Source organism: Nomascus leucogenys, chromosome 8, assembly GCF_006542625.1.
Source record: "Nomascus leucogenys isolate Asia chromosome 8, Asia_NLE_v1, whole genome shotgun sequence".
In the NCBI taxonomy this organism is placed as follows: domain Eukaryota; kingdom Metazoa; phylum Chordata; class Mammalia; order Primates; family Hylobatidae; genus Nomascus; species Nomascus leucogenys.
The window spans coordinates 81,577,169-81,695,359 of NC_044388.1; the positions used below are offsets into that span (position 1 = coordinate 81,577,169).

A 118,191-nucleotide genomic window follows, 5' to 3' on the forward strand; every position below is an offset into this window, starting at 1 on the left:
GACGGTGGGTGGCCGGGCAGAGGCGCTCCTCACTTCCCAGACGGTGGGTGGCCGGGCAGAGGCGCTCCTCACTTCCCAGACGGGGCGGCCGGGCAGAGGCGCTCCTCACTTCCCAGAGGGGGCGGCCGGGCAGAGGCACTCCTCACTTCCCAGACGGTGGGTGGCCGGGCAGAGGCGCTCCTCACTTCCCAGACGGTGGGTGGCCGGGCAGAGGCGCTCCTCACTTCCCAGACGGTGGGTGGCCGGGCAGAGGCGCTCCTCACTTCCCAGACGGGACGGCCGGGCAGAGGCGCTCCTCACTTCCCAGACGGGGCGGCCGGGCAGAGGCGCTCCTCACTTCCCAGACGCGGCGGCCGGGCAGAGGCGCTCCTCACCTCCCAGACGGTGGGTGGCCGGGCAGAGGTTCTCCTCACCTCCCAGACGGGGCAGCCGGGCAGAGGCGCTCCTCACTTCTTCCCGGACGGGGCGGCCGGGCGGAGGCGCTCCTCACTTCCCAGACGGGGTGGCCGGGCAGAGGTGCTCCTCACTTCCCAGACGGGGTGGCCGGGCAGAGGTACCCCTCACCTCTTCCCAGACGGGGCGGCCGGGCAGAGGTGCTCCTCACTTCTTCCCGGACGGGGCGGCCGGGCAGAGGCGCTCCCCACGTCCCAGACGGGGCGGTGGCCGGGCAGGGGCTCGGGAGGCTGAGGCGGGCAGAGCACTCGGCGCCAGGAGCTGGCGAGTAGCGTGGCCAACATGGCGACCGCGCGCCTGCAGCCAAACGGGAAAAAGCAGGCAGCGGTGGCGTGCGGCGGCAGTCCCAGGCAGTCCGCGGCGTGGGCAGCAGCGAGCTGAGTAGACTGCAGCCTGGGCCACAGAGGGGTGGGGGAAGGAAGGAAGGAAGGAAGGAAGGAAGGAAGGAAGGAAGCTACCTCTGTTCTTTCTAACTGCATTTTATGAGAATTTTTTTCTTTTTTTTGAGACAGGCTAGAGTGTAGTGGTGCAATCTTGGCTCACTGCAACCTCAACCTCCCGGGTTCAAGCAATTCTCATGCCTCAGCCTCCCAAGTAGCTGGGGTTACAGGCATGCACCACCATGCCTGGCTAATTTTAATTTTTAGTAGAGACGGTTTTGCCATGTTGGCCAGGCCAGTCTCGAACTTCCGGCCTCAGGTGATCTGCCCGCCTCAGACTCCCAAAGTGCAGGGATTACAGGCGTGAGCCACCACACCTGGCCGTTTTTTATTCTCCTGAATTTCTTAACTGCTTGATCTTTCAACGCTATTATTCACCCTTCAGCTGTATCTATTTTGTTATTAAACCCATTGAATTTTTATTTGGGAAACTGAATTCTAAATCGATCTTTAGTTCATTCTATTTTTTAATTTGTTTTGAGATAGGATCTCGCTCTGTGGCCTAGGCTGAAGTGCAGTGGCAAGATCAGAGCTCACTGCAACCTCGAACTCCTGGGCTCAAGTGATCCTTCCACCTCAGCCTCCTGACTAGCTGGAACTACAGGCACACACCACCACACCCAGATAATTTTTAAATTTTTTGTAGAGATAGAATCTTGCTATGTTGCCCAGGCTGGTTGCAAACTCCTGGGCTCAAGCGATCCTCCCACCTTGGCCTCCCAAAGTGCTGAGATTATAAGTGTGAGCCACTGCGCCTGGCCTACAGATGGATTTTGATGGCTCTGTTTCATAGTGTTAATTTTACCCAACTGTTTAGTAACTCTAGTATTTGTGTTTTTTGTTTTTGTTTTTGTTTTTGAGACGGAGTAACGCTTCGTTGCCAGGCTGGAGTGCAGTGGTGCGATCTTGGCTCACCGCAAGCTCCGCCTCCTGGGTTCAAGTGTTTCTCCTGCCTCAGTCTCCCGAGTAGCTGGGATTACAGGCACATGCCACCAAGTCCGGATAATTTTTTTTTTTTTTTTGAGACGGAGTCTCACTCTGTCATCCAGGCTGGAGTGCAGTGGCGTGATTTCGGCTCACTGCAAGCTCCGCCTCCCAGGTTCAAGCGATTCTCCTGCCTCAGCCTCCTGAGTAGCTGGGACTACAGGCACCCGCCACCACACCCGGCTAATATTTTGTAGTTTTAATAGAGACAGGGTTTCACCGTGTTAGCCAGGACGGTCTTGATATCCTGACCTTGTGATCCGCCCGCCTCGGCCTCCCAAAGTGCTGGGATTACAGGGAGCCACCACGCCCGGCCCCGGCTAATTTTTTGTATTTTTTTCTTTTTAGTAGAGACGGGTTTCACCGTGTTAGCCAGGATAGTCTCAATCTGCTGACCTCGTGATCTGCCCACCTTGGCCTCCCAAAGTACTGGGATTACAGGCGTGAGCCACCGTGCCCAATCTGTTTGTTCATTTTTAAATTGTGCATTATTATTATTATTTTTTTTTTGAGACAGGATCTCACTCTGTCACCCAGGCTGGAGTGCAGTGACATAATCATGGCTCACTGCAGCCTCGACGTCCCAGGCTCAAGTGACCCTCCCATCTTAGCCTCCCAAAGTGCTGGAATTACAGGTAGGAGGGATTACAATAATGCTGGGATTACAGGTATGAGTCACTGTATGAATCTAGTGCATTCTTGTTCTTGTCTGTTCTGTTTCCTGAGCCTGAATGTCGTAATTTTGTGGGAGGTGCTGGGCCAGTGGTGTGCCCATAATCCCAGCTACTAAGGAAGCTGAGACAGGAGGATCACTTGAGCTCAGGAGTTTGAGACCAACCTGGACAATATAGTGAGATACTGTCTCTAAATAGAAAAAGGAAAAGGAAAAAAAAAAAGAAAGTAATTTTGTGGGAAGAAGAATGTGTTGATTGGATGTATACATGGGGCATGTATGTCAGGAAGAAGAGAATCCGTCATGTCTTTCAGCATACCCAGTTTCTTACTCCAGTGGGGATAGTTGCTACCTGGGGCATTCACTGGTTTGGTGTGGAGAAAATATCCACTGCAGCTGGCTGATTAGTGCAAGTGTCAGAAGTAAGGGGACAGTTGGCACAAATACTCTAGATACGGTTGCTCAATTAACCACCCCAAGGAGTAGCCCAAGGCCCTCTTTTCTTTGTATTGAATAACTCTGACATTAGGATAGAGTTCTTTCTTAACTCTATTTCTATTTTTGCACTTTTGAAATAGTCTTCTGGTGCAGGACTTTTTTTGCACTACTGTCAATCTTTTCTTTCTTATCTGCCTTTGGTGTTAAAATGATCTGTACTCTCCCTCCTTTCCAAAATTATAAATATTCACCTATTTTCTTATTTTACTATTTTTACAATTTCATGTTTTACATTCAAATCTTTAAGCCATCTGGAATTTATTCTAGTGTCAGCCATGACTTGGGGCCCTAACTTAATTTTTTCTAATGGTGAGTCACTTGTACCCACCATGTATTCCATGTGTGGGCTTTTAAAATGCAGCTCAACCCTAAGAGCTCCATAAAAGCCTAGGAGTTAAGAATAGAAAAGCTAGGACTATAACTCATTCGGCTCCTAATTTCTGCTCCATTACTGCTCACTCTAGGACTCTGGCAAATCTCAGTGCTCCTTAGGGAAAAAGCTCTGACCAATGATTTAAGGCTGGGAAGGCTGAGGCAGAGAGGAGGATTTGCAGAGAACCCTCTAGAGGAGCTTCATAGTTGCTGTGTTCCAGCCACTGGGCATGGCCTTAGGGGAAACAGTGGTTCAGCCTCACAAGAAGCTGCAGGGGCCTCAAGCTCTACTCTATAACTGCATTTTCTTTCTTCAGCCCCAAGTCCTTTTCCTACTCACTCAAAGTCCCGCTCCATGCCAGTGAGGCTTAGATACTCCTCTTCCTGGGTCCCCACTGCATTTTTGCATGTTTCTCTAGAGCTATTTCTGTAATTCTTGACATGTCTGTCATGGATTAATGAATTACTTGATAAAGTTATCAGGCATGAAAGGTGCCATCTGCCAGGTGCAGGAGGAAAAACACACCAAAGGATATGGAGTTGCTGATGCCCCTGTAGATCCCCTGAGGGGGTCAGGGCACAGTGGTGCCACCATGCCCAGCTAATTTTTGTACTTTTTTTGTAGAGCAGGGTTTCACCATGTTTCCCAGGCTGGTCTCAAAGTCCTGGACTCAAGCATTCCACCCACTTCAGCCTCCCAAAGTGCTGGGGTTACAGGCCAGAGCCACCAAGCCCGACCTTGAAGTTTAATATATTTTAATTCAATCTACCTTATTAATTAACAAATAAAGTCATCTATATCCTTACTTACTGTATGGTTTACTGATGAGTCATGGGCTAAGAGAAATGAATTAAAATTTCCTTCTATTATTATATTTCTATTTCTCCATGTAGTTCCCATTTTTTGCTTTATGAATTCTGTTGCTATATTATTTTATGCATAAAAATGCATGACATCTTCATCGTAGCTTTCAGCGTTTATCATTACAAGGTGTTCTTCTGTGTCTTGTTTTCTGATTTTTTTTTTTTTTTAATTAAAAAAAAAGACAGTTTTGCTCTTGTTGCCCAGGCTGGAGTGTAATGGTGCGATCTCAGCTCAATGCAACCTCCACCTCCCGGGTTCAAGCAATTCTCCTGCCTCAGTCTCCCAAGTAGCTTGGATTACAGGCGTGCGCCACCATGCCCGGCTAATTTTGTATTTTTAGTAGAGACGGGGTTTCTCCATGTTGGTCAGGCTGGTCTTGAATTCCCAATCTCAGGTGATCCGCCCGCCTTGGCCTCCCAAAGTGCTGGGATTACAGGTGTGAGCCACCATACCCGGCAGTAACGTCTGTTTCTTGTTGCATGTATTTGCATGCACGGCGTTTATTTTTGCTTTCTATTTTTTCCTATCTTTTACTTTTGATCTTTCTGAGAAACACTGTTTTAGATGTATCTCTTGCACATGACACTAATTGCATTTTATTTTGTGACTCCAGGAGTTGTTTCTAAAAAGTAAGATTACTGGGTCAAAGGTAAAGAAAGCTTTTGTAGCTCTTAACCCTCATGACCAAATAAATTGTTTTTCACAGGTTGGACCACTTTATCTTGTCACCAGCCATTTAGAAGCAAGCCATTTCCCCACCCCTGCCAGCATGACTATTATATTCCTGCTTAAATTTTTAATAGGTGAAAATGGGATCTCATTGTTCTTTTATTTGCTTTTCTTGGCTTCATCAAATTTTACTTTAAGTAAGTTAAGATGGAAGAAGGATGAAAAAGTCAGCATGAAATGTCCCTTTTCAGATCTCTCCAATGGGATTGATGGGTGGTGGGGTTTCTTATTCCTGATTCCCTTGGTGACACTGAATCAATCACTTCCCACAGGCTCCTCAGCCCAGCCCTTGGCTTTTCCCAGGAGAATTATCTTTGTCCCTTCCTCATATCCCTGCACCTTGCTTTTTTCCCTCCCGTGGTGAATAGGCACTATAACACAACAGGAAGATACAGGGGAAGATCAATGGAATGAATTCAGATCCAAACTCCATCTCTGCTAACCATTTATTAGCTAGCTATTTATCAAATCTGGCCCTCTGGCCAGGCGTGATGGCTATCGCCTATAATCCCAGCACTTTGGGAGGCCAAGGCGGGTGGATCACCTGAGGTCAGGAGTTCAAGACCAGCCTAGCCAACATGGTGAAACCCCATCACTACTAAAAATACAAAAGTTAGCTGGGTGTGGTGGCGCATGCCTGTAATCCCAGCTACTTGGGAGGCTGAGGCAGGAGAATTGCTTGAACCCGGGAGGCAGAGGTTGCAGTGAGCCGAGATCGCACCATTGCACTCTGGCCTGGGTGACAGAGCAAGACTCCATCTCAAAAAAAAAAAAAGTTCTAGTCATTTATTAATTGGGTGATCTATGAGAGTTGCTTAACCCTCTCTGTGCCTTAGTTTTCTAAGGTAATAATTCCCAAGGATAATAAAGATTACAACAGTAATACCTATTGGAGTTTTGCAAAGTAATTAACATACGTAAAGGACAGAGGCCTCCGGAAATTGCTCCTTTTCCCACTCCAATAATGAGGTTTTGGTGGAAGGTATTTCCTTCTTACATGACCCTGCTTCTTTATCTACTGTTCTTGGTCGTAGGCCAGGGACAGGTCCCTGACACAAGGAGACTCAATCAGAGTCCTTTCCTGGGACCTTTGACACTGAGACTTGAGAAAGAAAGCCTTTGGTGCCTCTTGGGTGGAAGCTCTCAAATGTGAGACCCAGGCTATTGGCAGCCATGTTTCCAGCCTTGAGGAAGCCAGGCTGCAAGAATGAGGCTAATGGGTGGAGAGAGAAGCAGATGCTAGAGTCTGGCATTGTTGGAATCCCTGGTTCCGGCTACCCCCAAATGCATCCTATGAGCCAGCCAATAAATATCCAATTTTCCCTAAGCTTGCTTGTGTTGAGTTTCTATTCACTTGCAACCAAAAAAGAGCTTTAGCTGGGTGCAATGGCATGTGCCTGAACCTCAGCTACTTGGGAGGCTGAAGTGGGAGGATTGCTTTAGCCCATAAGTTTGAATCCAGCCTGGACAACATAGTGAGACCCCCTGTCTCATGAAAAAAAAAAAAAAAAAAAAAAAAGAAGAGTTTTAATATACATCTTAAGACATCTTAGGATAGTAAATCATGAAGTCTCCCATCTGTCTGTCCAGGTCTCTCTGAAAAGCCAAACACTCTGTCCAAGCCCGTCTCTGAGACACACATACACATGCACGCACACACACATAGAATGACTGCAGTTCCCACTCCAACTGGAGGGAGCTGTGGCTCCTTCTCTGCCTGAGCTGCCTGCACATGCCTCTACTTCTCCACACACACCAAAAGACAGCTGTGTCAATGCCCAGGCCTCGGGAACTGCACTTGCTAAACAGAATGTTATCCCGGAAATCTGTGCCCTTCTCTGTATGCCTCTTGTCCTTTTTTCATTGCCCTATTCAGTAACTTCACAAATATATAATGAGCACCTGCCAAGAACCATGTCAGGCCTGGGGCAACAAACAGTCCCTGCTGTCAAGGAACCCGCAGGCTTGTGGGGCCGTCATGCTGTCAAAAGGCAGCTCCAAGAGAGACAGTGGGATGCGTGTCAAACAGATGTTTCAGCCAAGTATGGCAGGAGCTCAGAGGAGGCCTCGTCACTTGTTGCCTGGGACAGACGTCTGGCTGGTCTGCCCCCCTCCCACCCCAGCCCTCCCTGTGCGCTGCTGCCAGAATGTCTTCCTGAACACAGCTATGTAAGACCCTCTTCCTCTGCAGGCCTGAGCCCACATTCCTTAGCCTGACAAAATCCTAATCCAGATATTGCTTCCACCTATTTTTTCAGCCACACCATCCACTGTTCTCCATTCACAAACCTCACCCACAAGTCTAAAGAGTAAAAAGTAAAAGGATCAGTTTGCAAAAATCCACCATAGACACACAGATTGGGTGTGTGTGGAGGGGAAACAGCACACTTGGGATGCATTTGCAGACCTTGTTCCAGATTCAGGTCTAACGTCACCCCTATCCCCAGGAAACCTTCCTTGCTTCTCCAAGTGAAATTAACCTCTTCCTTTTCTGAATCTATATAACCCTCTCTGTACACCTCTGTTAGAGCACAGATTGCTCCTACCTTTTTAGGAGTGCACATAATTTTTATCTGTATGTGGAGACAGATGGCATCCTATGGAGTATGGTACAAAGCAGGGATTCAAAAGCTGTTTGCTGACTATTTGGAACCATGTGAAACACCATTTGCCATTCATCAGATGGACTCTGGCTGCTGAAGTGCTCGAGTTCCTGTCATGAGCTGGCTTTACCTACTCCTTTGCACTCCGAGGATGGTGTTTTCACTCCTGAGCTGATCTCCTGTATTGTTACTTCTGTCTGATCTGTCATTTGTCATCTTCTTGTGAACCTGTGGCCACTGAAGTTTGAATTCCCAGCCTCTCTTATTTATTCCTTTATTCAGGAAACCATTATTGATGCCTCATTGGTGGCCAGTTCAATGCTCACTATCAGGAACACAAGGATTGTGTCCTGCCCTGGGATCCCTGACTTGGGAAGGGTAGGGAAGAGGTGGAGGGAAGACAAAGACATGAGTGACGGGATACAAGGAGAAGTGATGTGGCCCTAAGAGAATAGCAGGGAGAGTGCTGAGGGAGTCACAGCAGAAGGCTTGGGTTGGGGAATATGGGCTGGGGAAAGTCACTGACAGACCCACATCCATACCAACTAAATTCTCTCTTCCCCTACACTCCTCAGCATATTTTAACTGGGCCCTTGGTTGCCACAGCTGCAAGCTCTGGCCTCCCCATTCCAGGATCTGTGCTGATGGAGTCAGGAAACATTTGAATAGCCTCTGTACAGCTTATTCCACCACCCTCCCCAACCCTACTGCCCATTCTTTCCCATTTCATCCCACACAAACACACAAATCTCAAGAGCTCAACACTAATCCCTCCCAGACCTGGGATCTGGGATGCTACCCCCTGGACTCTCTTGAATCACCTCTGCTGCAGTTCATACCCAGGACACTGGGCTCAGGTAACCACTCAGGCTCCTGAGCTGTATGGGGGACCTGCTTTTCCTGTCCCTAGGGCTTGGGGCCCACCACAGGCATCTGTGATGTCCCTAAATTATTATAGGGGCTCTAGATCTACTGGCCAATTTGCTAAGGTGCTTTGCCTCTGTCTCTCTGGGTTCCCGCTCCCACCCTAGGCACCTCCTCCACCTTCCTGCGTGCAACCACTCCCCTCAGCAAACGTGTGAGGCTGCCAGACCCCGCTGAAGAGCTGTAGGCCCTGCTGGCAGGAGGCAGGCTAGCTCCAGAGAGTTGGCTGGAGGGGAACGCAGCAGATCACATTTCCTCAGCTCACGCCAAATAGTATTCAGACGTAGCTTTTCAGACAGACACAAATTGCTCATCCAATAAACACAGAAGGGCAAATCCTGGGACATTTATCAAAGTGGGGAAAGATGAGAGAAAGGACAGTCACAAGAGGCCTTTGAGAGCCGACTCAGTGTGGCTGGCGCAGAGGAGGTGGTGAGACTTCCATGCACTCCTGGGGTTTTCTCCTTAGAGGGCCTGAAACCCAGCACTGGGGCTTTGGGATTTGCTGTCACTGGGACATACAATGCCCATATTAGTGTATACACTTCTCTGCGGTGAACAGCAATTAAGAAATCTATGTGGGCCAGGTTGCCTTTGTGAGCAGACAGCCCTCACCCACATGTGACAATTGTCAGGTGGGAGAGCTGGCTGCAAGGACTTCATCAGTTGCCCCCACTGTGCAATGCACAAAATGTGCTCATGCCTCTTCCCTATTTCCAGGGTTCACAGGGGACAGTCCCTCCTGAGCTGGAACTTCTTGTTGACAGGTATAAGAACATGGGGACCAGAGATACAGGGTCCTCTGCTCATATCAGAGTGCTGGCCAAGCAACTGAAGTCCTTTGACAGCCCCTTTCCTGCTAGCCCCTTCTAACTAGCTCCATGAGCTTTCCCCTCCAGGGATTCAGCCTGGAGATTACAGAAATCGGGCCCTGGTCTAAGGCCAGAGAGAGGAAGGACTAGGTGAAGCCTCTGCAGGCAGCCTGGGTCCTCCCACTGCCTGTGCAGAAACTGTGTCATACCACTGGCGCTCTGATGTGTACCCAACAGAGCGGGAGGTGGGCCATGGGAATGAGGAGGCAATGACTAGATTAGGGTAAGGGTATGAAAGTAACTGCTGACTTTTATATAGTCAGAATATTTTAAAAATTAAAGCTGAGAGAATAAAACTTTCTATGGGGCCAAACTATAGCCTCAGCTGGCAGGGACTCTGTGGCCCCAGAGCTTGATGGCAACAAGGTGCTTTCTCGCATATGGCTGGTCCTAACACAATCAGGAAGCCGAGGGGAATTCCCAGGCAATACTCCCACGATCCCATGAGACACATGTGCTATTTTGGATATTACTTTCCAGATAAGACACAGTGAAGTTAGGTAACGTGTCCAGGTCACCCAGTTCAAGACTGGGAGGCTTCAGAATCTAATCTGACTCATACTGCTCACAGGCCTGTGGAGAGATATGGGGGTTTCAGGAATATCCAGTTGTGTGGGAATCCTTAAGAGGGTAGGGTTTGGAGGTCTGGGGTCCTCAGGGTTGGGATGCTGTCTTCAAGGCACAATGCTCAGGCAGTTTCCACTGAGGACCTGGGGTCTCTATAATTAGGGTGATTAACCCTACCAGTTTCCCCAGAACTGAGAGGGTTGAGATTTGGGACTTTTCGTTTTAAAACTGGGATGATCCTGGGAAAGGCAGGACAAGTTGGTCATCTACCTGGAACAAAAGGACCAGGCACAGATCATCGTCATGGACTTCGGGACCCACCTGCAGCTCAGCCAAGCCACACATCCCCAGGCTGGGGACCTGGGGAGTGGCATGCTGATTAGGAAAATGGGCAGAGTGGCAACCAGCTGGGAACAGCTCCTCCAGACACTTGGGAGGGCCAGGCTGTGACCACAGGCAGCAGTAAAGCAGGGCTACTGTGGCCGCAGAGCTTGACTGGAACAAGGTGCATTCTGGCATGGCTGATCCTACACAAACAGGAAGGCTGAGGGGAATTCCCAGGTGAGGCTCTCCAGGCAGGCAGGGAGCATGAACCAGGTGGCTTCCACTCTGCCTGCAGGAAGGAAATTTCTTTTCTGGTTCCTGAAACTTCATTCCTATCAGGAACAGCCTCTCTCCTACCTACCCACCTGGGGGACTCACACTGACCTGCATTTCTAGGCTCTTACCCTTCTCTCCCTCTCTGACTTTGTCCTGCTTGTTGTAGAACTGTGTTTATTCATCAGTCTCTTTCCTTTTTGTTTTTTTGTTTGAGACAAAGTCTCACTCTGTCGCCAGGCTGGAGAGTGCAGTGGCCCAAACTTGGCTCACTGCAACCTCCACCTCCCAGGTTCAAGCGATCTTCGTGCCTCAGCTTCCTGAGTAGCTGGGACTACAGGCGCCCGCCACTGCCCCAGGCCAATTTCTGTATTTTAGTAGAGACGGGGTTTCACCATGTTAGCCAGGCTGGTGTCGAACTCCTGACCTCAAGTGACCTGCCCATCTCAGTTTCCCAAAGTGCTGGGATTACAGGTGTGAGTCAATGCGCCCAGCCAGTCTCTTTGCTTTTGCAGATCTGAAACTCACTGGTACAACACTTGGAAGATTTTTAATATAAGGGGATTGAGTTCTAAGGCACAGAAACCATGGGCAGAAATGCTAATAGGCTTCGGAAAGACCAGAATGGGGGCAAGGAAGCCTCAGGAATATGGGCATTTCTCTTTCATGTCTATGTCCACTTCTTTGTCTGTGGTCTGTTTCATTCTCTCAGCTTTCTTTGCTTCTCTGTGCATTGGCAGAAGGTGGAATGTTTACATCATCTCAATTCCAGCCACACCCAGGGGCTGACTAGCTTTCTGGAATCGCAAATCTAAATTCTCAGGAGAAATCATCTGATTAGCCCAACTTGGGTCAGATGCTCACCCCTGGCCCAGACAGCTGTGGCTGGAGGCTGGGGCCAAGCAGTATCAACATGGCTATTCAGGACCCTTCCTAAAGAGGGGCAAGTTTGTGGAGAAAGGAGTCACCCTGAGCTGGCTAGACATGTTCGCTCTCTACCATATATGTTTCCTGAACTGGTAGGTAACTGTGCCTTCTCTTCCCAGAGTTTATAAAATTTCTTTTGTGGCTCCCTGGTGGTTGGCTCGATGTTACTCTCACTCTGGAATATTTAAAAAATTAATTTGGATAATTGTGGTAAGCTATTTAACAAGCCAGGTCTTAAACAGTGTGGCCCATTATCTCTACCTTATACAGCACCCTATTATTATCTCCTTTGCATGATGGTTTAGGGCATTGCAGCTCGAAGTGTGATCCGTGGATCAGCAGCATTGGTATTGCCCAAGAGCTTGTTGGAACTCCAGAATGCAGTTCCTACCTACTTGAGCAGACTATGCATTTTAACAGCTCCCCAGGTGATTCACATTAAAGTTTGATGAGCACCTGGAGGAGGTTCTTGTCTTTTCTCTCCTATTAGATTGAAAATTCTGAGGGCAGGGCCTGTATTTACAAACCTCAATTGTCCACTTCCTATGTGTAAAGTAACTTGCTTTGTCTTGCAGGCGACAGAGCTTATCAGATGCAGTTATGAGCGAATTTTAAGCTCAGGATAGTGGTTGAAGAGGGTAAATTAATTACAGTAGTCCACCCCTATCCTTGGGTGTGTGTTCTCAGACCCCCAGTGGATGCTGGAAACTGCAGATTGTATTGAACTCTACCTACATCCTATTTTTTTTTATTTGATAACCAAAACAGCTACTAATGGGTAGCTATCTAATGAGCAGGCAATGTACACAGTATGGATAAGCTGGAAAAAGGGATGATTCATGTCCTGGGTGGGATGGCAAGGGACAGGGCAAGATTTCATCATGCTACTCAGAGCAGTGTGCAATTTAAAACTTATGAATTTTTTATTTCTGAAATTTTCCATTTAATATTTTTAGGCCACGGTTAACCTCCAGTAACTGAGACATCAGAAAGCAATGGATAAGTGGGTACTACTGTACATGTTATCTGAATTTTGCTTTAAACTAATCCTGCAGGAGGTGGAGGGAAGTTGGGGGTATAGATGAAATAAACATGGCTAAATGTTGATTTTTTTTTAAGTGGGGTGATGGGAACTTGGAGACTTACACTATTTTCTCTATTTTTGTATATTTTTAAAATTTTCCACAATAAAAATTATAAGAAAGGAATGGTTGAAGACATTGTAAGAGATCATCTTGCTTCTCAAAATAAGTTAGTTTCCTAGCCAAATGAAATAAATCCAAGGCACTAAGAGAATTTCCAAATGAAATTGCTCAATCCTTGTCAGAGACTCTTGGAGGATGAATATACCGGGGAGAAGTTTGGAACATTAGTCCTGTGTAAATGATTTTCTAATTTTGCAAAAGGAGAAGTGGTAATCAGTTTCCTTCTGTTACTTCAAATCAGCTTATGTGGGGGAAAAGGGAGGAGTAATTCACCAGGTCACATAACTGGTCAGTCCAGGGGGAGTCTGATACAACATACCAGGGCGCAACCCTCTAGCTTCCTTTTTGGCTTAATTCTCAGATAAGCTCTTTCCACATAATGGCTGTAATAAGATGGACAGCGTACCTCCAAAATTCATTTCTATCTGAAACCTCAGAATTGAGCTTATTTGGAAACAGTCTTTGCAGATGCAATTAGTGAAGTCAAGATGGAGTCATACTGGATTAGGGTGAGCCCAAGTCTAATGATTGGTTTCCTTATAAGAGGAGAGGACACATCAACAGGAGAAAATCATAGGCAGAGAGAAGGCCATGTGAAGATGGAGGCAGAGATTAGAATGATGTTGCTACAAGCCAAGGAATGCCAAGGATGGCTGTGAGCCACCAGAAGCTAGAAGAGGCAAGAAAGAATTATTTCTTAGAGCTTTCAGAAGGAGCACGTCCAGCCTGGGCAACAGAGTGAGACCTCGTCTCCACAAAAAATTTTTTTTAAAAATTAGCTGGGCATGGTGGCATATGCCTGTGGTCCCAGCTACTAGGAAGGGTGACAGAGTGAGACCCTAGAAGCATGTCCCTGCTGACACCTTGATATTTTGGACTTTTAGCCTCCAGAACTGTAAGAGAATCAATTTCTGTTGTTTTAAGCCACCAAGTCTGTGACAATTTGTTAGAGGAGTCCTTGGAAACTAATATAGCACCCTTGCTAACTCCAGACTGGCCAATCCAGGGGAAAGGAAAAGCCTTTTACTCAACATTTGCAGCAGAAGTCCTGGGAGAAGGGACATTGCTCATTAGTCCTTCTTGGGCCACATGTTGATCCTTGAACAAATCAACTGTGGCCAGAGGGGTATAGTGCTCTGATTGGCCAGATATAAGTCACCCGGGCCATAGCGACCCCATAGTTAGCCTGTCGCAACCACATGGGGAAGGGTGGGAGTCTCTAACAGAAGGAGTAATGTTGAGGAGGAGGCACAAAAAATCAATACCCGTCCATTACAGGAAGACGTTGATTCTGCAAACTACACTCTTATCTAAGAATAGTTTGTGTGTGTGTGTGTGTGTGTGTGTGTAAGACAGGGTCTTGTTCTGTTGCCCAGGCTGGAATGCAGTGGTGCAATCACATCTCACTGCCACCTCAACCTTCTGGGCTTAGGCAATCCTCTCACCTCAGCCTCATGAGTAGTTGTGACTACAGACACATACCACCACCATGCCTGGCTAATTTTTTTTATTATTTTTTTTTTATTTTATTTATTTTTTTTTTTTTTGAGACGGAGTTTTGCTCATGTTGCCCAGGCTGGAGTGCAATGGCACGATCTCGGCTCACCACAACCTCCGCCTCCCGGGTTCAAGTGATTCTCCTGCCTCAGCCCCCCGAGAAGCTGGGATTACAGGCACGCACCACCATGCCCGGCTAATTTTGTATTTTTAGTAGAGATGAGGTTTCTCCATGTTAGTCAGGCTGGTCTCGAACTCCCAACCTCAGGTGATCCGCCCACCTCGGCCTCCCAAAGTGCTGGGATTACAGGCGTGAGCCACTGCGCCCGGCCATTTTTTTTTATTTTTAATAGAGACAAGGTCTCACTATGTTGCCCAGGCTGATCTTGAACTCCTGGGCTCAAGCAATCCTCCTGCCTCGGCCTCTTGAAGTGCTGAGATTACAGGTGTGAGCCATTGTGCCTGGCCAAGAATAGACTTTTAAAGATGTAAAGGAAGTGGAGATTTCTCAGAATAAACCAGAGCAAAGACTATCACATTTCTTTTTTTAACAGGTCCCTAAACTGCCAGATCACAGAGCTGCATTTGATAGTCTGTTGGCAAACTGGGTTGGCCTTTAACAATCTATGGCATGTTATTCCTGTGACTAAAAAGGAAAATATGGGTTGGATGATAGTACAATTAAAGGGAAATTGAACTTTTTAAAATGACTGGAGCGAACCTTTGCCATTATACTTGTCCACTCAGCGTGCAATCCCCCATCTTATTTTGGAAGAATTTTCCAGTCTATGTAGTACTGGAGGGCTGCAATGCCCTAGCTCCCACCATGGAGGCAGAAAGGGGAAGATTCATTCCTCCCCTACCTGGCAGCTAGGGCTCAAGCATGTGAATTGGCTCAGTCATTCCCACTGAAGACTCTGAATTCTTAGGAGTGATGCTAAGAGGCAGGAGTGGTGTAGAAATTATTCATGGAGGCAGCAGCAGCATGAACGGTCCTGTAGCAGTGGTGTTAAATAATCATGGGCAGTGGTGGCCACAGCAGAACAGTGTTATAATTGACTGTTTTCACAGTCAAAAACTCTGGTTCGTACATTGACTTTATTTAAAGGATTCAAGTTAACTTATAGGAATGTTTCCACTGTTCCAGGATGCTGCCTTCAGCCCTGCCTTTTAGTTTAACATGAACATAAAAGAGTGAATGTTGTTTCAGAAGACACTGATGAAAGTATGATATCGGAAATTGCGGAGATAATGGTCCTGCTCTATTCTGTTGCTTAGACCCTGGCTGGAATGCTGCATTCAGTTACGGACCCTACTAAATGCCCAGGTAGTCAAAGCCCAATCAAAGAAGAATAATCGGGACAGGGAAGGAACTCAATAAGGAAGCACGAAGAACAATGGAAATGGAGCTGGGCATGGTGGTGTGTGCCTGTAATCCCGGCTACTTGGAAGGCTGAGGTGGGAGGATCACTTGAGCCCAGAGTTCAAGACCAGGCTGGGCAACATAGTGAGACCCCATCTCTTAAAAAAAGAGGTAGAATTGATAGGTAGCCTGGTGAGGAGTTGTCTTCAGGTTGGGAGAAGGTACATGGCTGATCTCTTTCAACAACAGAAAGACCATCACGTGGAAAAGTATTCATTCGCTTTTCCAATGAATTTTCCATTCATTGGAAAAGGATTATTCTCTGGCTCCAAGGAACAAACTTGATATTACTGAGGAAGTTATAGACATGGATTTTAGCTTAATGCAGATGCTCCTTTACTTACAATGGGCTTCATCCCAATAAACTCATCGTAAGTTGAAAACATTGTAAGTCGAAAATGCACTTATCTAAGCTCCCAAAGATCACAGTTTAGCCTAGCCTTCCTTAAATATTCTGAGAACATTTACATTAACCTATAGTTGGGCAAAAGCATCTAACACAAAGCCTATTTTAAAAATAAAAGGTTGGTCTTCATAAGTTGCTAGCCTGGGAAAAGATCAAAGTTCAAAATTTGAAATACAGTTTCTATTGAATACATATTGCTTTTGCACCACTGTAAAATCAAAAAGTCGTAAGTCTAACAGTAAGTCAGGGACTGTCTGCATAAGAAGGCTTAATAGTTGGGTCAGTGATAGCCACAAGGGAGCAGGCTGCCTCATGACATAGCGAGCTCCCTGTCACTGGAGCTGTGCACACAAAGCCAAGAGAACTCTCAAAGAGTGTATGGTGTGTGGAAATCCTCGCTGGATGAAGTTAGGGTTGATGTCCTTCCATATTCTCTCTAATGCTGAAATCTGATGAAGTCCATAGCGCAGGTTGGGAAGAGCAGGAAATTGGAGGAAAAGAGACCAGAGATATTACAAATTGTGAGCTGTTCTGGAGTACAATTCCCAGCCACCATTTTAGCTCCAGAAAAAGAAAAAGTCATGGAGGGTTGCATTATTCCCAATTCTTCACCACTCCCTATATCCAGTCCCTTTGCCATATGACTTTGAAGTTTCTCCCACTAGAGGCAGAATATGATAATGTTGGGTTGGCCAATCAACTTGTTTTGGCTGATAGAATGTGGGTGGAAGTGACCACTCCAACCACAGGCCTTATGAGATATTGGGGCTTTTTGCTCACCCATCTTGTGCCATGTGAAAAACATGCCCTTGGTGGGCATCACAGAAGAAATAGAGACACATGGCATAGACTAACCTAGCCAACCTACAGAGCTACTACATCTTTAAGCACAGCTGTCCCAGCCAATCCATGGACACCTGAGAGAGAAATACATGCTTTATTATTGTATGGCACTTCAATTTGGTCGTTATTTGCTAAGCAGCATTATTATGGCAATAACTAATTAGCAATTAGTTATGGGATATTCCAACAATTTTAAGATATAGCAATTGAAGGCAGTTGCCAGGCTTCTGTTGGCCTTTCTAGGATATGAGAAAGCAGCACTTGAGGCAAATAACCCATCCCAACAGACTGTAGACATATCCTGTCTTGGGTATAGATGCTGCTGGAAATGGATGACCACAGTCACTGAGCAGGGCCTGGACCCAGTGCTATGGCACCTTTGTACAGGATGGGATAAAGGGGTGAGAGGAGGAAGCAGACCCACTTCGGGTCATGAGAACAAGTGTAGTTGAGCACTCAGAACAAAATATAGATGGTAATAGCATCCTGACATGCAGTTTATTTGTGTTGTGATGGATTAAAGATGGCCACAAATTCTTTCCTACATCTCTTATCAATATGTGGAGTCTGTTTCCTCTCCCCTTGAATCTAGGTTGGTCCTGTGACTTATGTGGACCAATAGAATGTAGCTATGTATCACTGTATAACTTCTGAGCCTTGGCCTGAAGAGATCTTCTGGGCCAGGCACAATGGCTCACGCCTGTAATCCCAGCACTTTGGGAGGCTGAGGTGGGTAGAAAGCTTGACCCCAGGAGTTTGAGACCAGCCTGGGCAACATGGCAAAACCCCATATCTGCTAAAAATACAAAAATTAGCTGGGCATGGTGGCGCACACCTGTAGTTGCAATTACTCGGGAGGCTGAGTTGGGAGGATCACCTGAGCCCAAGAGGTGGAGGTTGCAGTGAGCCAAGATCACACACCACTACACTCCAGCCTGGGTAACAGAGCAAGACCCTGTCTCAAAAAAAAAAAAAAAAAAAAAAAAAGTCTTCTGTTCCCTCCTATGCATTCAGAATGCTCCTTCTGAGAACCCAGCTGCAATGCTGTGAAGAGGCCCAAGCAACTCTGTGGGGGCCCACCAGGAGGAGGAGAAGTGAGACACCTGGCTAATAGTTCCAGCTGAGCTCCCAGCTGGCAACTAGCACCAACTTCCAGCCATGTGAGTAAGGTCATTTGTACCTCCAGACATTCTACCACCCCACCCAACACTCTGTGAAGCAGAAAACCACTGGGTTAATGGTTAATGCACATAACTGTAAGAAATAATAAATTGTTGTTTTAAGAGATTCATTTTGGGTAGTTTTGTTTTGTTTTGTTTTGTTTTGTTTTGCATAGCAATAAATCAGGCACTGGCAAACTTTCCGTAAAAGATCAGATAGCCAATATTTTAGGTTTTGCAGGCCAGATGATCTCTGTTGCTACTACTTAACTTTGCCATCGTAGTATGAAAACAACCATAGAAAATACACAAACAAAAGAACATGAAAAAAAAAAAAAGAACATGACTGAGTTCTAATACATTTTCACTTACCAAAACAGACGGTGGGCTAGGTTTGGCCATGGAAACTAGCTTCCCAACCCCTGCAATAGATAATTAAAACAAATTAACACCCAGAAGTGGGGAGCTTCCATAACAAAAATCTAAAACATATAACATTTACTTTGGAATCAGGAAGCTTGCAGAGTCCTGAAGGGTAGGAAGGAGGATGACAGCACAGCGAGGAAGTTCTTGGGAAATTATTCAGGACCTAAGTGACATACTAGTAACATGTAGTAACATGGATAAGAGAAAATAATTGAACTTGCACCTTGGTATGGAGATTTCTAGGCAAAACGTTCAAAATGCCAACTTACTCCCTTTAGCTGCCTGTGAAAAAGTACAGGGAGAAGAAACTATTTTGTTCAAGCAAAATTTTGAGAAACTATAGAGGGCCCAGGGCATTATCTACAGCCAGAAAAAAAAAAATGCTCAAAGTAAATTAAAACCTAGAGGGAATATTAATTCTAAGACCTTCCCCGTAAAATGGGGCCTCAAGGTCAAGGATGTGGCTGTAAGACTTTTTTGTTGTTGTTTCTCAAATGTTATATTAGTTATTTTTTGTACTCTATTAGTATATTATTGGCATATAGTAATATATGAGTAGCAATTTAAAAAAAATTTAGATTTGGGGATACATGTACAGGTTTGTTATATGAGTATATTGCATGATGCTGAGGTTTGGGCTTCTAATGATCCTATCACCCAGTAGGTAGTACCTGATAGGTAGTTTTTCAACTCTTGTCCCTCCACCTCTGTTGGAGTCCCCAGCATCTATTGTTCCCACCTTTGTGCCGTGTGTACTCAATGTTTAGCTCCCACTTATCGGTGAGAACATGCGGTACTTGGTTTTCTGTTCCTGTATTAATTTGCTTAGGATAATGGTCTCCAGCTGCATCTATGTTGCTGCAAAGGACATAATTTTGTTTTTTTCTATGGTTGTAAGACTGTTGAGATCTCAGAAAGACTTAAAACAGTGCCTCCTAAACCTCTCATGTAGACTAAAGTGCTTCTAAGAGTCTTAAAGTTCTGGTCCACAGCACTGTAATTTACAGCCTAAAGGAGGGAAGGGCTTATCTTGAGATTTGGGGGTATGGTTTGAGTAAAAATAAAATTAATGGAAAGTCCACAGTTTTTTCCCCTACAAGAATTGTACCAGTGTAAGCAGTAGTGGCTTGAGTTAAAACAGACAAAGATAGTTCAACATGAAAAGAACACACCAGGTACCCAGTGAAGCATCTTGAACAAGTTACCAGACTGTGAACAAAGCCTATTTCTTTTGGAAAAGGAGGAATGACTCAAAGGATGGAGCCAAGAGCTCCATCCAAGGGTAGAGATAGGAGCCACAGAGAATCACATTCCCTGCCCCTGGAGCAGGGGAAATTGGTGACAAGTGCATGGTTAGTTCTCACATTTGCTAATGGCTGTTATGTGCCTTTTATTAATCTCCTATTTTAAATGGGAGTGTCTACTGTGGTTTTCTTGTCCTTGTATTTCCATTATATGTTAGATGTGTGGGGGAAAAGTCACTTAAGGAGAAGTTGCAAGTTTAGTACAAATAATTTTTTTAGACTACAGTCATACATTGCTTAATCATGGGGATTCCTTCTGAGAAATGTGTCGTTAGTCAATTTTGTTATTGTGCAAACATCAAAGAGTGAGTCTAAATCTAGATGGTACAGCCCACTATACATCTAGATTATATAGTATGGCCTATTGCTCCTAGGCTACAAACCTGCACAACATGTTACTGTACTGAATACTGTAGGCAATTATAACACAATGGTAAGTGTAACTAAACATATCTAAACATAGAAAAGGTACAGTAATAATACACTGTAAAATACAAAAAATAGTATACATGTACAGGGCAGCTTTATTATAGTCTTATGGACCCATCATCCTATATGCCATCCATTGTTGACTGAAATGTTGTTACGTGGCACATGATGGTATTTGAGAGTAAATTTCCGATATGATGCCCTATTACTCCAAAACCCTTTTGTGTATATTTCCAGTGTAACCACAATATAATCATCAAAACAGAAAGTTAACATGGCTACATTATTATCATTTTATCCTTAGTCCCCATCCAAGTTTCACTGGTCATCCCAATAATATTCTGTTTTTAAATTTAATTTTTATTTTTTTAGTGACAGGGTCTTACTGTCATCCAGGCTGGAGTACAGTGGCTTGATCATAGCTTACTATAACTTCAAACTCCTGGGCTCAAATGATCCCCCTGCCTCAGCCTTCCGAGTAGCTAGGACTACAGGTATGCATCACCATGTCCAGATAATTTTTAAAATTTTTCATAGAGACAGGGGTCTTGCTATGTTACCCAGGCTAGTATCAAACTTCTGGCCTCAAGCGACCTTCCTGCCTTGGCCTCCCAAAGTGCTAGGATTATAGGCATGAGCCACCACACTAGGCCTCCAATTTTATATATATATATATATTTATTTATTTATTTATTTTAGACAGCGTCTTGCTCTGTCACCCAGGCTAGAGTGCAGTGGCATGATCTTGGCTCACTGCAACCTCCACCTCCCAGGTTTAAGTGATTCTCCTGCCTCAGCTTCCCAAGTAGCTGGGATTACAGGTGCACACCACAACGCCCACCTAATTTTTGTATTTTTACTAGAGATGGGGTTTCACCATATTGTCCAGGCTGGTCTTGAACTCATGGCCTCAAGTGATCTGCCTGTCTTGGCCTCCCAAAGTGTTGGGATTACAGGCATGAGCCACTGCTTCTGGCCCCCAGTAAGATATATATATATATAATTTTGAGACAGTCTCACTCTGTCACCCAGGCTGGAGGGCAGTGGCACGATCTCGGTTCACTGCAACCTCTACCTCCCAGGTTCAAGCGATTCTCCTGCCTCAGCCTCCTGAGTAGTTGGGATTATAGGTATGTGCCACCATGCCTGGCTAATTTTTGTATTTTCAGTAGAGATGGGGTTTCACCATGTTGGCCAGGCTGGTCTTGAACCCCTAGCCTCAGGTGATCTGCCTGCCTCAGCCTCCCAAAGTGCTAGGATTACAGATGTGAGCCACCATGCCCAGAGAATATTCTTTATATTAGAAGGACCCACTTTAGAATCACATGTTACATTTAGTTTTTTTCCTTCAGTTTTTCATTTTTCCAAAAATTACACCAAGCTAAAGCAAAGCTCTAGTTGATGCAGGTGTGTTGTGTAGACGTTAGCAGTATTGCCCTCACTACATGCTCTTTGGACAGTAGTGCAACCCCAAGAAAAGGATGGTTAGTTGTTATTTCTCTTTATTTTCCTTCAATTGTGATGAGAACATTTTCTCAGTCTTTGACTATCATGACCTTGACATTCTGGAAGATTTCAGGATGGTTGTTTTCTAGAATGTCTCACAATTTGGATTTCTCTAATGTTTCCCATTAAAATTATTAGCATTTCTTAAGGCAATATTTGAAATTAGGTAAATATATTGTTACTCATCAAATTCCATTTATTTATATCACTATGGACTCATAGTTTATTTTGTTCAACTGGTAATAAATTGTTTCTATCAATATTTATTTTCATTCTCAAATTTTTCCATATTTGGCCAATGGGAGCCCCTTCAAACTGATTTCTGTGTCTTTTTGACATAATCTTATCATTCTTCCTCACTTTCTGACACAACATTTTCCAGGTTCATCTTGTAATATTCCTAGCCAATCCCTGGAATCAGCCATCAGCCTTTTCTCCAAGAATACCTAGGTCCTTTTATTGGAGAATGGTGTTTAGAAGCCAAGACTTGGCTGCTAGATGTGCTCATGGCCTTGGGAAATTTCTGCTCCCAGACAATACACACACACACACACACACACACACACACACACACACACACCCCATTCTTATTTCATCTATCACTATATTGAAAATCATGAATTCATACCAATTTCTCAAATTTAAATAATGTATCAAAGGATTCATTTTAGTTTTCTCCCTGTCTATATTTGTAACTCCTCTGACTGTCAGAAACTTGGGTAACTCTCATCAATATATAGTTGCTATTTTTGTTTTTTTTTGAGACGGAGTCTTGTTCTGTAGACCAGGCTGGAGTGCAATGGCCCAATCGAGGCTCACTGCAACCTCTGCCTCCCAGGTTCAAGTGATTCTCCTGCCTCAGCCTCCCGAGCAGCTGTGGATTACAGGCATGTGCCACCAAGCCCAGCTACTTTTTGTATTTTTGGTAGAGATGGGGTTTCACCACGTTGGCCAAGCTGGTCTCTAACTCCTGACCTCAGGTGATCTGCCCGCCTTGGACTCCCAAAGTGCTGGGTTTACAGGTGTGAGCCACCATGCCCGGCCATATAGTTACTTTTTAATCAGTGTTCCTGTGTTCAACACTCTCTTCGTCACATCTTGGCTTCAACACCCTGTACTCGGTTGCCCTACTTCACAGGAGACTTCCTACCATGCTCAGGTCCTGAGGCCCTTTTTGCTCTCCTGGGCTTTGACCCTCTTTGCTGGGCTGCTATCCTCCCCACCCCCACCCTTACCCCTCCCTATCCTGGTTGGGCTTTGACACCCTGTCTATGCTGTTTGGACTCTTATGTTGCTCAACCCTACCTAGTGACTTTTTAACTGAATTTCTCAGGAAAAGGGAGGAAAAAAAAGGAACAAGGTAATTTGTCTTTATAATCCACAGATCCCTCTATTATCTTTATTTTTTAGAGATGTTACCCAGGCTGGTCTCAAACTCTTGGGCTCAAGCGGTCCTCCCACCTCAGCCTCCCAAAGCGCTGGGATTACAGGCGTGAGCCACTGCACCCGGCTATCCATACCTCCCGTCCCTGAACCTGAGGAATATACCTGTGAAACTGTGTCCCAAAGAGTTAAAGAAACCAACGACTAACAGAAATTCCTGAGTTTGCAGGATGGCAGATAAGAAAAGAAACAATGTGCTGAAATGCCAAAACTCCCTTTGCTTGAGATAAAAGAACTGGCTGAAATCAGTTGGAACAAATAGGGCAACTGGGCTCTTGCACAGAAAGAGCTTTCTGGTGTCACAACCCAAATTTCCACCACGTTTCACTCTAAATCCCCCTGAATTGCACGTGACCCATGAAGAGGCATGAAGAAGTAATTGTGCATGACTGAGGACTTTCCAGACCTCCCCTTTCCTTCCACCAGTTACTTAGTAATCTCAGAATCCACCCCCAAAAATTTTTCTGATAAAAACACTACCTTAAAGCCAGCCCAGGGAGACTTTAGCCAGCCCAGGGAGACCTAAAGTCACCACAGGGAGATTTTAGCTGAACTCTTCTATCTCCTTGTTGGCCTACCTGCAGTATAAAGCTTTTCTTTTCTCAAAAACCTGGTGTCACAGTATTGGTTTCTAGAACATTGGGCAGTGAGTGCTTTTGCGCTTTGGTCGGTAACACCTGGTCTGATTTAGACAATACTTTGGACCTGAAGTCTTAATTAGTTGAACCTTTGGGGGATTTTAGGAAGACACTAATGTATTTTACCTGTGAGAAGAATCTAAATAATTTGTGGCCATTGGGCAAACTACTGTGGAATAAAGGTGCCTGACAATTCTTTGCCCCTCCTCCCAACAAAAAGTGGAGTCAGCCAGGTGAAATGGTTCATGCCAGTAATCTCAGCACTTTGGGAGGCCAAAGCAGGAGGACTGCGTGAGCTCAGGAGTTCGAGACTAGCCTGAGCAATATCGCAACATCTCATCTCTACCAAAAATTTTAAAATTAGCTGGACATGGAGGTGCATCCCGGTAGTCCCAGCTACTCGGGAGGCTGAGGCAGGAGAATCACTTGAGCCCAGGAGTTTGAGGTTACAGTGAGCTATGATCACAACACTGCACTACAGGCTGGTTGACAAAGGAAGATCCTGTCTAAAAAAAAAAGGAAACACAAGAGGCAGAGCCAGTTTTACTCCCCTTGAATCTGGACTGCCCTATAAACTTGTTTTAAGCAAAAGAATGACCTAGAAGTGATGCTAAGGCTGGGCTTTAAGGGATCTGCATCTTCTGTATTTTTGAAATGCTCCTTTTTGGAATGCTTCCTCTAGTTTGTGAGTAAACCCAAGCAGCCACATGGAGAGTCCTTTGTGGAGAGTTCCAAGTGGAGAATGAAGGCCCCATGACCCAACCCATTCTGAGTTTCCAGCCCCTAGACAGCATCAACTGCTATTCACATGAGTGAAGCCATTTTGGAACTTCCAAATGTGCCAGTGCCTCAGCTGACACCGTGTGAGGCAAAGCTGCCTAGCCAACTGCAAAACTGCGAGAAATTGTTGTTTCAAAACAGTATGTTTTGGGGTAGGTGTTACGCTGCAATAGATGACTGAAATAACTGTCTACCATGTGCCGGGCACTATTTGATGCCCTTCTGATCCCTGAGGGTAAAAACAGAAAAGTAACCTGACAGGTGCAGAAGAGGGCGCCATAGGAGGGCAGAGGAAGCCCAGCTGCAGGGAGAAGCAGGGAGCTGGTGATTCTGGGCAGATGAGCACATGGATGGGCCAACGGCCAAGCCCCCATGCCAGCTTTTGGCCAATCAGCACTGCAACTTCCTCCTCCATTTGTCTCGCCGGATGGGATTAATTTTTCACCTGACGAAGTAGAGAGTGGAAAACAGCTGGAGACAGTGGGGAGGAAGGTTGCCTGGGTCTGTCTCACTAGCCCCAGTTCATGTCTGGACTGCTGGACAATGTTGTCCCAAAGGTTTCTGGGCCATCTGTATTATTTGTAATGGACTGATTCTAGGTGCCTGTGGATCGGGCAGCTGAGACTAGTGCTCAGCCCTCAGTGGACTCTGCAAGTTCCTCGATTTCTGGCCACAGTGTGTCCTGGGACAGGTCTGTGATTTTTAATACCCCCCGCAGTCCTGTCTGCTGGCCATCATTTATACCAGTGGAAGACACATCCCCATTTCCCCCTTCACTTAATTTTCAGTTGTGGGACTAATCTGACCCACCCTCACTCATTGGCCAGGCCGACTTTACCCCTAGACACAGTATGCTGGGGTCAGCTTCACCTTTACCAACTCCTTGGAGAACTCCACTTTATGTTCTAAACTAAGTTAGCAATAATTTTTCCCTTCTCTCCTTCCCACATCATCAAGATAATCACAGTATTTAAAAAGTATTTTAACAAATACCGGCCAGGCGCGGTGGCTCACAACTGTAATCCCAGCACTTTGGGAGGCCGAGGCGGGCAGATCACGAGGTCAGAAGATTGAGACCATCCTGGCTAACACAGTGAAACCCCATCTCTACTAAAAATACAAAAAAATTAGCCGGGCGTGGTGGCAGGCGCCTGTAGTCCCAGCTACTTGGGAGGCTGAGGCAGGAGAATGGCGTAAACCCAGGAGGCGGAGCTTGCAGTGAGCCGAGATCACGCCACTGCACTCCAGCCTGGGTGACAGAGTGAGACTCCGTCTCAAAAAACAAAAAGTATCGATTCAGTGCCAACTATGTGCCAGGCTCAGTTCTAGGGGCTGAAGATACAGTAGTGAACAAGAGAGGAATTTCCTGTTCTCATGAAGCTGATCTTCTAATGAGGGAGGCAAGACAACAGAAAATAAATGCATAATGTTGGGTAGTTGATATCCACTCTGAAAAAAATCAAGCAGGTTAAGGCTGGGCGCAGTGGCTCACATCTATAATCCCAGCACTTTGGGAGGCCGAGGCGGGCGGATCACCTGAGGTCAGGAGTTTGAAACCAGCCTGGCCAACATGGCGAAACCCCGTCTCTACTAAAAATACAAAAAATTAGTCCGGCGTGATGGCAGGCACCTGTAATCCCAGCTACTCAGGAGGCTGAGGCAGGAGAATCGCTTGAACCCGGGAGGCGGAGGTTGCAGTGAGCCGAGATTGCACCATTGCACTCCAGCCTGGGGGACAAAAGCAAGACTTCACCTCAAAAAACAAACAAACAAACAAACAAAAAAAAGCAGTTTAAGCAGATTTTGGCAGGAGGCCATTCTGCATAAGGTAGTCTGAGAAGGTCTCTGTCATAAGGTGACATTTAAAAGACCTGAATTGAATGAAATATTGGGGACAAGTGTTTCAGGCTAAGTGAACAGCAAGTACAAAGGCCCTGAGGCAGGAAGAAATATGGCAAGTTCAAGGAATAGCTATCAGGCTAGTGTAGCTAAGGCAGGTCCAGCATGGTAGAGTGACAGATGTGGGTGGGGAGGGAAATAGGAACCAGATTGAACAGGGCTTCTATGGATTTGGTTCTGAACAAAATGGCATGATCTGATTTATGCTTACAAAGATTTCCTGGATGCTCTGTGGAAAACAGACTAGGGAGGAGGAATGGAGGTGGAAGCAGGGTGACCAATTAGTAGCTGCCATATAACCCAGGGCAAGATGATGGTGGCTTGATCGAGGATGGTTACATCAGAGTTGGCCGGTGGTGAATTTTGATGTTTTGAAGGTAGCACTGACAAAGCTGGCTGAGGGCTTGCAAATGGCATTGAGAGCAAGAGAAACACATCAAGGACACCTTTTAGATTCTGGGGAACTGAATGAACAATAGTATCACTCTCTGAGGGAGGTAAGAACGGGAGCGGTGTGTAAGGAGTAGGTTGCTGGGGGCAAGATGTATTGTGTTTGAGATGCCAGTAAAATAAGCAGTTGAATCTGGAGGTCAGGGAAGAGATATGGGCTGGAGACAAATCAGTGATCAGCATTTGGATATTATAAGTCATTCCGAGGGAGTGAGTGTAGACACAAAAGAACATCATGGACTATGGCCGGGGCCTTCAACAACTGGGGAAGAATTCCAGAGAGGAGACAGAAATGGCCAGTGAAGTGAGGAAGATCAGAAGGACCTGGTGTCCAGGAAGTCAAGTGAGGAAAGTTGATTCTGTATGATCACAACCAAAGTGTGAACTCATAAGCCTTCATTTTCTCATCTGTGAAATGGAAACCGTAACACTACCTACTTCATGGCAGATAGTACTGGTACACAGCAAACTCTCAAAATAAGGTAGCTACTGTTATTCCCTGCTGGTTGGCTGCCAGAGCCTTCAGCTTCCCTATCCACATTACTGACAGCACCTCCATGAGTCTTTCTCTGGGGTGAGGTGTCTCTGCTCACTCAGGGTCTGAGGCCTCTGGGTCAAATCGAGGTCAAGTGGCTTCAGTGCCTAAGTCTCTCACCCACACAGCCTTCAGCCCTTACTTGCAAATCAACAAAGGGTAAACCTGTGAAAAATACGGGTTTCGGAGCCAGAATTCTGCCTCTTGCCATCTGTGGGCTCTTAGGCAAGTTTCTTAATCTGCTAGGGCCCCACTCTATGACATGGGGAGAACTGCTACTTCATGGGACAGTGTGTAGCCCAGTGTAGACTGTAACGCCGGCTGCTCTGCTGCACGCTGGCCTGGGAGTTAGAGGCTTCTTGCTGCTCTCCTCCTCAAAGTATACAAGGCTCCTGCCACACACACACCTGGAACCAAGCTGGTCTGAGAGCCCCTTATAGCCCAGGCTACCTGATGGGGAGGCACAGAAGTGGCGACCTGTCCACTTTCTTTGTTGCGGGACTCCCCGTTAAGCAGCGGGGTCCAGCCGGGCTGAGTTAGGACGGGGGTTTCGAACATGCCACCCCTCGCCCGGCGTCAAATCCCGTTTCCTGGGTAACCTTTTTCTGCCTCTCATCCTAGCCCACCAAGGCCCACTGGCCAGAACGCCGCCGCGGCCCCAAACCACCCCAGACAACCACCAGCCAGCTGTCCTCTCCGTTCTCTCCGCCGCCGCGCTGCAGGCCCAGGCTCGCACCCGAGTCCCTTCGTACCCCAGGAAGTGGCGCGGCCTGTCGAAGGCAGCGTGGAGGAAGAAGAGGAGGCGCGGCTCAACGGGACCGAAGCTCCGCCGCAAAGGCTCGGGAGGAAGAGGGCGGTGCGCGGCCAACCGTCGGAGCTCAAGTCAGACTCCGGGAACCCCACGAGGCCGCCCCGCCCGCTGCCCACCCTCCCGAGGCCCCGCCCAGCGCGCCCATCCCGGCACGGGCTGCCCCGCCTTCCCGCCCTCGTCCAGAAAACCCCGCGCCCGGCCCCGCCCCCGCCTCCGCCGGGGCCCCGCCCCTCCCCGCCCGCGCCTCGGGCGCCTTCTCGCCGCTCCCAGGTCTGGCCGGCCGCAGGAGTCTCAGCTCTCAGCCGCTCGCCCCCTGGCGCCGCGCTTGCCCGCCCCCGCTCCGGGCCCTCCCCTAGTCGCCGCTGTGGGGCAGCGCCTGGCCGGCGGCCCGCGGGCGGGTCGCCTCCCCTCCTGTACCCACACCCTTCTTAAAGCGGCGGCGGGAAGATGAGGCTTCGGGAGCCGCTTCTGAGCGGCAGCGCCGCGATGCCCGGCGCGTCCCTACAGCGGGCCTGCCGCCTGCTCGTGGCGGTCTGCGCTCTGCACCTTGGCGTCACCCTCGTTTACTACCTGGCTGGCCGCGACCTGAGCCGCCTGCCCCAGCTGGTCGGAGTCTCCACACGGCTGCAGGGCGGCTCGAACGGTGCCGCCGCCATCGGGCAGTCCTCCGGAGAGCTCCGGACCGGAGGGGCCCGGCAGCCGCCTCCTCTAGGCGCCTCCTCCCAGCCGCGCCCGGGTGGCGACTCCAGCCCAGTCGCGGATTCTGGCCCTGGCCCCGCTAGCAACTTGACCTCGGTCCCAGTGCCCCACACCACCGCACTGCCGCTGCCCGCCTGCCCTGAGGAGTCCCCGCTGCTCGGTAAGGACTCGGGTCGGCGCCAGTCCGAGGATTGGGACCCCCTCCCGGATTTCCCCGACAGGGTCCCCCGACATTCCCTCAGGCTGGCTCTTCGACGACAGCCAGCCTCCCTCTTCTGGATCAGAGTTTTAAATCCGAGACAGAGGCTCGGGACTGGATGGGAGAGAAGGTTTGGGAGGTGGGTCCCTGGGGAGTCCTGTTGGAGGCTTAGGGCCGGGACCGCACAGGGAAGTCCCGAGGCCCCTCTAGCTCCAGAACCAGAGAAGGCCTTGGAGACTTACCTGCTGTGGCCCGAGGCTCAGGAAGTTTTGGAGTTTGGGTCTGCTTAGGGCTTGGAGCAGCCTTGCACTGAGAACTCTGGTAGGGACCTCGAGTAATCCTCTCCCTTTTGGGGACTGACGTGAGGCTCCCGGTGGGGAAGGAGACTGACCTCTCGGTTCACGTGTCTTGCCATAGAGCCACTCTCCTGAGAGTGGGTTTTTCTCCTGATCGTTTGGGCCAAGTGACTTCTCTCTGAACCTCAGGTTTCTCTTCTGGAATAATAAATGGTCACCCTTTCAAGGGGTTGTTTGGGAAGATTATGTGAACAATGTAAATAAGGGCTTAATTAATGAGGGTAAGCCCTCAGTAAATTGTCACTGTGTGTTCATTTCTTCCTCTATGTGGATCGTGACCGAGAGCCCTTCCCCCTAGCCTCCTCCCGGTGTGGGTACCCAAAACCTAGGTGAGCAGGGATCTCTCCCAGGGGCAGAGAGCTTGTGTACTCTGGGGGCTAGAGGGCTAAAATATAACCAGTCAACACCACGTTGCCCATTTCTGGTACTTCCGGTAGCAGCCTGAGTCTCATCTTGCCCAGATGATCTGAACGCTGACCTCTAGCCTGTTTCAACATAGACGGAGAGCTTGAGTACGTGAGTTTGCGTTCCTCATAGCAGGAGGCTGAGCCTAGTCTGGACTTCTCTTTGACCTGTAACCTACAGGCCCACAGGCCCAAGGCAACCACAGGTTGCTTCCAGGGTTACCACACAGGTGGTCTCTCATTTCTAATGCTAGGTTATAGACAATTGTTGTGAGTGAGGGGCCCTGGCAGGCGGGATGACATCCTGCCAATAGGAGTTTTCTGTCACTTTCCCACAGAGCCCTGGCTACTACATACTCTTGCTCAATTTCGCCAGTAATTGTGTCAATGTGTTCATATCAAGTTTGGGAAGAACATCTTGGAATTGGTCAGACATGAACTGTGGTAATAATGGGGGCTTGTTTTTTAAGCAGATAATTAAATTCCTTTGCATTTGATGATGATTCTGGGAAGCAGACTAGTCCCATAAAATGAAATGGACTCTGCCTTGCTGCTAAGTGTCTGACTTGAGACATGCTATCGAATTTCTCAAAATCTCTTCCTTGTGTAAAATGTGGTTGTCGATGATTACCTTACAGGGTTTTTTTTTTTTAAGACTAAATGAGATCGTGTACATTAAATACAGCACTCAGGCTGGGCACGGTGGTTCATGCCTGTAATCCTAGCACTTTGGGAGGCTGAGGGGAGTGGATCACTTGAGGTTAGGAGTTTGAGACCAGCCTGGCCAATATGGTAAAACACCATCTCCACAAAAATACAAAAAAGTTAGCCAGGGGTGGTGGCATCCCAGCTACTCAGGAAGCCGAGGCAGGAGAATTGCTTGAACCTGGGAGGCAGAGGTTGCAGTGAGTCAAGATTGTGCCAGTACACTCCAGTCTGGGCGACAAAGCAAGACTGTCTCAAAAAAAAAAAAAACAAAAAAAAACGAGCACTCAATGCACCGCATAATAATAATATAGTAATAATATTTGCTTAGGACCTTTAAAAAGTTTCATTTTTTCAGACTCCCACGGAAATGGCTCTGAACAGCAGAGTGATGGGGGAGAGAGACTGAGTCTCCAGGCCAGAAAAAGGCCAGGTTTTTTGCTTTTGTTTTTAGTTGTTGCCTGGATATTGCACAGAAAGAAAAAATAATTAGCAAGTTAAACAAAAGTACCGCAAAGTTGATTAGATTGGTATTTGAGTATCACATCTTCTCTCGGAAGCGTAAGAGACAAGGTGGTGACCATATCTCTGCTTAGTTTTGTTTTGTAATGGTGTTGCTAGTGATCGGTTTGTCACCAGTTACTGGTGTTTCTAAATGGACTGTAATTGGCTCCTTGAAAGGACTTCCTGAGAAAGAGCATTTTGGAGGATGAGGAGAGAGTGCCTTCTCTAGTTTGGCTGCTTTCGTGTGACATGCAAGGGACCGTGACGTTTAGGCTGCTGCTGAGGCAGCCCCAGAAACGGGAGCCGAGAGGTCTTTTCTTCATTTTAATAGGGCCTGTAGGTTTGGATGGTTAGGTACAATTCTCAGAGTGGAGATTCCTGGCTATGAGGCCTTGAGAAAGCTGAAAGTCTCCTTGGGAGTGTGTGGGTAGGGGGAGTCGAGCCCATCTGTTCATGGGCAGGTGTCAGCCAAAGCCCTTGCGGGTGGTTTTGAGGTTGGTGGGAGAAAGCATCCGTGGGGTTTAGAGTTGTGGCCTTTTCACTACTTGCAGTTCCTTTCCCCGACTTGGCTTTACTTTCTGGTGTCCAGGCGTCTGGGCCAGATGCTGAGATTCCTCTCGGCTGACAGGTGTGGGTTATGGGCAAGCCCTTCCCTGGAAGACATAAGGCACCGGATTGACTGCTGATGGGTTGCTGTTGGAGCTGTCAGGGCGTTGGTATAGTCTTCAGATAGACTTGGGTTAGTGTGACCTGGGGCAGGCTGCAGGTTTGGAGCCATAGTACCCCCCGCCCCCACACCGGGCACCCTGCTGTGGACTAATGTGAGGCTTGCAGGAGTGAGTGATGCACTGGGAAGGTGGGCCTTTCCTGAGGATTCTACAGCTTTCTCCAGGGAATCCTCCCAGGTAGTTTAGGCCTGCAGGTGCTATGCTATGCTTCTTTGCTAACCCTGTCTCAGGTCCTCAGCGGGGCCATGCAGCATCCACTTATAACCCTGCAGTGAGGCCCTCTTTTCTGGCCACCTGGGTGTTTGCCTGCTGAGGTGGGAGGAACAGCGGCCTTGGGCTTCTTCCCCCTGTCACGTTTATCTCTGCCCAGATTGGGCAGCAGCTCAGTGGGACTTGACCAGCTGTGGCACTGCCAGTCTGGAGATGAGTAGGGTGATGGGGGGAGGTGGGCAGTACCTGAAGCTGAACTGGTGAGAGAGGCAGGCTGGCCTGGGGGCTCAGCTGGGGCCTGGGATGGTTGGTACAGTCCCCTCAGGGGGGTAGGGGAGTGAGTGTTAGACTGCTTAAGCCTCAGAGGCCGCTCTTGCCCACCTATGCTTTGAGGAGATCCTCTTCATTTGTTCAAAGGGAAGACTCTGATCTAGAGATGGGCACTTGGACCAGCAAACAGCAGCTACAGGTAGCCAGGGCACCCGAGGAGCACTTGCTCATGAGCCGGTTTCCTTGGTTTTTATGGGGGCTGTCGCTGAACCTCTGCCAGGGTTTGTGCCCTAGCACTTGCTGGTCTTTGCTGGGCTCTCAGCTCTCAAGTGTTTCTCTACCAGCACGTTTCCCCCTCCCTCATATGCACACATGTGGACACAAGCAGGCTGCCCAGGACAGAGTGTACTTTGATGCTTGGGAAGGGACTCTCTTGCCCTTTTGGGGATGAGCCTTGGAACCTCATCACCTTCCGGCTTGGGGTGGAGCTTCATCCTGGGGGTTGAAGCTTTAGGCTCCAGATAACTAGTCTTGTAAGCCAGTTTTGTCCTGTTGTTTTTTTCCTGGAAAATAATGTATTGACGTATACACAGACATTCTTTGTCTAACAGTCTGTGATTGAGAAATACCCTCCATGACTATTTGGTTTGCTTTCATGGTGCAACTTGGTCGCTTTCTTAGACACAGCCTATGGCGATAAGAGTGATCCCTGGCTGCTGTAATTCATTCCAGACTTTGAGCAAACACAAGGCGCCTCCTCCACCTGCAGTGGAGCCTCTGATGAACCAAATGGGAACTCCTTGGGGAATGGAGAGCAAGAGTCAAATGTGGGATTGGACTTAAACTGCAGCTTCTTAGAACTGTAACATTCCACGATGGGATTGTCTAGTGCTCTTCCTGGAGGTTACTATTCAATAGTTGGCTAGTGCACAGGTTCAGGGGTGACCTGATATGCCCTAGCATTTCAGAAGAAGATCCCTGCAAGGTGTGTCTCTGGGTCCATCTGAAGGGTCTTTTATGGATATCCGTGATGGCTAAGGCATCTGATAACTTCATTCCTTCAGTTCCAGCAGTGTTCCTGTATTGTGCTGGGCACTAGAGCTACAAAGAAAAAAACAAAATGCCTCCTCTTCAGGAACTCTTAGTTTAGGCAGGGGAGGCATAATTAAACAGTGCTGACGTCATCTAAGGGAACCGAAGTGTGTATTTGTCCCTTTCCCTATCACTCCCCTCCCTCCTTCATTTCTTCCTTTCTTCTTTCAGAAACTCCAAGTTCATATCAAAATTCTCCAGCCCTGGTTTTATTTGGTTGTTTGAAAAATTTCCTCTAATTTCTGAAGCTATGCATTAGTTCTGCTGAGTAATCTTTAACTTGCTGCTTTATAATGATTATAATGAGATATCACTGGGTATTATGGTCTTTGGGTAGCAGCAGGGTAGGGATTTCCAGGCTGGGACTAAGCTAATTTATGGGCTGGGAATTATGGGGCAGTTAATGGCAAGGCAGTCCAAGCCTTCCACAGATTCCACCCTAGGGACCATCCAGACTTAAGGAACAGGGCCAGCAGGCTCATCCCCTTTGCACTCAGCTGGACTATGAGTGTGTGTTTGTGAAAGAGGTTTTATTCAGTAGTCATACCTACTGATTTCCCTGCTATCTGTTTACCCAGTGCCTCCTGTACCTTGTTTCTTACTCTTTGTTCTCTGCTCTTACTGTGAAGAAGCAGAGACTGGAATTCTGCTTGAACCCACATCTACCTGGAAATTCCAGTTTTTCTATCCAGTGGAGCAGCAATCCAGTTGTCTTAGGACAAATGGTCTGCCCTTGAAGCTTAAATCCTTTGAGGGCCTGGCACGGTGACAATTTTACATTTGGCTTTGGTATAGACTGGTGTGGTCCCTGGGCAGTGAGGTCACTGTAAGGCCAGCCAGCCAGACCCTGGCTCCTAGGGGAATTAACAAGGCATGGGATTAGACTCACAGGGTCCCGCCTGTCCCTAAAGTTGGTAGGGGTTCCTGGGAGCCAGACTGCGATTGAGATTGTAGAGATCTGAGACCTGAGTTGTAGGGGCCTCTGTGTTGATCTCGGCCGTTGCAGGGTGAGCTGAGGCGGTCACTAGCTCAAGGAGTGATCTCAGGATATTGTTCTGTAAGTCAGAGACCTCCAGGTTGGAGAGTGGCGCTTGGGGGTGGGGGACAGGGTTTAGTGGGGAGCTGGTTCTGGGTGAATGTGGCCTAAAGGGATTTGTCCTTAGAAGACAGAGGGGTGAGTCACACACTCAGTGTTTCAGGTTCCACTTTGCAGCTCGGCCTCAGCCCGCCCCTTCCCTACACAAATGAAGGCCAGGGACTATATAATTGGCTGTTGCTGAATTCTTTGGCACTGATTTTAAAGTCTGGTCTGTGTGTGTTATGTAGCTGCTTCTCTATCCACTCCCCACACCCGCTGCTTCTCCAGAGCCCCTCACAAAGCCCAGGCAGAGAGAGAAAGAGAGAACGACTTGCCTCACAGGGATGTTGGGGATAGGGGTATGGGTCTTTGCTTTTGCCTTTTGAGGGGGGATAATCTCTTCCTTCATTTTAAAAGTAAAAAGTAATGCAGGCTCATTGAAAATAATCTGAAAAGTTGAAAGAGATATAAAAGCACACCCAAATTCCTGTCACCCAAAAGAAACATACCGGCATATTTCCTACTAGTCTTTTTCATGTTTAAGAATATAGCTGATATCTTTTTTTTTTTTTTTCTTTTTGAGACAGGGTTTTTGCTCTGTCACCCAGGCTAGAGTGCAGTGATCACGGCTCACTGCAGCCTCGACCTCTCGGGCTAAGCGATTCTCCCACTTCAGTCTCCCGAGTTGCTGGGACCACAGGTACACACCACCATGCCTGACTAATTTTTGTATTTTTTGTAGAGATGGGGTTTTGCCATGTTGCCTAGGCTGATCTCGAACTCCTAAGCTCAAGTGATTCACCTGCCTTGGCCTCCCAAAGCGCTGGGATTATAGGTGTCAGTCACCACACCCAGTGTTACAGCTGTTGTCTTTATAGATGGACAGATAGAGTGACACAGATTCATGTAGGTAGCCTGGTGTTCAGCATTTTTCATTTAAGATTCTGTCACAGACTTGACCCTATACCTTTAAAAATCACAAAGGCAGTATCATATTCTGTCAGCTGAATATGCCATAACTTAAAAAAATCGTTCAACTGTTGCTGAACACATATACATATATAGTTTTTGGTTTTTGTTAGTGATGTAGTGATGCTTGTGCAGAAAGCTTTATGTACTTTTTGGATGGTTTCTGTGGGAGAGCTTTCTAAAAAAGGAAAAAAGTGTTGAATGTTTTTTGAGAAGGGCTAGGTTTTCAAGCCAGTCTTACAAAAGGATAGACTCATTGGAAATTCCAGATTTGCTTAGTGCTGGCAGATGAGTATCACTTATTGCTGAACGATGTGTCTAGAATTCTGATTAAAAAAGAAACTAGGTCCAGGAAGTGCCTGGGGGCAGGGGCAAAGGTCCAGGCTGCAGGATAGGCTCTTAGGATCTGGCTGAGCAGAAATCTGCCGTGGACAGAATCGGTGGGGGTGATGCTTTCTCAGTAACTTTTCCATTTGTTTCTTTAGCAGCTAAGTCCCTGTGCTGGACTTCTGTGGACTGCTGTGGCTCTGGGGCTGTGGTGGTGGGTGAACAACAGCTAGCTAAACCAGTGCTGTTGACATCATTGAGATGTGACGCACAGGAAGGTGGGCGCAAGCTTGCAAATCAGATTCTGAAACATATAGCACAGCTCTCCCACCTCCAGGTGGTCCTGAGATCTAGGGAGGGGCCATAGTGAGAAACTTTAGGTTTCTAGGAATTCTGTTAGGGAGAAGCTCTCTTAGGGAGAGGCAGAACCTGGTTCTCAGTTGGGGCTGGTTCAGGTGGGTTAGATCAATAAAGCCTCAGGCCAGTGTGCCAGGCTATTCCCAAGGAGTATACTTTGAAGTTACTCCCTTTAGAATGTCCTCAATGGAGATGAATTCTCTCTGAGGGGCAGTTTTGTCTGCTGGGGTCATTTGGCACAAAGCCTGTAGTGCTAGGGCGAGGTTGCACTGAGGGAAGGGGCAGGATTATGTCAGCAGTGTGACGGATACAGTGTGAGGTCAGGCTCCTTCCTGCCCCACCACGGGGGCCTAGAGGTCATGGGGAGGGTCCCTGGCAGGGGATTCAATCATTGCCTGGCCCCATGACAGGGTATATTCTAAAAATGCCTTACGTTTTTTTCTTTCAAAGTTTCTTCCTGTTTTGCATAATGGCCTTTTGCCTTTGACATCCTGAAACCGCAGAGCTGTCATTGGTGTTGCAGGACACTGCCAGCTTGAAAAAAATCAACAACAAAAAAAGAAACAGGAAAGGATGTGGAGTTAAGGGTGTGGCCTAGGGAAGCTGGTATTTGTGTTATGGGATTGTGGGGACGTGGCATTGAGGTGTTGGGTAGCGCCTGACATTTAGAGGAGTACTCTGGGCAGAGTCCCTGCCTGCCCAAGAATAGGTAGAATTGAGTCTTCACACCAAAGTCAGGAGAGATCCCCTCAGGAAGAGAATGAATAGGGACTCATTTCCTCATTCAGCAAACTTTTATTGGTAACTACACTATATGAAGTGTGAGAGATAGACATGAACAAGAGAGGCCCCCACTCTTGGGCAGTCCCTTAGTAGTAGTAGATAGACTCTGGCAATATGGTGTGGTCAGAGAGAGGAAGCCTGGGTGCTTTGAGGGTACTGAGGAGGTGCAGGGAGCCAAATGGGTGGTCTGGGCCAGGGCCAGAGTCAGAATGAAGGACCTCTCTTCCAGACGCTGATTTTAGCATCTCTGTCTCTCAGTATGTTTGAACAGTGTCCCTTATTGGAAGGGCAGGAGTCTACTGCTAAAAGTAACCTGCAATTTCCTCTACTTGCTGTCATGTGGAAAGAATACTAAAGCTGAAATTCCAAAAGTTGCACACCTTTACCAGCAGGGCAGGAGAGGAAAGGAAGTGGAGGCAGAGTGAGCTGAAGATGATAAAAGAAAGAGAAGGTGGTGCAGTTTGGACTGTTCTGGACAGAGGAAGTCTGAGGGTAGCTGGACTGAGGGATCAAAGGGAGGCAGTTGAAAGGGAAGAGAGCTGCAGAGAGGGATTTCTTGGTCTGCAGAGGGTAGGAGCAAGCCTTGAAGGCTGCTGGGGTGAGGATTCCGAGCTCTGGTCTTCATTCTTTTTCTAATTCATTACATCATTTTAGGCAAGTCCTAACTCCTTTGGTCTCTGTTGTCTTTCTGAAATTTGAGTGGGCTGAGCCTGCTGGTCTTTAGCCTCTGTCTTTCTCTACCTCCTAGATTCCAGTTTGGCGAGTGGCGGGGGAAACCTGGTTGTATCTGCAGCATGAAAGGCCTCTGGAATTCCTTTTGAAGCTCACTACCCATGAGGCTTCTGCGAAGGATTTCATCATGTCTGTCTAGGCAGACATAAAAATTTTAGCAGGTGGATGACCCATAGTAGAAATGGCACAAGGAATGTTTCTCTCTGTCACACTGTGGTATTTGATTTAAGAAAGTTGTTATCCTCTCTGTGCCTCAGTGTTCTCACTTGTAAAATGGCAATAACAGTATCCACCTCATAGATGTTATGAAATACAGGTAGTAGCCACGAAAGGGCTTAAAACAGTGCCTAACACAGAATAAGTTGTGAATACATGTTATTTATTATTGGTAGTATAATACTTATTTGTGAAGATTTTGGCTTTTGCTTTATAGGACCTTTTTTTTCTTTTAGTTGAAAATACAATGTTACCATGTTAAATGTTAAAAAAAATTCTACTTACCATTGTAACAGAACATGCTCCCACTCGTGTAACAGAGCTTGCTATTACTTTTCAAATGTGTACATATTCCAATGCATATATTCCACTGCAGTTGTAGAGTGAAACTGTTTGCATGCAGCCATCTTTATCCAAGATTATCTTATAAAATGTTATGTTATTTATGATTATCCTAATTCTTTTGTTGCTGTCTAGTATCCTTATAGATATTCCATTAGCATACACTATTCCAGGTTTCACTATCGTAGATAATCTAGAGATGAACATTTTTGTAGTGTGTAGCTCTTTGCTTCAGTTGAATTACTTTCCTGGGATAAATTCCTGGGGAAGAATTTCTAGGCCAGAGGATACGGTCATCTTGACAATACTGATTCACATTGCCACATTGCTTTCCAAGAGGTTTGGAATCATTCGCAGGTTGTAAATTGGAAAATCCTGGCTTTTGAAGTATGTGGATTCTAAGGGCAAGATGGATCTAGCTGGAGCCTCACACTGACACTTCCAGCCTGTGTGTGTGTGTGTGTGTGTGTGTGTAGTTCCCTATGCTGGACACCATGAGGCCTTTCTGGACATTAGGACACTTCCAGCCTGTGTGTGTGTGTGTGTGTGTGTGTGTGTGTGTGTGTAGTTTCCTATGCTGGACACCATGAGGCCTTTCTGGACATTAGGACACTTCCAGCTTGTGTGTGTGTGTGTGTGTGTGTGTGTGTGTGTGTGTGTGTGTGTGTGTGTAGTTCCCTATGCTGGACACCATGTGGCCTTTCTGGACATTAGGGTTTTCCTGTAAGTGATTGCCTCGGAGCAGTTCCTGTTGAATTCACTCGGTGTCCACAAAAGGAGCCTTACTGTGGCTCTTTCAACACCCACCTACCTTTGCCAAGTTGGTTTACAGAAAGTAAGAACATTCTTTCCTTCTTCCTTGATAATGTGGCGCTAAACCTATAGCATGGGGCAGGCTCTGGCTTTAAAAACCTGACTTAAAAATAATGGTGTTGATCAAAAAGTTTGTGGATCGGTTTTTGGAAACACTGCATGTAGCTATCCACAGAAACTGTTATATTCTGTTGGGCTAGCCTGGGCGCCTGATCATTTAACTCATGTGGATGAACTTCTGTGTGATAGCCCTGGTGTATGGGATCCAGAAACAGGGCCCTAATGAAGAAAGGCTTTTAAATTATGTTGGATAAAAATAAGTTGTTACAATAGCCCAAAGTCTGCAAATATGAATTGCCAGTTCTGTCCTTGTAGTCATCCCCCATGTGCCTGCATCTTTTGTAGACTCTTGTAAAGATTCAGAAGCCCACTGAATTGCATAAATGATGGAATGATTTTAGACTTAGTGATTTCAGTGACTAAAAGTTTACAGATCCTGGCCGGGCACAGTGGCTCACACCCGTATTCCCAGCACTTTGGGAGGCCGAGGCAGGTGGATCACCTGAGGTCAGGAGTTTGAGACCAGCCTGGCCAACATGGTGAAACCTCGTCTCTACTAAAAATACAAAAATTAGCCGGGTGTGGTGGCATGCACCTGTTGTCCCAGCTACTCGGGAGGCTGAGGTGGGAGAATGGCTTGAACCTGGGAGGTAGAGGTTGCAGTGAGCCGACATCAGGCCACTGCACTCCAGCCTGGGTGACAGAGTGAGACTCTGTCTCCACCCCCCCACCCCCCGAAAAAAAAAAAGTTTACAGATCCAGTAGATGGGGCATATTCAATTTGTGACAGTCACTCCCTTCACCTTATAGCTATGTCATATGTCTTCTTCTCCTTTGACTGCATTCTGCAGCAGTCAGTTGTGACTTAATATGGCACTCTGGGCCCACTGAATTAGGTCAGAGCTGCTAGTAGTATATTGTTCCTAGAGACCTAGGGCAAGATTTTCTTACTACATAAAATGAGGGAGATAATTTCTTACCTCAAGGTGCTGGTAAGAGGAGTGAATGAGATTAGTTATATGGTAATATCAGTACTCTGAATGTCTTTTGATCAATGCCTAACTCATCCTCTTGGGCACAAAAGGCATACAGTCAGCACCCTTAGGCCACATATAAAATTCCTCCAAATGCAGGTTTTCATCTGCCTTGGGGCAGAGTCAAGAGAAAGAAGAGGAAGAGGTGTGAGGCTGTGACCACAACTTAGGGACAGAATATAGCCCAAAGCGAGTACCCCAGGCCACAAGGAGAAGGCCGCTATCTTGTTGAATCCACAGCACTGGAAACTTGGAGTGTGTGTTCTCCTGTGTCAGTTACACTGGAATTTTATGGCTGCTCACATTCTTTCCTTCAGGTGGACGTTGTTCATCAGTATCCTGGGCAAGAGGCCATCATAAACCACAGACTGCTGAGTGATTAGAAAGAGGAGCTGAAGAAGGAGCATTAGATGTTTGATTGAGTCTTAGGTGAGAAAGTATATCATTAAAACAAAAAGATAGATGTGGGCGGGCTCAGTCTTGTGTGCCTGATGTGTTGGTAGAGAAACTAAAGCACAAGCCTGTAGATAACCTGCTTTATTCTACCTTGGGGCTGGCATTGGAATCCAGGATGCCAGACCCTGAAGTCCAGCTCTCTTTCCAACCTACTGAATAATCCGAGAGAAATCACGTTCTCTCTCTGGGCCTCAGTTTGCCCATGTATAAAATGAGATGAAGGATTGGCTTGGATGCTCTCCGGAGTCTCTTCCTGCCTGGAGTTCTGACGTAGCCATGTACTCCTGCTCAGCATCACTAAATGGCTTTGTGGTAGGACCACTGAGTGCTGCCTCCATTAGGACCAGCTATGTAATGCTGGTGTGGCTGTCAGTGGACCCTAAGAGCCAGGATTGGTCTTACTGGAGAAATCGACATCCACCTAAACTTAAGACTCAGGGGTATCCAATCTTTTGGCTTCCTCAGGCCACACTGGAAGAAGAATTGTCTTGGACAGCATATAAAATACACTGATGATAGCCGATGAGCTTAAAAAAAAAAAAACTCAACATTTTAAGAGAGTTCACGAATTTGTGTTGAGCTGCATTCAAAGCCATCCTGGCTGCATGTGGCCCATGGGCCATCGGTTAGACATGCTTGCTTTAGACCTTCCAGCAGTTCTAGTCTCTAAACAGGAAATCAAAAGTCAAGATGAATAGATAAGTTGGTCAGTGTGAAAAAGTAATTGGTGGGAGCTACTGTAGAGGCAGGGTTCTAGGCTCCATCAACAACCACCTACATCACCGAACAAAAGATAATGCTTGTTCAGCACTTATTACATGCCAACCATGGGAAAAATACTTCAGATGCATTGTTTTCATGAACTCTCACAGCAGCTCTTTTTCTTGCCTAAATGCCCCGTTAGAACCTCCAGTACAATGTTAAATAGATACGCTAAGAGACAACATACTTGTCTTGTTAGGGGGAAAATATCCAGTCTTTGACTATTAAGAATGATGTTAGCAGTGGGTTTTTCCTAGGTGCCCTTTATCAGGTTGAGGAAGTTCCTTTCTATTCCTGGTTTGTTGAGTATTTTTATCATGAAAAGGTGATGGGTTTTGTCAAATGCTTTTCTGTGTCTGTTGAGATGATCGTGTGTTTTTTGTCATTTATTCTATTGATATGGTATATTATACATTGATTTTTCAGATATTAATCTTGTATACCTGGGATAAGTCCCACTTGGTCATGATGTATAATTCTTTTTATTTGTTGCTGGATTGAGTTTGCTAGTATTTTGTTGATTTGTATTCATAACAGATAGTGGTCTGTAGTCTTTCCCTCCCTCCCTCCCTCCCTCCCTCTCTCTCTCTCCCTCCCCTCCCCTCCCCTCCCCTCCCCTCTTTTCCCCTCCCCTCCCCTCCCCTTCCCTTTCTTCTCTTTCATAGTTGTTTACCACTGTCAGAAAAGGTCTGTTCGTTTTCTTTTGTTGTGAGATCTTTGGTTTTGGTATCAGGGTAATACTGCCTCAAAAAACGAGTAGGGAAGTGTTCCTTCCTCTTCTGTATTTTGAGAGAGTTTGTGGTTGGTTTTTATTAATTCTTCTTTAAATATCTGGTAGAGTTCACCAGTAAAGCCATCTGGGCCTGATATTTTCTTTGTGGGAAACTTTTTGTTTCCTAATTCAGTTTCTGGTTATAGGTCTATTCAGACCTTCTATTTTTTCTTACGTCAGTTTTGATAGTTTGTGTCTTCCAAGGAGTTTGCTTCATCTAAGTCATCTAATTTGTTGGCATACATTTCATAGTGATTCCTTATGATCCTTTTTATTTCCGTTAAAGTTGGTGTAGGGATAGTCCCTCTTTCATTACTGATTATAATAATTTGAATTTTCTTTTTTTCTTAGTCTTGCCAAAAGCTTGTCATTTTTATTGATCTTTTCAAAGGACCAACTTTGAGTTCATTATTTGTTCTCTTTGTTCTCATTTTTCTGCTTCATTAACTTCTCTGATCTTTATTTATTCTTTCATTCTGCTTGCTTTTGGTTAAGTTCGCTTTTGGTTAAGTTTGCTTTTTCTGGTGTCTTAAGGTAGAAGGTTAGGTTACTGATTTGAGATTTAAAGATCATGCACTTTAAACGTTTTGATAGATACTGTCAGTTTGCCCTCTGGCTTTTTCACATTAACAGCGTATAAGAGTGCTTATTCCTCACACTCATACCAGCCCTGGATGTTACTAAACTTTGTATATTTGCCAGTATCATATTCAGACATAGTATCTTGTTTTAATATGTTTCTCTGATTACTGATGAAGTTAAGCAAATTTTCACGTGTTTATTGGCCATCTGTCTTTCTTTTTTCATTCTTTCTTTCAAGATGGGAGTCTTTGCCATGTTACCCAGGCTGGACTCAAACTCCTGGGCTCAAATGATCTTCCCGCCTCAGCCTCCTGAGTAGCTGGGACTACAGGCGTGAGCCACCATGGCTGGCTTGCCCATTTGTATTTCTTATGTGAATATTTTTTCTTTTTTTTTTTTGAAATGGAGTCTCACTCTATCCCCCAGGCTGGAGTAAAGTTGTCCGATCTTGGCTCACTGCAACCACCGCCTCCCAGGTTCAAGTGATTCTCACACCTTAGCCTCCCAAGTATCTGGGACTACAGGTGTGTGCCACCACACCTGGCTAATATTTGTATTTTTAGCAGAGATGGGATTTCGCCATGTTGGCCAGGCTGGTTTCAAACTGGCCTCAAGTGATTCACCTGCCTCGGCCTCCCAAAGTGCTGGGATTACAGGTGTGAGCCACTGTGCCCAGCTGACTTTTTTTTTTCTTTTTTTTAACCCTTTTTTTTTTACCCTTTTTTTGGCCCATTTTTTTTTTTTTACCCTTTTAACCCATTTTTCTATTAGTTTTAAAAATATGTTTGCAGGAGCTTTTTATATTGTGGATTTTACTTGTTTATTACATATCATTTGTAAATATGGTCTCTCCATCTGTCACTCTTCTTTATCTCTGGTATCTTTAGCTATATAGAAGTATGTTATGTTATGTTATGTTATGTTATGTTATGTTATGTTATGTTATTTTTTTGGAGAGGGAGTCTTGCTCTGTCGCTCAGGCTGGAGTGCAGTGGTGAAATCTCGGCTCACTGCAACCTCTGCCTGCTGGGTTCAAGCGATTCTCCTGCCTCAGCTTCCCGAGAAGCTGTGATTACAGGCGCCCGCCACCACGCCCAGCTAATTTTTGTATTTTAGTAGAGACGGGGTTTTACTATGTAGGTCAAGCTGATCTCAAACTCCTGACCTCAAATGATCCTCCCAAAGTGCTGGGGTTACATGCGTGAGCCACTGCACTCGGCCAGAAGTTTTGAATTTTTATGTGTTTAAATCTATGTTTTCCTTTATGACTTCAGGTTGCTTTCATACTTAAGCAGGTCTTCACCATCCCAAAATGATAAAATTTTTCTCCTGAGTTTTCTTCTAAGTTGGTACTTTAGAAGCCACCAACTTGGCTTTGACAGCAAAAGATGAACAGAATTTCTGTTCAACTCTCATGCTGCAAGAAGCTTTATGTAATACTCCAGGGACCCTTTAAGGTCCCAGACTTTTCCTCCAAATCTATCACTGATTCTAGTGGCTAAGAGTAGAAATGTGAAAATTTAGCCATGTGTGCTGATAGAGCTGTAGTAATTTGTAAGCTTTGAAGTTCTAAGGAGTCAGGGGAGAAGGGAAAGTAACATTTATTGAATATCTCTTAGTGCCAAGCACTGCAGTAAGTATGTATATGTATTATTTCACTTACATCTGAAAGGAGGGCGTAATTATCCCCACCTTAGAGAAGGAAATTGGAGCTGGCTACCTTTAAAGTAGTCCTGACACCAGAGAGGTATTGCCAGGAGTACACGGCTGGCTGAGTGCCCAGGTGGCCCGTAGGAGCAGTGGGCCCTCCACAGTCCAAGGTCTGGTTCTAGGTGGAGAGAGAAGTATGTGCTCATAGGCGGGGCGCGGTGGCTCACGCTTGTAATCCCAGCACTTTGGGAGGCCGAGGCGGGCGGATCATGAGGTCAGGAGATCGAGACCACGGTGAAACCCTGTTTCTACTAAAAAAATACAAAAAATTAGCCGGGCGTGGTGGCGGGCACCTGTAGTCCCAGCTACTCGGAGAGGCTGAGGCAGGAGAATGGCGTGAACCCAGGAGGTGGAGCTTGCAGTGAGCCGAGATTGCGCCACTGCACTCCAGCCTGGGTGACAGAGCAAGACAACGTCTCAAAAAAAAAAAAAAAAAAAGAAGTATGTGCTCGTAATCAGCACCGCAGCTCCAGAAAATCTGTCAGGGCTCCAAAATCGATTAGGGGGCAGCTGACTCAGTAATAAAACTCCCAGGAGACTTACTTACATACTGGAATGCAAAGTGGCAGCTTTACTGGGAAGATTAGAACTGTTGTTGAGTAGCTTAGAATTCTCTGGCTGAATTCACTGCAAGGGAAGCCTCAGAATAAGCTAACAGCTGGTGAGTCAGCAGTCAGAGGAGGGAAGTGAATTTAACATTAGATGGGTCAGTCTCTCATGGCTGATGAATTCATCCCCACAATACTCTACACCTGCCTTAGAGACCTTTGTCTGGACTAGGGGTTGGGGTCCCCCCTCCTTTGTACAGCCCTGGAAGGACACATCCAGCTCCATCCGCCATCTCTCCCTTACTTATTTCCTTCCTTCCTTCCTTCTTTCCATCCAGCCATCAAGCTTCCTTTCATGGCCAATAATCATCATTGGGGTCTACTCATGGACTCTCTTGCCTTATGTATTTGTTTTATTTTGTCCTCATTCCCACTTCTATTTCCCAGGTATATCATAGGCAACTATTCTAATGTGTTTATAGTTTGTGTATCTGTTTTTGCCCTTGCCAAAATGGAAGCCACTGCTTTATATATAGATGTATTCTTTTTTTTTTTTTTTTTTTTTTGAGAAGGAGTCTCGCTCTTTCACCCAGGCTGGAGTGCAGTGGCGCAATCTCGGCTCACTGCAGACTCCGTCCCCCGGGGTTCACGCCATTCTCCTGCCTCAGCCTCCCGCGTAGCTGGGACTACAGGCGCCTGCCACCTCGCCCGGCTAATTTTTTTGTATTTTTTAGTAGAGACGGGGTTTCACCGTGTTAGCCAGAATGGTCTCGATCTCCTGACCTCGTGATCTGCCCGCCTCGGCCTCCCAAAGTGCTGGGATTACAGGTGTGAGCCACTGCGCCCAGCCTATAGATGTATTCTTAACTTAAAAAAAATTTTTTTTAGATTAACCTACAATAAAATTGACTTTTTGGCATATAGTCTATAAATTTTAACACATACATATTTTTGTGTATCTACCACCACAATCAGGATACAGAACAGTTCCATCACCCCAAAAAAATCCCTCTTGTAGTCACATTCTCCTCCCACCCTTAATCCCAGGCAACCACTGATCTATTCTTCATTACTATTGTTTTGTCTTTTTGAGGATGTCACATAAATGGAGTCACACAGTATATATACATTTTTAAAACACATGTAAATGGCATTTTATAGCTCATTTTGATTATATGTTTTTCATCCAGTTCTGTTTTTTTTTATTTTTAAGAAGTTTGACATAACTTCAGACTTACAGAAAAGTTGTTAGACTAATACAAAGAATTCCTGGATATCCTCTGGAGTCCCTAAATGTTAACATTTTACTATATTTACTTTTTCCTTCTCTCTCTCTCTCTGTGTGGGTGTGTGTGTGTGTGTGTGTGTGTGTGTGTGTGTGTGTATCTACCTATAGATAGATAGATATTAATATAATTTTAGATAGATGTATCTAGATCTCTCTCTCATATATATGTGTGTGTGTATATATATATGTGTGTATATATATGTGTGTGCGTATGTGTGTGTGTGTATATATATATATATCTCCTTTTACCCTTAAATATTCAGTGTATATTTCCTAACAACAAGGTGATTTAAAAATATATATAAACATAGTATAATTAACAATCAGGAAATCAACATTGAAACATTTCTGCTATGTCATCTACAGGCCTTAGGAAGACTTTGTCAGGTGCCCCAATAATAGCCTTGATGGTAGAAGAAAACCATGTGTTGTATTCAGTTGTCATGTCTCTTAGTGTCTTATAATCTGGAATAGTTCCCAAGCCCTTTGGATTTCATGACAGTGACATTGTTGAAGAGTATAGGCCAGTTATTTTGTAGAAGGTCTCTCAGTTTAGGTCTGTCTGATGTTTCCTCTTGATCAGATTCAGGTTATTCACTTTTGACAGGAATACCACTGAAATGATGCTGAGTTCTTCTCAGTGTAACGAGATCTAGAGACACACACTGTCAGTTTGTTCCTTATTGGCAGTGTGAATCTTGAGGATTTCATCGTAGTGGCATTTGGCATTACTCCATTATAGTTACTATTTTACCATTTTAAATTAAAACTATCTGGCCTCGTGTAGTGGCTCATGTCTGTAATCCCAGCACTTTAGGAGGCTGAGGCGGGCAAATTGCTTGAGGCCAGAAGTTTGAAACCATCCTGGCCAACATAACATGGTGAAACGCCATCTCTATAAAAAATACAAAAAATTAGCCTGGCATGGTGGCGCACTTGTAGTTCCAGCTACTCAGGAGTCTGAGGCAGAAGGCTTGCTTGAGCCTGGGAGGCGGAGGTTGCAGTGAGCCGAGATCATACCACTGCACTCTAGCCAGGGTGACTGTCTCAAAAAAAAAAGTAAATAAATAAAAAAAATTTTAAAGTATCTTATGGGCATATACTTTGAGATTATGTAAATATCCTGTTACTCCTCAAACTTTCATCCACTTTTTTTTTTATTTTTTTCTTACCTTTCATTGCTTTCTTGATATCCACTGGGTTTTAGCATCTACAAATCATTCTTGCCTGAATCAGTTATTATGGTAGTTGATGGTTTTCTAATTCCATTATTCCTTCTATGTTTGTTAATTGGCATTCTTCTATAAGGAAGAGCTTACCCTTTTTCCCTATTAATTAATTCATATATTAATGCAGACCTGTGCATTCTTACTTCATTAAATCACAATCCTTTACTATCATTATGTATTCTGATGTTCAGACTATCCCAGATTTAGCCAATAAGATCCCCTTCAGGGGGATGGTCTTTGGGATTCCTCTTTAGAGGCTCCTGGTTCCTGTTTTCTTTTGACGTATCCTATTACTCTTTGAGCATTTTTTTTTTTTTTTTTACTTTTAGGCACAGCAAGAAGTTCCATGGTCCTCTTGTTCTTTCCCCAACTTAGCCCTAGAGTCAGTCACTTCTCCAATGAGCTCTAGTTCCTTTTAGTAGAGAATCATAATTAGAAAACAAGAATTGGTGCCAAGTGTGCACCTTTGTTTTTAAGGTCCATCCACGTTGCCGTGTATATGTCTAACATGTTGATTTGAACTGCTGAATAATACCTCATGATTGTCATCCATCCCAGTGTTTCTTTTCTCCTTCTGTAATGAGGGACTCCTGGACTGCCTCCAGCATTACCTTCGCAAATATTGCTGTGAGGAAAATCCTTAAACATTTCCTTTATGGGCAACGTGTGAGCATGTTTATGTTGATTCAGGGGTGCCAGACACAGCTCCAGAATGGCTGCCCCAGTTTACATTTCCACCAGCAGAGCATGACAGGCTCTGTGTCTCCGTAAATAATCAGCATTAACCAGCTTCCTATTTTTTGCCAAACTAATAGATGTGCTAGGATAACTCTTTGTTTTAACTTGCTTTTCTCTGATTACTAATGAGCTGGAGCATTTCTTCATATGCCTGATGGTCTTTAGGATTCCTCTTAGGTAAATTGCTTATTGATTATAATCCTTTGCCTATTTTTCACTGGAGTTCTTACATTTTTCTTGAAGATATGCAGGAATTCCTTATACATCCTGGATATTAATCCCTTCCTGGTCTCAGATATTGCAGATATCTTCCGAATCTGTTATTTACTTATATATTTACAATTTTTTTTAAGAGTTGGGGTTTTGCTCTGTCACCCAGACTGGAGTGCAGTGGTATGATCATGACTCATTGTGGCCTCGCAATCCTGGGCTTAAGCGATCCTCCCACCTCAGCCTCCTGAGTAGTTGGGACTACAGGTGTGCACCACCAGACTTGGCTAATTTTATTTTATTTTTTAGAGATGGGAGTCTTAATATGTTGCTCAGGCCAATCTTGAACTCCTGGCCTCAAGCAATCTTTCCACCTCAGCCTCCTGCATCTATTATATATATGTTCACTTCGCTCATGCTGTATTTTGTTGGAACATAAAACTATTTTTCTCATTGTTTTGTGCAGTCTCTCACCAGCACTCTTCTTTTTCTGTAACTATGTTAATGCCCTTTGTTCTTCCATATGTTAGGTATGCTGGTATAGTTGAACTCTGCTGACTCTCCTCAGCAAACAGTCTCTTTTTATGACACCTTATCCTCTACTGAATTCTCTCTATTAAGAATGACTTGGCCGGGTGTGGGGGCTCACGCCTGTAATCCCAGCATTTTGGGAGGCCGAGGTGGGCAGATCACCTGAGGTCAGGAGTTCAAGACCAGCCTGGCCAACTCGGTGAAACCCTGTCTCCATGAAAATACAAAAATTAGCTGGGCCTGGTGGTGGGTGCCTGTAATCCCAGCTACTTGGGAGGCTGAGGCAGGAGAATCGCTTGAACCTGAGGGGGAGGTTGCAGTAAGCCGGGATGGCACCATTGCACTCCAGACTGGCTGACAGAGAGACTCCATCTCAGGGAAAAAAAAAGAAAAAGAAGAATGACTTGTCTTCCTCTTAGAGTGTGAGGTCTACATACAAATATTATTCTTGTATTTATTCAGCAAATGTATGTCATAGGCCTAGTGTGTATTAGGAACTATGCTGTCACCAACAAAGTTTAGAGAGGTTATAAAACTTGCCTGTAGCTTTTTAGAGGTGGAGGAGTGATTTGAAACCTAGCCTGTGATTCCTTCCTCCTGTGATTCCTTCCTACTGTGTTGTCTTCCCTTGAAAATTGCATTTGGGGGCCAGGTGCGGTGGCTCTCGCCTGTAATCCCAGCACTTTGGGAGGCTGAGGCGGGTGGATCACCTGAGGTCAGGAGTTTAAGACCAGCCTGGCCAACATGACAAAACCCTATCTTTACTAAAAATACAAAATTAGCTGGATGTGGTGTGTGGTGACATGCACCTATATTCCCAGGTACTCAGTAGGCTGAGGCAAGAGAATCACTTGAACCCAGGAGGTAGAGGCTGCAGTGAGCTGAGAGTGCACCACTGCACTCCAGCCTGAGTGACAGAGTGAGACTCTGTCTCAAAAAAAAAAAAAAAGAAAAAGAAAAAAAAGAAAATTGCATTTAGTTCCTGTAGACTGTGTGTCAAATGTCTAAATCTCTTCTAACAAATGGCCTAAGGAGGTGCAAAGCAAAGCATCCTCACCAGCATCCTGACTTGGCAGTGAGGCATGGGACCCTGGAGGGAGTAGTGGTAAGTGTGACTCTGGAGTTCTTCCTGGGCTACTTGTCAGTGACTGGCTCCAGGTTGAGAGGAGAGCCCAGAGGAGGCAGGTGGCTGCCCCAGCCTGGAGGTGAAAGTCTTAAAATAAAATGCCAGATGCCTATACCATTCTAATCCTTTCTGAGAAGCTGAAATCATCCCTTCTGGAAGCGCTCTAGTTCTAAAAGGACAGATATACAGCAAGATCTTCCTGGGACTAATATGGGGTTTACAGGCAAGTAGGCCTCAGAGCCTTTTCCTGGTAGTGATATCTGTGGGCAGGCACAGTTTCCACAGTTTCCAGAAATTCCAGCGGAAGGAGTGAGAAGGAGGAATCTGCCCTTGGGTGAGGACCAAAGAAAGCAGAAATTCCTCTTGGGACTTTTTCCTCCAGAGACCAAACACTTGGGAGCCTGTTTACTGGGCTTTAAAAGCTTGTGACCCCCAGTCACTCTTTCTTGACCCCAAGACTTTGCATTTCTGTGGCTTCCCCACTGGACAGAAGTGGAACTGTCATGCTGCCTGTTCTGGGGTCTCCCAGAGGTTTCCCCATGTCCTGTCCTTGCTTCTGCTGCCCCACAGACTTGGGGATCTGTGACCACATACGGTATAGAAGTAATGCTTGAGAATGGTTTAGATCAGTGATGTCAAATAAGATTCAATTTTATGCCACCTCCATCAGTTGAAGGCCCCCCGGGCCCCTAAATTGGAAAAGATTCTGAGACAGAATCCCCACAGGTACAGCGCAGGGACAGTAAAGGCACGTGTTCTGTGATTTGTTATCCGCTGTGTGGATGCATCCAGGAATATCAGAACTCTGGAAGATTATTTAAGGGGAAGTTAGGACAGCTTTTTTGCCAATCAAGAATGTTCTTGAGGAAGTCTGTCTTCCTCTCTGGCCTTCAGTTTCTTTCCTGTGTAACCATGGAGCCAACACATAATTCCCACGGCTCTATTGGCCCTGGTCTGCCAGGATTCTCTAGGGTCTGGTTCGAGGTGGATCCTGGCCCTTCGAGGTGGCAGAATCCGATCATGGCGCTGTTTCCTTAGATTTAGGCCTTGATACCCTTGGCGACAGCATCCTGGGCTGAGTGACCACCTGAGGTTTTTCTGGTGATTTTGTGACCCATGTAAAACTTTGAGCTTTGGGGTTATTCTCTCAAGGAAATAGTGACATTTGGTGAAGAGCCTGTTTGGTGTGGCTATGTGAGGCTTAGCCAAGAAAATGCACCATTTTTATTAGGAGGTTAAGCCATCCATTGCCACAAAGTGTCAGATGCTAGGCCTAGAGCCTGGAGAAAACTTATTTTAAAATTGATGGGGTGCTGGAGGGGTTGGGGGGTGGTGGCTGTAGCTCATGAATCAGGTGCTAAACCTAGAAACAAAAGGCCTCATGTGGCAGACTGTTTCTGAGCACAGATGAATGGATGAGCAACTGGCCGAACTTTGCCCAGTTGGTCCAGCTTCCCACTTGGCCACCTAGGCTTGCTGTGAAGACCTCATCTGGCAGAAATGAGAGTGTTTTTGCCCCACCTTGATCTTAACTGTAATTTAAGACTAAAATCTTAGATTCTAAAACATCAAAGGCAAGATGGCTCCCAGCTCTGTGAGCTCAGCTTCTCACCTCTTAGTTGAACAAGTGCAGTGTGGGTCAACACATGATTGCTGCTCTTGCTGCCAGGAACTGTCCCAGCATAGAAAGGAATGGGACACAACCCCTTCCCTCAAGATGTCTAAGGGAGGAAGCAGGCAGGTCGACTGGTGCCTCATCCCTGCAGGGCCCCAGCCAAGGTTTGTGAAGGATTTTGCAGGCATATGGAGTGGGGACTGATTGGTCCCGAGAGGGGACTGGGGAAAGCTTTGAAGAGGGGATGACATTTCGTTTGAACTTCAAAAAATTGTTGCTTTACCTCTTTCCTGAAGTTTTTGAGGTGGCTTATAAGAACACATACCATAAAAAGGACCAATATAAATTTAAAATCAGAAAAAATGGGCTGGGCATGGTGGCTCATGCCTGTAATCCCAGCACTTTGAGAGGCCAAGATGGGTGGATCACGAGGTCAGGAGATCGAGACCATCCTGGCCAACATGGTGAAACCCCGGCTCTACTAAAAATACAAAAAATTAGCCGGGTGTGGTGGCACGTGCCTGTAGTCCCACCTACAAGGGAGGCTGAGGCAGGAGAATCGCTTGAAACCTGGGAGGCGGAGGTTGCAGTGAGCTGAGATCGCACCACTGCACTCCAGCCTGGGCGACAGAGTGAGACTCCTCCTCAAAAATAAATAAATAAAGAGAAAATGGAACTTAGGAAATTAAGAGGAAGAGTGAAAAGGTAGATATTTAGTCAGGCATAGTGGTTCATGCCTGTAATCCCAACACTTTGGGAGGCCAAGACAGGAAAATCTCTTGAGACCAGGAGCTTAAGACTTGCCTGGCAACATCTCAAGTGAGACCTTATATCTACAAAAAATTTAAAAATTAGCTGAGCTGTGTGGCTCGTGCCTATGATCCCAGCTACTCAGGAGGCCGAGACTACAGCCCAGGAGGATCGCTTGGGCCCAGCAGTTTGAGGCTGCAGTGAGCTGGCACCACTGCAATCCAGCCTGGGCTACAGAGCAAGACCCAGTTTCAAAAAAAAAAAAAAGATATTCAAACCATGGATCCCAAAATAGTTGTTATATTTGACCATTTGCAAAAGCTGAAAGCAAAACATGTTATACGTTGTCAGAGAGGAAAATACACAGTAGTTCCTGAGTTTAAGTTGTTTTTCTTGACCTCATTCTTAAATAGCTTCATGGGGGTAGGAGGGAAGTGGTAGTTAATAAGTGAACCTGTAAACCAGCGTTTCTCAAAATGTAGTCCAGGGAATTGCATAAAATTACAGTTACCTAGAGTGCTTGTTAAAATGCAGATTCCTGGGCCCCTGCCCCAGGCTTATCAAATCAATCTGGTGAGTAGGACCCAAGAATCTGCAAATTCACATACTTCTGCATATGATTCTTCTTGCACTCCACAGCATGAAAGCCTCTGCAATAGATGGAAACCTACCAGCATTGTGAAAGCAAGCTTGAGTGCTTGGCCTCTGAAGGTTGAGTGGGACTTTAATGAGGGAGAGAGCAAGGCATGAGAAATGGCAGTTCCACTGAGGTCAGTCAGTGGTTCATTGCCGACGAAGTCACTTTTAAGTCATGTTTTAGAAGAACTACCAAATGTAGCAGGTCAGGCATTGTGGCAGGACTGTTTCTGAGCACAGATGAATGGATGAGCAACTGGTCCCACTGTGCCCAGTTGGTCCAGCTTCCCACTTGGCCACCTAGGGTCTGCTGTGTGGACCTTGTCTGGCAGTCTTCTTTAATTTTTTTTATTTTTTATTATTTTTTTCTTTTTGAGATGGAGTCTTGCTTTGTTGCCCAGGCTAGAGTGCAGTGGCATGATCTCGGCTCACTGCAGCCTCCACCTCCCAGGTTCCAGTGATTCTTCTGCCTCAGCCTCCCAGGTAGCTGGGATCACAGGCAAGTGCCACCACACCCGGCTAATTTTTGTATTTTTAATAGAGACATGGTTTCACCATGTTGGCCAGGCTGGTCTTGAACTGCTGACCTCAGGTGATGCACCCACCTCAGCCTCCCAAAATGCTGGAATTACAGGTGTGAGCCACCATACCTGGCCTATTTTTTTCAGCAAATTCTTTGCTTTTCTCTCTGTTCCCAAATGCAGGGTACTGAGACCACAGATGTATTCTGTTTCCTGTTGAAAAAATGTTTCTCACTTAGCTGGGTGTGGTGGCATGTGCTGTAGTCCCATGGGAGGCTGAGGTGAGAGGATTGCTTGAGCCCAGGAGTTCGATAATCATGCCATTGCACTCTGGTCTGGGTGACAGTGAGAAACTGTCTCTTAAAAAAATAAATAAATAAAAAAGAGGTCCTAGGGAAAGAAACAAATAGTGGCTTGGATGGTGAGTTGGTGGAAAGAACAGTGGGTGTTGGGGGTGTTGAACTTGTGTTTGTGTGTGGTGTACCCAAGACATCATGTCAGCATTAAGAATAGACCATTCCTGTTTTCTGGTCACTGAGTTGTATGTTTTGACATCCTTATTTTGGAAGATACTTCCTTATTAGGAATGGGACTAGGGAGGGGGGTCACCCTTCCCATCTGTGGGTCATATTTTAAAATATTTATTGTTCAAGTTTAAAGATATAACCAAAGGTATAAAGAAAAATACCACAAACATCTGATTTAAGAAACAAACCAGCGGAGCGCGATGGCTCATGCCTGTAATCCCAGCACTGTGGGAGGCCGAGGCAGGCAGATCATGAGGTCAAGAGATCGAGACCATCCTGGCCAACATGGTGAAACCCCATCTCTACTGAAAATACAAAAATTAACTGGGCGTGGGTGGTATGCGCCTGTAGTCCCAGCTACTCGGGAGGCTGTGGCAGGAGAATCGCTTGAACCTGGGAGGCGGAGGTTGCAGTGAGCCAAGATTGTGCCACTGCATTCTAGCCTGGCGACAGAACGAGACTCTGTCTCAAAAAGAAAAAAAAAGAAATAAATCATTTCCTACACCTTCAAAGCCTTCATGAGTTAGATTTTGAAACTCAGTGCAAAATGCTTCACGTGAGAGTCGAGAGCCCGTTTTGGTGGCTCTCCATCCCCTGCTCTTCTGTCAGGTTTTCTTGTAGGTTTATGGAAACCTTTGTTACTTGTGCAGGTGGCAGAGAAGCGGAGAGGATAGCTGCGCGCCACCCACACAGCTAGGATTTGTTGGCGTACTCCCATGTGCATGGCAGCCAAGTGGACACAACTCTGTGATGAATCCTCCCAAGAGGACCGAGGAGCCCTGATGGAGGAGCTGCTTCTTTGCAAAGCTTTCCTTGACTCTCTTCCTGACCCCTAGTTGATTCCCCTTCTTCTGTGCTAGTTTTAGCTTGTTGTTTGTTACCTGTCACACTCACCAGTACTGTTGGCTTTGCTGGTCTCCTTGACCCCTGGGGGCAAAGACTTTTTTTGTTGTTGAGACAGAGTCTTGCTCTGTCACCCAGGCTGGAGTGCAATGGCATGATTTCGGCTCACTGCAACCTTCACCTCCCAGGTTCAAGAGATTCTCCTGCCTCAGCCTCCTAAGTAGCTGGGATTACAGCTACACCACACCCGGTTAATTTTTGTATTTTCAGTAGAGATGAGGTTTAGTAGAGATGGGGTTTCACCATGTTGGCCAGGCTGGTCTCAAACCCCTGACCTCAAGGTGACCTGCCTGTCTCGGCCTCCCAAAGTGCTGGAATTACAGACTTGAGCCACCATGCCCGGCCTCAAAGACCTCTTCTTTACTTGCTCACCCTGCCGCCCACTCCCCCGCCAACCCCCGCATGCCCTGTACCACCTGGCACATGATACATACTAACTGGGTATGTGTTTGAATGTGAATGGATGTGGTGCTGTGAATGCTTAGGGGATGTGGGTGAAATGCTTAAGAACCAACCTTGAGTGGTCTGGGAAGGCTTCCTGGGGGGATGGTGTTTGAGCTAAGGCCAGGCAGCTGTTAGATTTGTTAGATTGAAGCCCTTGCAGACTTAGAGAGCTTGTGCTCTTCCCAGAATGATGGGTGAGCCACGTACAGTAAATGGTGCTTCTCATTTCTAGCCCAAGGGGCCTCAAGGGGCACCGTGATTTCACGAGAATGCTGCAAGCAAATCTTTTCTCAAGCTGGGGAATTTGGTGGTAATGCCTGGCTCAGCTTGCGGTGCGCGCCTGGCCTTTGGAAGATTGGTACAGAGAGAAGCAGCCCACCCACATGAGCCTGTGGAACAGCACTGGTTGGGGAGCTGGTTTGTGAAGAGGGGCTGTGCAGTGTACTATCAGGTCTGAGACCCAGGAAGAAATTCCAATATCCCAACTCTCAGAGCCACAGAGTTCTAGGCACTGCCTAGTTCCACGTGTTCCCAAATGTTTCCTGAATACTTGAATTTCCTGTCCAGGAAATTTTCAAAAGAAACTTAGAGCCCTGACCCATGGCTGCCAAGGAAGGATTTTTTTTTAAATTAAATTTTAAAAATCAGTCCAGCATGAAAATCTATGATGATTTCATAAGAGAAAGGACATTTTAATATTCAAAGAGTAAGAAGCACTTAATCTTGGAAGAAAGGGCATTCCTATACATTGATTACCTTTAGTTTAATGAAAAAACACCTACATGGTCTTTACTTCTATGATTTCATACCTGGGCTAGTGAAAGATTGTCACAATAAAGCATCAGGCCAATGCTTCTTCGACCCACTGGCCAATCAGTTGACAAACAGTGACTAGATGTTTCAGCCTGTTTTGCTGAGGCTAAAGGATTGAACTAGTGCTTCAGCCAGCATGAAAACCAGTCAGGAGTCCGTGCTTGTGTTGGCTTAGATTAGCAGGGCCTTTGATGGAGGGGCATGTATGTGTTTGGGTTTGCTGTGCCAGGCAGGGGAGCAGTGGAATTTGTCTGAATTGAGCTCACACATTGAAGTTATTGAGCGACTTACATGCAAGGCCATGACCTGGACTCCCGGCCGAGAGGCCCACGTGGCGGGGCTTGAGCTGGGGGAGCCGAGGACAGCTTACATCTGCTCATCTGCTTACGTAACCCTGCCTCCCAGCTTCCAGAGCCAAGAAAACACACAAGCCAGCCCAGCGGGGCCGAGAGCCTGTGGTAGCACACGCCATGCGCCGCACAGCAAGGGCACCTTGGCTCGGCTTGAGGCCTGTCATGAAGCCCTCAGCCCTCTGCCTCCTCCCAGAGCCTCTCCCCGCGACCCCAGGCAGTGGCTCTGAAACCTGGTCGCAGGTCTGCATGATTCTGAACAGAGGTAGTTGTTGCCTTCCTGGAGTCTGAGCTCTCTGGAGTTTCTCACTGGGACAGAGCCAGGTGTGTAGCAGAGCATGGCCCCTGCAGTATGGCAGGAGGTGTGCAGGGCACTCAGGAGGCCTCCTGGCTGGCACTCGACCCAGTTAGTCATTCACCTCCAGGTCTGGGGCTGCTGTCTGTTGTCTCAAAGGTGTGAGCTGCAAGATCCTTAGAGTTGTGGAGAAAAAATTGCCAGATTGGCAAGAAGGACAGGATTGGGGGTCAAGGTGTCTCAGTGTGTTGGAAGCATGATGGGGGTTGTGCAAGGGGCACAGCGAGTTCAGAAGGGAGCAGGAGAGTGAGAAGAAGCTGTTCAGTGATAAAGCTCTGCACAGAGCCATTGGAGGAGCAAGTTCCTTGGCCATCCTTAAACCAGGGTAATTTTCATTTAGGTTCTGCCACATGCTCAGCAGGGAGCTCCTGGAAGGCAGGATTTGTCTTGTCCATCCTCCCTCCCTACCTCAACCCACTCCTCCTTGGGCTGGCACACGGTAGGTACCCAGAAAGTATCAATTGAAACAAATTGAAAGTGGTCTTGATACATATCACAGGGCAAGTTTGCAGTTAACAGACATTTCAGAGTAAAGACTCTCTGGCTTGGTGCTCGATTGGCTTCTGTGGGTTGTCAGCATGCTGTGGACAGCCCCGGCATGGGAGTGAGTGGGCGTGTGTGTGTGTGTGTGTGAGGGTGAGAGAGCGTTAGTGTGTGTGTTGGGGGTGGGGAGAGAGGAGGGAGAATAGAAGATGGACCACCCGGGTATCAGCTTCTGTCCTGGGGAGATGGTGGTGTCAGTTGCTGAGGGAATCCTGAGGAAAAGCAGGTCTGGCTGTAGGTGGTGATGGTGGTGGGGTTGCATGAGAGTCCATTTGGGGCAGGTTGAGTTTGAGGTGCCCATGACATATGGCTAGCCATGTTCTATTGGCTATGAGGTCAGGAGAGACATAAGATGGAAACAGAGGTTTGGGAACTGTCATGTGCTTAAACCAAAGACCTGGGTATAGGGAGAGTGAGAAGAGAAGGGGGCAAAGATGGACATCCAAGAAAGAAGCTGAGAAAGCCTAGGAATTGAGGTAAGAGGAGACGTAGGTAAATGTGACGCTTGGTGATCAGGGCTTCTTTCCACCTCTCCTATGCAGGACGCTCACGTCTCCTGTCTGCTTGGAAATTTATGCTGAGGGCAGAGAAGGTGGGAGCAAGGATTTGTCTAAAGATCCTGCTTTGGATCCCTGCACTCCTCCTGGTTTACCAAGTGTCACTGGACACGTCAGCGCGTTCTGAGACCTTAGAGATCATCCAGTCCAGTCCCTGCAGTTTACAAATGAGGAAACCAGTACCCTGAGAGTGGCTGTACTCTCCACTCTCAGAATACCAGAGATCATCTGGAAAGTCACTGGTGGAGCTGGACCAGGGCCCAGGCATCTCTTCTCCTGTCCAGGGCTCTTGACTTCAGGACCACCTTTCTGAAACCCATGATGGGGCAACACCAGGACACTTTCCAGCCTGCAGGTGTCTGTCCCGCGGAAGCGAGCCAGGCCACGTGTGAATTCCTGTTTTCTGGGTGGGTTTCAGAAGATACCAGCAAGTTGGCAGGGTGACAGCCCAGGTGCTTCTTGGGTTCCCCAAAATGGGGTTATGTTTAGCAGCATCCTCAGAACCAAAGGTGGGGTGGGGGCTGCAGATGTTGTGGGGGCCCTCTGAAGTGAAAAGAGCCCTGTGACAGATCTTTTCTTCATGTTTTTCACAAGTTCACTGTGCAGCAGGGCCCCCCAGGGGGCTTTGCCCAGGGTTGGGTGTTGGGCATCCCAGGCCTGGCCGACCTTGTGGGGAAGGGTGTGAATGGTGGGAATCCCCGAGGGCCCTCTTTGCCCGAAAGCCCTAAGGCTTGACATCAGATACCCATCAGGTGGCCCATCGGAGCCCTGCTACCCAGCTTGCCCAGTGAGAATCATCTCGGCTCCTTGTTAGGTAGCCATTTAGGTCCTTCCCAAAATCCGCAGACTCTCTTAAGGGAAGGGCCCGAGATTCTGTATCTGTACTAACTTCCTCAAGCAATTCTGGTGATAGGTTTGGGAAAAACTTGTCCGGGGTGACCACTGACTGAGTCCTGGTCTTCTCCGAAGAGCACAGTGCCTGCTCACTTTAGGGCACCCTGGGAGGTGGGAGCTGGCTCAGCAGGCAGTCTTACAAGGGACTGAGCTTCAAGGCCTTTGTCCCTCCAGGAGGGAGGTGCATGACCAGAGAGGGAGCAGGGCTTCAGAGAGGCAGCCCTGAGGATCTTCTTCCCTGCCCCAGAGGGTCTGCTGTCTGAGCTCTGTGATAGCACAGAGAGTAAAAGGACCAAGTTTGATTGAGGCCTATCTCTCAGTGTAAAAGTTTGCTGGTTAGAGGAGAGTGGGAAGAGCATTTCTGGCAAAGAGAAAAGTGTGGACAGGCATGGCTTAAGGGATGGGGAGGGAGACAGACAGAGCTGAGATTGAAGGGCCTATTGCTCAGCTGTGGGCCTTGGCCTTCCCTTGTGCAGGGCCACACAGCCTTAGAGCCACTGGAGGTTTTAGTGAGAAAGTAATATGGTCGGGGCTGTATCTCAGAAGAAAACGAACTAATGGGAACAGGTCCTGTGATGGTGGACCTGGGTCAGCTACGGAGGGAGGGAAGGTGTGAGATGTGTCCTGGGGAAGGGGATGGAAGAGGCAGCTATCTGGTGAGAGGAACCAGGCCCACAGCTTTTTTTCTCAGGCTGTTCAATTCAGAAGGGCGAGTAATTCCGGGAGTAGGGGGTGCTTGGAGAGCCACGCATTATTGATAAACAGGGCAGGCTGAAGCCTGCTCACTGGCCCTGGGTGGGTTCTCACCAGCATGTTTCAGATTTTGATCTGTGCTTATGGTTGGTGTTCCTACCTGTTCTCTAGGTTCCTTCCTTTGTTCTTGTGGCGCATTTGCTTCACAGGTGAAGCTGGTTACACTAGAGTAACAGTTCCCAAAGTGTGTTCCCTGGAAAAGTGGTTCTGTAGCCAAATAAGCTTGGGAAATGGTGGGTTAAATATAACGAAGGGGGTTTTTCGACTGCACAACTTCTCAGAGCCTTTGGTGTGTGTCGTGACTTTGCAGAAGCAGGATTTAATATGCAGCATTCCCGTTCTTATTTGACCACGAGGCATGTTTTTCCATTAAGCATCTTGCTGGGTCTGATGTTTTCTGGAACCCGTTTTGAGGCAGTCTGGTCTGCAGAGAGTATGGGGAGCCTGGGTTCAAGTCTTGGCTCTTGACTCTCAGCAGAGTCTTGATTCCCTGTGTTGCCTGGACTGCACCACGTATACCACATACCCAGTCTGTGACCTTTTCCTCATCCCTCTTCCCACCTACCGTTACCTCACAATCCACAATCTGCACCTCATCCATTTTTCTTCTGAGGCAAGCACTGTCTTACCAACTTACTTCTCTCATCTGCATCCATGTTCTTCTAGGCCAGAAACTTGGGAGTCATCCCTCCCTCTGTTACTTCTTCTTCCTCTTTTTTACTTTATCCCCTCTGTTACTAAGCATTCTTCTGTGTTTCCAGCTATTTCTTTTATTTTCCCTCAGTCTCTTTTGGGGTTTCTTTGCCTCCATCCCTCCCAGACCTTGGTTCACCTTCCATTGAGTCCCTTCCTGGGACATGGTCAGTCATGCCACTCCTGCTACCTTCCACTTCGAAGCTAACTCCCTCCACACTGACGTCCCCAACGTGCATGTGCACACATGTGCGCGCGCGCGCACACACACACACACACACACACACACATATATATACACACACACATCCTTCCCCAGTTAGGCTAGAATCAGAGAGATAATGTCAGCCATTTGTCCAAGGCCACGCAGCTGGGAGGTGGCAGAGCTAAGTCTCAACCTCAGGGGTTTCGAGAAATTGCCTTCTCATCCATGATCACTGATTTCTACAACAGCCTATCAGGAAGTCTGGGTAGAAATTATTTCCATTTTACAGTGGAGTCTGAGCGGGGAGGGTCCTGGGCAGGCGAGTGCTTCACAGAGTGACCAACCATCTAGGTTTGTCCCACACTGAAGGGGGTTTCTGGGGATGGTTGGTTGCCCTAATGCTGGATGTGGTGCCTGATGCTGGGCAGGAGGGCCCTCTCTGTGGCCATGTTGCCTACCAGGAGGAGACATTTCCTCTGCAGCTGCAGCCTGGCCATCTGATGCAGCCTGTGGAGTGCGAGTCCTGTGGCCTGCTAACTTCTCCCTCCCTCCACCTCTCTAGTGGGCCCCATGCTGATTGAGTTTAACATGCCTGTGGACCTGGAGCTCGTGGCGAAGCAGAACCCAAATGTGAAGATGGGCGGCCGCTACGCCCCCAGGGACTGCGTCTCTCCTCACAAGGTGGCCATCATCATTCCATTCCGCAACCGGCAGGAGCACCTCAAGTACTGGCTATATTATTTGCACCCAGTCCTGCAGCGCCAGCAGCTGGACTATGGCATCTATGTTATCAACCAGGTGAGGCCTGGGAAGGTGGAATGAGAGAGGGTGTGTGTGCGTGCAGATGTGTATCAGATGTGTGTGAAATGAGGGCAGGGGAAAGGGAGTGATTTCACAGACATCTGGCACTTACAGCGAGGAGCCAGCGCCCCAGCCACCACCAGTGCAGATGAGCTAAACGCCAAACAGTGTGCTTGCCTATTGCTGTCAACTCTATAGCCAAGGGAAATGCTGGAGTGTTTTCATTGTTCTGTTTTTGTTTTCTGGAAGTAGCCTTCCAGCAAAATTGGGAAAAAAGACAACCCTAATTATTCCAAAGTACACACTGATTATTCCCTGGCTTTGTGTAGCTGTGTATTTTCCTTTTAAAAATAAAACCACCATTTAGATGTCAGACTTTTAGGTAACTTCAAAGTTTATCCAGTCAGAGTGTGTCTCCTGGGGCACCTGGAGACAGTGCCCTTAGTTCAGGTCGCATGCCTGCATGCCAGCCCCTGGTGAAATATCTGGAGAAGTCTGATTCGTGGGCCATCTGAGAGTTATGTGGACTGGGCCGAGTCTGAGAAAAAGTTTCTCACTGCTCATCTGATCCATATGTGTTGGGCTTTAGCCCTGCTTAGGAAAGTAATGCTAAGGATAGGTCAACTTTCATCACCATGGCATGGAGAATCAGATTGATCTAAGAGGCATCTTTATTGAAATAAATTTTTCAGTTTATTTGAGGAGCATTATTTTCCCAAGAGTATAACTTTGATATTTCAAGATTACCCCTAACACTTAAATTCATGTCTTTAGACTGTAACCTCCTAGGTGCAATGACACATCTAACTTATCTAGGCACCCAATTTCATTGAAATTCATTTGAAGAGTCTGAGTACACCCATTTCTACAAGGCCCAATGTCCATTTCATTTCGAGATAAACTCTGCTTTAGGTAGGAGGATTGTTGGCAGTTTACGGCTTCCATCAAAGTCAAGGGACTCTGTGCACCTTCCCTGGGACCCCAGGGGAAGCACTTGAGGACTGCTGTGGCATTGTGCTGCATCACTTGCTGCAGGGAGATTCTGAAGAAGTGTAAGGTCTCAGTCCTGCCCTGTCCCGAAGCCTCCAACCCACTTCTGGCAAGTGGGACCCTCCCAGGGAACAATTTGTTAACAGACCCAAATATCCGGTGATTGGATGGTGGCTGCCAAATGCTTTGGAAGCTCAGAGGAAGGAGAGAGAGCAATGGCTTGGAAGAAACAGGATATAAACTAGGTTCTAAAGTCTGCAGGGAGATGGGCTTCTCAGCTGGGGCCAGTGAGCAGGGACCTCAAGGCAGAAAGGAGCCTTGCATGTTCCTGGAAATTGAGATGCCCACTGGGGTAAGAAAGCACCAGAAGCCCTGGGGCCAGGTGTCAGAGCTAAGCCTGTGAGGCAGGAGAGAGCAGAACAAGCCCTGTTACAAGGAAACTGAAGCAGGAGAGCAGGTGGTGGGCAAACCCCTTGAGGCTGTTTGAATTCTTTGGCCAAGTGAGGTACAGACCTGGGCCCTATGAACACCTGCAGGCAAGACAGCCATGCAGTTGTGGGTCACCTTGGAAGAATATTGGAGAATGCAAGAGAGAACAGGTAAATGTCTTGCAAAGTGCAGGTCACTTTAACCCAACAAGTATTCGTTTAAGAAAAGCTCTGTGATTGAGAAACATTTGTCTGATGCCAGTTAACACATACCAATGATGGCAAGATTCAGGAGCCTGTTATTAAAGCAGTGGCAGCGAGCACCTGGAAGAGGCGGCCACCATCACCAGGAGCCAGCAGGGATGACTAATAACAAGCCGTGCCAGCTGCATCTCGTTTCTCTCTTGACAGTTGCTATGCCAGTAGATGAGGGATGTACTGTGGATACAATGCTGTCATATCTTATTCAGCAGGGCATCTGACAGCATCCCACAAATCTGCCTGAGTAGAAGACAGGCAGCTGTGGTCTGGGTGCCATATAGGTAGATTAAAATATATATTTGGGCCTAGGCGCAGTGGCTCATGCCTGTAATCCCAGCACTTTGGGAGGCCAAGGCAGGCGGATCACTTGAAGTCAGGAGTTCAATACCAGCCTGGCCAACATGGCGAAACCCCGTCTCTACTAAAAATACAAAAATTAGCTGGACATAGTGGTGGGCGGCTGTAATCCCAGCTACTCAGGAGGCTGAGGCAGGAGAATCTCTTGAACCCAGGAGGCAGAGGTTGCAGTGAGCCGAGATCATGCCACTGCACTCCAGCCTGGGCAACAGAGTGAGACTCCGTCTCAAAAAAATAAAATAAATAAATAAATAAAATATATACTTGGGTAAAGAGTGTAAAAGAGAGTTAGTGATGATGCTGAATTTTTGAACTGAGGTGGCTCTTTTCAAGGAAGACTGGAGGGTGGGATGCTACATATAGATATGTTGCAGTTTAGGTGAATGTGAGACTTCCCTGTTTTGAAGTCAAATATTGGACCAGTAAAATCTAGCCACCAGCTTAAATTCCTATGATACAATTTACACACTCCCCAGGCTCAACACAGTAGATTTCTGAATGTCCTCTGCCAGCTACATGCTCCTGCCCACCTGAATCCAAGTAGACAGAACAACTAACCAAGCCAGCTCAGACCGGTGGCACAGCTGTGCTGGCTAACACTGGGCACCACCTAAGAGAGTGCTCCTCTAAAAGTGTGCTTCCCCAAATGGAGCCAAATACGCTTGAGGAATGCTGGGTTGAACCACGTAAAGCAGGTCTCATTCCTGCAGAGCCTTTGATACCCCAGTGTACATTGTAACCCCAGAAGTGTTTCCTGAGCTTGCCTGATGAGAGAACTTTTCCAAGAACCGTCTCAAGTGATAAGTGTTTTGTAAGTCACACTTTGGGGAAAGCGGGCCTAAGTTAGCGTCTCCTCCCAACTGCCTCCGTGCTTTCCCTGGAACACTAGGAACTGCCCATCTTCCCTCCCTCCCTCCTCTTCCCACTTCACAACTTAGCATCAGGAATACTTTAGTTTTGGTTTTTCAAACATATATACCTCCTTTTTTCTTATCTTGTCAACATCATCTTTTTTTTCTTTGCTTTTCCTCATACCTTTTTTTCTCTTCATCCTTTCCTTCTCCTCCAAGGGTTAACTTTCCACCTTAGGAGAATCTTTTCCTCTTTTTCTCCCACTTCCCCAGCTACTCTCTTATCATCTGCTCCAATCTCACCCTAATTGATCTTTTTGGGAAAATATGGTCAGAGTCCAGATAACTAAGTTGAGAAATGCTTAAACTCTGCCATATCTTTCCAGTAAAGAATATTACCTAATAAATAATAAAATGGTAATGGGAAACCTGAATCCTGAAAAAAAAGAGGCAAAAGGAGAAGCATTTGGAGCACATCCTTCTACAAATTAGGAACTGCCTGCGTTATCTGTTTTATGGTTATATTCTAGAAGAAGAAGAAAGGGATTTTGTAGCACCTGGTTTTGACCTTTCTGCACTGTTTGTTGAGCAAATAAACCTTATGGGCTGTTAGCCCTCTTTATAGCCTCTCAGCTTCTCCCTGGCCCAGACACCCTGCTGTCATTTTGACTCTTCATTCACACACACACATACACATGCACACACACACATATACCATTTAAGATTAGACAGAAATAATGCTCAAAATAGGAGTGGCTTCTGAGACATTTAGTCCAAGGGTTCCCAAACAGGCTTTTCAGTATCAGATTTCTTTCTGCCCCATTGAAATGCTACACAACCTTCTGCTTATAGCAGGTCACAAGGGTTTCATTCTACTTGAAGTAGGGGCCGTGTCCCATTTCCACTTTCTTAGCTTCCCATTCAGTCTCTGCTAGGATTTGCCTAGACCCCTGAGGCCAGACAGTGTAGAAACTTCTGCTCCATGTCACAGGTGAGGAAACAGGCTCCGAGAGGGACAGGCTCCGAAAGTCACATAGACAACAGCAGGGCTGCGGCTCAAACCCCAGCGTCTGACTCCAGGTTTAGTGCCTTTTCAGGGCATCAGTGATGCTCCTCACAGCCAGGGTGCCCCCAGTGTTGCTCACAGTCTAGTACCCAGGGCTGAGAGTGTGCTGTGTGCTCAGACTGCCTGGGTTCCGTCCTGGCACTGCCACTTTCCAGTCAGTGACCTCAGGCAGGTTACTTAAGCTCTGCAGGCCTCAGTTTCCTCCTTGGTGGGGAGGGCTGTGAGGCGTCCTTCTCATGGTAAACCTTCAGTAAATGCCAGCCGTTACTGGGATGGTCCACTCCTGCCTCTGCACTCTCCATTCATCCTGCCTGTTTCCTCTGCCTGCTTCCTCTGCCTGCTTCTGTGGTGGTGAATTCTTCATGGCTCCCACCGCCTCCTGCTGCACCCCCACTCAGGGCCCGCATCAGGACCCTTCCTCTTATTGGTTTGTACTCCTTGGAGTCAGAGGGTAATGGATAGTGGAGTGAGCCAGGTGGCAGAATCTCAGAGGCCATCCCGGGCCTGTAAGCCTCTTCAGAGTAGGGCCACGTATCAAGCTGCACACACAGGAGTGAACTTTCACAAGTTGTTATGACTCATACTCTGTCTATAGTAAGCTGTTAACCACTCCCATTTGGCTTATGCCTCTGTAATTACTGTACTAACTTATATCTTAAAATAAGGATATTGAAGGAATGAGCCGGGAGAGGCTTTCCTGGTTGAGATATAGAAGAACAAGAGTTGCTCTTTTTCCTTAAGGTCTCTCCTCCCACCCCTGACCTTAGCTCACCAGCATGGGAGAATACTATTTGGCTCCTTGTACTCTGAGACGTGGATGCCAAGATGTAGCATTCCCACTTCAACGGCAGCAAGAAAAGAAGCAGCAGAAGGAGAAGATATCATAGCAAACAGGGATGCGTGCTGTATTTCCTAATACTCGAACCCGGAAACGAGACTTCACTCAAGGTGAAGGGAGGGCAGGTCACCACCTGGTAGCACTAGCCCTAAATTAAGGAATGCAGAATGTTTGTGGGATTGCCCGTCATAAAAATTACGAAATGAGTAAGGAATGCAGGCACAGCTGGCCAGGTGGGTTTGTCACAACCATGGCAGCTCTTTGCCCCACAGCCAATACACAGAACTGGTCTCTCCAATTCCGATTGCATATCTTCTGGCACCTCTGTTCCTCTCCCTCAGCTGCCCAGGATTTTTCTGGTTCTGACCATGTTACTTCCTCTTTAAAACCTGTTAACATTTCACGACTGCCCACAGGCAAGGGTCTAAATGGTCGGAAGGCCCAAGCTTAGCATCTGAGACCCTGAGCTACCTCCAGCCACTTCCTCCTCCTCTCTACTTCACTGGACTCCCCATCTCCACCCAGACACCTCTGTTCTCCCCTCTGTGTGCCTTTGCTTATGCTGTCCCCTCTGTTCCTAGTGTGTCTCTGGCCATCTTTTAAGCTTCCCTCCCCAACCTCATTAGTTCTGTGGAGCCCCTGGAATAGAGCTGACTTCTCCCTCCCTGCAGCTCTCAGGCTGCTCAGAACTTTCTGGAAAGGGATGATTATCTGAGTTCCAGCCTCACCCCAGCCCCCGGACTCCCAGTCCCTCATGTCTGCCTCCGTTCTTTCTCTCTGACCACACAGCTGGTGCATAGTCAGTACAGATGCAGTCAGTGAGTGGAGCACGGGGCTTCTCTCCGGGATTCCTGCCCCTTTGTTTATCCCTAGTCTCAGGACTCCCTACTCCTGGTCTTCTGCCTAGATCTGTGCCTCTTGGAAGTGAAGCCTCCGTTCTCAGTGGGGCCAGGTCATGACCCTTGGGAACTTACAGGACCCCTCCCTTAGGCCTCTCCCCGAAGCTTCCGGCTCAATGCTGACCAGAGCACAGGCTGCCTGTGACAGTCCTTGGGGTGACCTCCCTTATCAGGTAAAAATGCAGAAAACCTATTAATACCTTAGCCTTGTGATTGTTAATGGTCACAAAACTCTTTTAGGGTCCTTTGGACTCAGCACCTTTATGGTCTCACTTTGAATTTTGACCCTCCCACCTCCCCCCCACCCCGCAGAGTGAGGCAAATGGTCTTCTGATTGTTCCTGCGGAGGGAAGCCTCCAAAGGTAAGCACATGATGGCCGGGAAGCAGAGCTGGAGCCTGCCTGAAAGGCTGTGGAGAAATGGAGGGAGGGATGCCCTGAGGACTCTGTCTGGCTTTGAAGTTTTCTCCTGTTTCCTTTTCTTCTGTGCACTGTTTTAGGATGATGGGGTGATAGTTCCAGGCTGGTTGAGGATGGATTTGGAGACAGTCCTTTGTACCCTCAGTGAGCAAGAGCATCTGAGCATCTGTCACCCTACCTCAGCAGTTGTCTCTGTTACTGGTCCAAGCAGCTGGTTCCTACACAAGGTCAAGATCAACTGGGGAGAAGCAGACTCCTGGGCCTATCCCATTAGTGAGGACAGCTGCCTGGGCTTATGGCCCCATTGGTTTGGTTTCTGTCTTGATCATCTCTACCATCCCCCCATCCCTGCCTTCCATTTTCTACCTCAGCTGTCAGTGCGCAGATTGATGTGTGTGAGAACGGAGCTCGGGAGGACTGGGGTAGGGCTGGTCCTGTCCTGTAGCCTCCCCTTCCTTCGGGCACTCGGACCCTTTGGAGCCTGCCGGGGTGGGGAGTGGGAGTGGGAAGGCCAGGGAGGGTCTCTGCGCCATCACCGTTTGAGTGTTGCCCCTTTGCTGTGTGCCCCACCTAGTCTGTGTGTCTCTCTGTTCTCCTGGGGACTCGATTTGCTGGTGAATTGCTTCCATGGACATTGTTCTGGGAAACGCCATTTTTTCTGCTCACTCATGACTCTGTGACAAGGAATGACAGCTTATTAGGAATTTGTTTTTGCATTGGAACAGTGGTCATCAGAATGGGACCCTTTTCCCTTGCAGCTTTGACATTTGCCTCTCTTTTCCTTACCTCTCTCCCTTGCATCCACCCTTTTCTCTTTTTCTTCTTTTTTGTTTTCCTTCTAGCAGAGGCCTTTTGCCTTTACTTGTTAATCCTGTTTGTAGCAGAGCAATTGGAAGGAGGAGTTCCTCTCTGATCTGCTTCTTATTCTCCACCTACCTTCTCTTCTGTACTCTCCGCCTCCTAGAGAGAGAGAGAGAGAGAGAGGAATGCCGACCTAACTACCGCTGCCACTGCTGCTGCCACCACCGCTGCCACCACCTCCCTGGTAATGTTCACATGTCCTCAAATCAACCCAGAGCCAGGGCCCTGCTGGTCAGGGGGAGGCTATGTAAATAATCCCATGAGTGTGCCATCCTCAGGCCCTGGGGTCTCCTAGGCAAGACCAGGGCCTCTGTGGGCTCTCAGAAATGCTGAGGTTGCTGGAAGCCAGCCCGTCGTACAGGGTCTGAGAGTTTAACTTCTTTTAAATTAAACCACAGTTGAGCTCATGCTGTGTGTGTATAAACTTTTGTATCCTGCTTTTTCCTTAAATTCTTTATCATCAGCATCTAACCATGTTATTTCATAGTCTGCATCATCATCACTTTCCATACCTTCATAGTAGTTGATCGTAGAATTCCATCATGATTAACTTGTCTTTTCTCTCTTAGAAGTCCTTTAGATAATGTCCAATTTTCCATGAGTGTAAATAATACCATAATGAACATCTTGGAGTCTGAAGTTTATTCTATGTTGGTTTGTTCCACATTTAGGATCATTTTCCCAGGCTAGATTTTCAGATGTGGGATTATGGGTTCAGATATGGTTTACACATTTTTATAGTTCTTAATACAGATGGCCAAATTGCTTTCTGAAAGAGAAGCTTTTCTTAAGTATTTTTCTCCAACTTGTATCTTAAACATCCTGAACGTGCTTAGCACCACTGTCTTGAGGTATCTGTGGAAAGCCACGTCTCCACTTTTCAGTGTGTTGGGCCCTGGGAGAGGCAGGCATCCTGTGCTGGCTCCTTGGAGCTGGATTTAAAATTGTCTCCTCTGGCTGGGCGTGGTGGCTCACACCTGTAATCCCAGTACTTTGGGAGGCTGAGGTGGGCGGATCACTAGGTCAGCAGATCGAGACCATCCTGGCTAACACAGTGAAACCCCGTCTCTACTAAAAATACAAAAAGCTAGCTGGGTGTGGTGGCGGGCACTTGAAAAGTCCCAGCTACTCGGGAGGCTGAGGCAGGAGAATGGCATGAACCTGGGAGGCGGAGCTTGCAGTGAGCTGAGATCGCGCCACTGCACTCCAGCCTGGGTGACAGAGCGAGACTCCGTTTTAAAAACAAAACAAAACAAAACAAAAAAACAGAAAAAACAAAACTGTCTCTTCTGTGCTCACTTCACCCAGAATCCCTGTTGGGCTCTTCAAGGAGCTTAGTTCTCTCTGAAAGCAACTTTATAGCCTCAGTCCAGTCTGTGTTCCTGTGTGGCAGGGGTCAAGGGTATGCTCACTCTTGAGAGTGGTGACTTTGGTTGACCAAGAACCACTCCCATAGCCTGGTCCCTAACCCTTGAAGGCCCATCTCTCTCACTCACTGGGGTGAAGAGTTTAAATCTCAGATCCAAGTTTTGTTGAGAGCTCTGAGCTACCATATTGTTATGGTTAACAACTAGAGCCCACCTGGGCGTGGTGGCATGTGCTGACAGTCCTAGCTTCTCAAGAGGCTGAGGTGAGAAGATTGCTGGAGCCCAGGAGCTCAAGGCCAGGCTAGGCAACATGGCGAGACCCTGTCTCCCCTGCAAAAAAACAACAACAACAAAAGCAAAACTAGAGCCCGACTGCTGTGAACTCATGGCTGAGTAGATATTATTAGCCCTCCACAAACTCAGCATTTGTATAATCCCAGGCTCTTTCCAGTAATTCTCTGGGGATCACCTCCCAGCCTGTCCACTGTGTTCCAGGATCCACACTTAGGCCTATAGGAATGCCCAGTCAGAGCTGCTGCTGCCGCTGATCTGTTACTGTTTCATGCAACCCACTCGGCCTAGTTCCTTCCTCTTACTGTCTCAGTGGGCACAGAAAAGCATACAGAGGGTGTTTCAGCAAACATTGCCACTGGCTGCAGACCTGCCCCCGGATCTGTCGTGTTGAGAGCTTAGTGCTGCGTTCTTGCATGGTGGGGAGGGGTGTGGCTCTGTGATGAGCCAGGGCATGTGTATGGGAGCAACAGTGTCTCTCTTATCACGTAGAAATTCTGACTCATTGCGGGTCTTGGCTTTGGGTTGATGGTTCCAGCCATGTTGCTGCTGTGTCTTTTGGTGCCGGAGAGGCTGGGCACAGTTGTTCCTTAAGCCATTATGGATAAGGGATGTGTCTGCTGATATACACACATGGACCTGACATCCAAGGAAGCCAGGGTGATTGGACAGAACAGTTCTTCCAGAAACTGTTGGGACTTGGACAAGAGTGGCCCATGGCTTTCTGTAGTTGGTCATCTGTCCCCTGTTGCAATCAGGGGAAGGCCACGCTTGCCTTCCTTAACCACAGTTAGGATTTTCTTGGGGATTAGACCAGATTCTAGCACCTGTCCTGAACCTCTCGCCCCGCCCCTACAAAGGCTGCCTCCAAGTGTAGTGCACATACACAGGAAGCAGGTGAGGCGTGGAAGTGGAAGTGGAGCCCCTGCCTTTAGCCCTTGCGGGAGGCACTGTCTGCTTACCCACAGTTGTTGCCTCATAGGAATCATACAACAGCTTCCTAACTGGTCTCCTTGCCTTCAGTTGGATTGGGGCACAAATCCCTCCTTGACATACAAACCATGGTTTAAGGCTCCCTGTGGCCTAAATAAAGATAAAGCTTAAATATCTTAACAAGCACCTAACCCTTCTCCCCAGCCTCTGTGATTTGGCTCATCGCTGCCTTCATGTTTCATTCTGGCTTCACTCATTCGGAATTTCTTGTAGTTCCTTGACTGGTCTCTTTTCCTTACCGCCTTTACAAACGCTCTCACCATGCATGCTTTCCTCTGCTCCTACAGATGCCTTCTCTCTCAGCACCACCTCCAGGGTCTATGTCTGGTCGATTCTGTCTGCTGTCTCCAGTCCCCGTCCTGTAGCAGTCTCTGCCCAATCATTTGGGGATTTTATATGTTTTCTGGCCTTTCTTTAGGGGGCCTGTCTTCTCCCTCTAAAAGCAGGCAGTTGACCTAGAAGGAAGGGATAACTGTAACTCTTGTCTACCAACATAAGATTAGGCCCACCCTTTAAAAGCTGGGTCTTTGAAAGGGACACCTGCACCCAGCATGCTGGCTTCTCTTCACCAAGCGTGACTTCCTACGCATTTCACAGGCTTCCAGAGGTCCCCCTGACTCTCTTCTGCTGTGAGAAACTCTAATCATGTAAGCCACAGGCTAATTCCCTTGAGCCTTAAATGTTTTTAGTAATTTCCCCTTCATCAGAGAAGCAGGATTTGGGAGGAATTTTGAAGCAAACACTACAGAAGGCAGAGTCTCCAGGTAGCATATCTAAGAGACATTTGGAATGGTCTGAGTGTTCAAGATGGATGGGAAAGCCTCTTTCTGTAATGATAGTAGCCAACATTTGCTGTCAGGCAGTGGGGCCCCATTTTTGAGATGGGGTCTCTGTCACCCAGGCTGGAGTGTGGTGGTGCTGTCATGGCTCACTGCAACCTCAGCCTCCCCGGGCTCGGTCTTCTTAATTCTGAAAAACCCAGCTTTTAAAGGGTGGACCTAATCTTATGTTGGTAGACAATGTTGTCTCATTCAATACAATGCACATGCTCTCCCCATAACACAAAAGAGGAAACTGAGGCATGGAGGTGTGATGTGCCCCAAGTCACATAGCTAATAAGTAAAGAAGCCAGCATTCCTGGGATGAAAAATGCATGTGTCTGTCACCGTGGTGTATTTGGTGCTTGATCGATGTTTACTTGAGCAAATGGAGTGGCAGAAGCACCGGATGAGTGTGCTCAGTGAGGAGGGCAGGAGTGAAGCTGGGCATCTTCCCACCTCTTGTGAGTGGTGGGGCTTGGTGAGCTTGCCAGAGCCTGTCTTTGTTATCAAAGAAGGTGTGTGCCCCGGTGTTACAGCATTTCACCCAAAGAAGCCTAGAAAATGCTTGACTTTTCTGTCATTCTGGGGGAGGACACTTTTCTCCTCCACCATTCTGCTGGCCTGGTGTTCCCACGGCCCCGATAGGTGATAGCACCTGCTAAAGTGCACCATGCCCTTCCGTCTCACTGCATCCCACAGATGAGGCCAGGCTGGGATGAGGGAGAAAGGGAGGGATATATAGTTCAGATTATTTTGGAAAACTGCCTGACCAGTTTTAAGTCTGGGCCGGACACTGGGGCATCTCACCGCGTTGAAAGGGCCGTGGCACCCCCTGCAGTGAAAGGGGCTGGAACCAGCTCTGCTTCTTGGGCTTCTCCTCCAGGGTGCCATTGCTCATGGGCCTTGGCTCTAGAGGTGCTCATTCATGGTTCCAAAATTCCAATTCCTGGGGAGGAAAAATGCTTAGTTCAGTCTCAGTTAGGCCTCTGCTTAGATCAAACAGCCAAGGCCAGTAGGCCCAGTCCTATAGTAGAGACATGGCCTCAAAGAGCCCTCTGCCCCAGTTGTTGGGGAGTGTACCAAGAGAAGGGAGCATTGTCCTGGGCTGGGCAGCCCTGGGGGTCTAGTGCACAGATGTAGAAAGGCTCTGTTGGTATACCTCCCTTTGCTTGTTGGAAAGTGCTCCATGGGGCTGAATTGTGTTTGACAGTGTAAGTCTGGGTTGGGGTGAGGGTGATTACAAGATTGTCAAGATGATTAAATGAAATGCCATTTGAAACACTTATCCATGCCTTGTGTACGGTATCCCCACCAGTGAATATTCACACTATATTATAATCCAACGACATCATAATTTTCATATGCCATTTTTAAACTTTGAACTTTTTTTTTGTTTTTGAGACAGTGTCTCACTCTGTTGCCCAGGCTGGAGTGCAGTGGCGCAATTTCGGCTCACTGCAACCTCCACCTCCCGGCTTCAAGTGATTCTCCTGCCTCAGCCTCCTGAGTAGCTGGGATTCCAGGCACCCGCCACCACGCCCAGCTAATTTTTGTATTTTTAGTAGAGACGGGGTTTCGCCATGTTGGCCAGGCTGGTCTCAAACTCCTGACCTGAGGTGATCCACCACCTTGGTCTTCCAAAGTGCTGGGATTACATACGTGAGCCACTGTGCCTGGCAATTTTATTTTATTTTATTTTATTTTTAGTAGAGATGGTGTTTCACCATGCTGGCCAGGCTGGTCTCGAACTCCTGACCTCAAGTGATCTGCCCGCCTCGGCCTCCCTAAGTGCTGGGATTACAGGCATGAGCCACCACGCCCAGCCTAAACTTTGAATTTCTTTGAACCCATGACTTACACAGAATTAGCTGAACGAAGAATTCCAAATCAACTCAGCCTGTGGGACAGCCAAAAAACACAGTGTGCCTTTGGGCTCCTTCACTCACCACGCGGGGTTAGAAAACTTTGTCAGGGGCTTTAAAAAAGGAGCTCTTGTGTGTAAAATGTTTCCTTGATTCTCTTCCTGGTGCCTCTCTTTCTCTAAGTGGTTTGCTTCCCCGAGTTCCCCACCTGAGGCTGGGCGGCTGTGGCACATCTGTGCATTCTGTACCCACACAGGCAGTCTTTTGGAGTGCCAGTTTCCAGGTCTTGGTTTTATTTTGTTTGTTGTTGTTGTTGTTGTTGTTGTTGTTTTTGAGATGGGGGTCTCACTCTGCTGCCCAGGCTGGAGTGCAGTGGTGCCGTCATGGCTCCCTGCAACCTCAACCTCCCTGGGATCAGGTGAGCCTCCTACCTCAGCCTCTAGAGTACTAGGGACTACGGGTGTGCACCAGCATGCCTGGCTAATTTTTGTAATTTTTTGTAGAGGCAGAGTCTCACCATGTTGCTCAGGCTGGTCTCGAGCTCCTAGACTCAAGTGATCTGCCCACCTTGGCCTCCCAAGTGTTAGGATTACAGGTGTGAGCCACCACGCCCAGCCCAGGTCATCTTTTGAGGGCATGGAGAGAAGACTTTGAGCATCCCACTTTTGAGATTGTGTACCAGTCCCAAGCCCCTATGACACACTTTTTCCCCAAAGTAGAGGGCTCTGACTGTGTTGATCCCAAGAGAGATGGGAAAGAGCATTGAATGAGGATTCCAAAGTATTGGGCCTTAGTTCGTTTCCTCATGTTGGTGTTGTGAGGATTCCGGTTAGGATGACAGCGTGTGTGCAGGCAGCTTTGTGAACTGCTGAGAGTGAGGTGTGGTAATGTCAGTGCTAGGTCTGTCCTTACTAACCTGGGGCCATGGGAATTGATAAGACCAGATTCCCAACTCTACCCCACAATGTGATCCCTGTGGTGACCCCTCACAGGGTTCTTTGGTTGAGCTTCCCAGAAGGGATTACCATCTGCCATTGTATGTTGAACCCCATTCATTCATTCATTCATTCAGCCAACCAGCAACTATTTATTGAGCTCTTATTGTGTGAGAAGCAGTATTCAAGGAACTGGGTAAATAAAAAAACAAAACATTCTAACCTTCATTGAGCTTACATTCTTACTGAAAGAAAACAAATAAAACATACATGAAATCCCAGCACTTTGGGAGGCTGAGGCAGGCAGATCACTTGTGATCAGGAATTTGAAACCAGCCTGGCCAACGTGAAACCCCATCTCTACTGAAAATTAAAAAAAAAAAAAAAAAAAAAAGCCAGGCATGGTGGCACGTGCCTGTAATCCCAGCTACTCGGGAGGCTAAGGCAGGAGAATTGCTTGAATCCTGGAGGTGGAGGTTGCAGTGAGCCAAGATCATACCATTATATTCCAGCCTCAGTGACAAAGCAAGACTCCATCTCAAAAATAAAAAATAAAAATAAAAATATGCAGTCCCTTTGCACCAGCACAGTTGGTGCCTGGGGACCTCGTGGTTGGCACCCTGAAGCAGGTGTCCTTCTTCTGTCCTGTGCACCTTGCTTCTATCCTGGTGTGTATGGCATGGCCTCCTACCCTCCATGGTGAGCACTGTGAGGGCAGAGGTTGAGTTGGGTTTGCTGTATTTCTCAGGTACCTAGGTTTGTGCTTGACAGGTAGATGGAAGGCACACAATGTGGTCATCAAACCTCAGTCAACCATATAAGGAAGGTAGAAGTGAAAAGTCCCATAGGTACCCAACTAATGTCACCAGTTTCCTGGATACCTTTCCTGGAGTTTATTTATAGTGTGTATAAATAAATGATGTATGTGTTTAAATGCCTTTTTCACCTTTCCTTTTAGAGCTGCCTCTTTTTAACAGTTCCACTCCATTGTATGGATGTACTATGATTTATTGAACGAGTTCCCTACTGATTCTGTTTTTTGCAGTCTTTTGTTATGATGAACATTCCACAGTGACAATGCTGTTCATAGTCATTCACACACATGCAAGTCCTTCTGCAGAATATATTCCTAGAGGGGAGTTGCTGACTCAGAGGTTTTGGTACTCTGTGTTGATTGTAGAGTGAGGGCAGAAAAGTGAGGCCCAAGAGTTTCCTAGTGACCATATATAGTGGACAAGTCACCAGTCCCTGTGAGTGTTTGGCCCAAAGGCTTTAAGGCATTTGATATCACTGTTTTTGTTTCTGCACCAGGCGGGAGACACTATGTTCAATCGTGCTAAGCTCCTCAATGTTGGCTTTCAAGAAGCCTTGAAGGACTATGACTACACCTGCTTTGTGTTTAGTGATGTGGACCTCATTCCAATGAATGACCATAATGCGTACAGGTGTTTTTCACAGCCACGGCACATTTCCGTTGCAATGGATAAGTTTGGATTCAGGTAAGAGATACTCAGTTGGAGTCTGTGGTAAACATGTTTCTCTCTCACGTGTTGACTAGGAAATGCAGTCCTGGCAGCCCAGGAGTGCCTCTTTAAGCTCTGGAGCAGAATGCCTCCTCTAAGAAATGGGTGCTTTGTATTAGTTGAGATGGAAAGAAGAGACCAGAAATGCCTGTAGTCTTTGCACATCCAGACAAGAACAAATTTTCTGTCTCTCTTTTTTTTTTTGAGACAGGGTCTGGCTCTGTCACCCCAGGCTGGAATGCAGTGGCATGATCTTGGCTCACTGCAACCTCTGCCTCCCGGGTTCAAGCCATCCTGTCACCTCAGCCTCCCGAGTAGCTGGGACTACAAACACTTGCCACCATGCCCAGCTAATTTTTGTATATTTTGTAGAGATGGGGTTTTGCTATATTGCCCAGTCTGGTCTCGAACTCCTGAGCTCAAGCAATCCATCTGCCTTGGCCTCTCGAAGTGCTGGATTATAGGCATGTGGCACCATGCCTGGCCTAAGAACAGTTTTTAGCATTTGGGAGGGACTCTCATCTTTAAGCTCCAAATGATACTGTATTTTCTTGCTTTTTTCTTTCTCTTGCCCCACAAGTTTTGGAAAGTAAATTGGAATAGTTTTTCCCCACTGAATTATTTAGCTTGTATACCTCAGCAGATGTTCCTTGGCCTGTTTTGTTTTGTTTTTGAGACAGGGTCTTGCTCTGTCACCCAGGCTGGAGTGCAGTGACACAATCATGGCTCACTGCAGCCTTGACTGCCTGGGCTCAATCCATCCTGCAGCCTCAGCCTCCTGAGTAGTTGGGACTACAGGCATGAGCCAGCATGTCCCGCTAATTTTTTATTTTTAGTGGAGATGAGGTCTGGCTATGTTGCCCAAGCTGGGCTTGAACTCTTGGACTCAAGTGATCCTCCCACCTCAGCCTTCCAAAGCGTTGGGATTACAGGTGTGAACCACTGCTCCCGCCCTTGGCCCTATAAGAAGGAACGTGATTCTGTTTTCCAGCAGGGCACAAACTTCTGCTTAAATACAAAGCCCAAATTTTTCCACCAAAATGCCCCTAGTGAAGAGGCCAGCCCAGATGCCCGACTAGGGTATTATCCAAAGCATATTGTCATTGGTGGAAAATGGCCTTATAGTCCATTGTTTTGTCTTAAAAATAAATATATAAATAAACTTGTATACTGTTTCCTAATTCCGTGTTTATATTAACATAAAAGTGTTTTAAATTACCTGTCAGTGGCCAGGCGCAGTGGCTCACACCTGTAATCCCAGCACTTTGGGAGGCTGAGGCAGGCAGATCACCTGAGGTCAGGAGTTCAAGACCAGCCTGGCCAGCATGGTGAAACCCTGTCTCTACTAAAAATACAAAAAATTAGCCGGGCGTGGTGGCGGGCGCCTGTAGTCCCAGCTACTTGGAGAGGCTGAGGCAGGAGAATGGCGTGAACCCGGGAGGCGGAGCTTGCAGTGAGCCGAGATTGCGCCACTGCACTCCAGCCTGGGTGACAGAGCGAGACTCCATCTCAAAAAAAAAAAAAAAATTAGCCAGGTGTGGTGGCAGGTGCCTGTAATCCCAGCTACTTGGGAAGCTGAGGCAGGAGAATTGCTTGAACCCGGGAGGCAGAGGTTGCAGTGAGTTGAGATCGTGCCATTGAACTCCAACCTGGGCAACGGAGCAAGACTCTGTCTCAGAGAAAAAAAAAAATAAAACCTATCAGTTGAATAACAAAACCCTTTCCTTCCTTGCTTTAAGTGAATTTGAAGATCCAGGAGCTGTGCTGCAGGTACCCTCTATGTTGGGTACCCCTGGTTTACGCTGACTAGTACACTGTGGTTGGCTCATGTAGACAGCAGACCCTTTATTTTAGATACAACTTTTTTTCTTTTTTTTTTTTTTTGAGACAGAGTCTTGCTTGTCACCCAGGCTGGAGTGCAGTGGCGTGATCATGGCTCACTATAGCCTTAAACTCCCTGGCTCAAGTGATCCTCTCACTTCAGCTTTCCTAGTAGCTGGGACCACAGGTGTGGGCCAGCACCCCTGGCTGATTAAAAAAAAAAATTATTTTTAGAGATGTCTCACTATGTTACCCAGGCTGGTCTTGCACTCCTGGGGGCTCAAGCAATCCTCCTGCTTTGACCTCCCAAAGTGCTGGGATGACAGGCATGAACTACTGCACCTGCTGAGATGCAACAGCTTTCTGTCAGACTCATTTTATTCTCATCATTTCTTCCTGTCCTCCTTTGCTGGGAGCATGAGAGCTGTGATGGGAATATAGGAATGTATGAAGTCCTTCTCCCAGATCAAAGATCCTAACTTCTTGTCTTAAAGGGAGGAAAATTTGAATGTAACCTTACTTTTAGACTCTTCAGAAATCCTTCTATACCCTTCCATCCCCGCTTTCACCCTTCCTCCCTCTCCGTATGTGTATCTTCTTCTCTTGAAACACACAGGTTTATACCCTGACCCCTCTTGATTCCTCCCTTGAAGCACAGTGGTGAACAAGGAAGGGGCCCTTGATGCCCTAATTCTTTGCCACAGCACCGTGTTTGTTTCACAAGGAGCCTGGCAGGTTTGGGCTTGGGGCAGATAAGGAAGAGAAAGCAGCAGAGACAGCAAAACCAAATCATGTCAGCTTGGCATGTACTTCCCCCTGAAATAGCTAAGAATCCATTTCTGTAAAAGCACTGATTATCAAAAAATCTCATTGGCCTGGCCACCTTTGGTTCAAACTCTCACATTAATAATGTGGACAGTAGTATGAGGTGTGCCAAAGGTGGATGACTCGGCACCTAAGTGATGACACCTCATTACGAATAGGTTCATTAAAGCAGACCCCCTGGGGACCTTTGCCTGAGGATCCTTGCAGTCAGAATTCCTGAATATATTTGAAAATAATAATTGCATCTTTATTTTCATATGTTATATATGGTTTGGCTGACTTCCCCCTCAAAGTCTGAGTTAGAGTTTTCCTTAATTTATGTGATGGGTTTGGTCTTTTTGGATTCCAGAAAGAGCTGGGTGTGGTTTGGAGCTGCACTCAGAGTCACACAAAACCACAGCCTTTAGAGAACCCACAGGAAGGCTTTGGGGCATGTCCTGATTCTTGACATTTCTCATCAGTGCTGACTTTGTATCCCTTAGGAGTTCACAATTCATAACCACTGAAATATTAAAATACAAAAAGTTTTGGAAGGATGAGAGCCCAGATGCTCTACTACTTGAAAATATGTTAAAACATAAGTTCATCATTATACATTTTGCTAAATCAGGATAAAGTCTGAAGTTTCAAAGAAGTTTTATTTTAGCAAACTTCCAGAAACTCTGCCTCAACTGTTAGGGTCACTGTTCTAGTCAGTATGCCTTTGGAAGCATGAAAGCTAGATTGGTCGATAGGATGGGTGTGGAAGGGGGGTCATGACTGGGTGGGTACAGAGAGGCTCTAAAACAATCTCAGATTCCAGGAGCTCCTGGATAAGGACTTCATGTGCAGGAACAGAGCACAGAGGAAGCAGATTCCTGAGCCACTCAAGAAGAACTGGGCTTAGTCCTTCTCTTGTCACTGACTGGCTTTCTACATAACCACAGAAACAGCGCTGTGTTGTGGAAAGAGGAAGATCATACTTTTTGGTATCTGTGTCTAAGGTCATCTGAGCCCTGATACAAAAGCAAAACAGACAAAACCCTCGTAACTGCTCCCTCCCACCCCACCCACCATCAAAAAAGCTCTAGAGAGGCTGGACATGGTGGCTCTTGCCTGTGATCCCAGCACTTTGGGAGGCTAAGGTGGGTGGATCACCTGAGGTCAGGAGTTCGAGACCAGCCTGACCAATATGGTGAAACCCCATCTGTACTAAAAATACAAAAATTAGCCAGGCGTGGTGGTGCACACCTGTAGTCCCAGCTAGTTGGGAGGCTGAGACAGGAGAATTGCTTGAAAACCTGGGAGGCGGAAGTTGCAGTGAGCCGAGATCACGCCATTGTACTCCAGCCTGGGCTACAGAGCGAGACTCCCTTTCAAAAAAAAAAAAAAAAAGACCCGGCTTGGTGTCTCACAACTGTAATCTCAGCACTTTGGGAGGCCGAGGCAGGTGGATCACAAGGTTAAGAGATCAAGACCATCCTGACCAACATGGTGAAACTCTGTCTCTACTAAAAATTAGCTGGGCGTGGTGGCAGGCACCTGTAGTCCCAGCTCCTCAGGAGGCTGAGGCAGGAGAATCGCTTGAACCCGGGAGGTGGAAGTTGCAGTGAGCCTAGATCGTGCCCCTGCACTCCAGCCTGGCAACAGAGCAAGACTCCGTCTCAAAAAAAAATAAAATAAAAACTCTAGAGAAGCAAAAAGAATAAAAGTGTTTATGTTCTCAGCAAGCTTTATTTTGGGGATGTCAGAACTTAACTAACCACTGCTCCTTCTGTGTGTATGTTTTTCCTCCAGCCTACCTTATGTTCAGTATTTTGGAGGTGTCTCTGCTCTAAGTAAACAACAGTTTCTAACCATCAATGGATTTCCTAATAATTATTGGGGCTGGGGAGGAGAAGATGATGACATTTTTAACAGGTAATGGTCATAACTTAGATATCTTTCTCCTCTGTCAACTTCACTTCCAGTTTTTTAACCAATGCTTGGCTGTTCCCCAAGGACTGACCCTCAGATGGGATGCACCCCTAGTCAGCCCACATTCTTAGGTGTGGCTTCCTACAGGTCCTGTAGGTGCTAAAAGGGATCTGTAGGAAAATGAGTTTCTGAGATTTTTGTATCGGCCTGGAAAAATGTCAAATGGGAACCAAGTGACGGGGCAAGTTTACTTTGACTTGCCGCATGCTGTTTTGTACTCAAGGAGTAAACCAATGTGCTTTGTAAAAATCCCTCATTTCATTATGGTCCCTTTCACTGTGAAACAAGTTTTCTTGAGCAGAATCCTAACTGTCTTCACAGAAGCTTTGTGTTACATTTTTATTTTGGAGTATTTTTCACATATACAAAAGAGATACTGTAGTATAATAAACCTTTGAGGACCTATCCAGCCCCAGCAACCATAATGGCATGGTCAGTTCTGTCCCATCCACATCCTGGGGCTCTTTTTAAGCTGGTAAATCTTTATGATGTGGCTTGTCATTTACAGTGGTAAAAAACATCTATCAGTAGCATTTGAAAGAACATTCTGCTCAGTCCTCTGGCCGTAGAGGCTTCAACCCCACCAGCCACCGATGAGCACCTTCTCCCTCCAGGAGCCAGTCTGAACACATTACTGAGTTTAATATCGGAATACAACCTGGTGCAGCCTTTCTGAATTGCAGTACCAGTTAACAGAAGGTGTGTGTCAGAGCAACACCCAAGTCATTCAAGTTACCATTGTGTGCAAATTTAACAGAGACCCGAGTCTTCAATATAAGCCTTGAAGAAAACTCCAGTTTTAGTATGTAGATGGGGTATCAAGTGTATGCATATTGAACATCTGCTGCATGCAGAGCACTGTGCCAGGCAGGCCCAGGACACTGGAAACCTGGACATAGGGTCCAGACAGAAGCAAGCCTGCTTCCATAGAGGCACTCCTGGGCAGACACTCCGGGCCGATACGACAGTGTGCAGGGCTGACAGGACACCACAGGTCTGAATGGTCAGAACAGCTGCGGAGGGAGGGAGCATCCGCAGGCATCTAGTCCCATGCTAAGGCGGGGGCACTAGAGGGATGGGTGGTGTGTGGAGCAACTTTCTTGAAAGATAAAGGACCTAACACTTACTATGCACCACTTGCCGTGTGCCAGGCAAGGCCAGGAATGTTTAAGTGGTCTGGGATCAGCCAGTTCTGCCTCTTAACTAACTTTGCTCTGTCCTGCTCTCCAGGCTTTCATTTTGGTCCTCATTCTTTTTCCTTGGACCAACACAGAATCCTCCACCCTGTTCTGGCTGCCTCTAGTCTTGTTCTCAGCCCTCCATTTGTTTTTTTCTGCCTTTTCCCACATGTTCTGAAGCCCTCCATTCTTATACTACTTTCCAGAGAGTATAAAAGCTAAAAGCATTTTGGAAATACTGTATATTAGGCCCCTTTCAGATACTGGCAACCGTTTGTGGGATGCTCTGAGAAGGCCTCTGTGACTTAGCCTTGCCATTTTCAGCCCATCACCTGCCACGTCCTATCCCAGACCCTTGTCACCAGTCCCCAGGAGCTTATGTTGCTCCCTGAGGGCACTAGGCTTGCTCTCACTTCCATGCCTTTGCCTGTGCCATCCTGGCTGCCCAAAATGCTCTGGCAGATACCTGTTCATCCTCAACTAGGCTCTGCCTAGGCTTGCTCCAGCAGAGGTTACAAACTCTGTGCTTCTTCCTCTGTGTCTCCAACCTCATCTTCCTCTTCTCACCTCCATCCTGCCCCTGAAGGCCCTACGTTTGAAGCATTCACACTGTATATTCTGTGGGGCAGACGCCCCCAGTGTCTGGCACATGATAGTCAGCACCACAAACTGCAGAACCAGTTGTAAAAGGACATGGAGTAGGAATGTGAGTTTTAACCAGGGTCATGCTGGGCTGAGTTCTGCCATGATGCTGGGTTGTGGGCTGAGTGAGAACAGCAAGGATGATGGTGGATGGAGCAACAGTCTTGCAGCCGGGGCTCTCAGGCCAAGTGTATGGCAGCTCTGTGATAATGAGTTTCCCTTTACTCTTTGCAGATTAGTTTTCAGAGGCATGTCTATATCTCGCCCAAATGCTGTGGTCGGGAGGTGTCGCATGATCCGCCACTCAAGAGACAAGAAAAATGAACCCAATCCTCAGAGGTGCATTGTTTGTTTATTCATACTCCTTCCCCCTTTAGGATGAGGTAGGCTGCAGGTCCGAGGCTCTGCAGAGGGCTCTGGGCCTAGAGGGAAATTGAGATGGTCAGGTTACAGTGGAGAGGGAGGAGGAAGTACGTGTAATGATTTCTTGTTAAGATTTTTGTTTTAAGACAATCTCCTTGTGCTCTTTTCCTTGTAGGTTTGACCGAATTGCGCACACAAAGGAGACAATGCTCTCTGATGGTTTGAACTCACTCACCTACCAGGTGCTGGACGTACAGAGATACCCATTGTATACCCAAATCACAGTGGACATCGGGACACCGAGCTAGCGTTTTGGTACATGGATAAGAGACCTGAAATTAGCCAGGGACCTCTGCTGTGTGTCTCTGCCAATCTGCTGGGCTGGTCCCTCTCATTTTTACCAGTCTGAGTGACAGGTCCGCTTCGCTCATCATTCAGATGGCTTTCCAGATGACCAGGACGAGTGGGATATCTTGCCCCCAACTTGGCTCGGCATGTGACTTCTTAGCTCTGCAAGGTGTTTATGCCTTTGCGGGTTTCTTGATGTGTTCGCAGTGTCACCCCAGGGTCAGAACTGTACACATCCAAAAATTTGGTGGCCATGGAACACATTCCTGGTGGTAGAATTACTAAATTGTTGTGAAATAGGTTAGAATTTTTCTTTAAATTATGGTTTTCTTATTCGTGAAAATTTGGAGAGTGCTGCTAAAATTGGATTGGTGTGATCTTTTTGGTAGTTGTAATTTAACAGAAAAACACAAAATTTCAACCATTCTTAATGTTACGTCCTCCCCCCACCCCCTTCTTTCAGTGGTATGCAACCACTACAGTCACTGTGCATATGTCTTTTCTTAGCAAAAGCATTTTAAAACTTGAGCCCTGGACCTTTTGTCCTACTAATGTGTGGATTCCAGGGCAACTCTAGCATCAGAGCAAAAGCCTTGGGTGTTCTCACATTCAGTGGCCTATCTCCAGATTGTCTGATTTCTGAATGTAAGGTTGTTGGTTTTTTTTTTTTAAATAGTAGTTTGTAGTTTTTTAAAGAACAGATCGAGTTCTAATTATGATCTAGCTTGATTTTATGTTGATCCAAATTTGCATAGCTGTTTAATGTTAAGTCATGACAATTTATTTTTCTTGGCATGCTGTGTAAACTTGAATTTCCTATGTATTTTTATTGTGGTGTTTTAAATATGGGGAGGGGTATTGAGCATTTTTTAGGGAAAAAAATAAATACATGCTGTAGTGGCCACAAATAGGCCTATGATTTAGCTGGCAGGCCAGGTTTTCTCAAGAGCAAAATCACCCTCTGGCCCCTTGGCAGGTAAGGCCTCCCAGTCAGCATTATCCTGCCAGACCTCAGGGAGGATACCTGGGAGACAGAAGCCTCTGCACCTACTGTGTAGAACTCCCCACTTCCCCAACCCTCCCCAGGTGGGCAGGGCGGAGGGAGCCTCAGCCTCCTTAGACCGACCCCTCAGGCCCCTAGGCTAGGGGATTGTAAATAACAGCAGTCAGGTTGTTCACCAGCCCTTTGCACCTCCCCAGGCAGAGGGAGCCTCTGTTCTGGTGCGGGCCGCCTCCCTCAGAGGGTCTGCTAGCCATACTCCCTGGCCCACCCTATGTTACCAGTTCTCCTTCTTCCTCCTTCCTCTTTTCCCCTGCCTTTCTCATTCCTTCCTTCCTCTCCCTTTTTGTTCCTTTGCCTCTTGCCTGTCCCCTAAAACTTGACTGTGGCACTCAGGGTCAAACAGACTATCCATTCCCCAGCATGAATGTGCCTTTTAATTAGTGATCTAGAAAGAAGTTCAGCCGAACCCACACCCCGACACCCTCCCAAGAACTTCGGTGCCTAAAGCCTCCTGTTCCACCTCAGGTTTTCACAGGTGCTCCCACCCCAGTTGAGGCTCCCACCCACAGGGCTGTCTGTCACAAACCCACCTCTGTTGGGAGCTATTGAGCCGCCTGGAATGAGATGGCACAAGGCACTTCCTACCACTGAGCGCTTTTGGCAGGTCCAGCCTGGGCTCAGGTTCCGGGACTCAGCTGCCTAATCCCAGGGTTTAGCCTTGTGCTCGTGGCGGGCCCCAAACCACTGCCCTCCTGGGTACCAGCCCTCAGTGTGGAGGCTGAGCTGGTGCCTGGTGCCTGGCCCCAGTCTTAGCTGTGCCTTTACTGCTTTGCACATCTCAGATGCTAACTTGGTTCTTTTTCCAGAAGCCTTTGTATTGGTTAAAAATTATTTTCCATTGCAGAAGCAGCTGGACTATGCAAAAAGTATTTCTCTGTCAGTTCCCCACTCTATACCAAGGATATTATTAAAACTAGAAATGACTGCATTGAGAGGGAGTTTTGGGAAATAAAAAGAATGAAGGCCTCTCTTTCTGTCCGCAGATCCTGACTTTTCCAAAGTGCCTTTAAAGAAATCAGACAAATGCCCTGAGTGGTAACTTCTGTGTTATTTTACTCTTAAAACCAAACTCTACCTTTTCTTTTTTTGTTGTTACCTTCTCATTCATGTCAAGTATATGGTTCATTCTTAGAACCAAGGGAAATACTGCTCCCCCCATTTGCTGACGTAGTGCTCTCATGGGCTCACCTGGGCCCAAGGCACAGCCAGGGCACAGTTAGGCTTGGATATTTGCCTGGTCCGTGAGATGCCGCGGGTCCTGTTTCCTTACTGGGGATTCCAGGGCTGGGGGTTCAGGGAGCATTTCCTTCTTCTGAGAGTTATGACCATGAAGTTGTCATGTGCCACGCCCTTCTCTGTTTCTGTGTATCCTATTGCTGGTGACCCTGTGTGAACTGGCCTTTGGGAAAGATCGGAGAGGGCAGAGGTGGCACAGGAGGGTAGAGGAGATGCTGTGCTGGCCTTCAGCCCAGACAGGGTCTCCGCTGACTGCCAGGGGCGGGGGCTGTGCATAGCCAGGATGACAGCTGTCATGTCCCAGAAACCGTTGTGCTGTGTATTTTGATTTCCTGTGTATGCAAGTGTGTGTATTTACCATTGTGTAGGGGGCTGTGTCTGACCTTGGTGTTCAAAACAGAACTGTATTTTTGCCTTTAAAATTCAATAATATAACGTGAATAAATGACCCTATCTTTGTAACTGCAGGTGGTTTCTGTTTGCCAGGTGTAAGGAGTGTCATGGCTGTGGGATGGGGTGGGGACAGGGTCATTCCCTGGTCTGTGACCCACACAAATACACATGCCTCACTGGAATCAGACATTTCCCCATCTGAACTTCATTCTCTTATCTGTAAAATGGGAATAATAACACACAGGGACTTTTTTGAGGCTTAAAAGTAACGATATATCTAAAACAATGGCTAATGCCTCACAAGTACTCACTACATAGTAGCTAGTGCCATTTCAAAGTAGAATTTTTTCCCCTAGCAGTTCTCGGGCCACATCCTGCTATTTTCAACAGATACCAGGATCGTTCAGATGTAGATCTCAGGGCCATTTGCACCAGGTGCTCACAGTGTAACTTGAAGGGAATTATCCAAAATGAGGTTTCTTGTCAGTCTCAGGAAATGTAACCATAAGCTCTAAAGGGTCTTAGTTGTTACCCAGGTGCCTCCTCCTTGGTGGCCCTGGGTCAGGCTGGTTGGATTGAATTGGCACTCCTGAAGAAGGGCTGCAGGAAACCAGTGAGCAGGAGAGCCACCCCTGGCAGGGAGCTGCAGGTCCTGCCAGGACAAAGCTGTGAATGTGGGGCATCAGCTAGGAAACAGGAGCAGAAAGGGCAGCCTCTTGTAGCCACTCCAGGGCCATCTGGCTGTCTCCATCTATCCATGTCATTGCTGGCGGGATCCCTGGTGATCTCAGGCCTGTGCAAAGGTGGCCTGGGGTTCAGATCTGGCCTTCAAACAGGACAACTCTGGTCCTTTGGACAAAATGCTGCCTTAGAGGGTCTGACAAAATTTAAAAAACAACAAAAAACCTGTTTCTTTCCTTCTCACACACAACCACTCACAGCACTTCAGTTCTGCCCCAGATATGTGGGGATTTCTCCCGACCAACAAGCAGTTTTCCAGTGGACACTAGCTGGGTGTCCTACAATTTAACTCAATTCTGACACTGTCTGCCTGGAGATAGCATTGGATCCCACAGGTTGAGGGCTCAGTCTCACAAGACTGCCTCCACTGCAGATGCCAGTCACAAGTAGTTGGTTGTGACCTATGCTTTAAAAAAATGTTTTTTGGATACAGGGCCTTGCTGTGTCACCCAGGCTGGCCTCAAACTCCTGGGCTCACGCAATCCTCCCACCACAACTTACCAAGTAGAAGTAGCTGAGCTGCAGGCTTATACCACTCACCCAGCTATAGTTGTGACCTATACTTCTGACCAACCAGCTATAAATTGGGGTTCCCATGAGCCTCTTCTTGGGTTTAATTTGCTAGGACAGCTTACAGAACTCAGTGTAACACTTAACATTTACTGGTCTTATTATAAGTGATATTAGAAAGGATACCGATGAAGAACTGGATGGAGAGATGCATAGGGCAAGGCATGGGGGAGGGGGAGAGAAGCTTCCATGCCCTCTCCAGGGGCTCCACCCTCCAGACACCTCCACGTGTTCAGCTATCTGGAAGCTCATCTGACCCTGTCCTTCTGGTTTTTATGGAAGCTTCATCACATAGGCCTGATAGATTACATCACTGGCCATTGCCAGTCAGCTCAACCTTCAGCCCCTCTCCCCTTCCTGAAGGATGGGAGTGGGACTGAAAGTGCCAACCTTCTCATCATGGCTTGGTCTTTCTGGTGACCAGTCCCCATCCAGGAGTTCACTGAGAATGATTTCATTAAAACAAAAGACGTTCCTGTCACCCCGGAAATTCCAAGGGATTAGAAGCTCTGTCAGGAACCAGGGTCAAGCACCAAGTATTAGAACAAAAGATTGTCCTAGCGCCCTATTGCTCAGGAAATTATCAGAGTTTTAGGGGCTCTGTACCAGGAACCCAGCGCAAAGGCCAAATAGATATATTTTATTATATCACAGTGCCACACAGGACTTTGCAAGCTGTAAGGTCTGAGTGAAGTGGAGCACACCAGTGAAAGGTTAAGTTCATCCTTTCACTGGTGTGCTCCACTTCACTGAGACACATATCCACACAGACACACAGAGACGCACACATCCACCCAGACACACGCATCCACCCACACACCTCCATCCACCCACACACCTCCACACATGCCTACACACCAACATGCATAACACACCTGACATGTGCCTATGAGAGGTCAGAATACCTGGATTCAAATCCTGCCACTGCCTCTTATTCTGTGACCATGAGCAAATGACTTGGCCTCTCTGTGCCTCAGTTTCTCACAAAATGCCTTTCAGAATTTTCTTTTTTTTTTTTTTTTTTTTTTTTTTTTTTTTTTTAGAGACAGTTTCAATATGTTGACCAGGCTGGTCTCAAACTCTCGGCTTCAAGCAATCCTCTTGCCTCAGTCTCCCAAAGTGCTGGGATTGCAGGTGTGAGCCACTGCACCTGGCCCCTAGTTTTTCTATTATTTGTTTGTTTTTTAGAGACAGGGATCTCACTATGTTGCCCAGGCTGGATTCAAACTCCTGGGCTTAAGCAATCCTGCCTCAGTTTCTGGTTCTGTGTAATGGGAGTTAGAACCTATTTCATAGGGCTGTTATGAAGATTAAGTGAGTTAATACCATACTTACGAAGCACTTAGAACATGCCTGGCTCATAATAGGCACGACCAGTGTTAGGCTTGTTTAATCGTTTGAAATGCACGTGGGCATATGTGTTGACATATACAGACATATTGCACAGATATACATAGCACACACTCAGGTGCTGGGGATCTTCCCTTTTCCTCTTCTAGGGCACACATCTTGAACTTTACTATGTGGCAGCTGGGTGAGTAAACCTCAGGGCGAGTGACTGCTGCTATTCTGGAGACACCCAGGACCTCACTAACAGTGTTTCCCTCCCCCTTCCACACCCCACCTGAGTGAAGGTGTTTAGGATGGCAGCCTTGGGGAGGGAGAGAGGTCGAACCCCCTCCCCATGGGCTCCAAGGGACCAGGGAGGGAGGTAGGAGGAAGAGGGCCAAGGACAGGATCCTAGGCTCAGCCATTTCCTCGAGAAATGCTCTGTTTCTAGTCTCACACAGAACCCAGAAGAACCAAGTCTGAGCCAAGCGATACACCCATAATCATGAGAGTAATCACCAGATCCCCCACATACCACCTCTTTTCCATGGGAGAATGTGGCCCAGGTGCCAAATCACTGGCCTACAGCTGTTCTTTGGAGGCAGAGCCAAGGGTCCCAAGGAGGCGGCTGCCCCTGGGGGTGAATGAGTGGTGCCTCCCTGGGTGAGACATGTTTGCTGCTCTCGACTGAGGCCAGCTGTGTGGGGGTGGTGGGGGGAGAGGGGAGGGAATGAGGATGACCACATTGACCACATTCTGATGGTTACCAAGTTTCTGCCACGTATCCAGGCTCCTTCCCTCTTGTTTCTTCCAGGAGGTGGGATTTCAGGCATTCCTAAGGGCTGGTTTCTTCTTAGAACTGGAACTTCTTACCATGTCAGAAAGGAAATGAGGTTTGTCTGGCTGAGCCAGTCATGGCAGGCAAGCCTCATTTCCGTCTTTGGCAGTGTCCCCAGGCAGGGAACGTGGCTACTGCCTTTTTCTGGGCTTCAGGACCTGTACCCAGGGTGTGAGGCAGAGGAACCCCAGGTGCAGAGGAGGTTGTTATGAGTGATAAGGTCAATAGACTGGAAACCAGAGGAACATGGCACCCCAAGGACATTTGCCCTGCAGCGAGATGTGTGCCAGGGTCACCAAGAGTAGAGACAGGGCACAATGATGTCACGGTGTATTTGGGGAGAGTGAGTGCCAGGTCACCAGGCAGGGAGCCTGGAAAGACAAACCAGGAGGAAGCCATACAATGACCATTACTTGTGGCTGTCTCTGACTCCCCACTTGCTGTGTGATGCTGGGCAAGTCGGTTCCCCTCTCTGTGTCTCTGCTCTTTTGTTTTATGACTTGCTCTCAGAATCCACGCTTGGTCTCCCTATAGTTCTGCCCTTCCACCAGTAGGAAGTGCCCTGCTGTTGACTTTTCCTCTTGCCCTGTGACTAACCTCCGTCTTCTTGAGGGAAGTCCATTTATTTCTGGGTCATCATTTGTAAAAACAGCAGGATCACCCCCTCCTGCTCTCCTCCCTCCCTCCCTCCCTCCCTCCCAGGGCTTCCTGGAGCATCATGGGGTAAGCTGTTAAAGTTCTACCTGGTGAGGGAGGGCTGGTATGGTGTTGGAGAGAGACATCTCCCTCTTCTGCCCAATGCCATCCACGCTCCATTGTTGTCCCTCAAAAGTGCTTCTTTGTCTCCATCCTTCCTCTCACCTGCTCCTCCTTAACTTTCCAAAACTCAGGCGTCCTGATCATTCCCTACCAAGCTCAGCAGGGTCAAGAGTACACAGGGGCCTGAGGGAGAAGCACAGGGATGCAGACGGGGCAGCTGTGCCTCTGCTCAGCTCCCAGGAGTAAGAGATGGGGTTAAGAGGAGTGTAGGAGCCAACTCCCTCCCCAGATTCCTTTCAGCTGGGCCATCTGTCCTTTGACAAAGGGATCTAGGATTTCCTGACCTTAAGAAGGCTCCCAGTGGAAATGCAAATAAAAACCACAAAGAGATACACCCATTTGGATGGTTATTATTTTAAAAACCAGAAACACAAAATAAGTGTTGGCAAAGATATGCAGAAATTGGAATGTTAGCCATCGTTGATTCAGGGGAAAAGAAAAAAAGAAGAAATTGGAATACTTGTGCCTTGCTGGTAGGATTGTAAAATGGTGGAACCCCTATGGAAAATGGTATGGAAATTCCTCTAAAAATTAAACATGGAATTACCATAGAATCCAACAAGTCCATTTTTAGCTATATACCCAAAAGAAATAAAAACAGGAGCCTGAGCAGATACTAGTTCTAGCACTATTATTCACAGTAGCCAAAAAAAAAAAAAAAAAAAAAAACCCACGAGTCCATTGATGGATAAACAAAAGGCGGTATATACATACAATGGAATATCGGTCAGCCTTAAAAGGGGAGGAAATTCTGACATAGACTACAACTCGGATGAACCTTGAAGATACTATGCTAACCGAAGTAAGTCAGTCACACAAGGACAAATATCATATGATTGCACTTAGACGAGTTAGCTAAAATAGTCAAATTCACAGAGACAGAAGGCAGAATGGTGGTTGTCAGGGGCAGGGGGAGGGAAGGGGAATGGGGAGTTATTGTTTAATGAGTACAGAGTTTCAGTTGGGGAAGATGAAAAAGTTCTGGAAATGGATGGTGGTAGTGCAACAATATGAATGTACTTAATGCCACAGAAATTTACACTGGCACTCTGCCCCCAATGACTGGCTTTTCAGTTGCTACCTGTTCCCGTTTAAAAATGGTTAAAATGGGCCGGCATGGTGGCTCATGTCTGTAATCCTAGCACTTTGGGAGGCTGAGGCAGGAGGATCACCTGAGGTTGGGAGTTTGAGACCAGCCTGACCAACACGGAGAAACCGTCTCTACTAAAAATACAAAATTAGCCAGGCATGGTGGTGCATGCCTGTAATCCCAGCTACTCGGGAGGCTGAGACAGGAGAATCGCTTGAACCTGGAAGGCGGAGGTTGTGGTGAGCCGAGATTGGGCCATTGCATTCCAGCTTGGGCAACAAGAGTGAAACTCCGTCTCAAAAAAATAAATAAATAAATAAATAAGGTTAAAATGTAGAGGCCGGGCGCAGTGAGTGGCTCACGCCAGTAATCCCAGCACTTTGGGAGGCCAAGGTGGGCGGATCACTTGAGGTCAGGAGTTTGAGACCAGCCTGGCCAACACGGTGAAACCCTGTCTCTACTAAAAATACAAAAATTAGCTAGGCGTGGCGGCACATGCCTTTAATCCCAGGCACGCAGGAGGCTGAGGCAGGAGAATTGCTTGAACCCAAGAGATGGAAGTTGCAGTTCATTTACTTAGCACGTCACTGCACTCCAGCCTGGGCAACAGAGTGAGACTGTCTCAAAAAAAAAAAAAAAAAAAAAAAAAGGTAAAATGATGCATTTTATGTTATGTGTATTTTACCACAGTATGAAAAAATAAGAAGGCTCCCTGTGGTGAAGGCTTCGCCCGGACTGTTCTGCTCTGGAGGTGGCAGAGCATGGTGGTTAGCCCCAGCATCCTCCTGGAGATTCGAGCGTGAGACGTGCTGGCCGTGCGGGCTGTGCCACCTGAGGAGGATTGGCCAGTCACAGGGACTCAGCCTGGTTGCTGAATCCAGCTGGGGACCTTGCCCCCAGTGACTGGCTTTTCAGCGGCTACCTGTTCTCAAGACAAATGCTATCCTCCCCTAAGGAGTCTAGGCTATGGCAAAGCTATGACATAGGTACAACCGTCCTTTTGCCAGGTGGGGCTTAGGTGGAGAAGTTGAAGCCTGGACTCAGTCAAGATCTCAGGGCTGAGAGCAAGGAGCCTCTTACTCCCAGGGTGCCCACTTGGTTCCCACTGACTGTTGGTGGAAACTAGGGGCTGAGCTGGAGGTTTTTTAGTGGAAAAAATGACAAGCTGGGGGCTGGATTATCCCTGGGGGTGAAAATGGAGTCAGCTAGATAGGTTATGTCTTGAGGGAGAGGAGGGTCCCCTGGTGTCAGGAAAGAGAGCCTGAACTCCGTGTTAGACCCTGGATTGGAGAGTGGGCAGGACATTTGGAAGAGACAGGACTTGGTACTGGCGAGGGTACTACCACACCCATTCTGGGAGTGGACTATAGAAAAATAAATCTTAAAAGTGGACCTATCTTTTGACCTCACAAGTCAACTTCTAGGAATTCATCCTAAGAAAACAAAGTCACATCCCAAGATGTATGTGCATCAGTGTTCGCCCTAGTGCTGTTTGTGGCTCTGGAAAATGAGAAGCCACCATCAACAGGGGACTGTGCTAAGTAAAATGAAGTACATCCAAACAATCAAGTACTATGCAACCATTGAGAATGACGAAGTGGATCTGTATTTATCGATTGGAAAGAGGCCTAAGGAAACAAAGGAAACTACAGAGTGGTCTTTCCATATGAGGCAGGGAAATGTATGAATAATTTAGTGCAGAAATTACTCTGTAATTGTTTGTGGGAGCAGATGCACGGGCAAAAAATTGAAGATGATTTTCCTCCTCTACATAGCCTGGGGCCAGGCCCCTGTTCTGAGCATCCCTGCCCCACCCTGGGCTGAGGCCTTTGTTCAGAATGTTGGCCCTGTTGAGAGGACATGCTGGCTTGTCCTCTGGGAGGAGTTGCATTCCCCACAAATCCCCCAGTCTTGGAAGGCGATGCAGGGTTCCTGCCCTGGGGGAATGGTGGAGGCCTGAACCCTGTTCACAGGTGGTGGGATATGGCATGGCTGTAGGAAGGTCTGAGAAGGCAGAACAGGAGCTCAACACAGGCTGGGGGGGCTTCTGGCAATTCTCTCAGGTTTAGAAAAATCGTTACGACATTTCTTGCCACTCTTTTGTGAGTGCAATTGAACTGTCAAGCCCAAGACACTAAAGAATGGAAAGAATGCGGTAGGAGAGGAACACTGTCTTGGCTCTGGAGGGGCGAGATTCGCCTCTTGTGCCTGATCAGAGCTTGACAAGGGGGACCCCTTTTCTAGTAGATCTTTGACTCCAGAATCTAGGAGCCCTGTTGCAGAGGGAGGCCCTGACATCTGGATTTTGACACAGACCTGAGCCTGGAGCTGTTGGAAACTCATTTCTGGGACAGATGTGGAATGCTGGACAATCAAACGTCGCTGGGGCCTTTGGAGTGCTCCCTGTGTCCTGTTGCAGTGGCCACAGTGACTTTGGTATCCCCCGATGACAGAAGCACAGGAGAAAGGCCAGCTCCATGGCCCAGCTCTTAGTTCCCACCTTCCTCCAAGGCGGGCCTGTGGGGCAGGGAGGGTGCAGGTGGACTCGTGAACCCCTCACCCGTGTTCACCCTCCATGAGCACACTCGGCGCTTTCCCACGTACCGCGTGTTGCTCCTTACAATAATCCCAGCATGGGAAACTTAGGCTCAGGGGGCTCACATGACTTGCACAAGGTCACACAGAGTTTGGGTCTGACACAGATCTCCTGAGTCCCAGGCTAGGGCTCTGGCCACTGGACCGTGACCCAGCTCCTCATCCACATAGTGTAGGAGCGGGGGGATGGAGGCTGTGAGGTGCCTTGCCCCAGCCAGGGAAGTTGTGGCCTCAGCAGCACTGCCGAGAGAAGTACAGCCTGGATCCAGGTCTGGAGCCAAGAGCACCTTTGGGATGAGATGGTTTGTGTTTTGTTTTGTTTTCCCTTTACTGTTTTAGAGGACTTAGGAACCTAGTAAACTTGACAGCAACAGTTCCGTATACCAGGGGCATCGGTGTCAGCACCTTCTGGGGGATGTACAGGAATGGTTAACACTGAAACAATCCATGAGGACGCAAGGAGGCCTGAGGCGTAGGGAAGAGGGAGGAAGGGAGACTCCTGAGGGCTGGGGATGCAAGTGGACCTGAAGACATGGGGCTTTCTGCCTCTGAAGCATCACTCTGGGCAGCAACAACCAGTTCCTGCTTCATGGACAACACAGCTTCTTAATCCTCCTGGACCTGCCCTGCCTGGACCAACACCTGGTGCTCAGGAGGGCTCAGCACAGTGTCTGTCTCAAGACTGCGGGGACCCAGAAGGCCAGGTGGAGACCTAGGATTCCCCAATAAGACCTAGATGCCTGCTCAGTTCTCCCTTTCTCTTCTGGGCACCTTTCCTCCCCGACTGTACACCCTCTTCCCAAAGGAGGGCAATTGCCACACTATTCCAAGACCCCCTGTAAGTTCTCAGCCAAAGGCATTTTCCTAAGCGAAGCCAGGGGCTGTGGTTTGTTTTGATGACAAGCTGAATCAAGACTGCTAAAAAGCACGCTGTTGGGTTTAACTTCATCGACTCCAAGCCTCAATGATTTGTGTTTCCTGCGGTTTGCTCTGGATAGACGCTGACCTAGTGACAATGAGACTGTGGAACGGGGAGAGAAGAATTGCATGCTGAGGACGGGAGAAATCTCCCCCGTGAGCAATTTGTCTGTTGGGCGAAAGACATCTCATATGTCAGCTTGGGCCATTCCCACCAGCTTGGAATGCTCTGTGTCTGACTCAGAGGCTGTGTGTATCTCCAGGGTGCTGGGCTTGGTGGCCTCTGTGAGTTTGGCTGGCAGATCTCGGCCCTGCTGGCTCCCAGGGTCCATGGGCACTCTTCCTGTCTTGAGTCTATCCTATTATGCAGGTTCACTGCCCACAACATCCAGGAGACTGTTCCAAGGGTTTTCTTTGTGGGAGACAAGGCCTGCCAGGCCTTTCCCTGGCCCCTCTCCAACCCTGATGTCAGTACACATCCTAGCATACTGCTGGGAATGCCTCAATATGGGGGAGTGCAATTAGTTGAGGGAACTGAGGAAGTGCTGTACCGGGAGCCTAGGGTTGACTCCTGGGTGACCAAGGCCAGAATGTCAAAGGCGTTTGAACCAGAGCGACTCCATCTTGAATTGGGGCTGGGTGAAATAAGGCTGAAACCTACTGGGCTGCATTCCCAGAAGGTTAGGCATTCTTAGTCACAGGATGAGACTGAAGGTTGGCACAGGATACAGGTCACAGACCTGGTGTGGTGACTCACACCTGTAATCCCAGCACTTTGGGAGGGCGAGGCGGGCAGATCACCGGAAGTTAGGAGTTTGAGACCAGTCTGGCCAACATGGCGAAATGCCATCTTTACTAAAAATACAAAAATTAGCCGGGCATGGTGGTGGGCACCTGTAATCCCAGCTGCTCGGGAGGCTGAGACAGGAGAATCACTTGAACCTGGGAGGCGGAGGTTGCAGTGAGCCGAGATCACACCATTGCACTCCAGCCTGGGCAACAAGAGTGAAACTCCATCTAAAAAAAAAAAAAAAAAAGATATAGGTCACAAAGACCTTACTGATAAAACAGGATGCCGTAAAGAAACCAACCAAAACCAAGATGGCGATGAAAGTGACCTCTGGTGTCCTCACCGCTCACTATAGCTAATTATAATGCATTAGCATGCTAAAAGACATTCCCATTCCCATCAGTGCCATGACAGTTTAAAAATGGCATGGCAATGTCTGGAAGTTACCCTATATGGTCTAAAAAGGGGAGGAACCCTCATTTCTGGGGAAATCCCCACCCCTTTCCCAGAAAACTCATGAATAATTCACCTCTTGTTTAGCATATAATCAAGAAATAACTATAAGTATGCTCAGTCAAGCAGCCCACACCACTGTTCTGCCAGTGGAGTAGCCGTTCTTTTATTCTTTTGCTTTCTTAATAAACTTGCTTTCATTTTACTCCATGGACTTGCCCCAAATTCTTTCTTGCAAGAGATCCAAGAACCCTTTCTTGGGGTCTGGATTGGGATCCCTTTCCTGTAATAAGATCATCTCTCTAGTCCCCATCTGGAAACGGGGTCAGGAGGCTGTGAGGGCCCTTCAAAGCTGCCATTTTGTATTTCTAAGAAAACTCTTCAGCCTGATTATAGTTACTGCTAGGGTGCTAAAGACAGGACTCCCATCCTCCCTCAAGGTCTCAAAGCCAGAAACAAAGGTCCTCTTTGTCAATCCAGGAAACTAGGGAAGGGAGGAATGGAGGAAGGGCAGCCCCTGGTAGTTCCGGGGGATCCCCCAGGGCATGGTCAAGAGGCCAAAGGGAACTAGGCCTCGGCTGCATGTTTTCCTGGAAGGCTCTACTGCTTTTCCTTCTTCAGCTGGCCTCTACCCCTGGACCAAAGCCGCAAAGACACAAAGTTCAGCTTAAAAAGTAAAACACAAAACTTGTCCCAAGAGTCTCTGGTGACCTAGTTCTGGTGACCAAATTCTGGCCTGAGGCTGACCCCAAGGGAACCTCAGAGCATCAGCCTCTCACAGCGCCCTGGGGGTATTCAGTCCTGAGTACCTTGGCTGTAAGGCCAGGCCACTGCTGAAGTCCCCCTTCCCAGAGTCAACCAGAGGGCCACTCTTTTTCAAAGGGACTTGGTGGTCAGGCGCCAACTGTACTTTACCAGAGAGGAGGGGAACCCAGTAGGAGCTTTAGGGCTATGGGCCAAGGAGACCCTACTAACCTGGAAGGCAGTAATTATCTCCTCCGCAGGTATTCACAGCATTTTCTGGGTCACAAAGCACCTCCATAGCTTGGGAGGCCTGTTGCTCACGACAGCTTTGGGAGGTGACATGGTGGTTGGCCAAATGTAAAGAGTATGGACTTTAGAGCCAGATACGTTTGGGTTTAAAGACTTGGCTTCAGGCCAGGCATGATGGCTCATGCCTATAATTCCAGCATTTTGGGAGGCTGAGGCAGGCAGATCACCTGAGGTCAGGAGTTCGAGACCAGCCTGGCCAACTTGTTGAAACCCTGTCTGTACTAAAAATACAAAAATTAGCCAGGCGTGGACTCTGTCTCAAGACAAATAAAAAACTAAAAAAATAATAAAGACTTGGCTTCACCACATAGTCACTGGGGAACTGTAGGCAAATTGCTTTTTTGTGGACATCCACAATTATCCCAGTACTGTTTATTGAAAAGCTGTTGTCCTTTCCCCACTGTACTTCAATGCCACCTTGGTCATAGAGCAAGTGTCCTTTCCTGTGAGGGTCTGTCCCTGGACTCTATTCTAGTTCATGGCTTTATTTATCTATTGTTGTCCCACTACCATATTGTATTAATTAGTATACCTTTTTACTGAACCTTGTTCTTTTTTTATTGAGTGTCTTGGCTCTTGCATTTCCATATGAACTTTACAATCAGTCTCTCAAGAGCCACCAAAAAACCCCACCATAATCACCCCACTTTTTGAGATATTGATTGAAATGCTGGTAAGTTTATGGATCACTATAAGAGACCTGATATCTTTAAAACATTGAACCTCCAACGTATAAACAAGATAGAATCCTCATTTGGTTTAGGTCTTCTTTCATTTCTTCACAGGGATCTTATACATTTTTATTATTTTTTCCCATGTATTGTGTATATTATTACTCTTTTTTATTTTTTGAGACAGAGTCTTGCTCTGTCGTCCAGCGGGGAGTACAGTGGCATGATCTCGGCTCACCGCAACCTCCACCTCCCAGGCCCAAGTGATTCTCCCACCTCAGTCTCCTGAGTACCTGGAACTACAGGCACATGCAACTATGCCTGGCTGTTTTTTTCTATTTTCTGTGGAGACTGGCTTTCACCATGTTGCTCAGGCTGGTCTCGAACTCCTGGGCTCAAGTGATCCACCTGCCTTAGCTTCCCAAAGTGCTAGGATTATAGCCGTGAGCCATCGCGCCCAGTCTATTTTCACTATTTTTAAATAAATGATAGCCTTTTGAAATATATTTTTCTTTTGTTGCTCATATATGTAAACACAATTTTCGTATATTGACCTTGTATTCAGTAACCTTGATAATTAATTCTAATAATTTTCTCCACATTCATTTGGATTTTCTAAGTATCTTCTATGAAGATTTCCTGTCATCTTTAAATGTTTCTTCTGGCCGGGCGCGGTGGCTCACGCCTGTAATCCCAGCACTTTGGGAGGCCAAGGTGAATAGATCGCTTGAGCTCAGGAGTTTGAGACCAGTCTGGGCAACATGGTGAAACCCCATCTCTACCAAAAATACAAAAATTAGCCAGGGATGGTGGCACGCGCCTGTAGTCCCAGCTACTTGGGAGGCTGAAGCAGGAGAATCACTTGAACCTGGGAGGCGGAATTTGTGGTGAGCCGAGATCGCACCACTGCACTCCAGCCTGGGCAAGAAAGCAAGACTCCATCTCAAAAAAAAAAAAAAAAAAAAGGTGTTTCTTCCTTTCCAATCTCAAAGCTTTTATTTCGTACCTTCCTGTGCTGTCTAGGACTTTCATTACAATGTTGAATAGAGTAGTAGAGAGGTATTTTCATTTATTCTAAGTCTAGGTCTCTAAAGGAAAACTAAAGTTTCACCATTAAGAAGGGTATTTGATATAGTTAAGAATGATATTTGAAGGCCGGGTGCGGTGGCTCATGCCTGTAATCCCAGCACTTTGGGAGGCCAAGGCGGGTGGATACCCTGAGGTCAGGAGTTCGAGGCTAGCCTGACCAACATGGAGAAAACCCGTCTCTTCTAAAAATACAAAAAAATCAGCCAGATGTGGTGGTGCATGCCTGTAATCCCAGCTACTCAGGAGGCTGAGGCAGGAGAATCACTTGAACCCAGGAGGCGGAGGTTGTGGTGAGCCGAGATCATACCATTGCACTCCAGACTGGGCAACAAGAGTGAAACTCCGTTTCAAAAAAAAAAAAATGATATTTGATATAGTTTTATGTAGACTTTCATTATACTAAGAAAATTCCCTTCTATTCCTTGTTTGGTAAGAGTTAAGTTTTTTGTTTTGTATTGTTTTGTTTTAATCATGAATGGATGTTGAATTTTATTAAATGCTTTTTGGCATCTATTAAAATGATCACATGATTTTTCTCCCTTATTCTTTTAATGGGGTAGATTTCTTGGATTGGTTTTCAAGTGTTAAGCCAAACTTGCATTCCTAGAATAGAAACAATTTACTCATCATGTAGTGACCTTTTTATGTATAGCAAGATTTGGTTGGCTAATCTACTATTTAGAATTTTTACATCTATGTTCATAACTGAAATTAGTAGGTAATTTTCCTTACTCATAATATCCTCCTTAGATTTTCATGTCGCTGAAAAAGTCTTTTTCCTTTTTATTTCAATCTCATAATTATGTTCAAAGAAAAAAGTTTTGTGGCCAAGCACACTGGCTTATGTCTATAATCCCAGCACTTTGGGAGGCCGAGGCAGGAGGATCATTTGAGCCAGGAGTTTGAGGCTGCAATGAGCCATGATCACACCACTGCACTCCAGCCAGGGTGACAGAATCAGAAGACCCTGTCTAAAAACGACAACAGAAAGGCCGGCAATGGTAGCTCAGGCCTGTAATCCCAGCACTTTGGGAGGCCGAGGTGAGCAGATCACTTGAGGTCAGGAGTTCTAGACCAGCCTGGCCAACATGGTGAAACTCTGTCTCTACTAAAAATGTCTCTCTCAAAAGACCTTATTGTACTATGTTTACCTATTTTCAGATTGCAGTTGACCATGGGTTAATGAAACCATGGAAAAGGAAACTGTGGATAAGAGGGGGACTGCTGTAGTCAGAATTTTAGGGGACAGTGTTCTGTGTATGTCTCTTAGGTCAAAGTTGTTAATTGTATTGTTCAAATCTTCTATTTCGTTAATGGATTTTTTTTTTTTTTTGAGATGGAGTCTCGCTCTGTTGCCCAGGCTGGAATGCAGTGGAGCAATCTCAGCTCACTGCAAGCTCCTCCTCCCGGGTTCATGCCATTCTCCTGCCTCAGCCTCCCAAGTAGCTGAGACTACAGGCACCTGCCACCACGCCCGGCTAATTTTTTGTATTTTTAGTAGAGACGGGGTTTCACTGTGTTAGCCAGAATAGTCTCGAATTCCTGACCTCATGATGTGCCCGCCTTGGCCTCCCAAAGTGCTGGGATTACAGGCGTGAGCCACCATGCCCGGCCCTACCTTAATGAATTTTGAAATCAAATCTTCTATACTCTTTGCTTGTTGAAAATTTCCCACTAGGCTTGTAGCTTTTTCTATTTGTCTTTGTAGTTCTATCAGTTCTTACGTCCCGTGCTTTGAGACTATGTTATTAGAGATTTAGCGATTTAGGATTGTTGTATCTTCTGGGTTTAAGACTTTTTGGCCAGGGGCAGTGGCTCTCAGCTGTAATGCCAGCCCTTTGGGAGTCAGAGGTGGGCGGATCGCCTGAGGTCAGGAGTTTGAGACTAGCCTGGTCAACATGGCGAAACCCCCTCTCTACTAAAACTACAAAAATTAGCCAGGCAATGGTGGTACATGCCTGTAATCCCAGGTACTCGGGAGGCTGAGGCAGGGGAATTGCTTGAACCTGGGAGGCAGAGGTTGCAGTAAGCCGAGATCGCGACACTGCATTCCAGCCTAGGCAACAGAGTGAGACTGGGTCTCAAAAAAAAAAAAAAAAGATTTTTTGCCTTAAATTTTATCTAGGAATTATATAGTGGTGATGGCTGCATAATATTGTGAACATACTAAAAAAAATTGAATTATATACTTTAAAAGGAAGGAGGAAACCAAGCTTTTATGATATATATATATATTATATATATATAATATAGGTATATCAGCTTTCTTTTAGAGTCTTCCAATTTTTTATTTCTCAGTCCTTTTACTTTCATTTTTCCTGTATCCTTATGCCTTACCTCTGTCTCTGGTAAATAGCATGTTGTTTGTTTTTTAAATCCTGTGTACTAATCCTTGTATTTTAACTGGAGAATTTCTTTTCCATTTATATTCACTGTAACTATTGGTATATTTCAGTCTGAATCTATAATTTTATTAAGTTCTTTCTTTCTGTCTTTTTTTTTTTTTTTTTGAGACGGAGTCTTGCTCTGTTGCCCAGGCTGGAGTGCAGTGGTGTGATCTTGGCTCACTGCAACCTCTGCCTCCCAGGTTCAAGATATTCTCTGGCCTCAGCCTCCCAAGGTAGCTGGGATTACAGGCGCATGCCACCACGCCCGGCTAATTTTTGTATTTTTAGTAGAGACGGAGTTTCACCATGTTGGCTAGGCTGGTCTTGAGCTCCTGACCTCATGATCCACCTGCCTCGGACTTCCAAAGTGCTGGATTACAGGCGTAAGCCACCGTGCCCGGACCTAAATGCTTTCTATTTGTCTCCTCAGTCATCCTCAGTCATCATCAGTGGCTGTGACATGAGAAGACTTTGTGGAATGGTAGAGAGGAAAGTCATATTGGAATAGGGTGGGAGTGAACAGATTGAGGGAACAGAAATAGCATTTTGGGGGCAACTCTTTCTAGAAGTTTCGCTATGAAGGAAAGCAGAGAAATGAGTTGGAGTATGAAAAGAAATAATAGGCCAAGGAAGAATTTTAAGAGTGAGAGATACCAGAGCATGTTTGTATGCTGAAAGAGCACTCTTTATGTGCTCTATATTCCCTTTTCTCTCCTTTCTTGCCTTCTTTTGAATTGATAATATATTTTTAACTTTTCTACATTTTTTTCTCTGCTGGCTTGGAAATTATGCACTCTTTCACTATTCTTTTAGTAATACTACAGGGATTACTATATCCACCCTTGACTTATTTAAGTCTAATAAGAATTTATGTTCTTCCAGGATAATGCAAGAACCTTGGAACACTTTTACTCCATTTACTGTCTTGGCTTTTATGTCATTGTTGTTATACATTTTAATTTCATTTTCAACCTCATGTTATTATTATTGCTTTATACAGCCAGCATCAATTCAGGTTTATAAACATATTTACCATCTTCACTGTTTTTCATTCTTTTCTGCATTTGCAAGCTTTTTTTTTTTATTTGAGACGGAGTCTCGCTCTGTTGCCCAGGCTGGAGTGCAGTGGCACAATCTCGGCTCACTGCAAGCTCCGCCTCCCAGGTTCACGCCATTCTCCTGCCTCAGCCTCCTGAGTAGCTGGGACTACAGGCACCCGCCACTACGGCCAGCTAATTTTTTGTGTTTTTAGTAGAGACGGGGTTTCACCGTGTTAGCCAGGATGGTCTCGATCTCCTGACCTTGTGATCTGCCCGCCTTGGCCTCCCAAAGTGCTGGGATTACAGGCATGAGCCACCCGCGCTCGGCCATTTGCAAGCTTCTGTGTGGCATCATTTTCCTTTGACCTGAAGAACATTTTTTAGTAAGGCTCAACCAGTGACAGATTTTCTCATTTTTATTTGTCTGAAAATGTCTTTATTTTACTTTCATTCTTTTTGAGAAATTTTTAGAATGGAAAACTTCAAACATATGCAAAAGTAGAGAGACTAGTATAACGAACCTGTATATCCATTATTTAACTTCAACAATTATCAGCACCTATTCAATCTGTTTCCCACCACAGAGTCCCCCCCAAGTTCCAGATTATTTTGAAGAAAGTCCCTGGCATCATAATATTTCGACTGTAGGCCGGGCGCAGTGGCTCATGCCTGTAATCCCAGCACTTTAGGAGGCCGAAGCGGGTGGATCGCCTAAGGTCAGGAGTTCAAGACTAGCCTGGCCAACGTGGTGAAACCCCGTCTCTACTAAAAATACAAAAAAATTAGCTGGGCATGGTGGGGGGGTGCCTGTAATCCCAGCCACTTTGGGAGGCTGAGGCAGGAGAATCTCTTGAACCTGGGAGACATGTTGCAGTGAGCCAAGATTGTGCCATTGCACTCCAGCCTGGGCAACGAGAGCGAAACTCTGTCTCAAAAAAAAAAAAAAAAAAAGATCTGTAAATTCTTTAGTGTTATGCCTAAAAGATAAGTATTCGTTAAAAAAAAACACAATTTAAAATAAATTAAATTACTTAATATCAAATATTCAGTCAGTATTCAAATTCCTCTGATTTTTTCTTCTTTTATTTACAGTTTTTTTTTTTTGAATCAGAATCTTACCTTTCTTCTTGAAGGGTATTTTTGCTGAATATAGAATTCAAATTTGGCAGTTATTTTCTTTCAGTACCTTAAATATGTAATTCCATTGTCTGCTGGTTTTCATTATTTCCGAGCAGAAGTCATTGATTAAATTGTTGCTTTTATTTTTTTTTGGAAGATAATGCATCTTTACTCCTTTGACTCATTTTAAGATTTTCTCTTTGTCACTGGTTTTGATGTGTCCCATGTAGACTATGTGTCCAATGTACTATGACCTGTCCGGGTGCAGACTTCTTTTTATTTATTCTGCCTGGGTTTCTAGGATTTCTTGAATCTGTGATTTGATACCTTTCTTCTTTTATGGAAAGTCTTCAGCCATTAATCCTTCAGGATTTTCTTCTACTCCGTTATCTCTCTCTTCTGTCTTACTGGAACTTGAATTACACATGTGTTAGAACTTCTCATCACACTCTTTATGAATCATTTCCTCTCTTCTGTATTTTCCATACTTTTGTCTCTCTGCATTATTTCTGTTTTTTTATGATGTATTTTCTAATTCATAAATTCCCTCTTTAGTTTGTCAGATCAACTGGTAAACCTATCCATAATTATTTATTATTGATGATTGTATGGGTATACCTTGGAGAGATTGTGGGTTCAGTTCAAGACCACCACAATGAAGTGAATATTGCAATAAAGTGAGTCAAACAAATTTGCTGGTTTCTGAGTGTATATAATAGTTTATGTTTGCACTAGAGTCATTAAGTGTGCAATAGCATTATGTCTAAAAACCAATGTACATGCCTTGATTTTTAAATATTTTATTGCAGCCACAAGGTGGCTTATGACTATAGTCCCAGCTACTCAGGAGGCTGAAGTGGGAAGACTGCTTGAGCCCAGGAGTTTGAGGCTGCATTGAGCTATGATTATGCCACTGCACTTGAGCCTGGGTGACAGAGTGAGACCCTGTCTCTAAAAAGAAGGAGGAGGAGGAGGAGGAGGAGGAGGAGGAGGAGGAGGAGGAGGAGGAGGAGGAGAGGGAGAGAGGGAGAAGGAGGAGAAGGAGAAGAAGAAGAAAAACATCGCTGAAAAAGGCTCTCACTTTGTGAGATAAAGAAACAAAGTGAGCACATGTTATCAGAAAAATGGCCTTGATAGATGGTCCAGGCAGGGTTGCCACAAACCTTCAATTTGTAAAAAGTGCAATTCCCCAAATAAATAAAATAAAATAAAGCGGTGCACAATAAAACAAAACATGCATGTGTTTTTGGTTCTTGAATTTCCATTTAGGTTCTTTTTTATTAATCCCAGTCCTCTGCTGAAATTCTCAACCATGCCTTTGAACATGGTAAACATAGTTACTTTAAAGTTGGTTTGTTGTCATGCCAACATTTGGAGCCCCTGTGGAGTTATTTCTATTATCTACTGGTTTTGCTGGTTTTCATTCATGCTATATTATCTCTTCATGAGCCAGAAATTGTATTTGCAAAATACAATGCAAAAAATTGCTTATAGCAATATATTGAGGCCTGTGATGTCTTCCTCCAGAAAGGCTTTAAATTTGCTTCTGCCAGGCTCTTCACAGTCAGTGGCATTCCAGAATTACCTTATTCTAGTTGCAGGGATGGAGATGATTTGAAGCTGATTCCAATTAGGGTCTGTCTACTTGTAATTCACCCTTACTTCCAAGTTTCAGCTGTTCCATATCTCAACTCGGGGAGGTTCATTAGGGCTCCTTTTTTTTTTTTTTGAATACTTTAAGCTCTAGGGTACATGTGCACAACGTGCAGGCTTGTTACATATGTATACATGTGCCATGTTGGTTCGCTGCACCCATTAACTCATCATTTACATTAGGTAATTCTCCTAATGCTATCCCTCCCCCCTCCCCCCACCCCCAACAGGCCTGGCTGTGTGATGTTCCCCACCCTGTGTCCAAGTGTTCTCATTGTTCAATTCCCACCCATGAGTGAGAACATATGGTGTTTGGTTTTCTGTCCTGGTGATAGTTTGCTCAGAATGATGGTTTCCTGCTTCATCCATGTCCCTACAAAGGACATGAACTCATCCTTTTTATGGCTGCATAGTATTCCATGGTGCATATGTGCCACATTTTTTTAATCCAGTCTATCATTGATGGACATTTGGGTTGGTTCCAAGTCTTTGCTATTGTGAATAGTGCCACAATAAACATACGTGTGCATGTGTCTTTATAGCAGCACAATTTATAATCCTTTGGGTATATACCCAGTAATGGGATGGCTGGGTCAAATGGTATTTCTAGTTCCAGATCCCAGAGGAATTGCCACACTGTCTTCCACAATGGTTGAACGAGTTTACAGTCCCACCAACAGTGTAAAAGTGTTCCTATTTCTCCACATCGTCTCCAGCACCTGTTGTTTCTTGACTTTTTAATGATCGCCATTCTAACTGGTGTGAGATGGTATCTCATTGTGGTTTTGATTTGTATTTCTTTGATGGCCAGTGATGATGGGCATTTTTTCATGTGTCTGTTGGCTGCATAAATGTCTCCTTTTGAGAAGTGTCTGTTCATATCCTTTGCGTAATTTTTGATGGGGTTGTTTGATTTTTTTCTTGTAAATTTCTTTGTAGATTCTGGATATTAGCCCTTTGTCAGATAGGTAGATTGTAAAAATTTTCTCCCATTCTGTAGGTTGCCTCTTCACTCTGATGGTAGTTTTTTTTTGCTGTGCAGAAGCTCTTTAGTTTAATTAGATCCCATTTGTCAATTTTGGCTTTTGTTGCCATTGCTTTTGGTGCTTCAGTCATGAAGTCCTTGCCCATGCCTATGGCCTGAATGGTATTGCCTAGGTTTTCTTCTAGGGTTTTTATGGTTTTAGGTCTAACATTTAAGTCTTTAATCCATCTTGAATTAATTTTTGTATAAGGTGTAAGGAAGGGATCCAGTTTCAGCTTTCTACATATGGCTAGCCAGTTTTCCCAGCACCATTTATTAAATAGGGAATCCTTTCCCCATTGCTTGTTTTGGTCAGGTTTGTCAAAGATCAGATGGTTGTAGATGTGTGGTATTTTTTCTGACGGCTCTGTTCTATTCCATTGTTCCATATCTCTGTTTTGGTACCAGTACCATGCTGTTTTGGTTACTGTAGCCTTGTAGTATAGTTTGAAGTCAGGTAGCGTGATGCCTCCAGCTTTGTTCTTTTGGCTTAGGATTGACTTGGCGATGCGGGCTCTTTTTTGGTTCCATATTAACTTTAAAGTATTTTTTTCCAATTCTGTGAGGAAAGTCATTGGTAGCTTGATGGGGATGGCATTGAATCTATAAATTACCTTGGGCAGTATGGCCATTTTCATGATATCGATGAGCATGGAATGTTCTTCCATTTGTTTGTGTTCTCTTTTATTTCATTGAGCAGTGGTTTGTAGCTCTCCATGAAGAGGTCCTTCACATCCCTTGTAAGTTGGATTCCTGGGTCTTTTATTCTCTTTGAAGCAATTGAAAAATGGGAGCTAATTCATGATTTGGCTGTTTGTCTGTTATTGGTGTATAGGAATCCTTGTGGTTTTTGCACATTGATTTTGTATCCTGAGACTTTGCTGAAGTTGCTTATCAGCTTAAGGAGATTTTGGGCTGAGATGACGGGGTTTTCTAAATATGCAATCATGTCATCTGCAAACAGGGACAATTTGACTTCCTCTTTTCCTAATTGAATACCCTTTATTTCTTTCTCCTGCCTGATTGCCCTGGCCAGAACTTCCAACACTATGTTGAATAGGAGTGGTGAGAGAGGGAATCCCTGTCTTATGCCAGTTTTCAAAGGGAATGCTTCCAGTTTTTGCCCATTCAGTATGATATTGGCTGTGGGTTTGTCATAGATAGCTCTTATTATCTTGAGATATGTCCCATCAATACCTAGTTTATTGAGTTTTTTTAGCATGAAGGGCTGTTGAATTTTGTTTAAGGCCTTTTCTGCATCTATGGAAATAATCATGTGGTTTTTGTCTTCGGTTCTGTTTATATTATGGATTACGTTTATTGATTTGCATATGTAGAACCAGCCTTGCATCCCAGGGATGAAGCCCACTTGATCATAGTGGATAAGATTTTGATGTGCTGCTGGATTTGGTTTGCCAGTATTTTATTGAGGATTTTCACATTGATGTTCATCGGGGATATTGGTCTAAAATTCTCTTTTTTTGTCGTGTCTCTGCCAGGCTTTGGTATCAGGATGATGCTGGCTTCATAAAATGAGTTAGGGAGGATTCCCTCTTTTTCTATTGACTGGAATAGTTTCAGAAGGAATGGTACCAGCTCCTCTTTGTACCTCTGGTAGAATTCGGCTGTGAATCTGTCTGGTCCTGGAGTTTTTTCGGTTGGTAAGCTATTAATTATTGCCTCAATTTCAGAGCCTGTTTTTGGTCTATTCAGGGATTCAACTTCTTCCTGGTTTAGTCTTGGGGGGGTGTCTGTGTCCAAGAATTTATCCGTTTCTTCTAGATTTTCTAGTTTATCTGCATAGAGGTGTTTATAGTATTCTCTGATGGTAGTTTGTATTTCTGTGGGATCAGTGGTGATATCCCTTTTATCATTTTTTATTGCCTCTATTTGATTCTTCTCTCTTTTCTTTATTAGTCTTGCTAGAGGTCTATCAATGTTGTTGATCTTTTCAAAAAACCACCTCCTGGATTCATTGATTTTTTGAAGGGTTTTTTGTGTCTCTGTCTCCTTCAGTTCTGCTCCGATCTTAGTTATTTCTTGCCTTCTGCTAGCTTTTGAATGTGTTTGCTCTTGCTTCTCTAGTTCTTTTAATTATGATGTTATGGGGTCAATTTTAGATCTTTCCTGCTTTCTCTTGTGGGCATTTAGTGCTGTAAATTTCCCTCTACACACTGCTTTAAACGTGTCTCAGAGATTCTGGTATGTTGGGTCTTTGTCCTCATTGGTTTCAAAGAACATCTTTATTTCTGCCTTCATTTTGTTATGTACCCGGTAGTCATTCAGGAGCAGGTTGTTCAGTTTCCATGTAGTTGAGCGGTTTTGAGTGAGTTTCTTAATCCTGAGTTCTGGTTTGATTGCACTGTGGTCAGAGAGACAGTTTGTTACAATTTCTGTTCTTTTACATTTGCTGAGGAGTGCCTTACTTCCAACTATGTGGTCAATTTTGGAATAAGTGTGATGCGGTGCTGAGAAGAATGTATATTCTGTTGATTTGGGGTGGAGAATTCTGTAGATGTCTATTAGGTCTGCTTGGTGCAGAGGTGAATTCAATTCCTGGATATCCTTGTTAACTTTCTGTCTCGTTGATCTGTCTAATGTTGACTGTGGGGTGTTAAAGTCTCCCATTATTATTGTGTGGGAGTCTTAAGTCTCTTTGTAGGTCTCTAAGGACTTGCTTTATGAATCTGGGTGCTCCTGTATCGGGTGCATATATATTTAGGATAGTTAGCTCTTCTTGTTGAATTGATCCCTTTACCATTATGTAATGGCCTTCTTTGTCTCTTTTGATCTTTGTTGGTTTAAAGTCTGTTTTATCAGAGACTAGGATTGCAACCCCTGCCTTTTTTTGTTTTCTATTTTCTTGGTAGATCTTCCTCCATCCCTTTATTTTGAGCCTATGTGTGTCTCTGCACGTGAGATGGGTCTCCTCAATACAGTACACTGATGGGTCTTGACTCTTTATCCAATTTGCCAGTCTGTGTCTTTTAATTGGAGCATTTAGCCCATTTACATTCAAGGTTAATATTGTTATGTTTGAATTTGATCCTGTCATTATGATGTTAGCTGGTTATTTTGCTCGTTAGTTGATGAAATTTCTTCCTAGCGTCGATGATCTTTGCAATTTGGCATGTTTTTGCAGTGGCTGGTACCGGTTGTTCCTTTGCATGTTTAGTGCTTCCTTCAGGAGCTCTTTTAGGGCAGGCCTGGTGGTGACAAAATCTCTCAGCATTTGCTTGTCTGTAAAGGATTTTATTTCTCCTTCACTTATGAAGCTTAGTTTGGCTGGATATGAAATTCTGGGCTGAAAATTCTTCTCTTTAAGAATGTTGAATATTGGCCCCCACTCTCTTCTGGCTTATAGAATATCTGCCAAGAGATCCGCTGTTAGTCTAATGGGCTTCCCTTTGTGGATGACCCGACCTTTCTCTCTGGCTGCCCTTAATATTTTTTCCTTCATTTCAACTTTGGTGAATCTGACAATTATGTGTCTTGGAGTTGCTCTTCTCGAGGAGTATCTTTGTGGCGTTCTCTGTATTTCCTGAATTTGAATGTTGGCCTGCCTTGCTAAGTTGGGGAAGGTCTCCTGGATAATATCCTGAAGAGTGTTTTCCAGCGTGGTTCCATTCTCCCCATCACTTTCAGGTATACCAATCAGATGTAGATTTGGTCTTTTCACATAGTCCCATATTTCTTGGAGGCTTTGTTCGTTTCTTTTTACTCTTTTTTCTCTAAACTTCTCTTCTCGCTTCATTTCATTCATTTGATGTTCAATCACTGATACCCTTTCTTCCACTTGATCGAATCGGCTACTGAAGCTTGTGCATGCATCACGTAGTTCTCGTGCCAAGGTTTTCAGCTCCATCAGGTCATTTAAGGTCTTCTCTACACTGTTTATTCTAGTTAGCCATTCATCTAATCTTTTTTCAAGGTTTTTAGCTTCTTTGTGATGGTTTTGAACTTCCTCCTTTAGCTCGGAGAAGTTTGTTATTACCGATTGTCTGAAGCCTTCTTCTCTCAACTCATCAAAGTCATTCCCCGTCTAGCTTTGTTCCATTGCTGGTGAGGAACTGTGTTCCTTTGGAGGAGAAGATGTGCTCTGAGTTTTAGAATTTTCAGCTTTTCTGCTCTGGTTTCTCCCCATCTTTGTGGTTTTATCTACCTTTGGTCTTTGATGATGGTGACGTACAGATGGGATTTTGGTGTGGATGTCCTCTCTTTTCGTTAGTTTTCCTTCTAACAGTCAGGACCCTGAGCTGCAGGTCTGTTGGAGTTTGCTGGAAGTCCACTCCAGACCCTGTTTGCCTGGGTATCACCAGCAGAGGCTGCAGAACAGCAAATATTGCAGAACGGCAAATGTTGCTGCCTGATCCTTCCTCTGGAAGCTTCGTCTCAGAGGGGCACCGGCTGTATGAGGTGTCAGCCCCTACTTGGAGGTGTCTCCCAGTTAGGCTATTCGGGGGTCACAGACCCACTTGAGGAGGCAGTCTGTCCGTTCTTAGATCTCAAACTCCATGCTGGGAGAACCACTACTCTCTTCAAAGCTGTCAGACAGGGATGTTTAAGTCTGCAGAAGTTTCTCCTGCCTTTTGTTCAGCTATGCCCTGCCCCCACAGGTGGAGTCTACAGAGGCAGGCCGGCCTCCTTGAGCTGTGGTGGGCTCCAACCAGTTCGAGCTTCCCAGCCGCTTTGTTTACCTACTCAAGCCTCAGTAATGGCAGATGCCACCCGCCCCAGCCTCACTGCTGCCTTGCAGTTCGATCTCAGACTGCTGTGCTAGCAGTGAGTGAGGCTCTGTGGGCCTGGGACCATGCCGAGCCAGGCGGGTGATATAATCTCCTGGTGTGCCATTTACTAAGGCCATTGGAAAAGTATAGTATTAGGGTGGGAGTGTCCCGATTTTCCAGGTACCATCTGTCATGGCTTCCCTTGGCTAGGAAAGGGAATTCCCTGACCCCTTGCGCTTCCTGGGTGAGACAGCACCCCACCTTGCTTCGGCTCACACTCCGTGGACTGCACCCACTGTCCAACAAGCCCCAGTGAGATGAATCTGGTACCTCAGTTGGAAATGCAGAAGTCACCTGTCTTCTGCATTGCTCACGCTGGGAGCTGTAGACTGGAGCTGTTCCTATTCGGCCATCTTGGAACCAGGAGCCTTTTTTTTTTTTTTTTTTTGAGACGGAGTTTTGCTCTTATAGCCCAGCCTGGAGTGCAACAGTGCAATCTCAGCTCACTGCAACCTCCACCTCCTGGGTTCAAGTGATTCTCCTGCCTCAGCCTACTGAGTAGCTGGGATTACAGGTGCCTGCTATGACGCCGGCTAATTTTTATTATTTTTATTTTTTTGAGATGGAGTCTCACTTTGTAGCCCAGGCTGGAGTGCAGTGGCATGATCTTGGCTCACTGCAAGCTCTGCCTCCTGGGTTCACGCCATTCTCCTGCCTCAGCCTCCCGAGTAGCTGGGACTACAGGCGCCCACACCACGCCCGGCTAAATTTTTGTATTTTTAGTAGAGACGGGGTTTCACCATGTTAGCCAGGATGGTCTCGATCTCCTGACCTTGTGATTCACCCGCCTTGGCCTCCCAAAGTGCTGGGATTACAGGGGTAAGCCACCACGCCCAGCCCAGGGCTTCTTATTTTGGCTAGCCCTAAGCTTCAATAACTGTCCTCCTGTTTAAAAAAGCCATCTTCCTCTGGTCATTCATTCGAGCATGGACAAATACCTTCCAGGGAAAAAGTAGTCCCAAACACCAATTTATTATCTCTTCTATGACTATAAGCAGATTTGTTTCTTATTTTCCAGTTGTCCTCATGAGGGGGCTGGACCAAATTGCAAGAAGTGAAACTCTGCTTAACCTGCTGAGTCTCCATTTTCTCTAGATGAAGAACTAGGTAAGCCTGTTGGATTTGGCAACAGGAAAATCATCAGTGACTTTGACATGAGAAGACCTCATGGAATAGTAGAGATGAAAATCATATTGGAATAGGGTGGGCGTGAACAGATTGAGGGAGTAGAAACAGCATTTTGGGGGCAACTCTTTCTAGAAGTTTGGCTATGAAGGAAAGCAAAGTATGAAGAGAAATGATATAGGTCAAGGAAGAATTTTAAGAGTGAGAGATACCAGATCATGTTTGTATGCTGCTGGGAACGCCTATGCTGATACATATATTTCCCATCCTCATGACAGGTATATTTCTCACAGTAAATTAACAAGCTGGCTTTCTATGTCTTCCTTAGTACTGTTTTGATTAGCATGAGTCAGAGCCCAGAGTCTCAGCTCTAATCAGCTTTTTTTTTCACCATCGCCCAGGCTGGAGTACAGTGGCATGATCTTGGTTTGCTGCAACCTCTGCCTCCCAGGTTCAAGCGATTCTCCTGCCTCAGCCTCCTGAGTAGTTGGGATTACAAGCGCCTGCCACCACACCCGGCTGGTTTTTGTATTATTAGTAGGGATGGGGTTTCACCATGTTGGCTAGGCTGGTCTCGAACTCCTAACCTCATGTGATCCACCCGCCTCGGCCACCCTAAGTGCTGGGGTTATAAGCGTGAACCACCACGCCTGGCCTAAACAGCCTTTCTTATCACATCCACAATCACTTCCATTTCTTTCTGTTTTCACTCCTACCTCATCCTCAGCCCCAGAGCAAGCCCCCACCCAACTCTTACGTGATCGGATGCTCCTGACTGAGCTTCCTGCCATCAGGGCCATCAGTTTCCAGCCCCCTTTTCTTGAAGCTACCAGAGCCATTCACATTTATTGTGTGTCAGGCATTGTTCTAGGTGTTGGGCACTCAAACGTGGAAATTTAAACATGTCACCCCCCTACTTAGTCATACCTCTTGCCCCCCAACCCCATTTTCTTTTTTTTTTTTTAATTATTATTATACTTTAAGTTCTAGGGTACATGTGCACAACATGCAGGTTTGTTACATATGTATACATGTGCCATGTTGGTGTGCTGCACCCATTAACTCATCATTTACATTAGGTATATCTCCTAATGCTATCCCTCTCCCCTCCCCTCACCCCAGGATAGGCCCCGGTTTGTGATGTTCCCCACCCTGTGTCCAAGTGTTCTCATTGTTCAATTCCCATCTATGAGTGAGAACATACGGTGTTTGGTTTTCTGTCCTTGCGATAGTTTGCTCAGAATGATGCCCAACCCCATTTTCTAACCTATCTCTCCAACTTCACCCTCCTCACCCTTGGTTTCGCCCCCACAGCAGGCTGCTACATGAGGTAAGGCTGGCCTGTGTGGGAAAGAGATGCTTGGGTTGCAGACGGTGGGGGCTCTGAGCATCAGAGCTTGAATGTTTGGTCTGGGCCAGCTGGCCCAGTGGCACTCAGTGCCTGAGCAGGCTCTGTTTTCCTTGGCTGAGATCCCCTGGGGCACCATTTGAGCCAGAACTACAGTTCCAGGAGATGAAGGTAGGACAGGCATCCTGGGCTGGTGAGCCAGGGCTGGGCTGTGCCAGGGCCTTTGTTTCTAACTTGGGAGAGGCTTTGTGTTTCTGTCCTTTTTCTAAGAACTGTGGATGTGCCACGTGGGCACCACAGTGACCAGAGTCAACAAGAAAAACAATACCCGGAGGAAAATCTTACTTCCTTAAGCCACAGGATTGTGGGTGTGTGTGTGTCTTTGCGTGTGTCAAATTTTCCATGTCTGCCACATTATTTTATGTGTTTCTGTATATGCATGTCTTACCTGTGTATGTGCACATGCCTATATGTGTATTTCTTACCTGTTCCTGTGTGTGTATCTCTAGTGACCACAGGGTGGGGTCGCCAAAAGCCACATTTTATCAAAGTACTTCTCTTCCCACTATACATGATAGGAAGGAAGAAAGGGGAACTGTGAGCTTGCCAGACACCCCCAAAACTGTCCATTGCAATTAGAGAATGGAGAATCCCAGATGGCTCCAAGGGTAGGGATAAAATGGGGAACGAGGCTGGAACCCTCCCCTCTGTTTTGTGAAAGAAAGATCAAGCATCCCAGGCATACAAATTTAAGACTTATTCTGTGCCCTAGAGTCCCTGAAAAGTAGAAAAGCAGTCTGAGTAGGGAGATGAGAGATGCTATTTTAAAAAAAGGACAACAGTGGGAAAGTACTTTCCCTGTGGGGAAAGTGCAGGTAGCTGCTGGCACTCTTGCGGCCTGGCCCTGTAGATTCTGTTTGTACAGATGCCAGATCAAAAGTGTGCTAAGGGAAGCCTCTGGAACCACAAATGCTAACAAGTCACGGTGTGGAAAACAGGCCTCCCATTTGAGCCCCAGCCTTGAGGGAGGAACCCTTTCTGTGTAAATAAAGGAGATGCTGGCTACACACACCATAGCGGCTTTGCATCACAGAGGCTGAACTAGCCAGTGAGACATGGACAGGGATTTCAGGGGTCAAGACAAAGTGGACTACTGGAGACCAGCCAGCTTCCAGCTGGTGGAGCATGAGCAGGGTACAAGCCCATCTGTGAGAGCAGTATCACACTAAAGAGAGGAGTTCCTCACTCCAAAACGGACCAGTTTTAGATTTTATTTTGACTTATAGTATTTATTTTCTTATTGTGGTAAGACACACAAATAATAGAAAGGCTTTGACATCTTAATATATAATAATAGGCCAGGTACGATGGCTCACACCTGCAATCCCAGCACTTTGGGAAGCTGAGGAGGGAGAATGGCTTGAGGCCAGAAGTTCAAGACCAGCCTGGGCAACATAGCAAGACGCTATCTCTACAACAACAACAACAACAACAACAAACTCTTACTTAGTGCTCACTACATGCCAGGCACTGTTGTGTTTTGTATGTATTAACTCATTTAACTCTCATAATTTAAAATTCATGTTCTGCAAAAAGCACATAGAATTATGTGATTTTTTTCTCTGCTTTGCCTTATTATATCCTGTTAGATGAAACTGGTCTGGTTTAATAGAAAATAAAACCAACCTTTTGCCCCATTTTGGCACTCAAATATTGACTTTCTCTTCTACAGTACTTCCTTTACCCTCAGGACCAAGAATCTCTCTCCCCTCCACCTCTTTTCCTTAACCAGTTAGACATTTGGAGGCCAGGTTTACAATGGTAGTTTTTCTGTGACTGTCCTGCCCTCTGCTGGATTTAAGAGATAGATTGCTGATACATGGACTTAAGGGAGGGGGCCCATTTACCGGAAAGTGGGGTGGATCAGGAGACCGGATTTCCCTCTGGGTTACTTTTGTTCACTAGAAATTTGGTCTAGGAGGTTGTGATCCAGCCTGTGAGTATGCGGTGGAAAGATTTTTGGTGAATACAACTGCCTGGTTTAGGGTTTAGAAGTTGTCTGTGTGTGTGCCTGCTTGTTTCTTTATTTATATATGGATGGAGAGATGTGAGAGACCTCATTTGTCTAGTGTTAAAAACAAAATTTCCTATACAAATTGATCTTTAGGAATTGGCAAAATTTATCAACCATGAGCAAGAGATCAGCAAGGTGACAAAAGCTATACTTTTGGGTATGGGAAAAGCATGGAAATGGATGGATTGTTGGAATACAGAAGACTTACATAAGCAACCAGTTCAGGAAGGAAAAAAATCCTCCCCAACTAGGTAAAGATTGTAATTTCTTATACAAAAACGTCATATTCCACTTTCTTATTACAGAATAAACATGAATAAGGAGCGTTTGCAATGCCAGCAGCATCGACTGTCAATCAGGGGTTAAAAATCCAATATATCGAAGAAGCAAAGGATAGGTATACATCTGTGGCTGCTTGCTAGTCATGATAAAGTTTCATTTCTCAAGAATGATGCCCATGATCACATTGACGTGAATGCATAAACCACAGGCACAGCAGCAAATAACAAGTTCTGACTTGAAACAGGCTACTTGGCACCAGGGATTATCTCAAGCAGCATGTGATGCAGACAGAGCATAGTTTACACTCCCCACCCTCCACTGCCCCGCGTTTTCTTTCTTTTTTATTTTTATTTTTATCTTTTGAGACAGAGTCTCACTGTCATCCAGGCTAAAGTGCAATGGTGCAATCTCGGCTCAGGGCAACCTCCGCTTTCCGGGCTCAAGCGAATCTCCTTCCTTAGCCTCCCGAGTAGCTGGGATTACAGGCATGTGCCACCATGCCCAGCTAATTTTTGTATTTTTAGTAGAGATGGGGGGTTTCACCATATTGGCCAGGCTGGTCTTGAACTCTTGACCTCAGGTGATCTGCTCACGTTGGCCTCCCAAAGTGCTGGGATTACAGTCGTGAGCCACTGTGCCTAGCCTATTTTTATTTTATTATGATGATTTTTTTCTTTAGAGACAGGGTCTCACTTTGTCTCCCAGGCTGGAGTGCAGTGGTGCGATCATGGCTCACTGCAGCCTCAAACTACTGGGCTCAAGTCAATCCCCCCGCCTCAGCCTCCCAAGTTGCTGGAACTACGGGCGTGTGCCACCATGCCAGGCTAATTCTTCTGTAAAGAAGGGGTCTCTTGCTATGTTGTCCAGCCTTGTCTTGAGCTCCTGGTCTCAAGCAATTTTCCCACCTTGGCTTCTTAAAGTACTGGGATTATAGGTGTGAGCCACCACACCTGGCCAATATGTGATATTTTTTAGAGAAAAATTGATCAATTTAATTGTACCTATAATTGACTGAATAAAAGGAAACTGAAGTGAAACCAAAAGAATTGTTGAACTTATGTAAATGTTTCTTTATCACAAAATATATTATTTTCTAAAAGATCTCTCCAAGGTTAAAAAAGGAGAGTACGAAAAGTATTAAGGGATTGGAGTCGTTATTTTGGAACAATGTCTAATAGGCATCTCTTTAACATGTTCTCAATACTATTAGGCTCAAGGACCTCCAAATCTCTTGTAACATCCCTTTTAGTGTTCTGAAATTCATAAGTAATATAATCTACTTACACACTGGGAGGCCAAGGCGGGCGGATCACTTGAGATCAGGTGTTTGAGACCAGCCTGGCCAACATGGCAAAACCCGTCTCTACTAAAAATACAAAAATTTGCTGGGCATGGTGGTGCATGCCTGTAATCCCAGCTACTTGGCAAGCTGAGGCAGGAGAATCACTTGAACCCAGGAGGCAGAGGTTGCAGTGAGCTGAGATGGTGCCACTGCACTCCAGCCTAGGCAACAGTGTGAGACTCTGTCTAAAAAAAGAAAGAAAAATCTACTTACGCAGATAATGAAAAAATCAATATAATGCCAAATATATAGGAAAAACAAAAATAAATTAATTTGTTATAAAATAGAGTAATATGTATTTCAATATCGAAATCCTAGGGTGTTACTACAAAAGACATAATGAAGCAATAAGATGCTCACATCTATAAATAATGAACAAGCTGGGATGTAATAGGAGTCATAAGAAGAGAAGCCATTCCATTCAAAATGAAAGCGGAGGTGTGATGGATCTTAGAATAAAACCTGGTGTTAAGTAATCATAGAGAAGATTTATTTGTATAAACAAAATAGAGAAGTAACCTAAATTTAAGAGTAACATGACAAGTACTAGGTAGAGAAAATGAGGACATATGCTATTGTTGTGATGAGCTGGGTCTTCTTTTCAAGGAAGAGGTTATAATAATTTTGTGGTGTTATGGGATAGAATAGTGAAGGAGTATCTCATAAACCATATAACCCATCTTGATATCTCACCACATGTCAAGGCAAGCATGGAGACTCTAAAACATTTGAGACCTTGGAGACCGTGTCCTTCAAGAATTGATGGGAAATAGAGGATGATTTGAAAAAAGAAGCAGTATTTAAGAGGTTATGGACAAGTTGTATGGCAGACTTTTAGGCACAGAATCAGGTAAGACTGAAAGCCATCAGGAAATCTCCAAAAACATCATTTCAATATGTAATTTCAGAATATAGATTTTATTTATTTATTTATTTATTTATTTATTATTTTTTGAGTCAGAGTCTCACTCGGTCACCCAGGGTGGAGTGCAGTGGTTCGATCTCGCCTCACTGCAAC

General features: G+C 46.3%; 1 protein-coding gene, 1 long non-coding RNA gene and 1 other non-coding gene across 4 annotated transcripts in view; 2 read left to right on the plus strand and 1 right to left on the minus strand.

The window, feature by feature from the left end:
• The window catches only part of LOC115836370, a 12,076-nt gene extending 9,357 nt beyond the window's left edge, over positions 1 to 2,719 (plus strand). Inside the window, exons 2-3 of the long non-coding RNA XR_004031400.1 lie at positions 2,546 to 2,551; positions 2,701 to 2,719. This is a non-coding gene — a long non-coding RNA (uncharacterized LOC115836370). The remainder of the gene's footprint in view (positions 1 to 2,545; positions 2,552 to 2,700) is intronic.
• Positions 2,720 to 21,557: 18,838 nt separating this feature from the next.
• On the minus strand, positions 21,558 to 21,683 carry LOC115836513. The gene has a single exon (XR_004031586.1). It is a non-coding gene; the product is annotated as a U4atac minor spliceosomal RNA (small nuclear RNA).
• Positions 21,684 to 28,479: 6,796 nt separating this feature from the next.
• B4GALT1 (beta-1,4-galactosyltransferase 1) lies at positions 28,480 to 86,105 on the plus strand. 2 transcript variants are annotated; one of them, XM_030817586.1, is made up of 6 exons: positions 28,500 to 29,118; positions 61,211 to 61,446; positions 76,000 to 76,187; positions 80,634 to 80,756; positions 82,868 to 82,972; positions 83,172 to 86,105. In XM_030817586.1, the coding sequence occupies exons 1-6, from the start codon at positions 28,707 to 28,709 to the stop codon at positions 83,302 to 83,304; spliced, it is 1,197 nt and encodes a 398-aa protein (XP_030673446.1). In that variant the 5' UTR covers positions 28,500 to 28,706; the 3' UTR covers positions 83,305 to 86,105. The 2 variants fall into 2 exon arrangements, with proteins under 2 accessions (XP_030673445.1, XP_030673446.1); XM_030817585.1 differs by lacking the exons at positions 76,000 to 76,187; positions 80,634 to 80,756; positions 82,868 to 82,972; positions 83,172 to 86,105 and adding an exon at positions 67,639 to 68,594 and having other exon boundaries at positions 28,480 to 29,118.
• The last annotated feature ends 32,086 nt before the right edge of the window (positions 86,106 to 118,191 follow it).

What these genes read in the sequence shown, in the direction of transcription:
- B4GALT1 (XM_030817585.1), top strand. Translation starts at nt 28,707, where the DNA reads ATGAGGCTTCGGGAGCCGCTTCTGAGCGGCAGCGCCGCGATGCCCGGC. An exon ending in TGAGGAGTCCCCGCTGCTCG is followed by an intron (nt 29,119 to 61,210) that starts GTAAGGACTCGG and finishes CCACCTCTCTAG; the next exon opens with TGGGCCCCATGCTGATTGAG. An exon ending in GCATCTATGTTATCAACCAG is followed by an intron (nt 61,447 to 67,638) that starts GTGAGGCCTGGG and finishes GCACTGTTTTAG; the next exon opens with GATGATGGGGTGATAGTTCC.